The sequence below is a fragment of the Melopsittacus undulatus genome, chromosome 1, assembly GCF_012275295.1.
Source record: "Melopsittacus undulatus isolate bMelUnd1 chromosome 1, bMelUnd1.mat.Z, whole genome shotgun sequence".
NCBI lineage: Eukaryota > Metazoa > Chordata > Aves > Psittaciformes > Psittaculidae > Melopsittacus > Melopsittacus undulatus.
The window spans coordinates 32,550,133-32,694,311 of record NC_047527.1 but is presented as its reverse complement, the minus strand read 5'-3'; the positions used below and the strand labels follow the sequence as shown (position 1 = coordinate 32,694,311).

Sequence of the window (144,179 nt, the reverse complement as noted above, 5' to 3'; positions counted from 1 at the left end):
TATGAAGCATGCTGTTCCAGATAACTTCTCTCTGAAGCCAGAGCTTTGGGAAGAACTTGTACTGAAACTTGGCTGAACGTAAGGACAGATTCAGGGAAAATTTGTACAGTCTGATTATATGGCGTGGCAAAGAGAAGATTTACATTAAATTTAAGCTGCTTATATTTGGATCTGATACTCATGCAATCTTTAACTTCCTCAGTGACATTATGCAGTAATTATTTCTGTGATTCTACAGAGACGGAGAAGTTTGGATTCATTAATTTGAACTTCTCAAAACTGTGAGAAGCTTAGATTTCAAATCTGAATCGTATATTTCTGTCTTACATAATTAATACCATGATTAATTACCAGAGAACACAGTGCCAGTGTAGCAGGCTCTTGTATTATCATTTCCATAATCTCAGTGCAGGGGATGTACAAAGAGGTCACCTAGAGGCAATTATTTTGAGTGTCTTTCCCTGGTAGTCAGACTTTTGGTAACGTTATTTACTGAGATATCCCAAAGCAGCTCCCCTGCAGTGGTAGTCTTTTCATGAGCAAAATTTAAAGGAGCTCTGACTACTTCCTTATCTTTACTTTATCTAACTGTATTCAAGAGAAATAACATGAGATATTTAACCGAGGCAAAAGTTCTCTTTTGATTCTGCTATTGTACTAGAAGAAATAGTTTGAGAGGGGTTTTTTGGAGACCAGAATATTTCCCCCTTTTCCCAATCTCACCAAAACAATCTACCACCTTTGCTCTTGCAGTGGACAAGGAACAGAGTTATGTGTCAGCCTTTTCCTTTCCTCTCTGTCCTGATATATATTTGCATCCTGGGGTAAATATTTTCTGCACCAACATTGTTTTATTTCCAAATTCCAGAGTAAGCACTATTGCTTGTTACAGTAAGGCTTCTTAGGTATTTTCTGAGTTATTCTGCCATTGATTGAAAATATCTAGTTCATTTTTTCTTTTTAAGAACAGAGATTCTGGATTCTTACAGATAAATTTCTGAATCCTGAGCTATTTCATTAAGTCATTAGTTCAAGTGTACAGAGATCTTTCATCTCCAAGCTGTGTGGTTCGGTTGATACGCTGGAGGCAAGGAATGCCATCCAGAGGGACCTTGACACACTTGTGAGGTGAGCTGATACCAACCTCATGAAGTTTAACAATGACAAGTGCAGGGTCCTACAGCTGGGTGGGAGCAATCCCAGGCACAGCTACAGGTTGGGCAGAGAAGAGATTCAGAGCAGCCCTGCGGAGAAGGACTTGGGGGTGCTGGTCAATGAGAAAATGAACATGAGCCAGCTTCAGTGTGCACTCACAGCCCAGAAAGCCAACTGCATCCTGGGCTGCATCAAAAGAAGCGTGACCAGCAGGTCGAAGGAGGTGATCCTGCCCTTCTACTCTGCTCTTGTGAGACCTCACTTGGAGTATTGAGTGCAGTTCTGGTGCCCTCAACATAAAAAGGACCTGGAACTGTTAGAACAAGTCCAGAGGAGGGCCACGAGGACAATCAGGGGACTGGAGCACCTCCCATATGAAGACAGGCTGAGAAAGTTGGGGCTGTTCAGCCTGGAGAAGAGAAGGCTGCATGGAGACCTCATAGCAGCCTTCCAGTATCTGAAGGGGGCCTACAGGGATGCTGGTGAGGGACTATTCATTAGGGACTGTAGTGATAGGACAAGGGGTAATGGGTTCAAACTTAAACAGGGGAAATTTAGATTGGATATAAGGAAGAAATTCTTTACTGTTAAGGTGGTGAGGTACTGGAATGGGTTGCCCAGGGAGGTTGTGAATGCTTCATCCCCGGCAGTGTTCAAGGCCTGGTTGGATGAAGCCTTGGGTGATATGGTTTAGTGTGAGGTGTCCCTGCCCATGGCAGGGGGTTGGAACTAGATGATCTTAAGGTCCTTTCCAACCGTAACTATCCTATGATTCTATGTTATATTTTGGGTCACAAATAAGATGTATAGGAATGCTTTCTCTCTTCAAAGATGGTTTTGGGTATGTTAATGCTTGGAGTGGCAGAAAAATCAGATTCATTACTGAAGTCAACTTGTGCTTACACTGAACTTCAAAGAACAATGGGATTATTTTCTGGCTGTTGTGTTCAGTAGGGAGCATCAGCACAGCAAAAATTATGAGGGTTAACAGCTTGTGCTACTCTCTGTGCATTAAGTCATTCAGTTTTGAGAAGAAAATCAAATCTAGCTGTTCTGCAGACAAATAACCTTTCACAACTTTCACTTTTGCAATCTGCAGTTGTATGTAGGGTAGAATATGAATGAAAAATAGGAGTTAATTTAGTTGCATACTTATATTTCGTGCAAAGGCAGAATGGTGTCCATGCACTATAGATCTGTTAAATAGCCAAGGGAAGTTGCATCATGTCAGTGTTGAGCCAAAGTTTAGATATTTAGCTGTAAAATTCTCAAGATTTTATCTCAAATTCTGTTTAAATAGCTTATTCCAAAATGTTCCTTCTGAGTATTTACAACACAAGAGCCGCCATGTAGTTTTGCTGCCTGACAACAGAACTGACTGAAATACAAATGAACCTGTCACCATTCAAGCTGAGCAAAGTATAAAAAGGAAACAAGTGACACAAATGATGAAAACTAGCTTAGCTTTTCAAGAGGTTCCATTATCATAAATCTAAGATGTTGTTAATGCAGGCAGTTTATAGCATTTTGCATTCTCCCTCTTTCTGGACATATTTTATGTTTCTTATTTTTAAAACCTTATTTCAAGGTTCACCATTTTGCATTTATGTAGCACCCTGCACAGCTGGGTCCTGGGCCAGGTCTGAGGCTATTGCAAGTTGCAGTGACGTGTCTAACAATAATAATTACTCATACAACACATGGTGAGAACTGTGTTCTCATGTGCCTTTTCTAAAATAAAAACACCAAACCCTTTTATCCTCAATCAATTTATGATAGCACTTGTGAAAACCTTTCACAGAGAATATAGCAATGAGGTAATTTCAGTGATGAATCCATTCAAAGACAAGTGGGTTTTAAGTTAGGAAACAAAAAAAGATATGAAACCATTATAAAAAATAGGTATAAAACCAGGCTGCAAAAGGCATTACTAAATAGTAACCAAAGGCGCATTGAAGAAAGCTCTCTTGCTGATAAGGATTACCAGATGAATCATCAAATCAATTGGGTTAGAAAAGACCTTTAAGATCTTTTAAGATCATCAAGTCCAACCATTCCCCCGTCATTAAACCATGCTACTAAGGGCTTCATCAGCATGGTTTTTGAACACTTCCAGGGACAGTGATTCCATCACTTCGCTAGGCAGTTTGTTTCAATGCATTTGATAACCCTTTCAGTGAAGAAATTTTTCCTAATGTCCAATCTAAACCTCCCCGGGTGCAGCTTGAGGCCGTTACCGCTTGTCCTATTGCTTTTTACTTGGAAGAAGAAACTGGCACCCACCTCACTACAATCTCCTTTCATGTAGTTGTAGAGAGCAATAAGGTTCCCCCCCGAGCCTGCTCCAGACTAACTAACCCCAGTTCCCTCACCTGTTCCTCAGAAGATGTGCTCTAGGCCCCTTCACCAGCTTTGTCACTAAAGAACAGCTAAAGCTTTTACTCTTAGGGGAGACTGGGACTCTTCAAAGTGCGGTTGCAGCCCCTCTCCTAATGGAGCTCTACTCTTTTTCTTTCCTAAACCCCAGCTTTACTCTCACCTAGATTACTATGAGTATGTTACTCTGACTTCAGGGTATGCAAGGATTTAAAAGACATTTTGAAGGAAGTATTTAAACAAGATAAAATTAAATTCTAAGGGGGTGAAATTCAGTGTGAGACATGGGCAAACTTAGCTAGATATCTGCCTTTGATAACCTTTGCCTGCACTGATGCCTTCGATATAGAACCACAGGAGAAGTCATTTCAGTTGGAGGAAAGAGCTGAAGGACCACCTACAGGAGACAACTGTGGATTGTGTTGGAAGGGTCCCTGTCAGATTGGGAAGAGGTCATTATTGTAGCTTTGGCTCCAGTCCTGGTTTACATGTTTGTTGATCACCTTGTCACAGAGAGTACTTGTTTCCTAATGGAATTTGCTGACAACATGGTTTTAGGACGGAGAGGATTCCTACAAGAAAAAAGGGATGACTGTGATAACTAAATAATAGAAATGGGATTAGATTTGACACTAGAATATGCAAGCTTGTGTGTTTAGGGAAGAATAACATCAGTTTCTTGCAATATGACAGGAGTTCATGTGCCAAAGGTTGCAGAGAAAAAAAAAGTCACAGGCATCTGTAGCAGTAATGGAGAAAAAAGTCACTTAGTGTAATGAAATACATCATATGTTTCACTTCCAGCAGAGACTTCCATAGGGATTATCTCCACAGGGATAAATTCCACTATATACACCCCTCTGCAATGTGCTGGTGAGACCTCTCCTGCAGACTGGGTTTTGTCGTGGTCATGCATAAGCAAGAAATATGAACTCACATCCTAATACTTGCAGAAAACAGTATTACCATGACATCAATGATGTTTTAGAACATACTAAAAATATGTTACTTTGCCAAGCAAAATGAATTGCTTTCTAGGAATGCCTCAAGGGTACAAAGGCCAGGGAGCAAAGAGCTACTGAAACTAAAGAGCAATCCTGTCATTGTGAGAAGTGCATATACAGAACAAAAAGAAGTTCCTAACAGAGAAACAAGGATTTGGATATTCTAGACAGAGTAGGGCCAAAATTCTTACCCCTTCCTTCTCAATAGTAGTGTTTGACAGAGATGGACAAAGAGTTGGAATGATTAAAACGTGAAGTAAACTGCACAGAATAAAGATTTATACATGAAATATCAAACAGGATTTCATTATGATTCTATTGCAATAGCTGCCTTGCCAGTTCATGACTGGTCTTGCCACTGAAATACCAACTGGATGGGATATTTTAGAGATGTCTAAGAAGGGTGTTGTTCCTGACACTATAATCCACTGGAATATCATGGTAAGAATGTGGACAAGAATGATGCCTGTGCCAAAACCTCAGACACAGTGCAGAATTACATTAATGAGTGATGCAAATGAACACATGTTCATTGAATTGATGGAACTATACCCACTTAAACCAGTGGGAAACTTCTGTGAACTGTTAGCAGGGTAATGCCCAGGACATGAAGCATACTGGATGTGATTCTGCCCAGTAAAGGGCAATAGCAGAGATGTACAGCACACCTAGCCTCACATTAGTGTTATCTGTACCATCTCACTGGAAACTAAGATATGGGTTATTAGCCATCTTCGAGGTTTCAACAGGATGCAGGTTTTAAATCTAGCTAAATTTTGTCCTCTTCACTATGAAAACAAGCAGAAAAGATCTCTTTGTCATGTCCAAGGCCAGACCCCTCCAGACATCCTGCGTTTCTTAAAATAACTCTTGTTGTACCCTCAGTAAGGAAGTTTATCTTTTCTAGATCCTGTTACACATGGCACTGGTGTAACCCAAAGCACAAAGGTGTATTATCCTTTATTTCTGTGTATACACACGAGTGTGAGTGTGTGTGTATACTCACCTTTATAGATTTTGTTTGTTTTACAAAGTACTTACTCGTAGATAGTTATAGAAATGATATATCAGTAGTTGAATTCAGCCAAATAAGTGGGCTTGAGAAAATGATGGAAGGGTAGGAAGGTCATACACTTACATGTCTTTTGGCTCAATGAATTCACTGAATTCCCCATTTCTGGCCAACAAGTATACTAATCTACTTACTAAAGACATGGCCTTCAGCTCCAGCCAGAAGCTATAAAGGAACAGTGGATACAAATACCTGTTTTGATATTGCTCAGTTTTCCTGGGGTCAGATGTAGGTTTATTGATGTGACTGAGCTGTCACATGAATGCTATATGGTTGTATATTGGAAGGAAAAGGATAGTTATTATGGTGCAGAAATTGCTCTGTCTTGGAGTGTTTTGAGGTTTGGCTGTCATGAGTTATGAATTGGGGTTCTTCTTACAAGTAGTCTCCTAACATATTTTGCTTACATTTTTACTCTGTTAGAAATAAGTTTAAGCAACCTTACCTTCATGAAGAATGCCACCTGGGAGAAGCAACAGAAGTAATTTTAATTTTAGTTATTATTATGAACTTACATGAACTAACAGGTAAATAGATAATTTAACAGTTCAGGAACAATAATTATTATTCTGATTAATTTAGATATTAAAATGAACTTGTACATGATAAATGGCATTATTGCTCACTAGACCAAAGGCTTTGAGGAATATTCATTTACGTAGTCCACTGGCACAAATTTACTGAATGATTCTTGAAGTCTTTTAAGAACTTTGTGTTAGTGTTTCAGCTTCTAAATCTCATAATTAGGGAATGATGTCTTATGGAAATACTGCAAGACAGTGTTTACAAGGTACTGTGTGCTTATTTTTTTTTTTACAGAGAAGTTGATCTAGAAGTGAAAAGCAAAATAAATTCAATTATAAGCTCTTAAAAATTACAAGGTTTCTTTTAATGCTTGCTCTTATTTTATTGTAAAAAAAGTTTGGAAACTTGAATAGAGTGAAAGAGGAGATTACATTTTGAATGTAATTTTTTCCAGGACTGAAGGGTAAAAAAGTGTCAGGGGAAATATAATATTTACTAAAATTATAAGGTCTAAAGTATTTATTTGCCTCAGTTGTTAAACGTGATTACTGGAGGGGCGACTGTATAAATACAGTTTACTCCATCTACCACTGTGTAATAGCATTCAATCTGCTTCACAGTTCCTAGCTAAGAAGTCACTAATAACAACATGCAGCTGCCTCCAATATCACTATTTTCTAACATCAAATTTAGCCCTCAGAGTTTTTCCAAGCAAACAGAAGGTATATCTGTTCTGAGGGAATCAAGAGCCTAATGCTAACACAGTTGAAAATGCTTTACATTTGAATGGCTCTCTTTGCCATTTGTAGTGACTTGGGGGGAATAACATTTTTCACAGCGTTGTGATGCTGTGTGCCGGTCCCTCGCTATAAGCTGCCACTCGCAGCTGTGCTGCCTGAGGACAGAAGAATTCTCCTCGGTTTATACCTTATACATCACTTGCTTATTTAGCCTAAAGTGCCCTTCCTTCCCATCTGGGAAGCTACATATGTCTAAGGTCAGATAAGGGAATTCTGTTCCTTATTAACAAAAGTTGTTTTAAAATAAACCCACCATGCGTGAAAAAGAGAGAGTTAAGCAAGACTATAGCATCTCAAAATGGTTATTCATCCTTTTTTTTCTCACCCTAAAGGGAAAAAAGTGTTTTGGAAAGAGGGTTTTTCCTTCCTGGGATTTTATTGCTCACATCGTGAAGCCCAAATTAGGATTGCACTTTGCTGTATAGGTGAAAAGCTGTATCTTCAAATGACGTAGGTTATGGAGCAACTCAGCACTCTCCAGATTTAATTCTGACAGGCAGGAGCAGGTGGATGCCATGTAGCATAACCTTGGAAAGATGACCCCAGATGACTATTAATTTACATTTGATAGTTGTAAGATAAAGTAAGGGTTAATTAAGGAACTTCTAGATGGGGCACAGGATGTTCAGGTGAAAGGTAGAGCAAGGAACGTGCTGCCCCAGAAATAGGCCAGCTGGTTTATGTTATTATTTTATTTTTCCCCAAGAAAGACCATCAAGTGATTGTGAAGCTCTACAGTAAAATGTGCTCTGTGATAACCTGAGTGCAATAATTTTCAAATGCCTGTGTGGCTGAGGCACTGGTTTCCCATAACAGGCTGTGAGAGTACTGGTGGCTAGGGTGGTGTCATGTCAGCAGAGCACAAAGGAGGCACATTTTGCAGTATTTTGTGTTATGAAACTTTGAAAATAATGCTTCTTGCTGCAGCCAAGCTTGAAAACATGGGCAGGACCCAAAAAGCCTTTAATAATGCTTTGCTTCCATTCCTTTTCTGACATTTGTTTTTAAATCTGCTAGGGATCATCTGTGTTTCCTAGTACCAGAGTAGAGAAGAATGAACATTCTTACTCTTAGTAAGAATCCTGCTGTTGCAGCTTGTCTCTTGAACATCATATCTGTGCATTTATTTTGCTGTTAGCGGCAACAACAAGTCAAAGGAGCTATTACATCATCAACCAAAGATCCTGTATTGGGAAGAGTTTGCTTTGACCCCAACTATTTTTTTTGGCTGATGAATTATTAAGTTGGTAAGAATATAAATAAGCTCTGATGCAGAACAGGCACTTCTGTTTGCAGTATTTTGTAGCGGTATGGTTTTATTTCATTCTATTAAGAATCCAAAATAACTGCACCTTCCCAGGAAGTGGTAAAGACTGTTCTCATTAGCCAGTGAGTTGGACGGCTCTTTTATTGAGAATAAGCCTCAGATCTGCTAGGCTGTGGTTTCCTTCTTTCTGATAAATATCTCGTTCCCATCCTCATTTGTTCTTAGGCATTGCAGCCCTCCATATTGCACCATCTGGGCTGCACACACTGATTCATGTTGTTGGAAGTAAGAGAGACTCTTGCTGTTATGGGCAGAACTACATTATATATAGCCCTTTTGGTTATCTCTGAGTATGTCTCTCAGGTGACATCTTTGCTTCTCTGTTCCATTTCTCTGGTGGAAGTTCACAGTCTGTCCAGTAAGACCAGCTCACTGGTTGAACCATCCATTGTGATTTCCTAGCTGTGGTATTGTAAGAGGCTTTGCACTTGAAAATCCTCTTTCCCTGGGGGTGGCTCAACCCCACCTGAATCACAAAGGGAAGCTTATAATCATACTTTTTCTCATTTAATCCTCCATCTTTCCACTTAAGCCTCATTAAGAAAGCCAGACCTGTTACCTCCACCTATGGGCCAGAAGCAGCACTCTGTTCTGCTGCATTTCTTCCTTCCCCTTTCTCCTCCTGGGAGACCACTCATTGCCACTGTATTTACTCACAATCTGGTCACTGTTCATCTGCCTCGGTCACTCACACATCTCTTCAAAGTGCTTTGCAATGATTAATGAAACAGAGAGAATGCGCAGGTGAATAGCATGTCCTATGGTATGCTCATGTAAGATGCTCAGGCATCATCCCTCACCTCCCCAGCATGACACCAAAAGGCTGATGGAGAGCAGGACAGGAGAGCACGGGGCCTCTGTGCCCACTGTCCTCTATGAGGATAAGGGGAATTTTCCTGATATGGGTTTCTTGGAACAGAACTCTTATCCTTGTCTGGGTACCACATCTTACCCTTTGGCATGAAATCCATGCAAGCCTCAAGAGTGAAATGTAAGCCTTTCCTAGACCTCTTGGAGGGAGGCATTGCACCTGGACAGCAATTTCCATCTTTCCTAGCAATCATGAGCATTTGCATAGTGTATTTTTAGCCAATATTGAAAAGTCTCAGAACTTTTGATACCATATGGAGTCAGTGATTTAAATCAGATTTTTTAGTTTTTTATTTTTTTCTTATTTATTTCTTAGTTTGTTTTTGTTTGCATGTTTTTGTTTTGTCTTAAATGTCTTTAATCTTTAGATCCTTAATCCTTTATTAATAGGATTATGAAACCTGAGAAACAGCTGAACCAGAGAAATAAATCCAATGGTAAAGCAGAATCTGACTTAAGACTATGAGAATGTAAATCTGTGAAGCAATTTGCCTGCAGATGATTTAAACCACTATTGTCTGGGTATATGTCTGACTTGCAGTGGATGAACAGCAGTAAATCCAACAGAAAAGACAGAGGCAATATTAATATTTTCCTAGGAATATGTTTATAGATGAATCCTAGCTGGATGAAAAAATAAATGTATTTGCAGGAACTAGAAAAGATATTACCACTCTATCTTTTAACTTTAAAAAGAGTATTTTTAACTAAAGGATGTTAAATTTGACGATGTATATTGGAAGTAATTTAAGTTTGCAATTAAATTAACAATGCTTTTCACTGTTGCAGAGTTAGTCTCATAATTCCTAAAGTTGCAATAATTGTTAAGATTCTCTTAAAATACACACAAGAAGATAATTTGGGTAAGAAGATCTTTGAAATACAATAATTTAGGAAGAAATATTTCTTAGTCTTCGTAAGCCAGGCAAAGCATAGCAAGCTCCTCTTTTTTGATCTCAAGTCAAGAAAGAATTTAAATATATATGAAAAAGATTAAGCTGAGTATAAAATGAACACGTGAATATCAACATAAATCTATTTGTATAAATAAAAATTATAAATGTATAGATATAGATTTTTCCCACTGGAAGAAATCCGATCATAAAAAAAAATATTTCACTGAGGATAAAAACTGTAGTACTCTGGAAATGCAGGGAAACAAAAGGCTTTAACTTAATAGAGGCTAAAATAACATCATAAATTATTGTCTTGATCCTGGGAAAAAATAAAGATTTTTGCTTGAAAAATATCTCCAGAGTGTGTGGGAAAGCAAGGGCTTAAATTCAGTGACAAGTGAATTAGGAAAGGCTTGGCATGCTATTTGTTTGAGGAATATCAATAAGTACAACCTAGAAGTGGGCAAACAGTGCAATAGCAGCAAGTGACTCAAGGGAGATGGGATGTTTATCTTTGGTGAGAAAAGAAAAAGGAAAAAGAGATTTTGACACATAACAAAGGATAGCTTTTAAAAGCCTGCCTGGAAACCAAACTCTCATTTTCTATGTAACTTCATAAGATGTGTGAAAGGCTTGCTACCTTGCAAGCTTGAAAGTCCTGCTTCCTCTTGTGCTGCTGAGCCCAGGGAATTTGGTGGGCCCCTGCACATCCCTTAATATCAGATCACAGATGAAGGTAATTAAAGCAACACAGATTTACATGGTGGGAGAAAGTAATGAAGGCAGCAATATGTGCTACTGCATCAGGCATGATTCCTGCAGAGCAGCTTCTGAGAAGCCAGGGAGAGCTGGTGCCAGTGGTTATTGATTCAGGGATAGAATATCTCAAGGACAAGGCCTGTCATGTGGGAACTGCAATGGAATAGCAAAATACCCTGCCCAGCCCTGACAAACTGGTCTTAGCTTAGAGAGGTCAGCATGCTTAAACAAGTGGTTTTGCTACTTGATTTTACTGTTTGTGGTGCTATTCCCTGTAGTCCTTCAATTGTGTGCAATATTAATTTTCCTTTATTTATACCGCGGATGTCATCTGTTATCCCAGCACTGACATCTCCACCTGTCCCCACCTTCCACATGGACACATCCATAGACTCACCTGGCTCACAAGGAGAGACACAAGATTTGTGTGAGAAACTACAGAGGTGATCACTGCATAGGAGACCTGGATTAGTTGGATCTCCTTCTCCTTGAGGTAAATTTAATCTGACCAGTTGAAGGCAGAATCAGTGGAAAATGGCCTTCACAATATTTCCTTATTGTGCATTTCCTTTTTTTTTTTAAATCCAGTTATTGCTATGACTGTTACCACCCAAGCCAAACTGCAAGGAGTGGTGCTTTGTGAATGAAACAAAAGCATCACAGGAGCTAACAGATTGTCAGGGCCCCTTTCCGAGGATGCACTGAGGAGCTGGGATAGAAGATGCCCATAACCCCATGGCTACATGGGCTCTGTGATGACCTGCAGGTTGACTTTGCCTCTCTTGGTAGATAACCTGTTCAGGTACCTGTCATCAAGATATGTCCTTTTTCAGGAGTTAAAAATGAACCTGATATAACCACCTGAAGTACCTGGACCTTTGTTAGAGAGATGGCCTTGCATGGAAGGCAGGCAATTGATTTTACACATACTTATAAGACCAGCAGCAGATCATCTGTAGCATTGCTACTTAGCTACAGGTAGAGAATGCTTCATGCAGAAGACCTGAGCAATATGATTTATAGACTTGAGTGAGGCATGGAAAGAAGCCCCATTTCTGATTGTCTGTCCTAGTCTCTTGGAACAGAGCTGCTGGTAATGACTCTGCAGCTGGAGGAGATGGTGGGAGAGAGCAGAGTTCTGCAAATTCATCCCCCTTGGTTTTACAGAGGGGAAAAAGTGTCATTAAGATGAGCTTTCAAATTGCAAGCTCACAGTTTTCCATACTGTCAGTATTATAACACTACAAATCCCCAAAGCAGGTGGAGGTTTGGGTGAGGAGCTCCAAAAGCTAGGCTGAGTATCACTGGGTGTCCTGAGAATGCCAAGGCTAATGCATGCAGAAAAGGAGTGCTGGATGAGAGTGTCAAGGTTTTCTGGTTATCTCTCCACAGGCCCTTTGTTTGCATATAGATATTCAAGAGAGTTATTTTTATACAAAGAACCATATTTCTTGGTGTGTTGTGAGGGCAAGTGTATGTTTTGTGTTATTAACAAGGAGCTGCAGCTCTGGGCAGGACCAGGCTACACTAGGACCTATACACTGAATGTGAGGGGAGTTTCAACCCTGTCTGGATGATGAGAAAATGTGTGGCTTCAGGTGGAAGAGGATGAGGAAGCTTGGAGTCAGCAGTGGATAGCTTCATACACTGTGTGGTCTGAGCATATCATTGATTTTCCTTATATCATATTCTTATTCTCCCTATCCTGTTAATGAAAAATGGAGGGCTTGGATGACATTTAAGTCAGCAGCTTAACCATCCACTCACATAAAACCAGCCTGTATTACCACAGGAAGTGTCAGTTCATTTAACTTATCATCAAAATGTAAATAAAGGTAATACAGCAAGCATAACAACATGAAAGAAGTAGGAAATAGGGCAAAATAGATCATATTAATCTTAGCCCATCTGATCCTTCTGTGCCACAACTTAGATGAACAGCAATGGTTCATTGTGTGAGGAGCTGTGGCCTGGAGAGACAGCCAAACAGACATGCTCTTGTCCTGGCAGTTCCCTTGTTTGGACAAGGAATTGGGGGAATATATATGATTCTGGGTAAAATCACAGTTGTCTAGAAATGTTAGTGCTATTGGAATTGTCTTCTTCTTCCAGCAAAATCAATGCAGTTAATTCGTCTAAAGATTTGCATGGTAGTAATGAGTGATTTGACAACATTATGTATGAATTAATGTGGTTTTGCTTCTCTTTAATGGATGTCTTAGGTGTCCATCCTACTCTGCTCTGTGTCTGGAGACATACCCTACAGCAAGCAGCCTCAGCCTGTGGTCTATGGCTGGTCTTCCTCCAAGAGATCAGCCAAAGGCAACTGTCAGAAATTACTCTTTTGTGGGTAGGATTAAAACTGTGAGACTGGAAACCATAACCACACCACTGGGCACATACTAGTATCTTACAAGTCGAAACAGCTTACCCACTGCTGTTGCAAGTCCAAATAACCACTCAGATAGGTAAAAGGAACACGCGTTAAGCACAGATGCCAGCTGTGTTTTGATGCAGACAAGGCTCTGCTTCTCAGATTTTGCCCTCTTGCACTATCTGTATATTGGCCTCATTTGCCTGAAGCTACAAATATCTTGAAACGGAGCCTAGACCTGCAGACTTTGTTGAATGTGCTTCCTTCTCTCTTTTCTCTGTGATTTGCTTGGTTCATTTTCCTGACTTGGCTAGTTGTGTGAAGGCAATTTCTTTATAAATATATACTTCATAAAGCACATATGCAAATATATGTGTGTGTGTAAACAGATATATATGTAAATAAATATGTATGCTGGGGAGATCTTACAACAGCCTTCCAGTATATAAAGGGTGCCTACAGGAAAGATGGGGAGAGACTGTTTATCAGGAAAGGTAGTGATAGGACAAAGGATAATGATATTAAACTTAAAGAGGGTAGATTTAGGTTAGCTATTAGGGAGAAATTATTTACTGTGAGGGTGATGAGGCACTGGAAGAGGTTGCCCATAGAAGCTGTGTCTGCTGCATCCCTGGCAGTGTTGAAGGCCAGGTCTGTTGGGGCTTTGAGCATCCTGGTCTGGTAGAAGGTGTCCCTGCCCATGGCATAAACATGGATGATGTTTCAGTTCCTTTCCAACTCAAACAATTTCATGATTCTGTGATTTTATGTAACAAAAATTACTATAAGCTTGGGAGTCTTTACCCTTCCTTTTTTCCCTCCTCCTTGTCCAGTGCTGTTTGTGGGCTCTCTGCTACTGTTGCTTGTGTTTTCTTGGCTATCATTAACTTGGTTGTTCATGCTGCCTCCAAATCCATGGCAGGATGTAAACCTGTCCAACTTTAAGTGCTTTAAATTAATCTCAGAATACTCTATACATGGATTTGAAAGTATTTTCTTGGACACATACACATATACACAAATATGACATATATCCACAAATATATACCCTTTGGAGTCAACAATTTTGATTTTCTCACAGGGTAAAGTGAAACACTGCTACTGGCCTGGAAGAGGAGACATCATCTTCCTACACCTCATTACTCAGTTAAAAAACAACCCAAAATCCCACTAGAAACAAGCCTCAGGTTTTGACTTTGTTGTCACTCTGTACTTTTTCTGAAACTACTGTCAGAAACATATTTTTATTTTACTTGATAAGACTAGTGCTATAATAAGTCCTGATTTATAATAGAACATAATTTCCCTTATCTGAAATTTAAATGCAATTAAAAACATTAAAAATGTTGGTACCTGGTCTAGGTTAGAAGTTACAGTAATGGGTGTTAGCTAATGTCTGCTAAAGCATAACCAGCCTTCTCAGTGTGACTGCATGCACCCCAGAGCAAAGGTTGTGCTCTTGGAAATAACAGTCTTTGAAATGAAAACTATGCAAGAAGCACAGGCCTGAGGAAGGTGGGGAAAGGCAATGAGCTTGGAAATTGGCTTTAGAAGCTCTGTGCACTGGGAAGCTCTCAAAATGGTCCAGCTGAGGGCTTTCAAACATAAAAGCTGCAAAGTTTACTTTTGGAAAGAAGATCTCTTAGGAAATATGTATGGATCTTGTCCTCACTGCTCTCTCCCCTTTGCTGTTTTTGGCAAAAATTAATAAAAAAAAGAAACCCCACAATTCAGTTTCAAAGTGTCAGGCATGAAGTTTTCAGCCGTACTCCCTAGAGTGTGCTAAGAAATAGCTTTTAATGTCATGAAATTAGTAAATAGATCTCCACTTCTCGCAATCAAGCTTTCATGCTTGCCTCTCAGATTTAGAAGCTGTCCCTCCATGTGTCTGGGATTTGCAGGCTAAAGCCTGATGGCTGCTGTTCCAGAGGACAAACAGGGTCTCTTTTGCAAAAAAATCCTACCAAGTGTGGTCCTGCCTGTCAGTCACCTGTGATTTCCTTTGTTGGCAACCCAAAGAGCTAAAAGCAGAGCAGCCTCAGCCCAGCAACTGTTCCCAAGCAAAGAACCCTGCAAAAGCTGCGTGGTGGGAGGAGGTTTATTGTGACTAATGCAAACTGATAATCCTTGCAAGGGGATGGCATTGCCCGGGGGCCGCTCGCCTGCTGTTGTTCCAGCCTGGGTCAGGAGGAGCTGTTAATATTCCCTCTTTGGAAAAGAAAATATATGCTGGCATTAATGAGTGTGGCAAAATTCTGTGACAGTATCCCTGTGTATTTCAAAGGGGTAGATGGGGTTGAAAGTTATCTTCACTTTTTTTCTCTTTTCATTTTGAATTTAAGGCTGCTAAATAACAAATATGCAGACATGAGAGATTTTGTATTAGGAGGTACCGGGGGCTTTCAGTGACACTGCTTGCTAGAAAGAGCTGAAATAGGAGAAACTTCTCTCCTGCTGCACATGTTGTTTTTTAAAGATGGTTGTTTATTTATCATTATCTTACTTATTTCCTTATCTTTTCCTGTGACTGGTGCTTGATGTCTCTTTTGACACATCTTTTTCCTCTCTTTATATTGTTTCTCAAAAGAACTTATAATGCCACAAATAAATCACTACCAAATTTATTACCTTCCTCTGTATTAACCACCTCTTCATCAGATGTTGCCCACAGTTCTGGGGCTCTTTCCTACTTTGCTTTAAATGCTGTCCTGAGATTCCCAGCTGGGAAGAGAAGACAAAGCTTTTACTTTGCTTTCTCCCCATCCCACTCCTTCTTTTCTGGTTGTCAAATGTCAGATGTAATTATACTGTCCAAAGGAGAGAGGTCCTTGCTCTGGCACCATGAGAAACCATGTAATTGGTGGTTGTGTGGGGTGGTGGGGAGCAGGATTGGCCAGGCTTGGGCAAAGGGATAATGGAGCCAGGATTTGCACACCCAGAGCCCTCGTCAGGCTCACAATTGTAACTGCAAATGGTGATGGTAAGGGGATGATAACAATAATGTTACTGTGGGTGATGCCATTCCTGCTGTGAGCAGCCAGGAAGCCAGTGGCATTCCTTGAAGGCTGGGGTGACCTCAGGTGCCCTTCTGCAGTGAGATGCTTTGATGGCAAGGCAAAGCTGACCCTTCATGAGCCTGCTAGCACAATTGAGAGAAAAGGAGGATGTGTGATGTTGAGGATGGAGGGGAGGAAGCTGCAGAGAGCATTTTAGGATCCTTTAAATAAGGCTTTGCAGGAATAATTATGAATAAGAATGGTTAATAAAAGCATGGTACACAGCGTGGGTTTTCAGCACAGCAGGGAAAGTATGGGGTACTGGAATACTTTTGCCTTGTTTCTATAAGAAACTGTTAATAAACATGCAGTTACTGAGGGAAAACTTTTATGGCACCACAATAGGAAGCCCACCTTCAATTAAAGTCTCAGCATGATGGATAGCAAGTCCTTGCACAAAAAGGGGAATCATGATTCAAGCACTTCTCCCATCATGCAGAAAAGCAGTTGAGTGAGGAAAGGTAAGTGGGTACATTGGGTTATTGCCAGGTCAGACCTCATGGTCAGGTGGAAAATGGAATGTCCTGGTTGCAGCTGGGATAGCTGGCGCTGACCAGAGCTCTGTGACAACTGGGAGCAGCCTGTGAAATGGAGTATTGGAAGAGTGGGAGAGAAGGGAGACCTTCTGGCCTTGTGCTGCCGTTCTGCAGGGGGACTTACATTGCCTCTGCTCTGCACTTGCTACTGCTATTTCTGTTCAAGCACACAAGCACCTGTGAATGAAGTGGTCTGGCAGTTCAGGCCATGCGGAAATGGCTGAAACGGCTTTTAAATCAAGGAATTTGAATTTAGTCATCTAAATGCAAATAACAAGCCAATATAAATTAAACCTGCAGCCAAAATGGTGCCTGTTGGGAAAATTGAATATAAAAAAAAAATTAACTCTAGAAAATCAATCCAGCATCTTTTCATATCCCAATTCCTTCAAAATATAGCCTCATTTTTTTCAAAAGCTTTTCTCATGAGCAGTAGTAAAATCAGGGGAAGAGGGAGGTACTTGGTGCTTTTGGAAATAGATCTGTACGGATATAACAGAAAATAAGTTCAGTGAATAGGGATGATTTATACCCTTCATTGTCTTCCTGGCTACATTTATTGTTTAGAAGCCTTTATTGTTTTGCTCTAAGTGTGCAACCCCAAGCCCCAGAGGCCTTAGGCACTGCAAGAGAAGCTGAGTTGATCTGGAAAGCTTGAAATGATAGAATAATGGAATAACATGTGGTTAGGGGATAACTAGTCTAGGAGATAAATGTACAGATGGAATAACCTAAGTTAGAATGATCTGTGTATGCAAAAAGATGACTTCTTCAGACATTTTAGAAAAATAGTTAATCAACTACAATTACTAGGCTGGGCTGGCTAATGCTTGACTGGTTTAAATTACTTTACTAATTTAGTGACCACATTATTTGAAACCAGGAATTTATAAATAACTGGAAAAAAGTTGTAGATTAAAGCGTTTGAGCAAGAAAAAGGTACTTAATTGGTTAGTTCAGTGTTTAAAGCATGGAATAGCGATACCTACTGTAAGTGTCTTTCAAATCTTTCTTTGGCAAATGACTGCAGAGAGAAGCAGTGCTTTTCAGAAACGTGTATTTGAAATTGTCAGTGGAAAAGTTGGTGTCTTAGGCAAAAAAAAAGAGGGAGAAAAAAAAAAAGAGAGAGACCCTACAATTTAGTGCTTCAGATATAGAGATCTGTCAACGCTGTCATGATACCACTATCATGGCAGACCCATCGTCTCTGTGATGATTCACTGGTTTCCTATATTTTATTTCAAGAGAAGTCTTACCCCTTATTTTTGAATCATGTATACCGATTTATTTTTTTTTTTTAAAGACATATAATTTGGCATTTTTTAATGAAATGCTTCCCAGTTGTTTATCAAAACATTACAAATGCTAAAAATAGAAGTAATTCAAGTTGATCAAATTATGGCATTATTGTTACTGTACTGTAAATGTCACCTTGACAGAATCAGAATAGCAAACTTTAAAATACTGAGGCACAGACATCTGTTAGTTTCTGAACTGTTACCATTATCTTGCCGCAGTGAATATGATTCTCATTTTCCTGTACCATTTTTAGATTGTTTTTGTGCCATATGGACATCTTTTGATATTCAGGAAAAACTTAGAATAGAGTCACTTTGATGCACAAAACCTGAATTTGAATGATTTTTTTGTTCTCCCTTTATTTCTAATTTGTAAGGAGTATGGTCCATGCACGAAGACAGAGGATAGAAACTGGGCAGTGCCTTTGTTTGTTCTACCTAAGGCCCTGGCTTCTCTTGTACCCTTGTGAAATTATGTAAGATCTCTCTCCAAATTCAGTTTGTTTGCAAACTGTCAATACTGCTTTCTTCAGACATGATAGAGTCTGTATTTCGGTGCCAGGTCATGGTTCCTCCTGTAAACTGCCTACTGCTCTTTCAAAAAAGACAGAAAAGAAATTCCACAAAATAATCAAGAATCTGTTATCCTGGCAATAGTGTGAGCAGAACTTCCTCCAAGCTGTGGAGTGCTCCTCCTGTTATTGAAGTCTCCCTTGCACATCCCTCATTTAAGTAATGTCATTTCTCCCAGTGCCATGAAGTGATTCGTACACAATGATCCTTCTTTCCTGAGTGATGGAAAATGTTAGACAATATGCTCTAAGCCAGATCCTGGGCTGGTATTAGTCAGTACATATACATCAGATGGGCTCTTCCTTCTAGTCCTCAGAAATTAGCTCTTCCTATACAAATAACTATGGACAAATGGTTGGCTCATTCTCACCTCTGCTGTGAGAAAATCAGACAAGGTTGTGCATGGGGTGAAGGAGGGAAGGATCTAGACCCGTGAGGTGTCCTCTGTGCACCCTCTCATGCTGGTATCAGCCCAAGCTCACAAGGGTCATCAAACTTTGGGGACCTGAGTCATGGGTATCCTCACTGGTCCCTGAGCCTTTTTGAGAAGATCAAGACAACAGCTTTGGTGTTCATGTGTGCTGGGCACTGCTCCTGCTGGGGTTAGAGGGCAGGAGTAGCAATCATGCACACAGTGATGCCCCAAACCAGCTCCAGCCCCTCACTACCAGGTCTCAGCTTTTCTCCCGCTCTGTGCTCTTGAGCATGTTGCAGAAGTTGGGCTTATGTTTGGACTGCCATGATCAGTGATGCATGGGCCATATCATCTAATAACTGCTAAATTACAGCGTTTACTTTGAAAAATAATGGTAGTGTTCAGGAGTGATTGAAAGGACAAATGTTCTGTTCTTCTGAAGATTCAGCACATCTTGGTGGTTAAATCTGGTTTGCTTTTCTCAAATTTATAGTGTTAAATTCTCAGGAAGACATTTTCTCCTATATTTTAAGACTAAATAGAGAACACTGGCATATTTTTTCACACAGAAATGTGCTTGTTAGAATGCTAATGTAATTCACTCAGTTCATCAATGATTTCCAGTTCTCTGATTCATATGATGGAATGAAATTCCACTGGAGTAAGTGAACTGCAAAGTGTAGCCTTCTTCCTACAACATGTGTCTCCAAGCATTAGAAATGTACTGATACTGAAAGAAAAATAAGTGTAAATGCCCTTTGTGAATGGGGAAGAAGCCAAGCTCATTTTTGCTCAACTAACAAGCTCGGGAAGTCAAGAGACAACTGAACTGAACAACTGATAGATCAATTAGATGAAGTCTTAAGTTACAAGGGTGACAAACCTATCAATCATTTTTTAAAAGATACATGGTATTTCTTGCAACAGAAGCATCCTGTAGTAATTGGGGGTTGGGTTTTCCTGCTTTTACAGCTCAAGAAAAGGACTAGACTTCAATTCCAACCAACACAGCATACATGAATCGTACTTTCTCATAATGTAGCTTTAGAACTAATTTGCATCTCACATGTCACTTCATATTTTTCATAGGCTATAAAGTACAGTTTCAAAAGAACAGCTGTCATACACCAGACAGAAAAAATACCTTCGCCTCTAAGTCCTCCCTTCCATCCTTCCTTTCTTCTATACAGTTATTTTAGTTTTTGCTTGGTTTTCCCTATGGATTATAAGCAGGTTGCTGGTGAACAGTCCAGGTAAGTCCCAAGCTGGGCTAGCAGGCAGCTCCTGAGCCCATCAATGGCCTGTAACAAGAGTTATGCCTCCTGGGTTCTTCGGTGCTGCCTTGGAAAACAAGACTCCCAGACTCTGCAGAGAAACTCCAGAAAACAAAGGATTGAGAAGGTGTTGAGGGAGAGACTGGAAGTGTGATGTCTGCTCTCAGCTCTGCCACCAACCCAAAAGCTCTGTCCCTCCTGTGTGCTTACTTCTCCCTAGTGCTGCTTCTGACAATTCAAGCAACACAACCCTAGCTTTGAGTAGAGCAATTGCTACTTTACAGTAAATTTTACCCCTTCTTAAATATCATATCCCAGAGGCATTAGCACCACTGCTGATGGGCTCAGCCTTGACCAGCGGCCCTTTTGCAGCCAGATGGCACTGACTATCAGGCACAGGGAAAGCTTCTAGCAGCTTCTCACAGAAGCCACCCGTGTTGTCCCCCTGCAACTAAAACCTTGCCACTCAAACCCAATGTACACGTTGTTATGGATCTGGGAAATAGACAGATGGACCAAATTAAGCACCATGATATTATCAGTTTACTGGCAAGTAACTTTTGATTCTCTCTTTGTTAAAAAACCACTGACTTTTAAATTTGGAATGCAAAGACTATGTACGTAGCCAGTGAAGGCAGCGAAGGCAGCTGACTCATGGGACATCACCAGGACCTTGATCTGTTCTTAAATTTACAAGCAAATGGAGAGAATAGTAGTGATAATGGTTGCAAAGGATACAATATTATCTGGAATATTCTAAAAAAAATTGATTATAAAGAGCTGCATCAAGATCTCACAGTAACAAGACAAAAAAAGCAGATGAAATTCAATGCTATAAGGGTCAAATATGCACATGGGTAAAAGGAAGCTCAACTATATCCCTTCATCAAACTTGCATAAGCTACTAGAGATTTTTGGGGAGCTGTGATTTTGCCAAGTGTCAGCTCAGGGCTCAGTGGTGATGCGAAAGATACACTGATTACCAGTAGTCTTGGAAGCACTATTGAGAGACGGGCTCAATTTCATTACTACTCTGTTCTGTAACACTGGGAATACAAATAAAGCGTAGGACATTTGTGTATTCTGAAGCTCAGGAGCTCTGAAATAAGAGGAGCAAAGTAATGCAGTCTTGCCTTTGTCCTGCAAAATGGTGTTAAATATCTGATTTTGGCAACATATTGGCTCTGAAATCTCCAGATTAAATAACAATGTATTTCAATGTTTTGGGAAATTGTAATACAGGAAAAAAAGTCTCCTTTTTGGAATAAAGAGACAGGGGATTTTAGTATTGGAAGTAAATCATAATCTTTCTCAAGACTGCAGTCCTCTTTCTTAGAAAAAAAAAAGGAAATTTAAACACTTGAGCCTAGCTATGAAATCACTTTAGTTTTTGCTGGTCTTGCTGGCATCCATGGGTGTTCTGTTTCAGCCTTAAAAACAATAAGACAGTGGGACTAAGAAATAAATACAGCATTTTAACATTTTAATTACTGGTAGGAACTTGTGAGATATGAATGCAATGCATTAAGAAGTGAAAGCTAAATTTAGGATGCACTCCTCACAGTTGTCTATGTCAAAGTTGTGCTGGTCTGACAGCAAAATATGAACATGGATATTGTTGCCACATTTTTTAAACAAACATATTAAATGTTCTTTTTAGTGGATTAAATTGGTTTCCTTTCAGATGCATAGCCTGTGAGATAAAAGTCGCATTTACATTATAGAATTGCCATCCCTAGACATTAAAAATGCGTGAATCAGAACATTAAAATAATAGCATTTCAAAATACACTAAAATCCTGGATTTTTTTTTCTTCCTGGATTTTGAGCTTGAAAATTCCAAGTTTTGGGTTTTCTGTCTTTTCTTTGTAACCACATTTTTTTTTCCTTTAATGCAATCAAGCTGCTTTGCAGGGAGGTTGGAACTGGATGACCTTTAAATTCCCTGCCAACTCTAACCATTCCATGATTCTATGGTTCAGGAATTGAAGGCTCAGTGTCTAGTGTCTAATCCTAGCAAATATGAATGAAATAGCTGTGAATCTGAAATATCTCACCACTTGCAACAGCTGGATGGTTGATGTATAGGTAGTGTAAAAAGAAGGCTGGAGTCCAAAGCCTTACTCTCAGGGCTGTGCCTGTAAGGTTGACATGACATTTGATGACTGGATTTCTCCAGCCATCTTCAGGCAAGCCTCTGGAGACCAAGCTCCCAAAGCTCCCAAAGACACAGTGCTGATTGCTCCGTTGGTGGCCGTGATCCCAGCATCTTACCAAATCATTCTCCTACAAGTTTCTCCTAAAAGTTCATATTTAATTCCAGGAAACTCTGCTTACAATAGTTAATAAGGATTAGGATTTATATCCTAAATGCTAGGGTTTTTCTAACCTCTTGAGGTCAGGACAAAATCATGGTTTACATTTTTCTGTGGAATGATACTTCCAGGGAGATTGACTGCATTTAAGCACAAACTTATGGGAGATGCATGCAGAGAGTCTTTAACCCCATCCTGAGAAAGGTGTTTTGTATTCTTAGAATGAATTACATGACGGAGAGTCTTCTTTCTTCTCTGAGTCTACCATTGACACCTCACTTGGCCACGACTGCTCAGACTGCGGTGCCGCAAACAGCTGAATGGACCTGGAGACAAGGGAAACTGCTTCCCTCACTGAATTTTCCTACTTTTCCCCAAAACCAAACTAAAACTGCTCCCACTTATCTTTATTTTATTTTATTTTTTTGATTCAAAGATGAACATATAATGCTTACAACTGGGACATTGTGCCTTTTGGAATTAGCTTCAGAAAAAGCTCCTATTTAAGTTGAATTGTTCCTATTAGTTTCCAAAAAGCCAGTAATATAAAGACTTTCATAGAAAGCTGGCAGTGTGCACCTTGAAATCAATCTGACATTGATTTACTTTGCCAAAGAACATTCACTCTCTATTCTTTCTTTACTTAGTGGGCATTATCTTTGGGTTATTTCAAGAGAGTTATGAAAATCCCATTATGTGATCCTGCCAGACATCACTCATCAGCCAAGGATCATGTCTCAGACTATTTAAGTGACCTGCAAGCCTGACCACAGTGCTGTAAAAGCACCCAGATTGTTAACTTGGTTTGGTAATGCAGCTTTCAAAGTGACTCTGGAAAGGGCTGTAGTAAAATGGGTTGTTTGATGGTTGTGCTCATACTCACATGTCTGGCGTGCATCTGCATAATTCTCTACGATGCCTAGCTAGTAGATGTGATTTTTGTAGAAGTTTCTATTCTAGACATAAATAGAGGTAAATTTCTGGGTTTTTTTCAGTTATGAAGGAGGCTAAAAATACATAATTTTGATGAACTGCTTTATTTTGAGGATGCACTGTATGTTACTAAGTAAATCACACTACCAAAGACAGGCCTAGAAAAAAGTTCAGTGAAAGTCTGATGGAGAAGTTTGCTGGTGCCAGTTAGCAATCCTGACATTCACCTAATTTCTCTGGTGCTATTTTGAACATGATAGCACCAGTGTGGAAGTACCAGGATTTTGATTCCTCTTGGTTCAGTGATCAACTGCTTGTGCCCCCAGATGTTCTTTTGAACAAGGACTACATGTTTTCACCTAGGTCAGTTGTAAAGGCTAACAAAGTGTGACACTTTAGGACAAGCATGCCTGTGATTTGGGTGTATAAAAAGTCTTCACACAGGGCATTCAGCACTGCCCTGTTATGGATTGATTTATTCAGGTTTCTGCCTTTTTTTTGTCTATCCCTTATACCTATCATTTAAATACACCCACTTCCAGAAAGGAATGCATCAACAGATTGAAATCTCGCAGCATCCTACGGAGCAGACTTCGTCAGAAAGTACCAAGCATCATATTGAGTCGAAACTGCTGCCAAAATATCACTAATTTACATACATAAAAATTTCAGCTAACGTGTTTACCCTCCATTTTGGGAGCAGCGTCATAAGATCTATATTGATGACAACTGTCAGACTTCAGCTAGGAGTGGTTGAGACATCATATCTTCAGCATCTGTTCCTCTTTCTCCCTATACAGTATTTCAGTTTTAAATAAGACATGAAGATCTGAAATGTTTTGTTAGAGTAGCTCACTTTTTGCATTATATACAATAAGTCAGGGAATACAGAAAGAAAAAAAACACGTTAAGAAGTTCAGCCTTTTAGGGGAAGGTAAATTTCTCAAAGCACAAGCCCAGAATAAATCTAGATCAACATTTTGTTAGAATTCTTTATTAGGGGCTCTGTTACAGGGTAGAGAGTAGATAATACATGTGATCTTTTGACAAGAACCTCCTGTTTACTGTATCATGCAACCTGCTGTAAGTCACTATCCTAAGACAGGCCTTTGTCACCCATTTTTAGCACAGGTCTGCTCATGAGAATGCGTCTAAAAACCATCTTTCCTCTTGGACTGCTCATGGATTTTCTGAAACTTAACTTGAGTGTTCACTCCAGTGAGTTTGAAGTAATCTCACCTGAAATGTGTGAACATTCATGCATTCAGGCATTATAAACATTTCTTTTTAATCACATAGGACTTTCTGAGCAGGCTACCTAGTAATGTAGGAGAATTTGTGTCCCTGGAGAAGTTTGGGACCAGGTACAGCAGACGCCCTGAAAGCAGCATAAGCACTGATGGTGCAGTGTAGTTATAGCTGTGAGAAGGGTTCATGAACCTCTTGAATTTACCCCTTGAGATCCTTTGCTAACTAGCTTTCTGGGAGGCATGCTGATGGCATCACTTTGATGAGCTAAGAGGTAGTAGCATTCACCTGAACCTTATCTGGGTTCCTGGAAGAAATCTCCTTATTTGTTTGGGAACTGGGGGTAAAGAAACTTCTGGCTGGAAGTCCAGTTATGCGCCAGAATGAATTGCAGGAAAGTTCAAACTATGAAACTCATAATTCTTTGCGGCAATACCATCTGCCAGGGACAAACCATATAATCAGGAAAAGTTCACCTCGGACCTGGTAATTTCTGTAACTAGAATTAAAATTTGCTATTTTATTCACATAACAGTACTTTTATTTACTGCAGGCCACATATGACTTCTTAAATAATTAATGTATAGAGAAATTGTATTTTTTGAGCTGACACTAAAGAACTTCCTAACTTATGTTCATATTGATTAGTTGACTCTCATTTAGGAGGGTGAACAAATAGATATTATCTTCAATGTAAATATGTGTTTGATGAAATGCTCACTGTCAAAATTATATGGGTTTTTACATTCCTCTGGTCTTAGGATGTAGATTACTGCTGATTCAGTCGACGGTACCTTCAAGACTTACCAAAGCTGTTACAGGGTGATTCTTTGCAATTTTTACTTTCATGGCATAACTTGCTAAACATTATTTCTAAAATGGGCTGATCTCCATTCTTTTTTCTGCTAGCAGTGTGAGCTGTGTTATGTGCTTCTTTCCTGCTGAATACATATGTGACACAGCTCATGCATATCTCACTTTAAATTATGCTGATATGTTGAAACACACAACTCAGAGACATCAGAAAATAGCCTGTTCTTCAAGCACTTCTGTAGTCATTGGCAGGACTACTCAAACCTATTCAGCTATATTTACAAGTCCAGAATGTAGACTATATAATTTGGTTTTAGAATTACAAACTTGACCTTTTTTGTATGATAAACTTAGTCAAAGTAATTACAGTATCTTTTTGGGCTTGGAAGTTCTATTAATTTGTAAGTAAGCCTTTTCAGATCTCTTAGGATTCTCTTTTCACAGTTAGATGGAGACTTGTTATGAAAAGAAGAGACCATGTCCAATCACATCAACCAGATCAGCTGATGATCCAATTTCTCATTTCAGTAATGGGGATGCAACTTCTCTGAAGTCCTTAATAGCCTGGAGATAAAAATTAGCTTAACAGAGCTGTCTGTGGTTTATTTGTTTTCCTGAACAGTACCATACTATGCCAGACCATCAGGATGCCTTGAAGGTAACAAGGAGTATCAGTAATGATAATTGTAAGAGTGATTTAAATCCACTAATTATTCCCAGTACTAGATTACTAGTTTGGTGATTGTATGCGAACCAGAATGTAATCAAGGCAGTGCCAATTACTTTTTTCCTTTCCGCTATATCTGTGTTGATGCTAATGTAACTCTGAGCAACAATGACTCTGAGCAACCAGAAACTACTGTCAGAACACAGGGGGAAGCTGCAGACAGGGCACCTGCCATGTCTGCTCCCATCTGGGAGCTCCTACAGGCTGCTTTGGATATCTGACTACAGATAAATCTTTTGGCAACAATCGCCTACCAACTCCATTATTTCTGAGATGGGAAATTGTGCTTTCCATATCCTTCAAATGGGACCCCTGGGTGCAGAGATTTAAGGACACCAAAGAGCTCAGATGCTAATTGCAAACTGTAATCTTTCCGGTAGAAGAGTTTCTTGGGTTTGGAAACAATGGTGCCCATTTGCTTAGCTCACCAGCTTTATGCTCTCTGCTCTCACTGTCTCACAGCTCCATCTGTTTCCCCAATTTCCTGCTTGCGTGCTCTTTTGGGCAGATCGTTAGACCTGCCCCAAACATCCCCACTGGGAAGAGCTCCTTCAGATGTGTTTTCTCTAGCTTGGCCTTGCTTTGCAATAGTGCTGATTTTGGAACTGTTTCCTGACAGCTTCCCATCCTTCTTGCTCTTGAGGGGTTTCTAAAAGCAGTGATGACTGACAAGAATCTGCTAACAAAAACATGAACCCTTTGTTTGTCAGCTGGAAAGGAGTAAAGTAAAATTATATGGGAAAGAAAAAATTGCATCTCCAAATAGACACTAAATTACAACAACAAAGAAGTAGATACTATTTATGTATAAGCTCTACAAGTGAAGTATATGCAGTACAAAATAAAAGGATTAAGTTAGTCCCATCTAGTCCCATCCCAGAGAGCTTGCCTTTACTATTGCTCCGCATATCTGGCTGCTTAGGAAGACCTCTAATAATGTCAAATTCAAGTGCTAGCTATGAGCATGTAGCCTGTCATATTTCACAGGGAACTGAGCTCTTTCATATCAAGTTATGCATTTTCTATGCAATCATTTGCACATGGATTCATCTTCTGCAAATGAAATGTAAGTGATTACACTCCAAAAACATCAAAGGAAGTTGAAGTACAAACCAATGTGGATTTCTATCTTTCAGTATTCCTCCTTCTCTTTTAAAAATTTGATTTAGGACACAAGAGAAAAAAAAATAGTGGTTTTTAGCTGGTTAGTAACAACTGGTGATACTTTACTTTAGTTGTCCTATCATTATTAATGCAGCAGATAGTCGCCATAATGACATTCATCAAAATAAAGTCATGAAGTGTTCCCATCTTATATTCTTTAACTGGAATTCCATTGTAATTTAGCACAACTGACATGTTCATTTGAACTGAAGTACTGTTAATACCGGAGTTAAGCGAAATAATTTTCTTTATGCCAGAGCTCTGGAACATTATTTGTACCAGTTGCTTTAAAGATGAATGGTCCTGGTCCTGAACTAAATATCCACAAATGCTGAAGAACTTCAAAGGAACATAATGCTCAAGTAATCCAACAAGTATTAACAGTCTCTCCTCCCTAAAAAGAGAATAATTACATAACTAATTAATTTGCCATAATAAATAATCCACTGGCATTTACAATAAGCATTCCTATTGGAGTTTGAAATAAATATTAAATTGCATGTAAGACTATAAATAGTAAGAATTTTGATGCCGGGCAGTTTCAGATACTATGGAAAATAGATGAGTACTGGCTATGTGAAATAAATTTGTAGGTCTCGGCAACATACACGTGAAGAGCTCAGCTATTTCTGAAAGTACCCATGCTCAGCACCCAGCTGAGCAGCACCCTCCTGTCATGCTGGTGGGGGCATCTGTCAGTATATCCTATGTCTGACGAAAGTGAAGTGTATGAATCTTGATTTTAATAGTTTTAGCTTGTCTCAGCTGGAGGGAGTCTCAGTGTGAAGTCTCCATTTAAAGGCTGCAGCACAGTGCCTGTGGGTGAGAGAGTCTCCTCCCCATTGCTATGGATGCTATGGACAACCCCTTGTAGGAATGAGAGAGAGATGAGTCTTGATGTAGTGTGAGATCTTCTAGGCAGTGGCGTTGTGCAATTTTGGTTACTGTCACACATGCTCATCTTAGCTGGCTGGTGAGGTTGCTGGACAAAGCTGCCCCTTGTGCCCATTACCTTCACTGAAGGTTATGAAACCCTTTGGTTCTGTAACTCAACTGGTCTTTCTCTGTTAATGTGCTCTGGGTGCTGGAAGAAGCAGCCTGGCTGGAGGTCTTCAGCAGGATATCTACCTTGGCCAAATATCAACTTGTCATCCTTTCCTCACAACAAAATGATAATTTTTGTGAGCCTTGTTGTATACTATTTTTTTACAGTTTGTAACTGTTCATATACATTTGTGCTACATATATACAGATGTAAAGTCAAGTGAGAGAAAGAAGTATTGCACTTATTTTTTTCACAGACTTTTGATGAACATTCCCTGTGATCCCTATTCTTGGAAGACCAGCCAAAGACCAAGACCGGGACATGTAACTGAACTGTGGTCCGCAGAGGCTTAAAGATGGAGCCCTATATTCCTGTGTCTCAGAAAGGTTTGATTGACTAGAATCTTTAATTGACCTAGAATGCTGTCAATTCAGAGCTAAGAAAGGGAAAGACAAGAGTCAGAGGATGCAGTTAATTCAGTGTGATGTAACTGGAGGATGTACAGGGGCACAGGGAGCTAAGCAAGATGTGTAATGAGCAGCCCATGTGAAGGACATGTTTCTGCTGGGAAATTAAACTTGTGCAGAGGGTGACATTACAGTAAGTCAGATCCCCAGGATATGTAACACAGGTCACAAAGGAGAATGCTGTGTCATAAAGGAGAACGCTGTATCACAAAGGCAAAGGCACAGAGAATGTACTGTCTTGAATATACTGATGCTTAATGGTCAGTGGTGATAATACTAAGTAAAAAAGGATACTATAGGAGCAAGGGAGCTGAAGATGGATGAAAAGCCTTAGAGGTATAGAACATCATATGAATATCAATTTAAAAGAGAGTTCAGCACAACAAACCAAAGAGTAAGAGAGAAATATGCACAGAGAATTATTCCTCTTAGTCTTTCACCTAATACAAAAGCAAGCAGACATATCTGATGCCTAAGGTACTGATGGTTTTAAACAAAATAAGCAGTCAAAGAGAGTCTGAATTTGTACAATAGCAGATCCATCAATGCATTTAAACTTGATAGGCATACCTGTTGGTATATTCTGGTTTGATGCTTGTGTTTGTTCTCCTAGTCTTTTTGATTATTTGTTGTGCTTGAGCATTTTGTCCATTGGTAGTGGTTGTGCAGGTGAAGGGCATGTGGCCATTGCAAGATAGTGATTTGAGAACTGAGATCTATTGACTTTATATTCAGCTTGTGAATCGGTGAAATCTGACATATAAAATAATGAGAATATTCACAGGGTTACTAGGAGAAAGGAGGGATCAGCAGGGATCAGCACTCTCCTGCCACTGAATAAACATAAATGATTACAAGAATTGCAAAGAAAGTTTTGCTTTCTTGCCTCAGGGTTTTGCTTGATACCTCTGGTGCAGATCCCTGCAACATTTCCCACTTGCTTTTGTAGCTATTTCATTTCAGGTTTAAATGATGAACATGCCCATTTTGTTGTATTGCTCTTTCCTTGCACAAGTGTGGTGCAGGGGGCTAAGCTCTGAATGGAGATGGTGCATGGAGTCCTGCTGGGTAGGACCGTTTCCATAGGTACTTTGTTAAAATGTAGGATGATGCAGCATCCCAGGCAGTAACAGCAGCTGGAGTAGTGCTAGATAAGGATACTGCTTTGAAGTTTCATGTTTGACTACACTGACATTAGCACAGATCTTGTTACTATGCGAAGGTGTAAAAATCTGCAAAAGTGCCTACTCAAGAACTGAAATCTCATCACTATCACATACTTTCAAAAGATACAAACATGCCAAAGCTCACATTTCTCTCTTTTAAGTAAAATATATGTCCCTTTGCAAACACTATCCCAAATTTGTTAGTAGAAAGGCTTCAGTTTCTACAAGGATAAGCATCCCAACGTTTACCATGGAATTTGCCCAGAGTTGTGAATTCTGCAAAACCCTTATTGAATTTTATTAAACAGATTTTTTAAGGATTTATTTTCCAAAGGTAGTGAAATACCAAACTTGAGAGACTTCAATTAATTTCCTTGTTTAATCTTGATTGAGACCTAATCTTCAAGCAAACAAGCTGAAAATGTCCTGTACATGTTCCTTCCTCCCCAAGACAGCATTCCTGCATTTAGACGAATGTTTATTCACTTGCTGCAGTAACACTAGGATTAAGCAGATGCTAACTGAATTTTTAATGCAATTGAATTAATGTAATAAATCATCATTTATCTTTTTATTAGATTCCAAGTAATTATTTACGCCCTCATCATACTCTGATTTTGTTTACATGGTATAAAAGCCTAAATTTCCTATTTTCTTTCTGGTGAAAACTGTAAATTTATCAGTGGGAGAAGGTAAGTCACCTAATGTTTAGGTCTATTTGAACTTTTCGAGTGGATGGGAGTTCATTTCAAAGTCATATGACCTGACAAGAACAGTGTCTGTGAAGTCAAGGAGAAACAACATCTAGCATCTCTGTGTCCTTACACAAGCTGTACATTCCAGTAAATATCAGAGATTTATTGGTGAGCCAGAAGGAGATGAAGGAAAGGCTAAGGTTAAGACTACCATTTGTAACATTCAAGTTACTAATGAATAGGATGAACATTCAGCCCTTTGAAGTCTCCCAAGCTGAATGATGTGCGTGTTTACTATTGATCCCTTCTGCTGCTTCTCCTTGGCGCTGTGCCAGCGCAGCACATTTTTCACCCATGTCCTGAGTGAAATTTGTTTCTTGGTGAACAGAAAGAAAATCAGTGTAGTGAAAATCAAAGTGGAAAAAAGTGAAAATTGGGGCAGGGAACATCTAGCATATTCAGTAATAAGATGTCACAAGTTCCATCGCTGATTCACCTTTATTGTAAAGACTGAAAGGCCAAATTGTGTGACTCTCTGAAGAGTATGGAAAAACTCAGGAAACTCAGATGAGACAGGAAGACTTTAACATGTCAGGAGGAAATAGGTAGCTTGTGTTTTTGGTCTGGCTTTTCTACTTGCATCATTCATGCAAAGTCACTAGTCAACATTCTTTCAAAATCATTTTGCCTCACAGAAATTAGCTTGTAAGAGCTCCAGTACAGCTACAGAGGAATTCTGTTTACTGCAATTGCATTTTCTACATCGGCTAATCACCATTACCAAAGATTTAGAATATTAAATTTGTATCTTTGAGTAATGCAACAGAGGTAGGTAAAAGTGAGTTCTCTGGTGTGGATGTGCCATGAGCAGCACCTCTGGCTTCCAGGAACAAAGCCTTTTCTCCAGGAAAGGCACAGGGTCTTCTTTAAGAGACACAAATTGCTAAGGATTGAAAGGTTGTTCTGCAGCAATGTGTGCCAGACTGCTTTATTAGATCTGATCTTATACTTGACTTCAATTACATCTGCCATGGTACTAAGGACAGAAATATTGAAGTAGCATTGAAAAAAAACCACCAAACCATCAAAAGAGGTCTGGAGGCCATCCAGAGGGACCTCGACTCACTTGTGAGGTGGGCTGATGCCAACCTCATGAAGTTTAACCATGCCAAGTGCAAGGTCCTTCACTTGGGTCGGAGCAATCCCAGGCACAGCTACAGACTGGGCAGAGAAGAGATTCAGAGCAGCCCTGAGAAGAAGGACTTGGGGGTGCTGGTCAATGAGAAAATGAACATGAGCCAGCTTCAGTGTGCACTTGCAACCCAGAAAGCCAACTGTATCCTGGGCTGCATCAAAAGAAGCGTGACCAGCAGGTTGAAGGAGGTGATCCTGCCACTCTACTCTGCTCTTGTGAGACCTCACTTGGAGTATTGTGTGCAGTTCTGGTGTCCTCAACATAAAAAGGACATGGAACTGTTGGAACAAGTCCAGAGGAGGCCATGAGAATGATCAGGGGCCTGGAGCACCTCCCATATGAAGACAGGCTGAGAAAGTTGTGGCTGTTCAGCCTGGAGAAGAGAAGGCTGCGTGGAGACCTCCTAGCAGCCTTCCAATATCTGAAGGGGGCCTACAGGGATGCTGGTGAGGGACTGTTCATTAGGGACTGTAGTGATAGGACAAGGGGTAATGGGTTAAAACTTAAACAGGGGAGGTTTAGATTGGATATAAGGAAGAAATTCTTTCCTGTGAGGGTGGTGAGGCACTGGAATGGGTTGCCCAGGGAGGTTGTGAATGCTCCATCCCTGGCAGTGTTTGACGTCAGGCTGGACAGAGCCTTGGGTGACATGGTTTAGTGGGAGGTGTCCATGCAGGGGTGTTGGAACTAGATGATCTTAAGGTCCTTTCCTACCCTAACTGTTCTATGATTCTAAAACAAACCAAAACCATAAAGGAATTGTTAAGGGTGAAGGAGAGCAGGGCTTATCCCATTCCCAGTTAAAGCAGGTCTCTAAATAACAGTGGTAGCTCAGGTTTACAAAATTCATTCATTCTGGAAACAACAGTTACATCAAGCAGCTTCAAGGATTCCTGTTATGAAAAGTGATAATGCATTTTATTTGTTCTGCCCTGGGCAATTGGAGAAAAGAAACTTGGGAGGATGCAATCATAGAGCCACTATGGACAACAGAACCTCCCTTTCCTCATTTTCTTTAGCTTGTCACAGCTTTTCCTAGTGTTTCCACAGCACGTACTCCAGATGCATCTCAGGTCTGCACTGCTGTTATATGTAATTCTACTCTCGTTAAATGTGTCACTAAAAATTAATATATTGTAAATACTCCTGTAAGTATCCCCCTTGGAATATCTGATGTACTCTGAAACAAGCTTGTGTTTAGACCCTTTATACAATGAGAAGGTCTAGAAGAACAGGAAACACTAACACAGTCTGCAAGCTCATGTCATACCAGCTATTTCGTGCCAAATGTTGTTCTCAAGCACCTGGCAAGCACAATTCATTCATTTTCCAAATGTCAGTGGCCAGACAGCTTCTCAGGACATTCCCTCCCAACTCAGGGACACTTGATAGGCGCATTTGGGCAGCTTTTGGCCACCAGCCTTGTTTCCCAAATCACGTGCGCAAACTGTAAGGATGGAAGCACCTCTTGTTTCTGTTTTTATTTTACAAGTGGTGACTTTTTCTGTTATCCTTCCTGTTTATTTTACTTCACCATCAGTATTTCACAGTATTTCAGTGGGGCTTTGGTAGATGCATATTTGGAATACTGAAAATACTCCACAGGTGCCTAGATGCTACAGCTGGTTTCTCCTGTAATATGTAAAATGTTGATGGCATGCTGTAAGCACCTAGCTTGTGGGGGGCCAGCACAGCTGTGGGAGTTGGGTGCACTACAGTTCTGCTGTAATGAGGCGAGTGTTGGCCTCTTCTCCCAAGTAACGAATGACAGGACAAGAGGAAAAGGCCTCAAGTTGCACCAGGGAAGGTTTAGATTGGATATTAGGAAAGATTTTTTCATCAAAATGGTTTTCAAGCACTGCAAGGGTAAAGTGGTTGAGTCCCCATCCCTGGAGGTATTTGAAAGATGTGTAGATGTGGCACTTAGGGATATGATTTACTGGTGCATTTGGCAGTGCTAGGCCAACAGTTGGACTGAATGATCTTAAAGGTCTTTTCCAAACTAAATGATCCTAGGATTCTATGATTATTCATCACTGCCCTCCTCAGGGTACTGTGCTCCAGACCTAGCGTTGGTGAGGTGCCTGTAGATGCCAGGAGCCCACCAGTGGCTGAGCCTAGAATGCTGCTCCACCACCTCCAGCTTTCCAGGTCACATAGCAAATCCTCTTCCCCAAAGCTCATACCTACAGTCAGCTGGCAGCTTAATGTTGTCCAAACAGTGAACTGAAAGAAGCCTTTTCACCACACAGAGGGTGTCCACAGTAGGGTATGTGTACAGCCTGTCTATGAAGCCTTTGAGATGCAGGCTTGGCTTCAGTAGACATAATACAACTGTATGCAAGTGATCTTTGAGGTTGTGACTCACATATATAACCTAAAGGTGCTTATTATTTCCATACAAAATAAATTCAAATAATGTTTGTTCCTGTGCCTGAAAATACATTTTCTTTGGATTTCAGTATATTTTTTTATGTGAAGAATGTGAGATGGATGAACACAGGGTTTTGAAATGTCAGCCACTTAGCTAGTAGTAGTCATAAGGTAATTGGAAATGTCCTTTCTTTATTTTCGCTTTGCAAGATGGCATCTCACAGATCTGAACACTTAGCAGTCCATATCTCTGGCAGATGAAGCCATCCTTTTATTTTTTGAGTCAATCATTACAGACTTGCAATTTAAAAGACTTAAAATTACTCTGATTCTTAAAATAGTAAAATTTTTGTACAAGTGGCCAGAAGCATCAATGACAGGTTTTACAGCTGTTTACATGCTCTATGAATCCAGCATTTTTATCTATCTAGCAGTGATGGGCTATAGAAGTGCTCAGTCTCCCCAGTAAAGGATGAAACTTGCATGTCCATGCTGCGTCTCCGAAATGTCTTTGCTGCCTTCAGGGTGCTTCATTGAGGGAAATGCCCACAGTTACTGGCAGGAAATAGTAGAAGTACAGTTTCTTGCTGTCTGAGAAGGACAGACCCTGGACAACAGCACATGTGTTTTTGCATGTGTGTGTTTAAAACAAATACAAACCCCAACACTCCTTCAACCCCTTCCATGCAAGAAATGGGGCTTGGATGGCTTAATCCTAAATCCCCTAAAGTGTGCAGATGCCCACAGAGCCTTTTGGAGACCTGGCATAAACTAATTAGCAAGTAAGTCAGAGGTGAATGAGTTAAGTCTGGCTTATTGGAAGGAGCCCTTCACTAAAAGTTGTCCTTGATCCTGCATTTGCTCACCTTTAGGGAAAAGCTCATCTTGCCTCTCATTGTGCTCAGGCATGAGAGAGGCTGCAAAGTGTGTGGTCAGAGGGAATGCTGATGCTTTGGAGAACTGTATTTGTATGGAAAGAGGGCTGTGCCTTTTCCTGGTCATGTTTTGTAGCCATTTACTCTGTTCATGTTAACATTTGTAAGCAGTATGGAGTAGTACTACTCTGGATGTAATTAAACCCCCATGCAATAGATACCTTTGTCGAGGATGAAGGGATGGCCATACCTGACTAGCAGCACATACGGCCACTGGTGTCAATGGAGCATTATAGTTTACTCTCTGGCTGAGTCATCCTTCCCTGAAGAAGTTGCATGAAAATAACACATAACAAGGGTGGTCAAGGCTGCAGAGATGTAAGGGAGTGAAGAATCTGTTAGCAGTATTTCTATAGCAAGCAGATGACTGAATGCATTTCCAAATGTTATGTAATTTCTTGTGTGACTCACAACAACAGTCTAGAGAGCATATGCAACATTTGCTATAGCAGCGAGCCAGTGTAAATACCAACAACATTTCTGTAGTCTTAGGTGATGCTCACAGAGAAGTAAGCTTACAATTTTCCACAAATATTTTTTCCAATGGGGAGCTTGTGTGACTACATAGGAGTTTATTCTTTTTTCTTGTTTTATCATACCTGTATTAATAGGAGGAAAATCTCACTGTGTGAAGTATTCTTCTTTGAGCAATTCTACACAGTCAACAAAATGTATTGCTGCCGTGCGCATTATTGACTTCTTTCAGTGGAACTCAAGCCAGCCTGCTGTATCAGCAAGCTGTTGTTTTCTGCAGGTTTTGGATGCAGATGTTTTCCTGAACATTTAATAAAAGGAGGCTGCCTGATAACTTCAATTATTCCCACAACTTAAAAATTGTATTAAAGTCCAGTGAATATCTTCAATTGTGCTGTAGTTGACTCAATGCTTCCTTGGTATTGCTTCTTGGGTCTTCTTTGGGCTCCTACGACATCTTTGCTGTGCTTCTGTGTTGTGCTCTTGCCTGAGGCTTCCCAGCCCACTTCTGTAGTCCTTCCTGCAGTACACACCCTCTTCAAATCAACATTTGTGGGTTTTGGCCAATTACCCCTCCGCTCATGTGTGCCTTCAGCCAAAAACCTCACATTCTTCTTGACTTTGCACTGCTCACATTTTCTTCTTTCTACCATCTGTCTTGCCCTACCATCTTCCTACCTTGTTTTTGCAGTACATCCTCCTTTAAGTTTCTCTTCCCCCTGTGTAATTTATGTGTTTTTGTAAAGAAGGGCTCATTCCCCAGTCCCCCAGCTCATTCTCATCACACCTCTTCCTAATGCCCAGTTTCCATACTAATTAGCATGAAATCACAGAAAGCAGGCCTTAAGGACACTCAGCATCTTTCAATCCGTAATCTTGTCCAAAGTGAAAATATAAAATCCTATCATTTCTGTAGTAAAATTCAAAGATACCATTCCTGCAATTAGAGAATATTCGTTTATGCCTAACTTGGATCTCAATTTTCATGCAATTTAAGTCCATCTGTTTTTGTCCTAATCCCCATGGGCGTGGAAAGCAGCTTTCTAGAGCAGCTGTGTGTGGACTGAGGACGGTTACTTCTCAGTCTTCTATCCACTCCATATTCCCATCTAGAAAATTTTTCTTCTGTGTCCAACATAGTACATTTTCTTTGTATTTTTATCTCCACAAACAGTCCTTTTCCCTCTCTTTATCATATATAGGTCCCCCCCATATTCTCTTTCCCCTCACCCTCTTGCCTTTCCCCATACTTTTTACCATCTTCTGTTTCTGATTTCAACATGCCTATACTTCCTCATTCCTAGATACTAATTTCCAATCCTTCCAGCAATGCCTGTTCTGTTGTACATCATGGGTGCATGTGGAGGCTTGTTGCAATCTATGCCAGGAATGTGTTGCCCTGGTATGACAGGAATGTATGGAAGCCATCCACTGTGATGTAAATGCCTTTCAATTACCTTCTCTTTGCAGAATGTCATTTTTAGTCCCAGCTCCTGTGAAATGCTGTTGGTGCTCTTCTGCCTTCACTGTTTCCATGGTAGCCAATCCCATCGTTTTGTGACTATCAGTAGCCTAAGCAAAATCTAGAACCGTCAGAGTTAAAATGGAAGGCAGGTTACAGTATTTTTGAAGACTGGGTGGTATTACATGATAAAAGTACTTCATAGCTAAAAATGGGTAAGTAATTAAGCATCATTACCGTAAATTATGATATTTTTGGAGGTATTCTGTGGAACATGTCCTGAGTACAGTAAAATTATAATGTTAAATACAGTTAATGACACTGTTCCAGAAGCACAGAACATAATGGTTTAATGCAGAGTTATGGCAGCCTGATTTTAAGTAACTAACTCTCCACTGCCCCTTCCTTAAAAGCATTCCCAGTTCAAGCATTTCAGCTGTGTGCCCTTGGAAACAGACCTGGATTTCGATTCTGACTGAAATACCAGAATTAAAACCCATAGCTCCAAAGGCTGATCCAAACCCCAGATGTAAATGCTTTCAATGCTTGGCATATTTTTAAGCCAGATTTAACATTTTCATAGGCTTCAGTTTTCAGCGTAGTATCTGATTTTTCTCATGCTTGCCCCCTCCCTCTCCCTGCCAAAGTCTTTTAGCAGTATCTGTGAGGTGTTGAGGAGCTGGAAAATTTTTGAACTTAGGTTTTTAAGTGTAGACTAAGAACCTTATCAGACTAAGAACTTTGTAAATATAGGTGGTCATTCTCACAAACCTGGTCAAGATCTGTCTTTTTGGTCTCATAGAGTGTCTCTGCCAAGCTGCTATTGAGAACCATGATTTGGAAATCTAAGAAAGACTCCTCTCTCTCATTCATGTAGTGATCTCAAAGAAATTCAGGTACTGTAATGGATTAACATGCACATTATTATTGTGAAAGGTAACACCTGGAATTCTACTCAACTATATTTTGTATTTTTTTCCAATTTGGATAAATCAGCATAAAAAATGCAGAGTTCAAAACCTATGTCTCAAAGCCTATAATTCACCCATCATTTATTGCTCTTTCCTTAATTAACATTGAAGCCACTTATGAAAGTAAAACCAAGTACTTGTCTAAATGCATATGCCTCAATTTCCATTGAGCTGTCTGATTAATCAGTGTAAGACATGGAAGAGGACATATGAAAACTCAGGTAAGTGAGCAAAACCCATTTTCCAACAGAGAATGCATTTTATTCCAGCTAATGATCCATATGAAGACAGGCTGAGAAAGTTGGGGCTGTTCAGCCTGGAGAAGAGAAGGCTGCGTGGAGACCTCATAGCAGCCTTCCAGTATCTGAAGGGGCCTACAGGGATGCTGGTGAGGGACTATTCATTAGGGACTGTAGTGATAGGACAAGGGGTAACGGGTTGAAACTTAAACAGCAGAGGTTTAGACTGGATATAAGGAAGAAATTCTTTCCTGTTAGGGTGGTGAGGCACTGGAATGGGTTGCCCAGGGAGGTAGTGAATGCTCCATCCCTGGCAGTGTTCAAGACCAGGTTGGATGAAGCCTTGGGTGATATGGTTTAGTGTGAGGTGTCCCTGCCCATGGCAGGGGCATTGGAACCAGATGATCTTAAGGTCCTTTCCAATCTTAACTATTCTATGATTCTATGATTCTGTATGTCTGTATACAAAGTCCAGAAATCATCATACCACACTCTCCCTGTAAATCACAACCCTCAGCAGGACTCCTTGGTTTTGTGAGTTGAAAATCAGCTTTAGTCATGTGGCCAGTCTATTTCATAATCTTACTGTGCACATTTGTAGTGGAGTTCATAATCTGGTATCTTTCTCCATGATGACAACATTATGTTGGTTTCTATGAATCCTGATGAGCCATTAGAAATCTTTGTGTATAGTGTTTTCAGCCATTTTCTTCTCTCTTTCATTCCCACATACCATGTTTAAATTAACTGTCCTGACACTAGAGACAGTGAGCATAGGACCGAAATCACATAACAGTTGCATAAACCAGCATCAATAGTATGCAGAAAACTGGACCAAATGAAAATCATGACATGACACATGCAGTTCAGTGTAGGATAAACTGCAAGAGAAATGGGTTCTGTAGCCACAGAGAACTAAACTTGCTAATCAAAGAAGTGTGCCCAACAGAAAAAATATGAGTTACTGAAGTAAGAGGCTGAAGTATGGGGACAAAGAGCTATGCGTGGGGAAAAGGAGAGTAAGTTGAACAGCCTTTGGAGTTGGGGGTGAGTGGGCAGTAAAGGATAAAAGATAATTAAAAAAATAGTGGGAGCACATTAAAAATACAACTAAACCCATTTCAAGGGTGATACAGAAAATCCTGTTATTTTCCATTACTGAAAAAAATTCAAAACCTCCCTCATGGAGAAATGGCACCCAAGATACTGCCAGTTTGCACCTAAAATCTCCTAGATAACCCATCCCAAGCAGTAGTGAAAAAGATTAGCTGAAACAAACACATATACTGACATGATGAAATTTAGATTATCAGGTTAAAACCCTCCATCTGTTCCCTGCCTTTTATTTTTTTTTTCCTTTTCAGCAAACAAAAGGAAGAAACATGAAAGATTTTAACAAATTCTGTTACCAGCTTAATTTTTCCTATTGTGTTTTTCTTTTTGCTGAGGGATTTGTTCAGCTATTACAGTGATGGCCACAACATTAACTGTTTAGACAGATGAAATTTTTACTTTTTCCTCCTAGGCTAAAAACCATTGACATTACAGACAGTTTTGCTTAAAGATGTTGTGTATGTTAATTATATTTACCTCCTACAATGGTAGGAGGTGTAATGTCTCTTATTTGCAGTTTCTGCGTCTAGTGGGGAAAAAAGAGATGGTTTCTGTAGATGGCTCAGAAGTGCATGTTGGTATACACAGCTTCTTGCTCAGACTTAACCTAATTTCTATTTTTTTCCTGTTTGTGTGAATATTAAATGAGAGGATGAAAAGACTACTTCATTTGAAAGGCTTATTTAATTTCCCTTCTCTTCATTTGCTTTGTTTACTGAATTACATTTCCATAGAAGAATGGTACATACAACTGTCTCCCCTAAGTGGTTCAAATGAGCTATGAATAAAACCATTTAGATACCATTCACAACCATGTTTTATTAATAACAACTAAGAATGTTACTGTAGCGCAAATAGATAGTGAATTTTTGCAGGCTTTTATCACTGCACCCACATTTTTGTCAGACTCTTAGTATTGTGTAACTCTGTATTAACAGAGGTTTTGAAAGGTATGTGTCATTAAAAGCTATGTAAATAACCATTTCAAGACTTTCAATCAAATGCTCATAGGGTTGCTTACTCCTTCTACAGTCAGCACTCAGTTGTATTAATTATTTTTTAAATATGTCTGTATTTGAAAGGCAAGTTGTAGTCATATGTCATGAAATTCCTGCTTTCAAATCAAAACTCTCCTTTTGGAAAACAAATGCAAATGATTTCACACTCTTTGCATTCCTATTGTTTTTCAGATGGGAAGGCAAAGTAAGGACTATACACACTAAGTAAAGACCCGATCTACTAAAAAGCAATATTTCTTCAGCCTTTGGCACCTCAACATCATTCATTTGCTGTTTTTTTCTGAAAGCTGTCATATTCCTCAGCTTATTATAAAAACTTTATTTTCTTCTATTTCTGGGCAAATCCTTTGCTTGTTGCTGTTAAGATTTATATATGCCTATTATCACATTCATAGAACTGAGGAAGTATTTCATGTCAACTTTACTTTCATTATTGAACATACACAATGTGGATCATAAAATGCCAGATGAGAGCCATCTTGGTGAACTTAGCTGAAATTTTCTGGTATTATAGTTATTTCTGTTTATTTTTCTTGAGAATGTGTTTTTCTGTACTTGAAGAGCCAACAATTTTCTTTAGAGAGTGGGTTATTACACAGAAAATATGCACTCTTAAAGTTAAGCTTCATGCTGGTAGAATTATTTTAAAGAATAAGACAGCAACAATTATTCCTAAAAATATCTTTCCATTAAACAGGAACTACTAAAGAAAACCTGCTCTCCTTTTCAACTGAACATTAGGGTCTCAATACAGTTGGCTGTAATCTGAACTGAAATAAAATTCTCAGCTGACTTACTAGCTCAAGAAATGTGGCGGCTTTAAGTTGTAATGGCAAATTTTCTCTGTGTAGAATAGTGGCTCACAAATTTCATGTTTATTTTGAACCTATTAAGACCTTGAGAAGGAGGGAAGTCTAAAAGCTTTTGATTCACTTACAGCTGTTAATGGACCACTCATTCGCTGATTAAAACAAGACTGATTAAACTACCCCTGTAGTGGGAATATAATTTCAGATACTAAATTAGCATACTAATATCTGATACTAATTTTTTTTTTTACTTTTAATTGTTTTCCACAGTAATTTTGTTGAAACTAGTAACGCACAATGATTTCAAAGGGGCCAGGACTTCACCCATTTTCCTGCTTCATTCCTTGCTTATTGAATTTGTTAGAAAAACTGTTTCCAGAGAGTGAACAAAGTAATTAATAAACAGGAAAAACTAGTCTGAAACTCCATTAATAACCAACTTATTTTTATTAGAGCAAATACAGTTGTGAAAACTGTACATTGTACATTTTGGGTCAAGAATTATAAATAGAGAAACTCATAGATAAAGAGTTCATTCTTTGACAGCAAGAAACTTTAAATAGACAAAATGACATTATTAAGTACATTGGCAGGCTTCATTGTGCTGTCCAAAATGTAGTGTACAGTATAACAACCAATTATAAATAGCCTTTCATGTAAAATACAGCTGTGCACATTTTAGAAAAATACCAACAATTTGTTTGAGCTTTGTTTTAAAAAAGCTTATAAATCATACATATTTATAAATGGTACTAACATGCTTACTTAAATTTATAAACATTTTCATAAGCTTTGTTACCCATTATTTCCAGAGCATAAAGTATTTTAAATAAACATTTAATAGGAATTAAATATGTCAGTTACAAAATTACCTCTCCAGGTAAGGAGACGGGGTGATTTCACTGTTGGATGGAACATTTTGTCCATTATGTCAAGGCTTATACAGTAATTTTAAAAATTTTGTTCTTAATTAAAAATTACTTTCCTAAATTTAAAACACAATTAAAACTTTTTTTTTTCTTAAATAAATACACAAGTTTTATTTTCATTTGCTCTCTTTCTGCTTTCTTCTTTATCCACACTGGTCAAAACACAGGATTCTGAACATACTTCTGTAAAAAACACCACCGTGTTACTGTCCTGCTTGGAGCTGCTTCGCTGCACAGTATTCAGTTCATACCTACATTACTTTAATATGCTGCATCGAAAGATAGCTAATGTACTTTGTAAGAATGTTGCCCATTAAACCATGCAAACATGTAGGAAGTTTACAAACAGGTTCAAAAACTATACTGTATGAAAGATTTTCTAATAGAGATAAAATAAACCATAATACAAGCCCTTTGCTTTTTGCAGCTTTAAATTAAAATATTTACTTGCCAAATGATCACACCACATATTTTCAGTAAATAAGCATGCTTTTGATTAATACAGGGTACAATAATTACAGTATAATGGCACATAAAAAGAAACATGATCACATCATTTGAACAAAGGGCTGTGAAACTACTCAAGACAAACTTTCCAAATGAAAAATTTTGAGGCCTTTTTTAATGCTGAGGTAAAATTATACACGGACCTTAAAGACTTCAAAGGCATCAAATTGATACACAGTCACTTAACATTCCTAAATGCTCTACCTGAATGTATTCAACACAAATGCAGTATTTTAAAATTATGGTAATTTATTATGAGCATTAGCTAACTTAACTGTCATTGGCATGAATGTGTACTCAGACAAGACTTCAGTGTAACCGCTGGCAAAATACCTCAGTGTTGAAACATAATAACTCAAATCACCAGTTACCACAGCACCAGAATTAAAAAAAAAAAAAAAGGAAGAAAAAGAGGAAAAAAAAGAGAAAAAATAGTCAACATGCAAACTCCATATCTCATTCTTCTTGGCTTATTCTGATATTCCACCTCCTGTTTAGAGTGTGCTGATATCAATTTAAGATTCATGTTTTATTATGTAAAATTTAGCTTGCTATTGGCATAAGCAATTGAGCACTTTAAGGAAGGTATCAACATCTTTATATTTTGCGGTCATGGGATATTAGTTACTAAATCATAAAGCAAAACTGCTCTTCAGGTTTAGGAAAATGAATTTAAGAATTTTATCCTCAGATTAGGAAAAGCTTTAATTTTCTTCTTCTGCTACTAGGCAGAACTGGTAGCTTTCTCCAGGTTGTACTAGACACTATGTTATGGCTATACATCAAATTTCATAAACAACGAATGAACAGAATCACGCACAGGCAAAAGAAATTCGATCTCCCAGAACACTGCAGGAGCACTGTTAAAAGCAGCAGGTAATGGAATAAGACTGGTGACTGATGATGCTAACTATTTCTTCTAATGAGATAGGAGTGAACGCTGGAATCACTTCCACAGCAACAGAATCCTCTGACCACATTCCTCTGGCAGTCGTTTTCCCATCTCCCCACTAAAAACATCAGACGGTAAAATAGTAAGGCAGCTGTTAGCTTCCATCAACAAAAAGTGCAGCTCCGTACATTTCCAGTTTAGTCACACTCTGCTGAAACAGATGGAGAAGCCAACGCACTTCACTGGCGGGGCTGCTTCAGCAGATTATTTTGTTTGTTTTCCAACATGGCTGCTTGCTTCAGCTTTCAGAGGACCCCAAAGCCACGAGCCATCAGCAGAGAAGCTGAGCTGGGCCCCTGGCTGAATATTCCAAGTTTCATCTCTCTTGCGTCCCATCCCAATTCCAAGCCTCCTTCCCTGTGTCTGAGTAAGACAGGTGCCATTTAAAAGGCTGATGACACAACTGCAGAGAACTGTGGGCTAACACCACTAGTTGTCATGACTTCACTGAAGGGTCAAAACAGTTATATTATTAAATAACTATGTTGAATCACATTCAGGCACAGCTAAAATTAAAGTAGGGAACATTAAATGTATGCAAAAATTTAATCTTTATCATTTTAGGTGGGGTGGATATGGTGATTTTATATGAAAACAAGACCTTTCTTACCTTTCCTAATTCCAATCAAGTTAGAAAATGGACAAAAAGAATGGCTAAACCAATATTCAACAGCATTACCAAGGCGATCATGACAGAGTTGGGGCCCTGAAAATGAAATAAAGATATCAGAATTAATGAAAAGTTTCACATGGTGCATAGCAATGAACATGACCTGAATTCCTTATTTCCACTGGCTTTGTGCTTGCACTAAAGGATTATCTAAATATTAAAGATACAGACTCTGCCCTAAGTCACAGCCATTACCCTTGGTATTGAGATGAGCTAAGTACCATATCTGTGAAAATTAGCTGGATAAATACAGGTGTGAGTATAACATTATACTGTTCTTAATTACAATGAGATTAAGCCATCTGACAAATATCACTATGTAAACAAATGAAAACAAACCCATCCACACAGGAACAGTATCAGCTTAAAATAAAGAAAAACAAAGAACTCGAACTATTTTAGGAAAATCTCTCCATCCTTAATGTAGGCTTCTTCCCGAATTCCAACAGATTTCAAAACAGACATGGCAATTGAGAAGAATAGCCTTTTTTTGATAACCAAAGGGAAAAAGAAGTTACTTACCACATTGCGCCAATATACCTAGCAATGTTCCCATTACAGTCAAAAAACAATTTTACACTGCAAAATGAAGCTTGTTTTGATTTACTCTGACACCTTACAGACATATGTACTGAAGAAATGAGAAGTCAAAATACTTCCTAGCTAGAGCTAAAATTGGTTAGAAAACTGTGAAGCCAGAGAACAAACTTTTTAACTCTTTTCAGCAATTTTGGGTAAATTTTTTTTAAGCATGGATGCAACTTGAAATAATGTCCTGAACAGATGGAGAGTCTTAATTCTTCTGTTTTCCTCTTAACGTATTTGGTTTACTACAAAATATTTTCAAAAAGGTTTGTAGACACCTTGTACTTTAAGGCTGCACATTTACTGTAACAGAAAAACTCAGACATTACTTTCCTAAATCACAAAAAAGCTGACCAAAAAATCTCTGCAAAAAACAATCTTCTGAGCTACATAAGTCTCACTGGCTTGTGTAAGAAGGTACATATTTCATTAGAAATGACTTTTTTTTTTTTTCATTTTACACGAGGTACACCTTGTAGAAGTTCATTATACTTCACAATAACAGTAACATTACCTATAGAATTTCTGGAATGCTAAGGTTTAAGGACTTACTTATTTGTTGCAGCAGTGTAATTGGGAAGCTACTGAATAGTGTTTCTGTCATTAAATCACATCCTTTCATCCTGAACACAGCCATTAAACATTTTCTACCAGAAAACACCTTTACACAGTAGTTAAAATGGTAGGCCAGATGAGGACTGCTAAGCTCTTCAGTAAGTCACAAAATATGTGTGAAGGACATGAAGCTGTTGGAACAAGTCCAGAGGAGGTCCATGAAGATAATAAGGGGGCTGGAGCACCTCCATTACACAGACAGGCTGAGAAAATTTGGGCTGTTCAGCCTGGAGAAGGAAAGTCTGTGGAGACCTCAGAGCAGCCTTCCAGGATCTGACGGGAGCCTACAAGGATGCTGGAGAGGGACTCTTCATCAGGGATGGTAGCGACAGGACAAGGGGTAACGGGTTGAAACTAAAACAGGGGAAGTTTAGGTTAGATATAAGGAAGAGGTTTCTTTGCTGTGAGAGTGCTGAGGCACTGGAATGGGTTGCCCAAGGAAGCTGTGAATGTTCCATCCCTGGCGGTGTTCAAGGGCAGGTTGGGTGATATGATTTAGTGTGAGGTGTCCCCACCCATGGCCGGGGGGTTGGAACTAGATGATCTTAAGGTCCTTTCCAACCTTAACCATCCTATAATTCTAAGATTCTACATTATGTCAAGTACTCCTTAAATCCTTGGGGATTCTAAACCCAACCAGCACTTCTATTCATAATGGCACTAAAGTGCCCTTTGCACCCAATCTGAGGTATCTATTCACATGTTGGGGAATTAGGTGTTCAAGTTCCAATAATGATTGAGATTATCAGGATGCTAGTCAAATGTTGCCATAGGGGGATGGTATTGGCAGCAAGATTTGCATTTTGCTTAATGGCAGAATGTCTAAAATATTCACTAGGAAAATGAGGACTAGGTTTAAAGTCACCTTAGTCAAAGGGATTTTGAATAACAAGTTAGTTATTCAAATCAGTGGTAAGTTTTACCCACTGGATCACAGAACAGAAGTGGAACCATGTTTCTTCATTCTTACTGGAAGTGAGCCACTATGTGCCAAAGAATATGAGTGACAGAGAACATGCATAAAAGGAAAGTGGGACTCCAGATATGGCTACATTTCTGACTACAGCACTGTAAGCAGCCTTGCTGTAATAGTATATAATTCAAGGTTAACTTCTTTCTCTTTCTAGTGTGGTCACAATTGTGCTGGCTTGGGTATTTCTATGCTTTTCTACTGTGAAGGAAACCCAAGTTTCCATCCGGATTCCCACCAAATGCATTTAGCAATTGTGAGATTTATGCATGAAAGCCATATTGGAAGATTTTGGACAATAAAATGTGTTTTACTTGAAACAGGTACTTTGATAATCTCGCAGTTCTGCTGTCTTGGAATGTCAGTGTCAACACTTTTAGAGTGAACCTTCCAATGAATGATGACTTCTTTTGCAAAAAATTCCTAGAATCTCAAGCCAAACAACAGTACACATATGCTAATGTTACGTATCTCTCTACAGGAAGTGTGATTACACTATTAATTTCCACTATCACTTGGATTCAGTGTATGTCTCTTTGGTGCTGAGACACTGGCACAGGTTGCTCAGACACGTTTTGAATTCCCCATCCCTGACAGCGTTCAAGGCCAGGCTGGATGTGGCTTTGAGCAACCTGCTCTAGTGGAAGGTGTCCCTGCCCATGGCAGGGACATTGGAACTAGATGATCCTTATATGTCCCTTCCAACCCAAACTGTTCTATGATTCTACAACTCTGATAGGGGCACCAGGGTTATCAAAATCAGGTCAAAAGTTCCTTTATAGTTCAGGATCCCACCTAAAGAATTTACAGTTGCATTTTACAGTTGTACTGCACCAAGAATTGCAAGGAACTGTGAAGGACATCACTGCCTAACACTATTAAAATTCATAGGGATTTGGCTATCTAATTCTTTGTGTATTTGAAAATAATATCCCTGGAAATCAAGTTGATTTACTGCTATTGAAGGAAAATTTGGATCTCTAAGGTCTTCACAGGAACCTGAAATATACTCTGAAACAGCATCCTGATAGCTTCAAGACAGCTTCTGGCTGAATGGCAAGTCAGGACTGCAGCTCAAAAAGCAACTTGGTATCACTGGTGCCCTATCTTAGAGAATCAAGCTTCATGAAAGAGGAAAGGACTTCTCTATGATGCATGTGTCAGTCAGGATATATATAACAATCTCATTACAATAGCATTAGATAAATCAGGCTAGAAACCCTGGGTACTATGGTCTGAATCAAGAAATCTCATCTTCAAAGACAGAAGAAATTGACACCTTAAGAACTGAGCTGCTGATGATCAAAGGAAAATGTTTTATCTGTTTATGGTAATGAGTCTATGCTGTATACAAAGAAGCAAATCTCATTTCTTTTGGCCTGCTATCAGCATTTTGCTTTGCGTTCTGATAACCACAACTTTCAGCCCAAAGCAGAATTTCTAATATACTAAAAAATGATCAAACAGTATTTGTGGGGCATGCAGTTATGCAATGAACTACTACCTGTTTGTAGACACCTATGAAATGAGCATTTAATGCTCTAAGGCAAATACCACAAATAAGACTTTAGTGTCCTGCAAGAGTTTAAAATAGCAAAGGCCAAAATTAGTCTGAACAGTCCAAGAGTGACTAGAACAGGTGCACTAAAGTAGCTGTAGTAGAAAAACTCCAGACCTGCTTAAAAACTGCCCTTTCAGCTTCTAGTAAGTCACACACTACTGTAGTTAAAAATATCACTATACTATTACTTTTCATTTGGGAAGGGAAGAAAGTTATTTTCCTAAAATGTAGTGCCAGGAAGTATTAAGACTAGTCTTGTAATCCCATTGCATTAGGAATGTCCATTAAATATAGCAAAAAGTTCTTGCTCAGTTTTTTTTTTTAGGATCAGACAAATATTGATCTATTTTTCTAAAATCATTGTAGTTATATCCCTTACTTACTGGATGGTAAATGAACAAAGAGATGAGGGTAAAGCACACCGGGTAATACTCAGCAAAAAGTAATGATTTTAAATAGAGGTAAAAACCATGATAAATACTCTGTGTGGCTTAAAAATCTTTATGAACAAAATGATGAAAATTATAGTATAGTAGAACACTTGTGACTGGGCTTGGACCTGACCTAGGGCAACACATGGACACATATAAGGCAAAAAAAATGTGTATTCACTAAAGTATACTACAATGGTATTTTCTGCAATTCAATCCTACATTTTACCCAATCCAAAACAATCTAAAATTAGCATATATTCAAGGTGGGATTGCAGCACACAAGCTGATACTGGGGCTAGAGGCTGCTAATGAGCAATTTTAGACAGTGCTGGTTTATAGTCAAGTGTGTCTGTGCAACTTCACACTGTGGTAGGTAAAAGGAAATTTGAAGGAACTTAATTATCAGTAGAAAAAGGATGATTTTTCTCTCATTTATTAAAGTAAATTGCCTGCAAACCGACAGCTGATATGCAGCGGCTGATGAATGGTGACTTTGGCATCAGGCTGTACGCATGTTTTTACCTTGATAAAACTATGACTTCTATAAGCTGAAATAATTTTAAATTTTGATTTTTGAACATTAGAAAAATGTTCAAAGAGAAACACATTTATAGGTGTGCATAAAAAATTTGTGCTGATATTTTTAGAGTACAATGGCAGAAATGGGGTATCTAGAGAATCAATACTGTTCCTATAACTAACTTACTGCACAGATGATACTCAATGACATTCTTAAGGATGTAACATTCACAGAAAATATGAGACATGAACTGATTATAAAAAACAGCTGCTGCAGACTTTTCTGTAATTAAAGTTGTTTAAAGTTCTTAATCCAGATCAAAGTTTCTGTTTCATTCAGATGTGAGAAATAGATCTGATTTAGATACATGGAAGGAAGAATTAAAATCTTACATTTTGTAGCTATGTTCCTAATGCATTATCACTGGAAAACCTGGAAATTCACTTGTGTTAATGAAGACCTTAGGCCCACTGTAGGAGATGATCTGGTCTGAGACCATCTTAAGAACCTGAATGTGCATAAGTCCATGGGACCTGATGAAATCCATTCATGGATGGGTTGCCCAAGGAAGTTGTGAATGCTCCACCCCTGGCAGTGTACAAGGCCAGGCTGGACAGAGCCTTGGGTGACATGGTTTAGTGTGAGGTGTCCATGCCCATGGCAGGGGGGTTGGAACTTGATGATAGTCCTTTCCAACCCTAACTATTCTATGATTCTAAAAAGTGCAGCACAATTTTATACAGCACTTTCCGATAATCTAATGAAAGTGTTCAATAAATGTTATAGATTCATTTTGCATTCCAAAACCATGTTTTCTCATTCTCTTTTAATGAGAGCAAGAATTCTTTTCCCTTTATATTCCATAACAAATATAATTTTAGACTTTTTGGGGGATCTAAGACAGATATAGTTTCAAACCCAGCAAAATCATTTGTCAGGATGACTATAAAGCTATTAAAGATACTGACTAAAACAAAATAATTCCCAAGTGCAGCCCTAGAATCCCGAAGTCTCTCAACATTCAGCAATGTCTGCAATAAAGAGAAGAACGCTAATCTGGGTTCTCCTCAGTAACTGTGCACTCTTAAGTTAGCCACTGTGTAACTCCAGCACACTACTGAGCTCAGTCAGGAGCGCTGCAGAACAAGTACTGCTTTTCTGAAGCTGAAAGGTGATACTAAATATTAAAAGCCTCCAGACAATGCTAACGGTCATTCTGTACTAAGTCTCTCCCTCAGCCTACCCGGCCAGTAGGTTACTCCCTTCTGCTTCAATTTTACATTTTTCAGCATTCCAAAGAAATAAGCATGTACGAAATTTATTCTATAAAAGCAAATTTATCGATATGGAAGACATATGGAAGACATCTTTGAAAAAACCACATACATCTACATGTATCTTAAAAAGCCATTATATTAAAAATGGGTTCTTAAACTCTACTCTCCTTCCTTCCTGAAATGCTGGTAGTAAGAATAATGCAATTAGGGTGCTCCAAATGAAGAAGAGGCACAGTTCCCAGATGACCTGTAAGGCCAGTAAACAATAAATAACATAGACTATCTCATCAGTTTTCCACCTTTCCTGATAACAGGCTATAGGCTCATGGTCCTTAACCTAATTATTCAGGTCAATAAATTGCTGTTTAGGTGCCCCATTTTGTTTCTTAAGGTGAAGTTAATTTGAACTCTCAGTTCCAAACCATTATTTAGTTTGGATGGAATGTAGCAAAAATAGGGACTATTTCTAGCCACTTATTTTCACCTGAGCTGAATAAAATTCCAATTCAGGCTAAAATTCTGTGCATGCTCACTCAATATTTACAAACCTGACAGCTTTGTGTTACCCTACATAGGAGTCGTATCTGTGAGATTTGAAAGGTTAAAGGGCTGATATCAGCTGTAATACAGATTTGCAGATTACAAAACCACTGTGAACATCTACTTTGATCCGCACAAAACAGAACATAAGCTTCCTGCTGAATGAGAGGATATAATCTTGGCAAAATGCTCGTTACTGAACTACTCAGTGACTGTTCTAAAACCTCAGCATTGGAAAACTGATGTTACATTTAATTAATATCATGAAAAAGCAACTTAAAACAAGTCTTTAATCTAAATCTGTCAAGCTGTTGTATCTTTTTATACAATTACCTGATAGCTTGGGAAACTATTTTATAAGGTGTTTTACAGAAAATAATTTAATGTGTCAGATTTTTCTGCCTTGAATCTTTCATTGCAAGATGTTTTAATCATTCTTGCAGCTTCTTGTGGCTTTAGTTGTTTTTTTTTTTTTTTATTTTAAATCCCTGATTTACAGACACTGTATTTTATTCCAAAAGTGGCTGCACCAGTGCCAAAACCAGATAAAACAGACTCCCATGTACTCTTGCATAATCTTTCCTGTTGATAAATCTAAGGATTATATTAACATCTCTGAGCAACAGCAGCAGACTGGGAGCTCATGCTCAGCTGCCTCTCTTGCAACTTTTCCCAGTTCTAATCCTGCAAGGCCAGGCTCTATTAACTGTCTTTCAATATACAGTCTTACATTTTGCTGTGCTGTGCACAGATAATTATACTTGCATCTTTCTTAGAAGGTGATTTGGATCGGATTATATTGGTGTTCCACTGCCTTAATTATTTATCAGTTTCCTGATCTCTGTGTCTTCTGTAAACTTCCTGGGTAATACTTTTAAGTCCTCTTCCATGTCATTAATAAGAATGCTAATAAAATAGAGCAGCAGAATTAATGCAAGAATGACTCCACCAGAATAATAACACATTTCTGATGCTTTTCTAATTACTTCTTGAGAATCATCAGCCAGTTTTTGAAAATTATTTTAATGTGACATTTAGCCTTTGCATTTCTCTGGCTTCCTTGTCAGAATAAGTTACTGTCTAAAAACAAATCAAGTGACCTTCTTGATTGAGGATATGATTCCTTTGTCACACCTGAAGATGTCAAGCTTGCTTGACATGATCCTTTACAATGCACGTTGGTTGGAAATTCTCATACATCTTTATTTCTAAATTCTTTATTAATGAAGTCTGGTGTCAATTATTCAGCTGTTTTGCCTGAGACCAGTGTTTAGCTACCTGGATCTCATTAAATGGGTCATTCTGTTTATCCCATCAATAATGACACACAGTTTTTTTCTACTTAAGTACCAAAAAAAGATTCAAAGAAACAATGCTTATAAAAAAGGAAACATTATTACAAATATCTAGACCTCCTCATTCTCTAAAGGTTAATTTTAGGATCTGCAACTACCATTTCTCTGAGTTTCTCTTGTCCCAGATGTAATTTTATCATCATCAGAGATTCTGAATTTGATAACCTGGCTTTTCCTTCTAACATGGAATAGAAATGCTATTAGTCATCTCTCCTTTTCTGTATAACTATTGATAGCTCTGTTATTTCTAAATAATAATGAGATTCAGATTCACACTGACTTGAATAAATAGTTTTAAATCTCCTCCATTTCCTGATGAAAAAGAAAGGAATACTTTTTACTTCACTGTAAACCACAAGCATTGTTACAAGTATTCATATTAAAACAGTTCATATTTTGATGGGAATTGCCTGTTTTTAGAGACTACAATCAACACAGGAAAGAAAATGAAAATAGGAGATTGTATGGGCTGGGTCAGCGTCATGTCTCCAATAGCAGTCAAAAGCAGACCTCTGGAGAAGAGCATGAGTGCAGCTTCCAGTACTCCCCAGTTATCCACTGAAGTACGACAAACATTGTTTTGAGAGATGGGGCCTACACATAAGTATGTGTGTGTAAATATATATTTACAAATACATATCTTCATGCACAAAACCTGCACATACACATACATACATACACACACTAATACATTTTTGTATTTATGGATGCAATAGAGATTTATGTTTCAAAAGTCTGCCAGAATCTGGCTGTAAACTATCCCTTCCCAGTTTTTGAAAAAAGATAATATAAAGGACTGGAGCAGTTGTTCCTCACTCTATCCTGATCCAGTGTGTTCTACCTAGCAAACTGTATCCAGATGAAGATTTGACAGAAGTGAGCTTTGCCTGTCTTCACTTTGCAAAGCTCAGCACTAGGAGGCAAAAGTGCAGTGAAGTGAAAGGTTTTGTGCAGTACTTACCGAGCTGTTTTCTACTTTTTTCACTGCTGAATGTGACTCATTATTAGCTGGGTTCTTTGGCGTGGCAAATTCTGGTTTCTTAATTTTTGTGTCAGGTTTGTTTTCTTTGGCTTCTGGCTTACCCCCAGACCTAGCAGGACTTGGCTTCTGTGAGGGTGGTATCCGTGCAAGTGCTGATGGTGATGGGTTGACATATTCATCTTCTTCCCTGAGCTCCTGTGGAAGCGCTGTTGGATTCATTTTTACATAATAGCCATGGTAGTAGTCATGTAGCTCCCCATTCTCTGTGCTGATGGGATTGTGATGGGCTGAAAACTTTGGCTGGTGTTTCACAGCTACTTCTTCCTTCACTGGTGCTTTTGAATATAAAGGCTTGTTAACTGCGGGTGTTATATTCTCAGTGGCTAAAAGCTTTTTTTCTTGATTGAGTCTTGCCCCAGCAGCGGAGCTTTGCTTTTTCAGTTGTTTCGAAGGTGAAGGCTCAGAAGGAAGAGGACTATGCCTTGGACTTGCTTCTGGGGTTCGAGGGGGTGTAGTACCTTTTCGATAGAAGTGAGGTGACTCTTTTGGGGAAGGTGGTTTTTCTTGAACTTTTTCTTCAGATTTTTCTTTCACTTCCATTCCTTCTTGAAATTTTTGTTTGATATAATCTGGGCCTGAAAAATAGTGTAATAGGAACATTATGATTAAACAAAAATAAGACTTCAGAGTAAAACTATTGCAGTGGGATGTCAGACTGGACTGTCTTACTAAAATGCTGGTGGGGCAGGTGGTACCAAAAATTTACAGACACCCATTAGTGATTTTCTCTAAACAGCTCAGTAACTGCAGTTACTGTACTTTCTGGTAATTATTGGGAGTGACTTTGTCTTCAGCTTTGCAAAGAGCCGTAAGTCATCCCTGAGTGAAGTCTGAGGAACTGAAGATTGACTTATCTTATATATCTTTCTTTTTCTGAAAGACATGTTTTGAGGGACATTTTGCTTAATTCCCCTAACCTAACTTCTACCATCATGATCACAGTATCTGTTTGACATGGGAGTAATTACCCATCAGAATGAAATTATTCTTCTTCCCGTATGACCTACAGGAAATAGGGCCTGAATCACTTTTTTCCCCCCCTTTGTGCGCAAGTTAGCTTGTATATAGATATGTATGTGCCTTGAACTCTCAAACACTGTCTTTGTTTTATCTTTGTCTTTTGTTTGATCACTTACCATATGAAGACTCAGATTAACCATTATTTTTTGTAAGACAATTCCTGCTTAGAAGCTATGAAGGCAAATTCTCTCACATTTACTAGGGAAATACTACAGAGCAGACAGCAGGAAAAACCCCAGGCCTCAGCTAAGCACCCATGAGCACATTTACCATTAGGACACACTTACTAAAGTGCATTTCTGTGCAGCTGTTTACATAAAGACAAGCTGGCTTAGATGCTCTGCTCCAGGTTTTTTGTTGTCTGATTTAACAGTTCTATGCTTTAGAGGTGAGCAAACACTGCTGAAACAAAACTGCTGTAAATCTCCCTGCATTGTGGCAGTCTTGCCTGTTTTTCTCCCTAGAGGCCACATCCCAGGTTCCAGGATCAGGTTCCATGAGACTCTGGGATGCTCTGTGAATAAAGAACTGCAACGATCTTTCTGTAAGTTCAATAATGGCTTTTGCCAAATACATTGCAATTATTTCTCTACTTCTATCTCTGCCAACACCACTACTTTCCTCTGATTTTTTGGATCTTCTGTAAGTGAGGGTTATCTCTGGTTTATGCCACAGAGATATTCTGTGCTCAGAGAAGAAAGCCTGCACACTTTTTTCTGCTTTTGAGTTTAAAGGAGTCTCTAGCTGTGCTACGCAGATACAGTGTTTTTACAGATGCCAGAAGCATATGCATCACTACACAGTGCTAAGATGAGAGGAAGGAATAGCAGCATGAAGTTTTTGGAAGTTACTGAGTCATCTGGTAAGTAAGCACTGATGGGAAGAAGAATTACTCGGCATGCAATGTCTTTTGAGCAGGAAAATCACAACATTTTTGGCATTTGAAAACCAGTGGTTGAAATAGGGAGCTGTTGAGAAAGAAGGCTAAACAGACAAGCTGGGATTTGCTCTCAAATAACATTTGAGGAGGAAGCTTTGAAGAATTAAGCTTGCACAGAGAGAGGACTAGAGGCTTGGTTCTTATGGCTTTTTATAATATTCCTGGTGAAAGGGAAAGGCAGCACAGCACAAATTGAAAGTTGTCTTATATAAAGTTACAGTTACAACCACCATTCAGAAAATTCTCCATCATGTAGGGAGTTTCCTTCTGTCTTGCTGGGGTGCATAAGGTAATGTTGAGGGTTTTAACATGCATGAACTTTGGTTTTCTTCTCTTTTCACAGGGGATATGATTAGTGGGTATAAAGAGAAAAGGACAGCTAAAAGAGCTCTGCCTAACTTTAAGCCCAAGCTGTGGAGCTTCAAATTGCAATGCTTGTTTATTACGGATATATCCACATTCATATTAGCTTGCTCCTTATGACTGCTGTGCTGAAAGTATCCCGGTTGGAATACCATCTCTTCAGCCTTATAATACCTCTCAAATGGTACCCATTCTGTTCCTCACCTATCTAAAAAATTCACATATTGTGACAGCTCTACACTGCCCAATGTATGCGAACATTACTAATATCTGACAGCATTTGATTAATTGAAGGCACTTTCATAAGGAATGTATCTGGGACTCAGAAGTGTCACTCCTCTCCACTGTTTCCTATGAAGGACGAAAAGCTTCCCAAGCCTGGCCTGAGGGAATCTTTCCCCTCCCAAGACCTCCAAACTGTGTTGGAATTTCTAGAACGAGAAGGGAGCTAGGTCTTGGCTGCCCATGACTCCACAAGAGACTGGTAGAGTGAAGAAAAAAACACCTAACCAAAACCAGCATTTTTAACTGGAGCTTCCCAAAGAAGTTGAGTGTCAATAGGCTACCAGTGCCATACTTTTACTGGGTATTTGGCAATATTTGATGCTAAGTGACACTGAGGCTTACCAGAGAAAACTGCAGCCATCTGCATCCAAGTAAAGTCTGAGGGTGTCTTAACAGACATTGAGCAATTGCCTTAACACAGCAGCCTTCTCTTCCATCCCCCAGTACATCACATATGGCTATTACAGATACATCTCTTGCCTGCAATTTTGCCAAGCAGGTTTTTCCAATACTCAAATTCTTGGCTCTGCTGAAGTTAGCTTTGGAGATTGTCCAAGGACTCATTTTACGTCTGTTCACTGCATTCAGTACAATCAGATTATGCACCTGTCTGAACTACGGACTTCAAGCAGCAGGAACACAGTTTGGCTCCCTTCTGAAGACTAAGAATCCTTGTCAGAGCTTACCTTGTCACCTTCATTAAAATTATTATCTACTAGCACTACAGACATAGGCAAGGGAGTCCTCTTTTTTCAGCGTAAGAACGTTCTATAGCATGAGTTTAAAGGAACCAGGGCCAAGTGAATTTGGAAAGGGAGTCACTAACATCTGATCCTACAAGATTTCACAGCTGCCTGACCTTAATGAGGAAGAGAGTAGGATTTGCAGGTGGGAAAAAGGTAGGGTGGGATTATCTGGTGTAGGAAATAAACATGGAGTTCTGTTCTTCAAGCAACCAGCAGATATATTTCTGGGCATGATATGTCTGCGTACTTAAGAAAAATGTGGTCTGGAAGGCAGGACAAAGAAAAGTTTTCTAAGTAAAGATAAGTTTTCTGTGTGCTTTCTCATGGTGATATGCTGATCCTTCTACCACTGGTTCAAAACTGATGCACCTTGGCTGGCTGAAGGTCAGTTTTGGCTCACACAGCTGTTGTGATGCCAGCAACTGGATGACAACATTGAAGTGTGAGTTAGCCAGTAGTGGGAGGAACAACCTCTGAAAGCCAAAGGACTGTGTAGATAGGTGCACATAGAGTCTCATACTGTCTGCTGGCCTGCTGGAAGAGTATTTCATTGATGGCTGTGGGGTGAGGGACACTTTGGTTTGCCTGCAGACACATGTACAGTTGTTCTAAATCTTGAATTTCTTATGCAGATTCTGTGTAACATGTCCCTCTTCCTGGAAGGGCTCCAGGGAGTGATGTGAGAGTATGGCCAGCCCTGAAAATGAGAAGGATGCCCTCGTTCTGCCACAGCACTTATAAAGAGGTGACAGCCACATGCTCTCTCCCATGGCCCAGTGAGGTATATTGTGTTGGCAGCATAAGGCTGTTTCAGGACTGCATCTCAAGCACTGTCTGAAAATGTCATCCTTCAGGAACCTATAAATGCAGTCAGTGCTCCCCAAGAAGGCTAAGAAAAGACTTTATGCCTTATCAGTTCAGGATGAAATCTGAAACTTGACAGGGTTTGTGGAACACACCTAGGATAGTGAGGAAAAAGATATAGGTATATGTTTATATATTTGTAAGTTTCAGGTCATACCCCTGCCTATTCAATCCAGCCAGTGCCAGATGCCATTGCCCATGGCAGGGGTGTTGGAACTAGACAATCTTAAGGTCCTTTCCAATCCAAACCATTCTATGAATACTTCTTAGAGGGAATGTTGTGAGAAACTCCACTAGGAGTCCACTAGAAACACCACTCTGGGAGCAGCAAAGGGTTTGGGGGAGGTTTCTCTGAGCTAAACTTGAGATAGTATGCAATTCAGCTGAGAGCTTCTCATCATACTGTGACAGAGGATGCTAACTCCATGTAAACTGGCTGGCTGCTGCACAAGAGATAAGGATCCTCCAATTTGTGAAAGCCTAGCCACAGTCTTTAAATCAGTTAAAAGTGATTTGGATAGAAGATGCTGTAAGTAAATAATCTGTAAAAAAATGCCATTTTGAAAATTACCTGGCATTACCAATGAGACTATGACTAATTAGGTCATCATAACTTGAAAAACTCTATTTAAAACCTAGAGGTTGATGTGTTCTTTACCATAAAGATCAATTTTGTTCTTCAGACATGTTCTCTCTATTTGTTTTTAAGATAAAAATGAAAAACTTCACAAAAACCTTCTTCTTAATATATGGAAATAGCATTTAGGCTGTGACTCTTTGCAGTATTAAAATAAAAAAGACATCTTCTCCTGATGAAAAACATCTCAACTTCATCAATAACTTTATGAACATCCTATAATTTCTTCATGATACTTCTTCCACTCATTTGTCCCCACAGCCCCACCATTCTTCCAATTCAAGAAAAACAAGCATTTCCTATTACAATTTTACTGCAATGTCATTAATGTAGGCTCTGGAAGATAGCATTTACAGAATATAATATTTAAAGTACTGTTGATGCTGAAATGATGTAATTAAATTTCATGGTATGTTAGAAATATACTAGGTAAGCATGCACTTATTTTCGCTGTTTAAACCAGAGTGTACATTATACGATGTAACCTAACTAGTGCTACATTGAGAGTTAACAAATACTAAACACACAGTGCTATAAACAGCAACCCAGGTAACAAATCACAATATATTTCCATGATTACAAGAAAATTTATGTTGCACTAACCGATAAATTCCATCCCTGAAGCGGATACTTCACTCCCTAATTTTGTTTATGCATATGAATTGTTAGCAGAAAGACTCACTTTTTACTGCAAGGTTTACCATCTGTGTGGTACTGACATGACACTATTACTTAATCAGGGCACTATAGTCTATATGCAAACCTTCCATGATTAGAGGACCCTTTTTACTAAACTATTGAACACCTCTATTAAAAAGAGGGAATTCCTGCTCTGAGAAGCTCCCAATCTATAAGTACAATATAAAAGAGAGCAAAAAGGTTATACCAATAGCCTGTTTTATACATGGGGGAGCTAAACCAAAGGGAAATAATGATCCAAAGCACATGCTTCATCCGACTAATCTCTCTGAATTCAGTGGTCAGTTATCAGTAAAGCACTGTCATGCTGAAAGCTTTGTTAAATTTTGGTAAAGTGATAGTTTAAAGTTGCACAGGAAGCCTCTATTAAAACTAGGAATGGAGTGCAAGTCTTCTTAGTAACCAAAAGCCAACACAGCACTTTGGCCATAAGTTCATCACATCTTCCTGAAGGAGCTGAGAAATGTCTCCTGAATTGGAATTCAAAGAGTATCAGAAGAAAATAGCAAATTATGAGTAAGCTTCATACTGTACATTAAATTTTAAATACAGTACAAATCCAGAGCACAATACTGTTAAAGCAAAATCTGAAGTCTTTTGCGTTTAAATGCACTATAATAAAAAAGGAAAATAGACAGTTTGGTGCTGGAACTACAGGTTGCTAAATACTGGTTGAGAAATAAGCCAGTGAAAACCATCTGGTTTGTTATCCAGAATGCATTTATTTCAGGATTTTTCAGGATAGGACATCTCTTTTATAATTCTCATCATTCACGATGGCAAGTGTAGGTGAAGGAAATAAAAATAATTGCTTATCTGTCTGCTAAAAGAAGTGATTTGATGAGTCATTACAAAAGTGCGAATAACTATGTTCAATAAACTTTAAAAAGATAAGGTTTATTATTATTGCTTCATTGTGGAGATGGAGGGGAACTATAATTAATGTAATTAGCACTTCCTCTGTTTTAATTTTATTTTTCTGAAGGTTGTTCTGGTAACGCAGGAAAGAATAAAGCTTTTAACTGCTCGGCTGCTGGCTTGAATTCAGACCAAATGGAGGGCTGTGCACCGTCATATGCAAAATACGTTGATGAACTCATTGGAGCAGAGATATGGTTATGGTTTTAGTAATGTCTGACAGCTCTGTTTGCCATCTTGGGACTGAACAGGGCTGGAAATGAAGGGGTGAGGATTATAGCCACAGAGAAATGAATGGACAGAAGGCAAGGTGCTTAAACAGGCATAGGGTACTGAGAGATCACTTCTGCCTGACTTAACTATCAATAGACAAGACTGCATTACTGCAGGTGGAAGGCACCTACAACAGTCATCTAGTCCAACTGCCTGACCACTTCAGGGCTGACCAAAATGTAAAGCTTGTTATAAAGGGCTTGTCCAAATGCCTCTTAAACACTGGCAGGCTTGGGGCACTGAATATCTTTTAAGGAAGCTTGTTCCAGGGTTTGAACACCCTCTCGGTAAATAAATGCTTCCTAGCGGTAGTTTAAGAGGCTATCACCCTAGCTGTTTGCTGTACCCTTCTGATGGATACAGTGCCCCAGCAACAGAGCCTGAACAGTGCAGGTGCTTCACGGTTGGGTCAATGTACAGCAACATATGCAAGATTTCTCTCCCTCAGACAATAAGAGGACACCTGACTTGACTGCCAAGTCGGAGGCGGGATTTCCCTAGAAAGAAATGTCCTACTCCTACCGATTCATGTATACGTTATTTAATAATTCCTTAATTCAAAATGACAGATGTAGGCCCTGTTGCCCTGTTTTGGCTGCATCAAAAGTTGGTTATGCCAGCTGGAATAATAACTCTCACTAACTGTACTCAAGAATGCTTCAGAGAATAAATCACGCATTTGTTGAAGTTTAAAAATAAAGCATGTCACAAAAGAGAAAGAAGAATTGAAGTGGAAGTGATTGTTGATGCTATTTGGTGAGATGAAAAAAATCCCAAATCTAGATGCTGCTTTAAGTTTTAACCTCTGATGGCAACTGCCTTTTGGTGAGGTTTGATAAACATTTTAATCCTAGTAAGCAGCTTCCCTAGCAAGGGGCAAATACAGAATCTTGCCTGGATTAATTTTTAAATTCCATTTGGCTGCCTTACAGTACTTCTTTTTTTATTTTTCCTGGTCTTAATAACACTAAAATGGAAGTACCTCTGCTGCCTAGGAACACAAACTGCAATGTAAAGAACAGGGAGAATGGTGCACGTTTTGCATAATCCAAAAATACTACAGAATATAATGTTTACTATTTGGAATGCCTCTTAATCTTTCATAATTCACTCTTATTCACAGATCCTCATTTCCTCCTGCTCCTCCCTTTTCCTCATAAAAATGCTGAAATTTTCTCCAGCTTACACTTCTAGGGCTTCTTAATCTGCTTCCTTAAGCAGTATTCCTGATAGCTTTTCTTTTCCTGCTGCACTGGAGACAGCACTGAAACTAGCATGTGCCAACAGTTGCTCACTTACTAGATCCATGAACGTCATGGAGAATGATGTCAACACGTATTTATTTTATGGAACTGTTGTGATCTGATCTGGCAGCCTGCTGTTCTTCAAATCATGTACTACTGACATGACCTAAAAATACAACATAAAGATAGCACATAATGTGATATTACACTATTGCCACAACCTGACAAAGCCACATCATCATTTAGCAATGTAGAAGTTATAATACACAAATCTTCCACCTACTTTAAATGGTAGCATCGCTAAATACAAGCAGGTTTTAATGCAGCCTTGAACACAAACTTAACCTTCTTCCTAAGCACCCACAGTAGGTAATTACTGGCAGAAATTGCTTATTGTCTCATGCAGAACCCCAAACATACAAATTCTTGTGTATCAAGGTTGCCCTCACGACTATTTTTTTTTAATCTCTCTTCAGGAAGCAGCTTTGCTCAGTATCATTAATAACTTCCAAGTAGCTTTGCTAGAATAGCTATCTACCATCTTTAAAATACCTGCCAGTACTTTATTTTCCTGGTTTTGACATCAATGAAAATGACGGGGCTTTCTCAAAACCCACATCAAATGCTTCCTGTCATGGACTAGACAGAGGTCAAGAGAGCTGTGTTACTTATTTACGAGCTGCACACACAGAGATACACATAAACTTCAGCCAAACCCAAGGCTAGTTCTTATGCCTCTGTGTTTACTTTGGTCTAATGTTTACACAGCACTAGAGAGTTAATTGGTGTGGCTTGTGAACTGACTACTTTACTGCTACTGTCTCTGCATTTCACACAGGTATTTGTTGAAAAGTATATGGCACTACGTTACCTTTCAGTGCTTCCTGAAAATATCAAAACATCTATTAAAGCACATGGACTTGAGCTGCCACCAACAGCTCTGGTAACAGAAAAGGAAAGGGACTTCCACTAAACCATTTGAATCATATACAACATCAGAAACTTTTGAGTCTAGCAGCAGGATGACAAAACAGAGATGTTAATGCAATTCCTGTATGAAATTGTATCTGTACAAAATGCAGACTGCTTCTGAGTTCCTCCAAATCTAGTCTTCCTACCATTAACATACCAAAACATAGTACAGAACCAGTATATTTTTATATTTTTCATTTTTGTGTTCTCCAATGAATAATTTAAAATAGTTAAGGATAAAAGAATCCCTAAAAGTAAGATTTTCTTCTTCAAAAGGTTTCTAAATGCATCATTATAGAGTAGGCATACATACACTGAAACACCTGAAGGCAGAAAAGACTAATGAATCTCAAAAACTGCTGACAGCCCGCACCAAGCAAGAATGAGTATTTATCCTAACTATAAATCTATTTGCTGCTCCATTTCTTTGACTGCTTTAGTAGGCGACTGAAGTAGCTGTGACATTTGCAAAACAGGGCACAAAATTTATTGTCGTAGCTGCATTGAATATTACAGTGCGTAGGTCCTTATACTTTTGGGTTCAGTATCATCAGAAAAATATAACATATTTACCCTACATGGCACGATGAGTGCTGCACAGCTCTGACACCTCACTGGGACATCATCTTATGGACACAGAAATTGTTCACGACTAGCAATCTTAATTATGGCTTGCTTTACTTACCCTAATTCTCTGTTCATTAATACTGACAGTACTTCAAAAAATATTTGAAAGATTATATGGTGTTGCATATGGTTCTGTATATAGGACAAGCTTCATTTTTCCAGGTTAGATAATATATACACATTGTAGTCAAGGCGAATGCTTCCAGCTAAGTAATACACATACTATAATCTACTTGAATGCTTCTGAGCCTGCAGGCTGCTTAATATGAGATAACTGAAAAGGTAAGTTTTTAGCTTTTCCACAGAAAATCTAGAGCCTACTTTACTTCAGCCAAGCTGGACAGGGGCATGAGGGAGACTAAAGCCTGGTGTCAGTGTTTGTTTTACTTCTATTAAGAATGGTACACTATAAAAATTAGCAAATGTTAACTGCAGCAGTAGTGTTCTTTAAGCTCCTTTATATCTATCATAAATGGTGGGCAGAAATGAAAGCCTGTTCTCATCAAAACTGCATATCTCTGAAAAGATGAATTTTATATTATATATAAGGGAACTGTTAGTATGGCATAACAGTTGCCTTTACCCAACAGAATCCAGACTTCTTTATACTTCTCCCAGCATGTCCACAACTTTCTGATGCCCAAAGTTATACACAATATTTCAGATTCAGTGTCAGTGGGATCATGCAGAGAAGGGACCATTACCTTCCTCCATGATGTACTTCCTCTGTATATACAGCCTGGAAGAGCATTAGCTGCTTCTCCTGCTGTATCACATTTAAAGTGCATGGCTATCATCCTACTCCATGGAAGTTCAGCAGATAACCTCAACAAGAGCAGGTTCACATCTCATCTCCAACTGCCTGAGTCTGTCAGTCCTTAAGGGCTCCTCATAGCACTTTTGCAGAGCAAGTCACTGTCTGCCATTTAAATACTAGGTCTGACAATTCTGCAAACTAGTTTGCATTTGGTGAGTGACCACTGCTGTTAAGTGTCAGCACCTACTTTCAGCTATATGTGGAATGTTACTGAAAACTTTGTTTTTCATAGAATCATTTAGGTTGGAAAAAAACTGTAAGATCATCGAGTCCAACTGTAAACCAAACACTGCCAAGTCAACCACTAACATGCCACTTCACTCTTACCTGCTGATTTAAACAGTATGCTGCTCACCGTATTATACAACTACACAACATATCACCCGTGATATTTGGCTAGTCATTAGTGAAGACTCAGATGCGATTATTTCAAATTTCCTTGTAGCTTTATCATGCTTCTCTCTCCCTGCCATTTTCCACTACCATTTATTATTATTTTTTCTCATCAACTACCTCCAGTATTCTTATTGCAATCAGACAGGAAAACTATCTTAACACATTTGAGTCTCCTTCTGAAAACGTTATAGAGTAGTAACTGTCAAGTCTTGCCTTTTAGCTAGACAGGATACACTATATTTGATGAATATCAGAATCAAAACCGAAACTAATTTGGCAGCCGTGCTTTACATTAAAACCAAAATACATATGGCTCTTAATACATATTGCTCTCAGTATAATCTATTGTAAAGCAGTTTTAAATTTGCTTTTCTGTTCTACTGTCAAGTTTTATCAGATATATTGCGTCTTGGGCCACATTCAAACACGACAAAAGCAGTAGGTTTTTCTTCCTTGCATTTAATTGGCTTTGCAGAATTTGGTATCATACGTTGAGAACAATTTAAACTAAAATTTCTTACACAAACAGACCCCCAATCTCCTGGTCTATCTGTCCAAGTACATAAGTTTACATAGATATAAGAAATTACTGAAATCATAGTAGTTGCCAAAACCCTTCTAACTTTTGGCTCTTTAAAAATCCTTATTTGATAAATAAACAGTGCCTGCACTGTTTTTCTCTGAACACCCTTCCACTCTTCACTAAAGAAAAAAGCAGATCCAAGGATATGCACCCAGGGCTCAGTTTCCAGAATGTCAGCACTTCTTATGCCTGTGGAATATGTGCCAGCAAGGCCCAATACAGGCAAGACATGAAATATATGCATGTAACCAAACAACTGAAATTACATTTGAATCATTCAGATGGGTAAAGGAACATGGAAATAACTAGACAATTTTAGACTCCACTGATTCTAGTAACAGATTTAGATAAGCATTACTGCCTTTACTTAAGCTCTAGGTATTTCAAACAGATTCATCATTATATGATAATGTTAGACTTCATTTTTTTTAGAAGTTTCCTTTATCCCCTTGTTTATAGAAAATCCACTTGAAATTATGAACATGAAAGATGCAAAAGCAGGAGTAAATAAAGAGACCACAAAACTACTGTGTTTAAAATACATGGTTTTATGAATTTTCTTGGAGATTAGAGGGTTAATCTACTATTTTTCAATGTTCAGAAACAGCATTCATTAAACTTCACTGCACTTCTAGCAAAATTAATTTCTTATATCTAGCAATGGAATCAATTAAGAAGCTTTAGAGTCTGAAGTAGGCTAACAGAACTGATTGCTGTGCTGTAGGTGACAGAACTATAGAAATACAACAATCAATTTAATTCTGGTAAAACTAGGGCATATGATCTTAGTCTTCCATCCTATTCAGGCTTCTTTCCCAACATATTATGTATCTTTTGAATTTTAACAGAAACCCTAATCATCATGCCACTTACCATTCTGACCTCACACAGTGGCACTTCTCTCCCTTCACCTCTGGGCTCTAAGTTTTCATTTCTAAATCTAAGTTTGCAATATCCATTTACTGCTCCTGCAAATTTCTTCCATACTCTTCACAGTTTGGCAATTGCCCCTGACAAAAGACATTTTGCTCTTCATCATACTTTCTGAGAAGGCTCTTCCCAGGTTTGTGTCCCCTATTGTGATCAGAAAACATTCAAGAACACTTCCCCTGCAGGCCGTAAGAATAGGTTTCAGAAAATGGTTTTTAATCAAACTTTTTTTTTTATTCCCTATCATTTTTTGGATACTTTACAGTTTTCAGTAACTACTTTGAATCAAGTCTGTAAGTATGTATAACATGCCAAAAACAGATTAATCTCAAGCTTCTATGACAATTACCACTTTGGATTTCTGTATCACTTACTACGCAAGTGGTTTACAAGTAATTATAGACTAAGACTCCTCCAGAGTCTCTTGGAAGGAGCATTTCCTACTCCACTTTACAGACAGAGCATTGGAGAGTATCAGATACACAGTGTGCTGAACACCCACTTCAGTAAACTGTAGAAAGGAGGCTGCTCTGCTGGTAATCTGGCCTTGTAGCTAAGTTAGTGAGGTTTGCTAAGTTAGTGAGGTTAGCTAAGTTAGTGAGGTTTGTATACCTGGAGAAGCAAAAAGAGGCAGAGGAGCCTGTAGAAGTACATGAAGTGGGGAAGTGAGTGTATGCAATAAAGCAGATAGCACCCTTATTACGGGTGGAAAGCCAAAACAGGCTCTGCAGTGCATATATGTGACTGTTGTACAAAAATTGGACATTTTTTGACAGAACTGAATTAACTAATACAATAAAATTAATTTAAACACAGTTGAACATGAGGGGAGATGAGGGATGGCCATGAGGGGAGATTGTGAGGGGAGAAGAGGAGAGGCTGTGAGGGGTTAAGTATGGCTATGAGGGGTGAGGAGCAGTCATGAGGGGAGATCATGAGGGAAGATCATGAGGGGAGAGCAGGGACAGCCATGGGATGTGCAGGGTGGCAGCTATATAGTGCAGGACACAATGGGGGGCAGATGAGGGGTGTCTGTGAGTGGAGATCATGAGGGGCACCCATAAGGGGAGATCAGTTTGCCTTTAGTGACATAATGTAGTGGTGGCAGTCCAGGGGTAACAGTTGGACTTGATGATCTTAAACACCTTTTTCAACCTAGTTGATTCTGTGATTCTATTCTATGATTCCATGTTTTCTCAGTCATATCTCAGTATCAGTACTCTATTCTCATCCACTTCTGACACAGCTGTCCATTCCCCACTTCTGGAACAATTCTCGAGTCTGTTAATGTCTGTGATTCACCCTTTTATTTCCCTCTCATTTTTCTTTCACTTTTTGCCTATACTTTCAAAGAAGGTAATATCAGATTACTCTGTTCTTGGTCCCTCTATCTTCTCTTTTTACAATCTTCATCTTGTTTAATCTCACTGTACAAAAAGTCAACTACCAATTCCTTGCTGGCTGTGTTTCAGTTCCAGGTTTGACTCCTGTTTGGATTATGATCTGAGTGAATAACTGTTACAAGACTAATAGGCAGAAATCTTCATCTCCTTCAAATTCCCAGCATGACCTTTTACATCAGACTAAATAATAATACATTGATGTATGCTACTCAAGTCTGTAATCTGAATAACATCTTTCTTTTCCAGTTCTCTCTCTACTTCTAAGCAAAGACTACAGTTTTGCAGGCTTTCTGGCCTTGACAAATGTAGCTGTGAAGACTTTATTCTCTAATTGTCTACCCTCTTCTCTGGAATACCTATCTTGTTCTCCATTTCCTATAAAAGCAATTGCAAAAGAGCCCACAGCAAGTGTTAACTGCTTATGGTCAAGTAGTACAAGGCACTGTAACCACTGCTAATGTAACCCATACCACGTGTTAAAAAAATACTACGAGAAACCTAACTTTTTTCAACATAATTTAAGCCTTCATTAGCATAATAAAATCCTTTCAAAATAAATCACTACACTCTAATGAAAATTAGCACAATAAGGAAAGTTCTCACAGTACACTTTGTTAGCTGAATTTCAACAGGGAACAAATATTTATGACACAGTTATAAATAGAATTTATAATGGAAATGTTGACACTGTGATAATACTCCCATGTGATAGACCCTACTTCATCTTGTCCTTGGCTGGACACTCTGACAGACCAATATGGGAATTTACTGGAGCAGACCAACAGTGGAAAAGTTCTATGCCCTGGAAAGAACTGTTCTTTTTGGGAGCAAATGAATAATTTCGAACAGGAGAAAGGAGGCAATTAAAGCTCTAAGGTAGCACTGACCTCTTTAGAATCATAGAACAGATAGGGTGGGAAAGGACCTAAAGATCATCTAGTTCCATGGGCAGGAACACCTCCCACTAAACAACATCACCCTGGGCTCTGTCCAACCTGGCCTTGAACACTGCCAGGGATGGAGCATTCACAACCTCCCTGGGCAACCCATTCCAGTGCCTCACCACCCTAACAGTAAAGAATTTCTTCCTTATAGTCAATCTTCTCCTATTTAAGTTTGAACCTGTTATCCCTTGTCCTATCATTACAGTCCCTAAGGAATAGTCCCTCCCCAGCATCCCTATAGCCCCCCTTCAGATACTGGAAGGCTGCTATGAGGTCTCCACACAGCCTTCTCTTCTCCAGGCTGAACAGCCCCAACTTTCTCAGCCTGTTTCATATGGGAGGTGCTCCAGCCCCCTGATCATCCTCGTGGTCCTCTTCTGAACCTGTTCCATGTCCTTTTTATGTTGAGGACACCAGAATTGTACACAACACTCCACTTTCTCTGAAGGTCATACCTGTAATTAACGATCCCATGATGGCAGCTCAGACAGGTATACCTAGGTGAGAATACAAGAAGCTACTTCAAGATAGCAACACAGCTGAGGCAGCACTGAAAGCTAGTCCAGGATAGCTGCATTACTATCTAGACAGTTTTGTAGTCATATCCTATAGCCTTTACTGAGCAACCACAAGTTGTATCTAGATGCAAATTAACTAGATCGGTACTTAATGCAAGCTTGTGAAAATTACAGTGATTATAACAGCTTTATTCCTCTACAGGAAACTGGTTCTCTGTTATTAGTTTTAAAAGTCAATTTGCTCAAACTCCATTATGCACAATTTTTTCCAAGTAAATCATGTGATTATGTGACTCAAAGTATCTTGGAGAGACTAAGAAAGCACCCTGAAGAATTAAGGCTCCTTTGTCTCTCATTCCTTTGTCTTCTCCCAAGAAAACTCTCTTGTCCCAGATGCATGCAGGAACACTTGAGGAGTGGCTTGAGCCAGCATGTGTGTATGGCTGTGGGGCACGAAAGGTGCAGAATGCCAGCAAGCTGGACAGGCCTCCCCCTGGGCAAGAGGAAAGATGTGGAAGGGTAGGGACATCTGTAGTTAGGGTTTGATGAGACAAGCAATAATTTTGGCAGTCAAGTCGTGAAGACCAGTGTGTCAGGAGTTATAAAAGGAAAGGGGAGAACAAGAATAAAGCTTGAGATTGATATATTTTCTTCTAATACACCCTCTCTCTTTGATTAGTAGATACAACAGAAGTGCCTTAGGATACTTCCATAGGCTCTGGCTTCTCCAGAGTTGTGTGGAAAGAGGAAGGAAGTAATAAACTGTAGAGAAAAGATGCCATAGCAAGAATCCTGACAACAGTTGTGTGAGGATGATTAAGCCATATGTCAAATAATTTCAGAAAATGAATAGGCTCTTGTATGACTAAGAATAACTAGTGAGCTTCCGTATGCTTTAAGGCACAAACTGATGGCATGGCTGGTAACTAATCAGGCAAAATGCTCATTGCAATTTTAAAATAAAAATATCTGGCCTGGTCCATATGCATTTAGCCAGTACATTCCACTTAATTAGCATCAGGCAGAAATCTCTCTTTCCTGTCCATATGGAGTTTGCATTTTGTGACTGGAGGAGGTGGAGATGGCAGAGAGGAGGAAGATGGGAAGAATGTGTTTTCTTCTGAGGCTATGGACAACCACCCCAGGTCAACAGAATGTAAACCACAGCTGCTCTTCAAGACATTAGAGGACATTAGAAATTGCCTTATGAGAAGCTTAAAATGCTTATTTCTGAAGTATTTACAGCATGTTAATACTGATGCTAAAACAGTAACCAAGCATAGCAAAAAATACTGCTAAAACCTGACAAATTCTTAATTCTTTTAACTAGAAAATCTTTGTTCTCTCTTCATATATTTCACCTAAAGAAATTCTTCTCATCTCTTCAGAGAGTGTTAACTGATAAACTGCTTTTTGATTTCTCTCATGCCTTGTTTAGGAGGTCAAAAGCTGGATGAATTGTTCTGATGAGCCATGTATGTTCATCTGGCAGCTGGTTGGCCTGACAAATAATCTGCCATAAGACAATTCAGATCTGAATTTACAGACCTTAATTGCTCCATGGTAAGCTGCCCAGACTGCTTCTACCCTGCAGCAAAGTAGTTTTACCCCACTTTCATTTAATCACATGTTATTCATTCACACTGAATGAAAGAGCAGTATCCATTTGCTGCAGGATATATATGAACACAGACAGTTATGGCTTAGCTGTCCAGTCTGTGCAAGTTCATACTTTAGCTCATCTCCTGATAGTGTGTTTACAACACTATATCCTAGAGATGGCCCATGGAATTTAGAATGAATGGGCAAGCCAAAGGATCCATTAACCTTGTGCAAGACTAGAACAATATTCCCCCTTTTTACTGGGTGCCAAAAGCTTTTATTTTCTGTTACATCTTTGATATAACGCTCCCATTAGTCATTTACCCTTCTCTAGTTTTTAACCGGAGACACAAAACACATTTTTTTGTTTTTCTCTAAGCAAAGACAATCTCAAACTGTCCCTGGATGGCTCCCTTGAATAAGGATATGACTCACGTTTCACTTGTTTCCTGTCCTGGAGTGCTCTTTTTTGACATATCTACAAATTTGCTTAAGGAAGCAAACAGGTCAAAGTTGGGATTTCTCAATGTCCTGGGTTCAGCAGTAGCAGTAATTTTTTCTTCTTCTTGGTAGCTGGTGCAGTGCTGTGTTTTGACTTCTGGGCCCAGAGGGATGGATAAAATTAATTTTATTTGGTGATAAAAAGGCCAGTGAAGTATGGCCTCTATAAAGACTGCAAGGTTTGTTAAATCTACAAAATGTATGGTCTTGTTAGTAGGGCTCTGCAAAGTTATACCATCTTCATATCTGCTTATCACTAGTGAAATCTTTGCTATAGCAAAAGCAGCAGCCTGAGACTAGCATGAACAAGCTTAGGGAAAACCAGCTCCCTGCAACCTTGCAAGTCCTTACATCATGGCACTGACCTTTTCAATCACCCTTTCTTTCCTTATATGCATATGTAATGTAATCAATTACTGGGAAAGCTGGATTTCAAGATTTCCATGGTACCCCAGCATTCATGATTCAGGCTGACATTATTATTCTTACTCGATGGATGCTACTTTGCTTCCTACCACTTTGTTCTCCTTTCAATCTCTTTTTAAAGTACATTACAAAGCTAGAACCTCTTGCCAGCTTCTACTGAATGTCTTACTGAACATAAAATTGAAATGTGAGAGAAAGTAATTGGGAAATAAAAACTGTCATGGTACAATGAGTAATGAATATTCACTGTATTTATAAACTGTGTGTAATACTAAGCTATATGGCCCAGAAGTTTCCTTTATAAGAATCTGAAATTTAAGAGCTTTATCAAAAGATTGTCGTATACTTAAATGGAGTTAGGCCACAGGTAATGCAGAGATCACAAAGACAGAAAGAAAAATTAAAATGCTTAACTGGTGTTTACAGAGAAGTATTTGTATTTCACCTCTTTTTTTTGGCCTCTCTTTCAAGAGACTTGTTGATACACTACACACTTTTATATACTTTTGTTGATATACTACATAATTTTATACTACATAATTTAATACTACATACATACATATATTCCCTGCTGTGAGCATGCTTGCTTACTGTACTAAGCAATTCAAGTAATGAGAAAAAAAATCACATTTTCCCTAATAACTTCTTTTCAAGACAATTTAACACAATGGAAAGCTTTCTCTTAACTATAGCTATGGGACTGAAAGGCAATATTTATTATTACCTTATTAATACTTAATAATTTATTCATAATATTAATCATTAATAATACTTATTAATATTTATTATTATTAGTTTAGTACCACTAACAGAAAATTATAAAGGTACTGTAAAAATAAAATGCTCAAGCAACAGAAGAAACCTAAGAAGTTGCTATCTGGAAGCAATAATGGTTACCTTGTTTTCATTCAAACATATGAAAAATGCCATCTGAGAAACGGGTATTTACTACTGTTTGTGTGAGTGAAGGTACATGCCTAAAAAAATACATATTTTATTACCATAAATGACAAAAGCAAATTATAACATTGTCCCATAACTCGTAACATGACACCTGAGAAAACTTAAGTAAGGAAGTACGTGTACAGGTATGTCTCAGGGTTTAATTGGTACCACTCAGAATGTATCTGAAAAGGGCATTGTGAACACTGGTGATGCAAAGTATCTTTGACATGATAGTATTTCAAAGGATCACGATGATGTATGAATCTGGTGTTTTGCTGAAGCTTATTTGGGATAACTGAAATTCAGTTACTATCTTGATATCTTATTTAAGCAATGGAAATAACAATTTTTCTTTCAAATGTGTATAAATATGCTATATTTTGACATCATGAAAATACTGAGGTAATTTAAAATTTAGACTCCAAAAGAGATATTTATCTTTTGATAGACATAGCAGACATTTCCACACAAAGAACAGAGTAAGTGAACTTTGAGAAATGTTCTGTTACATATATGCATATACAGCTGCATTTGGGCAAACACTTCCCTTCTGTAATTGGAATAGAAGTTTAAATGAGAGCAAAATAAGAATGCCACACCTCCTTCCAGATCTCAGCAAATTTGTCAGCAATGCTGTTTCACATCCTGTGGCAGGAAGCACAAAAAGCCACCTAACAAATTCTTGATATGGGGGATTTCTTGGTGCCAAAATTCATGCCATCAGGTATTTGTGTTTTCTCTCGAGTACTCTAGCCATTTCTTTATTTCAGAGGTTTGGCAGCTTTGAAATGCTTTCCCTCCAAATGCCTTAATTCCCTCTTACTTCTATTATCTATCAAGCTTTCCTCTGACAGGACCCCTGTTTTTCGCATGGTTAAGTTTATGACTTCTTAACTCATGACTGATAAGATGAACTACTGCTATAAATTTGTCTTTACAGCTACCTGAAAAGAGAATGGAAACATAAGGTGGCTAGTCTCTTTTCCCAAGTAACAAGTGATAGTACAGGAGAGAGGACAAGTAACAAGTGATAACGACCTTAAGCTGTGTCAAGGAAGGTTTAGACTGGGTATTAGAAAAATTTCTTCACTGAGAGGGTGATTAGGCATTGGAACAGGCTTCCCAGGGAAGTGGTGGAATCACCGTCCCTGAAAGTGTTAAAAAACCATGTAGATGAGGCTTTCAGTGACATGGTTTAGTAGGGGACTTGGCAGTCATGGTGTAAAGGTTGGACTTAATGACCTTAAAAGTCTTTTCCAACCTAGTTGATCCTATGAAAATTGGTGGTCATCAGTTGATGGAAGAATGAAATAAAAAAAGGTGATGGGTATCAGTAGTTAGTATAGGCCACTAATGTAAATCCACAGGAGAGGCTGTATTGAGGTAATTTCTGACAGTGAAAGGTACATATTGATACTATTTTAAAGCTAGTAAACTTTTACTACTGGAAATAGTTCTGCTGAGCTTTGCCCACAGTCTCAATAGCCATGTTCAAGACAGATGAATTTATAGCGGGATGTGTACAAAGAAAGAGTGCAAGACTGACATGGGGAATGGAGATTGTAACCTGCATGAGATGACCAGTCCTTGCCTTACATGCTAAACAGAGTGCTTGAGCCCTCGCAACCTCTAAACACATATTGCTCTCTACAACCAAATACCTAGAAATAAAACCAAATATTCTTTACGCTGACAATAACAATTTATTAAGAACTTACATACAGTGGTCATTTATGCTAAAAGTTGAAGGAAATTATGAATTGCTAGAAAATGTTGAGGAATGTTGTTTGATTTTGCTGGTCATGATATTAGCCTGCATCCACCATATAGGTACATTTAAGAATAAACAGGTCTGTGCCTCAAACAAGGATGTGCAGAAGGTGACAGTGAGTGAAAATGAATGTCAAACGTATAATCTATATTAGCATACAACTTCAGGCAAGTCCTTAAAAAGTAGTAATGAGATATGACTCAATAGGTTTGCAGGTTAAATGACAGACTTATAGACATTAAATTGGCTAATGGAACTCCATTTTATCTATGCAATCTTAAGTTAAGGAGCACTGCAGTACACAAAAATATTAACCTCATAAAAAGACACCAGAAAACCAAAGCAAAACCCACCTTGCTTCTTTCTATAGCAACTTTCCGAACCATGTGGCAGGTGAAAATGGGTTGCAACGATGGCACAAGTGACACAGGCTTAATTCTATGATACCTTGAGTATGGGACTAATGTTCCATGGAGCAGCACAGGCAGAACATGGAAAGATTCCCTCATATATTAAGTATGTGTAATGATACAGCATTCTCTAGAATTCAGGCCTTACCCAACCAAGACTGTCAAAAATTTGCCTGGACAGTAAAAAGCTAAGGATCTTTCCCCTAATAAACACATTACAGAAATAACTCAGTTTTCTGTTGATTTATGTTCTCTGAAGTCTGCCTTTGGCACTGACCTGACGAAGCTGTTAATTTGAGGCAAAGTTGCATGCTTGATACTGTTTTTTGACACTCAACTGTTTTTACACAAAGCAACAGTCATCAAATGATTAAAAACTGAAAACAACTCTCCTTTAGCAATGTACACTCTTCCACTCTTCATGACTTACACATGACTACTGTTTCTGTACAAATGAAACATTCAAACTGAAGCCAACTTTTTAACTTAACTCATAACCTTTTCTCTGCAATAAAAATAAACAAAACAAACAAAACAAAACACAAACCAGACAGAGAAAAACCCAATCTACAATTACCTGGTTGGTAGAAATTTGGTGAAAGTTCTCTGGCAACTGCTCTTGCAATATCACATTCCTGGCGAGCAGCCTGAGCAGCCTGATCCGCAGCGTCAGCTTTAGCTCTTGCATGTGCAGTTCTGTACGGAGTAGAAAACAGTTTAGATGCAGATAAGTTGCATCAATAACATGCAAGCAAAAGGACTATTGTCCTCAGCTACCACACAATATATGGGTAAGAGTGCATCTTATGCTCGCTTGCTGTAAGTAACTGCAAATCAGTTAAAGTATTTTGGAATCTACACATAATTCCTCTCAGTACTTTAGTCCTGCTCATCCTTGTATCAGATTTAACTGCAGGTACAAAATTTACAGCCCAAGCTTATAATACAGATTTCTAAATAGAAGTAAATAGTATGTGACCAAAACCTGGGATTATGATTTTAATACATGTTACCAGAATGTGCATAGAAGTGTACAGAAGGTTGGACTGGGCCACTACACTGACTTCTAAACAGGGATCTCTGAAATCAGGATACACAATGGTCAAGAGGACTTTCGGATGCATTTCCACAGCATTTTCAGCATGTCAAAGTTAACGCTCATTGCTGGATGCCATCCAAAATTTTTTGAAGGGCAAATCTGAGGTATGTTGGCCTAAAAAAAGAGAAATCTTCCCACAATCAGACCATGTTGAAAAGCAATGGGATGGAAAATGTATCTGATGCTTCAATAGGCATTTGTATAAATAGGGAATTAATAGTTTTAAATGCTTGTAGCTCACTGAATTTCAAATCCAAAACCATATGAAAAGGCAACTTTTCTGAAGTCAAGACAACAGTTTGAATACTTTTGTAATCTGCCCTTTGCTTCCACTTTTATCCTTCTACTAGCTCTTAAAAAGTCTTAAGAACAGCTTGTGCAAGTGCCTCTGATTCCAGACTGTGCAAGTTGATAGTTGTGTGACTGCGGGATTGCATCACTGTTTGTCCCATCTTCCCTCCCCACTTCCTTTTTTAAACAGTCATCTGTTTAAAAATTCCTGATGGCAGGGATCTCTCTGTGCTTCCACGGCATTAGCACATAGCCTAAAGCTATGAACTGGTTCGTTAGAATGGAGGGGAAGCCAAGCATGGCAAACTGGCAGAGATTTTTCCAGCTTCCAGAGATACTAACTTTTCTAAACCAGAAATATTGAATTTCATGATATTAGGAATTTTGTCATAACATTCTAGTAGAAAACTGACATTTAAGTAAGAAGAAAAATGGGTACGAGGACAACAGTAGCAGCAACTTCGATCCCATGTGCCTGATGATACTAACCAACAGCAATCAAATAAATGAAAACTTTCAACAACTTCGCTGTAAAAATTCAGTGTTATTTTCAAGGAATACAGAAGAGTTCTATGTGGTTCAGATGAAGCAAGAGTTAAATGTTAGCATTAACCAGAATGAGCACCAGAAGATTAACAGTACAGCAGACTCTGCATTTCTAAAAGGATGTTTAATCCCGAAGGGTACTAGTATAAACACAGACATAAAAAACCCCCACATAGACAGTTTCATCTGTGGTGCCTGGAGAAGATTTATTTAAGTTACATCCTCCCTTAAATGTGTGTGGGGATAAATGTTGAATGTTATTTCAAAGCTTAGCTTGTCATAATTTACTGGATAAGTATCTGCTCATGCTGCCTTCTCACAGGTCCCTGAAAAAAAAACCAAACCAGCAAATAAGCAGTAACACCTTCAACTTGTACTTGGGGTGGAGAAAAGAAGCTGTTAATGAAAACAAAAACACTGTATTACCCCATATGTGTTCTGTGCAGTCCATGAATGGTTATACAGTATGTGCTTGCTTAGTAACAGTAATCAAACCCACTCTTTCTCTGTAATCATTATTTTCAATTAGATGAGCTATTCTTAGCTCCTGAATAATTATGTCTATGTAGCATAAACTTAATGAAGCAATCCTAGCACTGGGACAGTGTTTTGTGAGATAATAACGTAGTCTGCACATAGACTAGACACTGATCATCCTTTTGTGATGATAGAACAACCAGACTATCCCCATATAAAAACAGTCTAATACTATTGCCCCCACTACAATAGACATTTTAAAAGCTAATATATTAAACAACCAGCATCAGGAAAACATACTGCCAGGATAGTACAGTTCCTTATTGATGCCTGTGAACTTCTGCATTATTCTATCCAAGAAGCAAATCACACATCCTGTTCAAACACACAGCATCAATTAGTTAAGGAATTAAATGGTGACATAAGCAAATAATCTAGTGAAACTGTGCAAAGTACATCACAGTAGGAAGAAGCCAATGAAACAGAAGGTAAATGAGCACCGCTTTCCTTCACTACCTTAAATCACACCTATTTTGCCAGCTCAAATTTCCTGTTATTCTGCCCCTTTTGTAAGCAAAGTCAGGAGTTTCAGTAGACCAGAAAGGGAGGAACTGTTCAGACACAAATGTTGCCAAAGCATGTCTCAGTGACACACTTGAGCAGAGCTCAGTGCTGCACTGTCCCGAGAGATGACACAGCACAAGGAACTACATAGGCCCAGGAGGGTAAGGCACATCTGAGCAGGCCTTTGACCAGTGAAAGAGGGGTTTGCACATGGCTGCGCTGAGATTCTTCCCTGACGGCTTCCTCAGCAAGAATCACCAACAACATATGGCAAATGTGAAAAGAACATGAGCACCTTGCTTCACCTGTGAACACAGGCATTAACTGAATTATTTTCTATTATGTTTTTTGGATGCTTTACTAATAACTTCATCAGTATGTACTTTATTATCTCAATTTGAAACTGCATGTTGAGAAATCTCTTTTACTTCCTGCACACTCAAATAATTTTTCTGTTGCTATTTAATTTCCTGCATTTTGTTTTTTTTTTGTTTTTAATTCTGACTTCCACACTTGATTTGTCTGCATGTTTTCCAAATTACCTGCTGACAGTGCTGCTTGGCACTGCATTTTGTAATTGTTTAATTTTGCCTTGCACAGATATTAGAATGCTATTATCAGAGACTGGAGAAAAATATGCTAGTTTTGAATAGTTTATAAGGAAAGCTAATAAATTTGTAAGGGAGAGCTGTGAACAGGCAGGCCTTTGTAAAAATTCAATCTCAGAAACTGTAATACACAATACACGTCACTAACTTTTGAACTGCCATGTGTCTTTACCTGTGTATTTACTCAAAAATATCATCCTACCATTAATATTCCATGTAATGTCTCAAATAGGTGCTTGAAAGCTTTCAAACCAATATAAAATGATAGTATTTAAACCAAGACAAATTTATATTCAGAGGAACAATCTACTACCTAGCTAATGAGTCCACAATGGTGGCAAATGCAATCAAGACAGGGACAAAATAAAGCTGCATCTTGAGATATGGCAGAAATCAAACTGTACTTACATTAAAGAGGAACCCACAGCTATAAGCTCATGCAGAGTTTTGGTACCTGGTGATAGCATGTTGTGTTCCTATATATACCAATCTCTGTTGCCAATGAACAAGGGCTGAAGGACCAATGGCTGAGTGACTTTGCTGTTAGAAATTTTATTCAGACTCATAAGGGGAGGTCTGATTTTGAAAGAAGCCTGAACTTTCTAGACTGGAGGACAACCAATTGCAATATCGATAACCTTTCTTTTCTGTGTTTGATTGGGTAGGTAAACATATACATACCACAGAATCACTGAAGATCACCTAGTTCTAAGCCCCGTACCATGGGCAGGGACACCTTCCACTAGACCAGGCTGCTTAAAGCCCCATCCAGCCTGGCCTTGAACCCTGCCAGGAATGGAGAATTCACAGCTCCTCTGGGCAGCCTGTGTCAGTGCCTCACCACTCTCATAGTAAAGAATTGCTTCCTAATGTCTAATCTAAATCCCCCCTCTGTCAGTTTAAAGCCATTCTTCCTTTTCCTTTCACTACATCATCTAAGCTATACACATGAGATTCTGAGCAGTCAGGGGTTTCTTATAAGCAGTCTCCCCTTCCAGCAATACCACAATCAGATTTTTATTTACTTCAGTCTGAAAAGTGACTTGAAGGAGGAGTACTGAGGACTGAAGAGCTTAAACATCTATCTAGCATTCTGCAGCAACAATGCTTATATATAATGCCATGTGTCTGGTATGCATTATGCAATGTTTATCTAAATTTAAATGCCATTTAGAAGGCCCATCACTCTCCAGATTATTTTGTATTTCCATGGTATCCTTCAAAGGCACTTGTAATGCTACCTCATTCAGAGTCAAGTAAAAATGTAAGCAATGTATGCTTACTTTGTTTCATTTTTCAGCTTTTATTAAACACAGTGTTTCCAGCATAATGCTTTCCAGGAGCTTGCTTTCTATTTCTTCAAATGATAAAAATAATTCTGTTTTCTCTTTGCCAAATCTATGAAACATGATTATGCTTCTACTAAATTATCCTTAATAATCTTAACACTTACTTATTAACAGATCTCCATATAGTAAAAAAGCAGTAAAGGATAAACCTACATGAAGTTCTCAGAGATATATTTCATTAATGAAAGCTATCAGATTTGTCTGAGTAACATTACATATTGTGGATCACTACCTCTATCATTTTTTTTGAAACTGTAATTATATAAAAAAATATTTCCCATTTTCCTAATTCTAAACCACAGTAACTTTTTCTAGAAAACAAGGAATATTCTGTTGCTTTGTTCCAGGTATGAAGCTACCCAACATTTTTCCATTTCTTTCTGTCTATTGGAAGCTCAATGCTGCAAAACTGAGCTCTGATAAATTGCTACAAAAAACAACAGCACTTCCAGGAAAAGATGAGCTGGAGATGAAAACTTTAAGGAATGATTCTTACAGCAATTCAATTTTCTCCTTGTCCCCATTTTATTTCCATATTCTTCTGATACATATCAGTAATGAATGCTAGAGAATTATCTAGCATATGCATTTTTTAACAGTGCAAGTGAGAGGCTGCCATTTAACAAGTAGGCCAGTCATCCTCCTCAGCTTCTTTCAGTGATAATACTGGCTGAAAAACAATATTCTGCTATGCTAGGGTTAAAAATATATGTTCACAACTATGTAGAGCTAGCTAAGAATTGCTGGCTGTATCACTCTCAGCAACTCATTGCTGTAACATAGAAGTGAGGGTAGGTCACTGAACACCAGCGAGAAATGGGAATCTTGGAAACAGAGAGAAAAGACTGACTTAGAGATACTGCAGTACAAGAGCTTCATGCCAGTGAAAAAAGTGCTCGTAAGCTGCGTACTGAATTGGCTAAATGAGATATTATCTCCTCAGTCAAGAACCCTGAACTTAAAATGCTTCAAAGTACTTGATATCCCCTTTGTGCTTTGACAGATTTTAGTTTCAACCAGCCACACCTCCTTCACTCAGGAACTGGACTGTCAGTAAAGTCTCATGCAGTGAAGCATAAGCAGATCTATTATGTACACACTGCTTGCACATTGATTTGTATCATCTTGCCTAGTGGAGTTTGCTTCTGAAAACTCCGCCTTTCCACCATAAAGCCATTTCTTTTTTTCCAGTCCAAACTCATATTAGAAGAACTGAAAAAAATTCTAATCCATAGGTAACAACGTCTTAAAAATGGAGGAAATTCCTTACAATTGGCAAATGTCCCACCTGATTTTAGGACCTGGATAAAAAATAACCTGGGGGTAATGACTGGCTAGCCAAATGCCATTTTGCAAACACTTCATACACATGTAAAGATTATGGGTCCTGTATCTTATCTAGATTGCTTTGATTTAACATCCTTGGATTGTTTTCAGGGTTTCTGATTTTGGAATTTATGGCAACTTAATTAAATAGCATAAATTACATGGAATTAAAAAGGCACATCAAAACAGATTAAAAGTTAAATATCTGACTATCTCAAAGCTTAATGTAGAAGACCTACAAAGAAAAGGGCTGATGTGTGCATTTTATCTTATGAATTAAATCTTGCTCCAGAGCTGTTTAATATTTTACTTTCATGATGTCTCAATACAAATTAAAATATACTATGGTCAGTTGGCAGATTACACAATTTCTGAATTCTAAAAATGCCAAGTGGACAAATGACTGTAACCTAAAGTTGCTGTAACCTAAAGCTTACTGTAATCTAAAGTTCAGTGAGAATAACTCCAAAACCCACTGCACAAAACAGAATACTGGGAAACTAAACATCTAGCAAGTATGGGAGACTGTTATGGAAAGTAGCATAGAAAGTTTATGAGAATAATCTGACTAGCCCCACACACTGCAGCAAAAAGAAAGGTTAATGTGGTCTTTATATATGAGAGATGAAAATCAAGTATAACTAGGAATTTGCTGTACTACATAATTCAGACTCCGTAAAACCACTGACGGAATAATGCCCAGCTCATCTATGTCGCAAGAAAGAAAAAGAAATGTCAGGACCACAGAATAACAGGTTTGAAGAAGAAAAATTTTTAACTTAAACTTCTTGAAGATCTTTAGTGAAGAAACAATGGGGAAGACAAATGGGGAAGACAGGTGTTTCAGATAAAAATTTACCTGGTCCAATGATAAAAACTGAATTTGGGCATAGTCAATCCTGAAATGTTTTGGGTATATTTCACAGAGAAAAAGAGAGATCTTTCTGAGTCTTTAAAATTATATGAGGCAGAGTACTAAAAGTCCCCTTTAATCCATTTTCTGAGAAAAGAATGGCACAGTCTTTTGTTTACAGGAAGTAGGATTAGATGCTTTAGGGACTGTTTATACTAGGTATTTCAGACATCTGACATGGGTGCTCTGATCATCTCACTGGAGGCACTCCCTCTTACTCCATTAAAAATAAAGAACTTGAAATATTTACAATTTACTCCTCTGAACTGTGTAGATGCTGGACTCCTGCAGTGGTCAGCATGAACATGCTCTGCTGTGCCTACCAATATATGAAAAGTCCTATGGCAAACACCAGTCTGTGTGTTTGTAGAAGAACTGGGTTTGAACTAGATGATCTTTAAGTTCTCTTACAAGCCAAACCATTCTATGATCAGCTCCCTTCTTATGACAAGATACACAATCTCTTTGCATTCTGCTTTAGACCTCTGTGGCTCACATCAATAAAACCAGCACTGCTTAGCAACTCAGACATACTGAAGGTACACATTTCTGTAATTTACACTAGTCCCATGTGTACTCAGCAGTTCAGAAAGATTTAAGGTGAATGAAGGACAGCATCCATGAAAAGTAAAGTATTTCTTAAAATTCACCTTTAACAATCTAGACGAATTAGTTCAATTTCCTTAGTCTATCTTTCAGGGCTTCACTCCTGCTCACCTGTTTGGAAAAAGACTCATATGCAGGTGTCTGAATTTAAAAAGCGGTTTTAAATTGCTGTTAAGCATGGCTAGGGAAGCTGCATTTACATGGAACTTCCCCTCACCTTAGGTGTTTCACTAGCTTGGCATTATTTATGTACACACCAGACAATCTGCCCCTGGGTAACAGAGCTGTCTCTTCATGTGATGTATTCAATTTTACCTATTATTCTAGCAGGAGCCTGAATGAAGTTTTGCTTTCATATTGATTGTACCTGACCCTACCACTGGCACAGAAATCTTGAAGATGGTCTTCAATTTCAGCAAGATGAACAGCAAAATTTCAAGCAGAAAACAAGTTTTCCTGTGGGGAAATTTGGGGAAAATAACACTTCTGTACTTACAGTATTTTTTCCCCATTTTTGCTAATGGTGATTCACTGCTGGTATCTGTTCATGTCACTAAGTGCTAAGTACATCTACAGAAAAGTATAAATCTTGATGCTCATTTGTCTATGCTACTTTACAGGACAGAGTATATCCTATTTTATTATTAAGTCTCCTTAGTGAGCAGTATTTTCTTCCAGTTCCCTGGCCCCATAATGTTAATTCCTGCAGACAGTTTTTCTGGAAAGGGGTAAAGGAATATCTGCAACAAATTTGATGTTTCTAATCACCAAAGCCAATTATATTGGTTGACTGAAGACAGCTTCAGAATCTAGCTGGAAGCATAAAACAAAATAGATGTACACTTGAGCTTCAGCTGCTCTTGATGACACAGTTAAGGGAAGAAAAAAAGAGATAAATATGTTTCTCTTCCCTTCATCAAAAAATATGAGCTTCAAGGAAAAGAACCCCACGTAATAAGCATTCTGCACTTAGAAGGTATAATTGCTGCTCAAGGAAATGGGAATACATGGACTGTTGTAATCATTCAATCAGACAATTTCTACAGTATGTTTTAGTGCATTGTACTTCCCCCATGCCTTAACCCTGTTCTTTACCTGGAACAAATGAAATAAAATAGCATGTATGATGACTGCTATCATCAACACCAGTACCTGGTAGCTACTCTAAACTGTGTGCAAGAAAGCAACAGCAAATCATCATCCCATGGATACAGCTAGATGAAAACCAGGAACAGCTTACAGGAAGAGACCAGAAAGTATGAAATCAATTGTTGATTTCTATAAAAAATATATACTAAATCATTTTTTGTTAGAATAATTCTAGTTACAAAACTTTTGAAAGCCCTATTAATATGCAAAACTATGTCAGATGTCATCCTTGACAATGTCTGTATTTCTTAATTTCTCCTGCGTACCGACTTGATGCAGTTTTTTAAGGATTTTTTTTTTTTATTTTAGGGCAGGAAATGTCCAGATATTTTATCAAAGAATATAAAAGCATTTGTAAAGCAAAATACATAATGCAAACCAGTATCTGATCTCTCCTTGCATCATAATATATATAACTTGCAACACACTGGTTACATGACAATTACAACACAGGAAATTACAGAGAAAAAAAAAAGTGAAAATTTACTTCAAAGTCTGTGGGTTTTGCTGGCTTCAAAAATGTTAACATAAACTGCCCGAATGTAAATACTTCTAAGAATATGCTTCATGCTTTTCCTAAATGATTTTGGCAGTTTCTCATTTATTAGGTTATAGTTCTGGTATCAGAACAGAAAAAGTTGATTATTGTGCTTATCAGAGGGAAATATACTAAGAAAAAATCACAACTTCAGGCTTACTGACTTGGTGCTTATTTATCTTTCAAAAGCTGCAGCACACACATTTATTTCTGCCATTTTCTCAAAATAATAATAACAATAGTATGGAATTGAAATCTTCATAACCAATAAGAATAGAAAGGATACAATGACCATGGGATAAAGTTTAAATCTAAAATAGTTTGGGGGAGGCTTGAAAAATATCTACAACATAACAGCAAACAATTTTTTATGAGATACAATAATGCAATTTAGGCATTTATAACTGAAAGAACGTTATGTGATTAAGCTCTTTAAATAACAAACATATTGACATGAATGCAAATAATCTGTGGCAATGTTTTTTTTTTCTTTAACAGTTCTTTTAATAACTCTGAGCATTAAAATCTAGTGGAGAAACAGAACTTTAGTATTTTCATACTTTTAAAGGCATGTGTTCAATCTTTGTGTCCTTAGCAGTCTGACAGCCAAAACTGAATTGGGCTTATCTTTCTTTGCGTGGTTCATTTCTGTTCCCCCATCAGGTGCCAGATGTCTACAAGAACAGTACTGAGAGAAAACTGTCTAGCAAACCGTTCTGGGGTTAGTTTTCCTGTTTTCAGTTGTTACAAATTCTCTGACATGTTTAAAGATAACTGTTAAAAAAAAATTCACAGAAATACTTGAATAACAGAAAACACTGATGTGTTATATCTGAACAGCCTAATCAGCAAAAGACCTAAGCTCTCCATTAAAGACAAGTGCACAAGTGTAGGGATGGTTGTATATGATTTGACTGTTCTCCAGGCTGGCAGATATGCTTGTATTATATATTAAACATCAAGAGTCTGAATAATAAGAACAAGCTAAGGAAAGACTTTGATGATCCTCTATCTGTAAACATGTAATTCCTCTTAACTGAAGGGCACTTCAGACTGAAAGTAACGTCAGATCCTTTCAGGCACAGAGCAGGTGACAGCTATTGCATAGGTTTTGCTACCTCCAGTGTGAAGGAAATGCAAAACCTGGGTTTATGACAACCACAGTTCACAGCTGCAAAATAATCTTCACTCATACACATACCCCTTCCCAAATAAAATATTTGTATATATGTACCCTTTGTAGGTACTGGAATGTTGACAATAACACAATTTGAATAAATAATCAGCATGTCCTATCAGCTACCACAAAAATTGAAAACCCAGGCACTGCTCTCTGCTGGTTCCCATAGGGCTGATTATCTTTCCTAGATGCCCAAAAGGCTTTTGCAGCATCCAGAGACTGCTGAGGGTTCACAGCAGCCTATTTAGTCCTGCTTAAAGCAGTCCTTGACTGCTTTATTCATCTGAAGATATGCAGATCTGCATGGTAAGGCTAAGGATTCATTGTTGTACTCTTACACATTTAGCAGTAATCATTTGTGACAGTAACAAGTTACTGCAGACTTACGAAGCCTACTGTTTTGAGACCCTCTCAACGTAGCCACTTGTGGTGTATTTGTTCTTTTTTTTCCTTACTACGGTCCTTGTCTGGATTCTTGGCATTCTCCCCCACTCTCTAGAAAGCAAATATTCTCTTTTCTGCACCATTAACAGCTGAATTTTAGTGCAAATACGACTACGTGCTATGAAGAAGGAAGTAAGTCACAAAATAATCAATCCTAATGTCTTATTTTCCTCTCTTCACAGAAACACAGATCTACCAGACCTGCCAGATTACCTAAAGGTTGATGGGTTTTACTGATTCTCATGACTCTGATACCAGAGCAGCTGGTAATACAAGAATCTTCTATTAGGCAATACTATGTACTCGCACATCCATTAAAAAGCTGTTCCTACTAAGGGGCAGTCTTCAGATCTGGTGCCCTGAGAGGAAGGCAATTCTTGAGCCTCAAACCTAGCTCTCCTTGTAAAGTATCTTAAATAAGTTATCTTCCTAAATTGCAGATCGCAATTTAAAACCATTACCCTCATCCTATCACGACATTCCCCAATGAAGGGTCCCTCACCATTCCTCCTGTAGGCCCCCTTTAAGTACTGAAAGGCTGCTATAAGGAGGCCAAACAACCCCAACAACTTACTTTGTCGGGTTGTGTACCAATATAAGATGGTCCTTCCTAAAGTCCCTATAAATCTACCTTCACCTGAATCTGTACCTTACTGTATGACTCCCATGGGGGAAAAACGAAGGTCAGCAGCAGGGAAGGCTTCAGTCTTGCCTCAGTTCTTCTGCTGAAGCCTACATTACTGGGGGCTTAAAGGAGTAATGGAGGACATTCTTGAAGAGCCACTGGAAGAGCAGGGGAAGCAAACATATGCCTCCTTGAAGTATTTGTAATTCAAGATGATCAGTGCAAGGTAATTATAAGATTATTTTACATAATTAGCAAAATAATAACAATAATAATCTCTCCCCAGTGAACTACAGTCAGAATTTCAGCTATATCTATTAATGAAGTGTATGTCTACTGAACATAGAATTTGACCTCCTATTATGCTTAGCTGCCAATATTTAATAAAACATGAGAGCCCATTCCATAAGTAGCCTTGCTGCCCTGGCACGAGCACAATCTGGCAGCAAGTGGATGTACATGGAATGTGATTTCTCATTGGAAAGGAGAAGTCACTTGGTAACAAATAGAGACTTACTCTGCAATCCATTAAATAAATAACATTTTCACTCTCTGTGAGACAGATGTGTGGTGAAAGGTCTGCTGAGATAAAGAAAACTTGTGCTATAAAATACAGCCCTGAAAAGAATTGCAAAACTAATGGGTTGGTTTGCAATGAATTCTGTGGAGCTCCTTTAATGTAAGTTGAAATGTGCTGGCAGCAGGGTTTTTTTCTAACTCTCATGCAAGTTAGTCCAACTATAAAGTCTTGCAATTTACTCTTTTTCTTGAATGGCTAACCTGTCTAGTTGCAAAGTAGTGCACTGAATATTCAAATTGTTGAGAAAATAGGGTGCAAATTGACTTCTTTTTGAAGGGTCAACATGGAAACTAGATTGCTATCTGACCATCAAGGTGGAATTCCACAGAATGGAAGAAATACAAAGAAAGCTTTTAGGAGCTCTTAGGTCCAGGATTTTTATGTCCTTTAATCGGAATTCTTACACGCAGAAATTCAACCTATCTGTAAGTTTACTAAAAGAGCCATTACTGGAGAGGAGAACGATACCCTCTTCTCATGTTTAATGGGTATGAATAGCAATTGAAACCACAGGGCTGTACAATTCCATAGTATCTGGGCAGAGAGCATACAAGTCACAACATGAACTATAGTTCTTTTTCATCACCTTGTGTCTAGGTAAAAAAACAAAAGCAAGTTCCTTATTATAAATACATCATATATTTTATAAAGAGTGACAGCACCACAGAAAAGTTCAAGACGCAACATCCTGTACTGGTAATTTCAGGTACATCATACATTATCTTCATAGAAATGCCGCAAACAATGACTCAGTCTTAGACTTTGAACATGATACGATAAAATGAAGTATTAACAGCCTACAAGTGAGATAGCACTGGGACAACTTTAGAATTTTTTTTTTTTGACAGGAAAGAAATAGCCTTTCTTATCTACCTTGAGAAAATACACGGCTTCCAGTGCCAAAAAAACAGGAACCTCAATTACAGATCTTCTGTGAAGAAAGGTTGATTTTCTTTGAAAAAGGCTTCAGAAAGAAAGAAATCTTTGGCAAAGGAAAGGAAATAAAAGCCATCTCTGACACGGAAGGCTGAAACTGAATGGGCTGGACAGGAAAAATTTATATTTAAGGACCCAACCATTTGAGGTCCTAACAATTAGTTTTGAGGGAAGAGGGAAAGACAGAGTCTGAAGGGTCATATTTTCTAGTGTGGGTTAAAAAGAGATCTCTACTTTCTTGTTAAATTTGTCGGGTTGTCTCAGAAGCAAGAATATTGTCAAAATAAGAGGAAGGCTGACTCCTGTGGCAGCATCTCAGGAATATTTGGCATGAGACTCCGTCTGTGATGCTGGGACAATTATTTTGGCAATTGTTAGCAGATGTGTCAGTCCCCCACTGCCCAGAGTAAGAGGTCCCAGTTCTTTTGGTGAGTATACGCCACCAAATTTACACACTGAAGAATCATGAGCTCTAAAAAAGTCCCATTTCCTCCAGAGCACCTGAAGCTACACAGCTACACATTCCAAGCCATAAATGGCTGGGATATCCAGTGTGTACATTTCTTCCCGCAAAGCTACTTGGCTAACAGTAGACCCTTTTGTTTCACCAAAATTGAGCTCTTTGTTGTCAAGAGAACAAGGTGTCACCTCACCCTGTATGAAAAGATGATTCCCTGCCAGCAAGATGTGGAAGTCAGCCAAACAGCTTTAGCAAAGCTGAGGTATAGTTTCCTCAGAGAAAGGTCAAGTCGTCTGGGGTCTTTGTCCTTAGGTGTGCTTTTGCTTGACAGAATCCTTCTGTACAACTAATACTACTTAGGAGCCTCAGCTGGAGTCACTGTAAAAATATTCAAGCTTTTTTTCTTGCCCCTCTCTATAAATTAGTCATGCCTGTCTTTGGCTGGTGACGATAAAACTACACTACAGTGTTTCCATTGAATTTAGCATCACTCATTAATGACGAAAATGACCCTGCATGAATAAGAAGCTGACATGACACCTAAGATGTTAACCATCTATGTGGGCCTCAGTCTTTGGAATCTCCAGACACATTAACAACATACTATAAGACCAAATTCTTCCACATACACACTCCTCAGTGGTAAAGACTCAGAGCATAACAGGAAGCCAACTTTCGACCAATATCTAAAAGATGGTGCCTGAAAAAAGTGAAAAAGCAATTGATTGGAAGATGAATTTCCTGCTTTCAGTCAATCCAGAGTATCACTCACAAGATGCTCCCATTAGATGCCAAATAGGCTGATGTTGGGTAGAATGCTGAGCAAGGGGGAATAGGCCCTTGTCCAGCGAGAAGGGCAGAGACCAGAAAGCCAAACCTCCTCCAGGTACATTGTATAAAATGTACTGGTACTACAGTTTGTATCTGGGCTAACTGCTATCTCATAACCAGTGATACACAAGGTTTAGTGGCTGAACATCATTATCTGTAACTGGAATCAATATGGAGACTCATACTGGAGTAACTATGGCTACTGATGTCCATGTTGGGAGCACCAGTGGCGTTGTCATTCCGAAAATTTTATCTCAGCAGGGTGTAAGAGTATCAGTATGTTGCTAACTCTTTATTATTCTTTGACATTCTGCTACGGCAGTTGGGCATTAGTCTGCTCCGTGGTGTACTTAATGGACACTAATTGCTTACAGTTGAAATGCTGGAGCTTACTTTAAGGTTTGATGAGGCCATGAGCTGCTGCAGAAGACAGAATTTCAGTCATGAATCTCGCATATTGCGCATTCCAGCAGATAAGGGTAGGCATATGAAATATCTAAACACAGATTTTCCTTAGCAAAAGAATAATTGATTTTTTAATGTTGTAGAGGGAAGAGTATGTTAGTTGCATGGTGGACTAAATTTAAAGCATGCAGATTCTTACCTCCTCAGTTCAGGAATCTGGGCAAGGGCATCTGAACCAGTGAATACCAGGTCAGGACAGACAGAATTCTGGAAGGTTTTGCAAACATCTGAGCTGATAACAAGCATTTTCAATACTCATCCCGTTCTCCCACTGATAGTGAGAGGGAAATAAGTAAGTCCCATCTATGCTATCCTTTTACATGGAGGCCTTAGACACCTTATACTATGATACCCTACATGGAAGCATGAAAAGGCTAAGCTAGGTGTAGGTTCAGAAAGTATGCTGCTATTAAAAACAAACAGAATAGCCCCATGTCTAATCTCCCTGAAGAGGGTACACACCTAAAGTGACACACACCTGAAGAAGAAATGCCATCTGTTGAGACTGGAGCATTACATACTGCAGTGCTGCAACTGAACATTGCTTCTGTGTGAATAAAATTTTTGCTGGTGTTACATCAGAGTTGAATTTAGCCCTGTTGGAGATGGGATAATTAAGCAAAGAGTCGTCCACCTCCAGCTAATTACTTTTCCTCCTACAGTATCTCTGCATTAAAGCGTATGAATTAAAAACTTTGAAAATGTGAAGTTTGGAATTCAGAAATTTAAATATGCTATCATTTAAAAAAAAAAAGAAAAAAGGGCTGTTATTTGTGTCAATATGGCATTATGTTTAATAATCAATAGAAACTTCTAACTTTTCTCTTAGTAGTAGCAATGTCACAACTAAAACTACTCAGATTTCTTTGCAGGTTATAACTTCTTTATCTTAATGTCCTTTCAAGGAAATTAACGTATTATCTCTAAATCCGTCTACAGTCCAATGCTCTTTGTGGTAACCACAGTTCTAGTATTATCTATCTACTTTATTCAGTGGTCTCTTACCCTAAACATGAAAACATTTCCAGAATAAGATTTAGTTTACATGCAAAATATAACAGTTAATTTGGAGTAAATCCGTAACCCAACTGCCTTCTGTACCAAGCACTTTCAAAACACACAAGGAAAAGCACTGTTATCCTGAAAGTAACAGGGAGAAATCTGAATAATCCAGAATATTTTATATCTAGAAAATTTTACACAGCTAAAAAGTGTTTTAGCTATGGAGAACAATCTCTACATTGGTGTCGTCTGTTAATTTACTTATTACAGATCAGGTGTATGTTTTGTTCTTTTTTTTAATGAAAACTCTTACTTTTCTTTCCCTTACAATGCTTTTTGGACAGAGCAAATCATGTTTCCCTCTCATAATTTGCTGGGATGAAAGACTGTGGGATACAGAAGCAGTGCCACTAACCTCAGATGAAAATATTTATGAAAGGTCTGATGGTTTTTCTGTTATCCTTCAGACAACATTCTTTTTAGAGTGCTCAAGAAGAACAAAGCACACGTAATCTAAACAAGTTCCCTGAAAATGGTATTCCCTCTTAATGGTGTCAAGCTTGTGTCAGAACAGAAATGTTAAAAGAGAAGAAGCCAAACAGGTATGTAAGGAAATAAAATATGCTCAGCAGCAATTAAGCTGTGAAAGCAGCATAAGAAAGAAGTTAAAGTATTTGAGAATGTATCTGTGGAGAAACAAGAGTCAAGGTGAAGAAAATAAGATTTACAAACAGGAAAAAATGTATCTTCAAACAAATTTTACCAATAAATCTAAACCCTAAACAGTACAGCTTAGAAAATTCCTTAGTATGTGTATCTTTGGTATGGACAATTTTTGTCTTTTTCCCTGTGAATTATGAAGGCAAGAAAAGAATTAAAGACAGTTTCTGAATTTAGGGTTGGAACTACATTCACCCAGACAAAACACAACACTTATGGTAGAAGACAGAACTGCAATTCTTCAGTATGTCCAGAGGACTTCAGAGGAAAGGTGTTTTTGTTGCTGTTTTATTTTTGTTATTGTTTTTTTTTAAACACTAGTTATCATTTCTAGTTTAAACTGTTTTTGACATTATACATTTCAATCTATAGCAACAGATACTCTCTGGCAGACAACAACAGCCTCTTTGCCTATCTTTCCTTATATGAGTGGCAATGAGAGAACACCATCTCCTTGCCAGCACATTCATACATAAGATGATAAAAACCTTAATAGTTTTTTTAACTTAAATGTTTTTGCACAATAATAAACAATATGTAACTTATCAGTGTAGCTGTATTTTCTAATCTTTTTCAACACCTCTAAGAAATAAGTTAGAATTATTTTTCAGATGTCATAGCCACAAAATCTATTTACCACTACATGCAGCAGAATTTAGAACTAGGCATTTGAATTAACAGATGGCAAAATAAACAGAATACTGGCTATAGAAACCAAGTAGAATTTAGCAAGATTAAAGAGGGCAACCTGTGCACACTTTCACACGTTCAAGTGAAAGGAAGAACAGTTATCTTATGCCCTTTTACGTGGCAAATGTGGTTTTGTTTTATGTTTGCCTCTACTGAACCATCTTTTATACTGCATAAATGTGTGCATGGTTTCAGAAACAACAGCAACTGAAGCATTAAAAGAAACCCCAATTATTATAAAGGGAAATAATACAGAAAGAAATACTAGATCCCATGTGCACAGTCCTACTGTGCAGAGGATTCTCTTCTCTGGCTGGCATTTTGCCTGAATACATTTTTTCCAGGTCATCAAATTCCTGATTACATTCATACAACAAAGGAACACATTAGATCCCTTTAAGGGACTGTGTAGGACAAAAAATCCAGATAAAGCTAGGCTACAGTTTCGTGTATGCTTAAAACTGTGGAGGAGCACAGCTGAAAGGAACCATCTTTTCTTCCCCCAGTCTCAGCCAGCCATTCCTGCACTCAGGAATGTCTCATGTGTGCAGCCAGTTCCTGGTACCAGTTCATTAGTACTGCAGGCTAAAAAAGTACTTGAAACTACAAGCTTCAGGAAAGAAGTAAGGAAATGAGAAGGCTGAGCAATGAAAGAGCTTGGTATAAAGACTACTCATTTTTTCTTTTGGTACTGGGGGCCATTAAGTCTTGGGTCATTCTGCTCCTACTCAGGGAAGAATTATTTTCTGGGTTTGTTACTCAGGGAAATGCAACAACAAACCATGAAGCAGCTGCTTCTCTTTCACAGTGTTTTTGCTTCAAATGCTGGAATTGTTTGTATCCCTCCCCCAACAAAAAAGGATCAGTACATTACAACAAAGTCTTTCTGTGGTCTATTTGTGTGATTGTGAAATATGTGCAAGGACTTCATGCCTCATGGTTGGATATATTCTTTTGCAGGTGCTCAGTTTGTACTATCATACAGATTTGGTGAAAGGGAAATTAAGCAATGAGATAGCTCATGAAACTGAGATGAGTAGATTCACAAGCTAAAATACCATACCTGATAAAGTTAGGCAAAGCAAACAGATACTACAAGAACACTGTAATGGTTGTTTTGGCTCCAGCAACTTTACAATGTGTTTTCTTAGTCCTCAGTACTTCTCATCCTCTGCAGCTGGAAGGAGATACAGCATTCCTCACTTTCATGGAATATTTTCTGACAGGCTATTAGTAAACTCTGTTTTGACCAAAAGGATTAATCCTTTGGTAGCATGCAGTAAATACTTCTAAATGATCTAAGTAATTCAGTAAGACTTACACCGTGAAATGACATCTTGAAATATCAATCCAATTCCTAGTTTGCCTCCATAGGTAACACACTTACATTTGTACTAGAATTCTCACCATATCTTTTAAGAAACTGCTCTACCGAGAGATGATCTTTGACATTATTCAGCAAAATATCCCTCACTGCAAATATAGGTCAGGAACATCTAATGGGAAGACTGCCTATGGCACAATATTTTGAGACATGAAAAATACAGTTTCATATACAGAATCAAAAAAACTACTAATCAAGAAACTAAGATTCTTATTTACATTTTCATAGATGATAATTAGGATGCTTTTACATGACATGATAGGCTCAAGTAGTCTTTAAGAACACTTCTGTATCGTGCAGGTCCTCTTGTGAACCATAAACCAAGTAACAAATAGAAAACTCTTTTGAGACAGACACTTCTCCTTTATTGATCATGACACACAATCTAAAACAGGCACAGTCATGCAGATGAAATATAGAGGGAAAAGTCCACAAACAAAAAACCCAACACAACCAACAAAACACCAAAACCCACATGAAATGTACAGGAACATAAGTAAAATCAGAAAAATAGACTTGCTCATATGCTGTCTAGCAATGCAGGACACAATATGGTTACATTTTTCAATGCTTCAAGTCTTACATGAAAGACTGACTAATGAACAATGCATAAGTGAATTTAGACTAATACTGACTTTTAAAGGCATCAGTTTAAGTTCACAGAGGTTATTTAAAAGTCCATGCTTATCATGCGAGACCACAGTGTCCCACCTATGGCTCCAAGTTTGTCAGGACATATGGCCCATTTCCTGAAAAATCTCTGGCATCAGGGCAAAATTTTGATGGCACAAACACTTATTATATCCTTTCTCTTGGCACAAATCAGTTCTGTATGTGCATATAAATCTATGTGCATGTAAATATATATATATATATATGTCCTTTGGTGACTTTCCAACAGTCCACCCAGCATACTTTTGTCACAGCACAGCAGCACAGGCATCTCTCTGCATTTGAACCATGTGTACTGATATACACTGCAAGAAAATAGAGCTGTCCTGTGAAATGTTACTAAATTCAACAAATTGCTAACAAGCTAACAAACAACAAATTGCTTAGCTGAGACCTTATTCTGGGATTTTACAAAGTTTTTCACATACTTACAAAAGCTTATAATCTTTCAAATAATGATAAAAAACCATAAATTAACTGTATATAACAAAAATAAGCTTCTTTTAAAAAATCCACTTAAAGTGCCTGGCAGCTACATGAAGATTGTTTTAATGACTGCACAGATTTATGTACTACAAAATTAGAACTATCTTGCTTACATTCACTGCATCTTGATGCTGACATTAAGTCCCAAGACAGTAACTGTGTAGCAAAACAATATCAACTGATATAAAAAAATTAATAAAGATCATGCTTTGCTTGCAGCTATTCAGTTGATGTGGAAAACCAGGTTACAGCTGATGAGATGGAAAGAATGATCACCATAGCAACAATTTACCACTTAACAATGAAGGGGAAAGGGTGCATCGTATTTTCCTACTTGCACATGTAAACAATATTGGTTCAAAATTCTCAAGTTCAGCTATATATTTTGTTCTTTCAGACAAATATACAATGAAAAAAATGTATTAGGACTACAGCATTACATTCAGCATCATATTCTAGTCCTAATCACAATGACAAGAAATTCAGCACCAGTAAAATAAAATAATAATGATTTTAATTAAAAATCCTCCTTAGTAGCATAAGCTATCATGGAAAAGCTTGTTTTGCTAAAGAATAAAATACCGCAGTGAAGTGGTAAGGAATCAAAAACATAAATGTATTGTTTTCAGCAGTGTAATTCATGTATTAAAAGAAAACCTAAGTGATAGCATTAACCTATTTTTAAAGAAACATTTTGGCTAAAACAAATAAAGATTACCTGTTTACCAACACAACATGATCTATTACTGCTCTGGCTAATTTAAAAATATGCCTAAAATGTACTTTCCTCATCTTCTTTGGAGTTATTTGTCATCTGTCATAGAAAGGGTGTGTATAATTAAAATACACTAACTAGTTCTCCTGTGTTTGCTCCCCTTCTCCTATCCACGTACAAAACAACACCTCAACATCTGTTACTTGCATCACCTTGAAGTTTACTTCAGTCACCCTCAGTATTGTCCATACTGTTCCAATGCCTTAGGATTGAAAAGAGGACAGCGAGGAACTAACTGCTCAGCAGTCACACATGTAAACTGAATGACACTGGAATCTTCATTAGCTGTTTTGGGTTCTCAGCCTTTGAGGCAGGCACTAAGCTCATCAACTCGTTATTTAGCCTGGGTACTTTCACCCCATCTCTGCAGCACATACACTTTATCTTCAAAGTGCCTTCGTAAAATAGCGAAATTTAAGCTGCTCACATTTTACACTACGTGGAGATCAGGAGCAAAGCATTAGAAAGCTCAGCAATGCTGTGTTCAGATACGAGGAGTAATAAACCTAATGCTCAAAAATAATGCTTAGATCCTCTCATAGTGAATGGGAGAGAGTCTGATGTACAGATTAGGTACTGGGCAGCATGTTTAAACACCAGGAAGCTTAAGCTTGCCTAAAGGAGATACTCAGAGACATATTCATAGTACATTATTTCATTTGGACTTAAATGACTCTGTGATAATGAGTTTCAGGTCATAAAAATTTTGAAGAATTTAATCTCTAAATTCATGCATTTAAATACAGATGAGTGGCTTATGGTCAGCATTCAGAAACCATTGCCAAAGGCAGAATTTGCAGTACTGCACAGCCTTCGTGTCACTATTGGCAATTAGGACATTGAATCAGGAAGTGTGAAACCTGAATTGTGGGTGCCTGCTCGCAGTCTGAATCTCTACTACCTATATACCAGGAGAGCAACTTAAGCTGTCAAACTGAAGAGTTATTTTGTGGAGATAAGATACCACCTTGAAGGTGGGTCACTCTGCTGCCAGGATTACAAAAAATAGCTGGTCCAAAAAGGAAGCAAGAAAGAGGGGAATGTAACTTGAGTTTTTATTAGCGTACATATTTTTTTTTTTAAAATAAACAAAACAAGTAAAAAAACCCCAAACCCAACACTGTAACAAAAATTTGTAGGATCCACACAAAGCAACACTGTGGGGCACTAGCAACTACATGAGATTATTTAGGCTTCTTTTTCCCCAGCAAATTTTTACTGTACCACATAATATATCTAGGACACGTGACTAAACTAAGAGCAGTGACAGAAACATTCCTAACACTGCGCTTAAAATATGGTGCTGGAATGAATGGCTTTAGGTAAATCGCCAGCATAAGAGAGGTTTCCAAGCAAGTGTGCAGAACAGTAGAGCTTTTCACAGAAGATTATTGTCATACTTATACCTAATTATGATCCAAAACCATCAGAAAAGTCTTTTAACATTACCTATGATACACAGGGAGTAAAACTTGAAATTCCCTTTGAAAAACTCTTGATACAAGAGAATGTAAATCTGTGCAGAGCTGGTTAATTACTCTGGAGACAGATCAGAAGAGTCATCACTGATGCATCCCAGTACAGCAAAGATGGTAAAGGAGCTCTTAAAGCAATTTCCCTATGAGAAGGTGCCAGACTAGTCCTGCTGATCAAAGTGCCCTTAAGAAGAAAGGAAAAAAAAAATCTAGCTAGCAGTACTATGACAGAAATATAAAGAGGATTTTAATGTACAAAGGGTTTAATCACTTTCAAAAGCTAAACAAAATACTACAAAAAAAACACTACAGAAAAGAGACAGCAGAAAGCACTCATGACTGTAAGTAGCATGGCTGCATGAAAGCGCCGCAGGGGGAAAGGGATCAACGGTGCTCACACTGTCACACAAAAACTGAATGCAAATAAGTCATTATCTGTCATGGCACTCGGATACCCAGAACACTATAGATATAGATATGGCTGCAGCGTAGCAATCGAGATCTTCCATAATAAACACAGCTACATTAGCTATGCTTGAAGTCTGTTTTTCTGTTCAGGCAAATCAGCAGAGGCGCAGAAGCACAGCACTGCACCTAGCTGGAGAACATGCTGGGGCCTCATCTGCATATTCAGACAAGATTCCTTCCTACTTAGCAACAACCTGCTGCCCATCACTCGCTACTTGGAAGACAGAGAATGGAAAGATGGAGAAAAATGTTTTTCCTGCTCTCCTGCTGCTGCTAGGTTGACCATCTCTGCCATTGAGCAAAGGTGTCTAAATGCCCTGCCATGGTAGGGCAGGGACCCCGTCACCAAGGCACCTAGCAGTAGTGGCCCCTCATTTCACTACACTGCTGGATATACATAAATAGTTGGTGAGCAATGGACGTGTTCATCCCATCTGATGTTCCCCATCTACATTGTTTCCATTCAGTAAATCCCTACCCACTCTCAGCTGTGTTTGAGAACCCTTGGGAGTGAGGAGTGGGCTGCTATCATCAAGACAGTCCATTCAGTTTACTCCGAAGCCCTCTTGTTCAAGGACACTGAGGAGCCAGCTGCAGACAGGCTGAATGGTCACCCTCACTTCCAAGTATATTATTAACAACTTCTAGCTTTTGCATCATCGAGACTTTGGCACATGATCTTACAGTGACAAAGGTAAAATCTTCAAAGTGAAATACAACCCTGAAAGAGAAATTCCTGTGGCAGATCTTCTTTCCCTTACCCCTTCTCACCCTGCATTTTCACGAAAGACAAGATGCAAAAGAGGAGAAAGATTTAGAGGAACAGGTGCACGTTGCAACACCAACCTTACCAGGGTCTACAAATAAGCTAACAGAAATAGTTACAGAAACACAGAATGACAATGCAGCAGATCTTTCAAAATTAACAAGTTTAGGACAGCATAAGCAAGCATCTCCCCAGTTCCTTTGGTTATTTAGAACCTCTACAACGGAGAGAACTTGCAAAGCATCTAGCCACCATGCGCTAAGGTTGGGACTATAACAGAAGGTGAAGAAGTGAGGCTACACAAAGGAAATGTCACCCTCAGATATGTTATCTTACAGAAAAAGCAGTGGATTAAAGATGGAGAAGAAATAATCAGTAGTTGCCTTTGTATGAAATGCCAGGATAGAGCAGCAAAAACACTACAATAATTTGCCATACACTTAAGCAGAGCCCAGCAGCAGCTAATGGAGTCAGAAGCACAATTACTATTTGCTCAGACACAAGGAAAAAATCAGAGCCGAGGAGCAGACTATTAATCTAATGCTTTTACTCCACAGAAACATCAGTATCTTTAACTGTGGCTTATTCACTGGGGGTGGAAATGGAGGTAATGTACTGTATTCATACACAATGAAGCAACTAAGGTGGTATTTGCAAGAAGGGCAGGAAGCAGCAAAGCTTCCCAGTTACACAGGATGTGCAGTTGCTGACATTGCACTGCTCCTGAAAGCTCTATCAATAAATATTTGCTTAGTATATTGTAACTTGAGTGGAGGAAAAGTATCCCTTCGTATTAGCACACTACAAAAAACCCTTACAAACCTCACGTGCTTTCCAAAGCAGAAGAGAGAATAGTGTTCTTAGGAGAAGAAGGTTCTTCATAAAGAATACCTCTCCCATATACTTTAAAACAACTACCCAAGTTTCTTAGCAATGTTCCCTCACAGCCTTTACAAGAAAATACCAGGAGGTTCAACCCACACCATAAACTACTCCAAGGAAGACATTTATATAACTTCGAGCTTTTCATCACAAAAGCAATGAGATTTCTTCTCATAATTTCAGCATCAGCAGAAACAGACAAAATATTTCAAATTAAGACAGTTTATATAAGAAAATGAAGACAAGTCACCATACATGTAGAGTAATTTAATATTCAGAAAAGTACAGACTTACATCAAGTAAACAGCCCTTGGTGTCGTTACTACACAGGATATACGCTCAGGACCTGTTCCTCAGGAAATCTGGAAAGGGACTTTTTCACAAGCGTGTATAGTGATAGGACAAGGGGTAATGACTTTAAACTGGAAGAGAGTGAATTAGATACTAGGAAAAAAAATCTATATTATGAAGGTGGCGAGGCACTGGCACAGGTTGCCCAGAGAAGCTGTGGCTGCCCCATCCCTGGAAGTGTTCAAGGTCAGGTTGGATGGGGCTTTGAACAACCCTGTCTAGAGGAACGCGTCCTTGCCTGTGACAGAGGGTTGGAACTAGATGACGTTTAACACCCCCTCCAACCCAAACCATTCTATGTTTCTATGAATATATGCAATAGGATATCCCTCTTCCAGGCCTCAGGCCTAGTTACAGAAAGCAGCAGTTAGGCACCTAGAAGAAATGCTTTGGTGGCCCAAATCAGAATTTGTGTTTACAATCTGAAAACTGCATCTACCAAAAGCTTAAAAGTTCCATCAGAGACAACAGTGCACCTGAGCAGGTGGCAAAATGTATAGAAAGAGACTTCATAGAATCATAGAATAGTTAGGGTTGGAAAGGACCTTAAGACCATCTAGTTCCAACCCCCCTGCCATGGGCAGGGACACCTTGCATTAAAACATGTCGCCCAAGGATCTGTCCAACCTGGCCTTGAACACTGCCAGGGATGGCACATTCACAACTTCCTTGTGCAAACCAAGCTGAGGCACATTACAGTGCCTCACCACCCTCATAGTAAAGAACTTCTTCCTTATATCTAACCTAAACTTTCCTGTTTAAGTCTGAAACCGTTACCCCTTTCCTTGTTCTACCACTACAGTCTCTAATTTGTTTCCCCCCATCAGATAAAGGAATGTGAACTACAGTTTCAAAAGTATAAATCAATTTTTTAGTAGATTTCAATACAAAAGCTTTCAAACTGTTCCATTTCAAGAAGATGAAGTCACATCTGTACATCACAAACATGCAACTGGAGTTTCAGGATGAACAGTAAACATTACAACCTGCTGAAGCAATGTCAGAATGTACAAACTTTTACACATGTGAGACTTCATTAGCCTACAATATGATACCAAAGATAAATCATAGTTAATGAACAGTAATGTTAAAATCACCTAAGAAAAGTCTGAATTTAGAAGTTATTATAAGCATGAACTGCATAAAAGTGCAGAATAAACTTTAATGAGATGCTGAAAATATAGCCTCATCATAGTAAAGTTAGTTTTTTTCTGCCCAAAAATCTCTCCCACAACTAACAACTGTCATTTGTTATTATTACGGGCATCATATTCTGCCACTATCTTTCAAATTCTAATCTTCCAAGCAGAAGAACTGAAAGTCCTCTAAAACACCAAAGTTAAGCTCTTTCTCTATCAGTCCTCAATGCATGCCAAACACACCTGCCATGAAACGCATTGAAAGTTGACACAGGGTAAAAATTTGTACCAAATACAGCCTCTACCCCAAGACAATGCTTTTCTTAAGCTTCAGTGCTATTGACTGAAGTTTAGTTTCTATGGTAATATACAATTAATAATATATAATGATATCCAGGTGCTACAATGTGTGTTTTGTGAAGCACTGAACTACTTCAAACTTGTTTTGTTTATGCTTTTTTAAGTCATCCAGCCTTCATTACACAGTCAGTAAATTTGTGCAGTGTGACAAGATAAAATGTTTATAAAGAGTATATATTTTTAAAAAAACCAGAAAATGTGAAATTTTAAGTCTGCATAATGAATACGGTTACAAAAAGTATTTTCAACATGTATTTTCAGAAATTAAAAAGACAAAATTCATTAATGAAATTCCTCCAAATAAAGAATGACTGAAGAATTTTAATGGCTTTACCATGCTTTCGTGCATAGGCATTGAACTTAAATTCAGGACTATACAGCTTCTGCATCCCTCTGGACACATCTGCTTTCCACGCAGATCATGCAGGTGTATGAGAACTGCATCCAGCTCAATACTGGGAGGCTGTAGACACATTCTAGAAAACTGAGTACTTTGGGCACAGCAGAAAAGCATCAAAAAGGCAGCCTGAAATTGTCCCTCACTGCATTGCAAAAGTGCTCTTATTTTGGAGGGGCATTAGCTATAAAACCATGTGCAAGAGATATTACACACACGGCAAACAGTCCATTATGCTGTGCATCTACTGCAAACCCTTCATACATGCTGTAATGGCAAGCATCCCAATCAGCTGCTTCTTCTTTCAGTAACATTATCAGAGATTGATTCAGAGGAGAGAAAGACATCTCTGTTACGCATATTGCATACAACAATGCTATTGAATTGTGAATTCACATTAGGACATTGAAGCCAGGGTATCAAATTGAAGAAGATGAATCTCTTAACCAAAATGGCAGTTTTTTTTCTTTAAGCACTATATTGGGTATGATGAAAAGGCAATTTGAAAATAACCAGCTTTGGAAAAAGCAAATAGTGCTTGCAGGGCCCATGTACCACTCCCAACCAGGAACTGTGTATTTTATTCTTTTGTGACACTAAGTGGTGCACCAGAAATTAACACTTGCAGCAAATACCCATCTGTATGTATACTGGGAAGCATTCTTTCCACACAGAGATGCAAGTCTCATCTTTGTCCTGACAGGAAAGTAATTGTTGAAGGAAAGAAACTTGACTCTTCATTGTAAGCTTAGGGAAGAGAGAACAGGAAGAAAAAGCTAAAAACAAACCCAAACAAAAAGCCTTATTGTGTTTCTTTTCAGATGTATCTGTTCTACCTTTCTACAACTCTGACTGATCCAAAGTTATCAGAAGACTCTTCCCTAAACTGCTATAGGAGTTTTAGTCTCTCTGCATCTCATTTTGCACAGAGCACAATGAACAACTTTTAAAAAAATGTGAGGTTCCCATACGACAATCTGAACTTTTTGAATGCTCTCTGAAGGATGCTAAGCACTCTCCATTCTCCAGCCAGCCTCCTGTACAGAAAAGGACAAGCCACAGGTGAACACTGATGATGCTGTTGTGAGAACAGGAAGACAGTAACAGTGGGATATGGAAGAATAAATAAGCAAGATACTGACTTGCCAGAGTACCGGGTGGCAGAAAGCACATACAATGTAATGGAAAAAGGCAGAAGTACACTGGATGTGATTTTATACTCAGATGGTCATAATATCTGCTTTGCATTTATAGTAAAATCAGAATAGCTTTATATTTATCAAGATTACTTTTAGTTGCATATGTCAAAAATAACTGGAGGTACACATCTGAGCTCAAGATAGACGTAAAAGGATTAATATGAAAAGACTAAAGTCAGTGCAACAAATTAAAAAGGGTCCCTCCGCCCCTTCCTTCCTCCCCCCCTGACTTGAGAAGGGAGCAGAGAATAACTCAGAAGGAACAAGAAATTAAAAGTGTGCTACAGAGAAGTGAAAGGTATTTTTCACTGTTATCTTAAATTCCCACTTGGTGAAAAAGGTATTTATCACTTTGTGTAACAGAAACTTTAGTCAATAATTCAATATGTTTGATCTTGCACCTTAATGACTTGAATTTGAAAGAAAAGGAACGATTCCCAAATCACTGATTTCTTTTCATAGAAAGAAATGCTAAGAAATTAAAGTCTGATATTTTTCACAAACCCCTTAAAAGAGGCCATGCATTCACAGACATTTAAATTCATTCCCAGTATAAAAAAAAAAAAAATAAAATTGACTGTTTGAGGACATTCTGTAGCAGTCCAGGTGCCATTAGATCTTAAAGATTATTTATTGGCCTAATAACTTTAGTCAAACTCTTGCACAACACAGGGACAAAGTCAGAGAACCAAACTGATTTTAACAGGCAAACTGATACTGAAACAATGTTAATGGCATTTTGCACTGGATTTTTTTAAAAGCACCTACCAACATGCAAGGTGTACCACTTTTCCCAGGAAGGTCACTGGGAGTGTAGCCACACATTTGAGCAGTATCAGTCCTTTAGAGCAAGGAAGGTGACATCAGTCAAGACTTGCTTTCATGAAGTTATGGATACTTTTCACAAGCATTTACTGCACAGTAGGACCACGAGGGCACCCATATGCATGAAGTTTTCTATTTTTTATTTATACTATCAAACAATAATATAGACTATTTGGTGGGAGAAGAAACAGAAGGGATGGTATGCCTCTTCACTAAACTTTGAAAGCTGACAGTTCCATATACAGCTTTTTAAAAACACAAATATAAAATTTGGGTGTTTCAGCTCACTGGTATGACTTCTGGCATAAAGTGATTGAAAAGGCGGAGGGCTAAGTTCTGAGCACAATCAGCAGCCGAACAGATGACAAGCATACATCTGGGTGCAGCGTAGAGAACCGATGATAGCACAGAAAAGATGGGGCACTGTATCAGCTGTTAGTGGACTATATTCCTGTCAAACGCTGATAAGCTCTACTCATGCATTGCCTTATTTAGTCAGACTTCTCTGCTGACACACCAATGCACAGTAACAAGTGTGGGTGATGTTTCCAGTACAAGCAGGCTTCAGCTCCTTCTTTTACTAATAGCATAACAAATATTAAATGGCTCAGTGTCACTTCCTAAGGCATACTGAAAGAGTCTCATTTGCTGATTTAAGAACACACTGCCAATCATGAAACTGCATTCTTAATAGTACTTAAGGTGGAAACACACTATAGACCAAAAAAACTGGTCAAAAAAATTGCAGACTTTCATACTGGAGATATTTACCCTGTACTTTGGAGACTGAGGAATTTCCTAAAACATACGAGACAAAAAGTTCAATGAGCCTGTAGTTTGCGAATTACTATTTTAAGGATGAACATAAGTTAGCAGTTAAGTTCTGTAGCAGTAAACCTGAAGATAAAACTTTTTCAGACAGTTCTGATCTACATATATGCCTGCATTCTACTAGTACTATACTAGTCAGAATAACTCTAATCCCAAGTACCTTTAGCTACACTTATTCTATGATAGGGCACATACAAGGAGAACATCTTTACTAATGCTAAAAAACCCAACATCTGTTACTTTCACAGGCACTTCTGTGGTCTCACACTCACACAGAACTAGAAGATTTGTCCTGTTTCTTTGAAAATACTTACCAATAGGCTGCTGTACTGAAGTCTTATTTCAGGAAACCATCAGTGGTTTCATTAATAATACTACTGTCCATTAACTTGTATACTCCAAATATATTTACATCTAAACTGCTATCATGAAGATAAATTAGCAGAGAACATGGTGTTAAAGTGTGCACCTCTAAAAGTTTTGTCATCATGTTTCACTTGCTAAGTTGTAAAATCAAGTAATCCGTGATGAGTCTCTTAGGTCATTAGCATGAATTAACAAGATTCTGCTGTATATTATTTCACAGTGCCTGCCAAAAGATCATCTCTTGAATACAGGAGATCCACTGAATGTCACATATTTAGCTTCCTGTGGAACTATGATAATATAGTAATAGAATAGCTAGGGTAGGAAAGGACCTTAATATCATCTAGTTCCACTCCCACCTTCCACTCCACCAGATTGCTTAAAGTCCCATACAACCCGTCCTTGAACACTGACAGGGATGGAGCATTCACAACATCCTTGGACGAACTGTTCCAGTGCCTCCCCACCCTCACAGTAAAGAATTTCTTTCTTATACTTAATCTGAACTCCTCCTGTTTAAGTTTGAACCCATTACCCCTTGTCCTATCACTACAGCCTCTGATGAAGAGTCCCTCTACAGCATCCTTGTGGGCCCCCTTCAGACACAGGCAGACAGCTATGAGGTCTCCACACAGTCTTTGCTTCTCCAGGCTGAACAGCCCCAATTTTCTCAGCCTGTCTTCTTAATATATTCTATTAAAACTTACTCTACATTGCAAAACGCCATTAATCTTGTTAGCTAAAGCACTCAGCTCATATTTTGCTTTTTCTATTAGAGGCAATATGGCATATGTACAGATGTACAGCAGTATTCATTGGATTTTATCCTTAAAGCAGGCCAGCTAGATAAGGCATTGTTTTCCTCTGCACATGAGAGACTCTGTGCACAAGCTTGGCTGAAGAATATCTACAACATACAAGGAAACACTGAACAAGTCTGCTCTAGAGCTAGAAGCAATATAGTTGTATTAGCACAGTCCTGACAGTCCCAGGCCTGAGATAGTTAGCTTGGCCATTAAGAGCCAGAATAAGTAAGGCTGTTTTTCCACAGTCTAGAAAAAGTGCAATAGGGTCACAGCCTCAGACAGAACCTGAGCTTGTACTTTCCTCACATACTCTCTCCCTCTTTCAAACAAACCTTCTGAAGTACTCTCACCCAGATCACATAACTCTAACATGGTGCCTCACCATAACTAATCTGCTGGAAGGTCACACAGAAGTTTGTGGCATGCTTGGAAATAACCATGCACGTAACCAAGTTCTGCTGTGCACCAGATCCACTGACATGACAGAGTAGGCAGCTCACGAGGCCAGTTCACCAAACCCAGGGCTGTCTTTTGGCTGCTCGAATACTCAGGGAAGAGCAGCACACAGCAGACTGCTGACTTTTTGCTATCAACTTCCAGAATTACTCTGGAAGTTAACAGCAGCCCACTCCTGACCATCACCTTTCCCATAGCGGCTGCATCTACCACAAGGCTCTCTGGCTGTTGCTACCAGAATTTCACAACACATTCCATGACTGCTCCTACAGATCCTGTGGGAAAATGCACAGCCAGGAGCCAGCTGTCTGAATGGCTTCGGCACCCTCTTCTCCTTGGAAGCCTCTGTCATACTGCTTCTGCAATAAGTCACCTATCATTTCTATCAAGCTGGCGAATGAAGTTGTTAAGCCACTGTCCATCATATTTGAAAAATCACGGTAATCAGGTGAAGTTCCCAGTGACTGGAAAAAGGGAAATATAACCCCCATTTTCAAGAAGGGGAAAATGGATGATCCAGGGAATTACAGACCAGTCAGTCTCACCTCTGTGCCTGGCAAAATCTTGGAGCAGATTCTCCTGGAAGGCATGCTAAGGGACATGAAAAACAACAAGGTGCTTGCTGACAGCCAGCATGGCTTCACTAGGGGGAAATCCTGCCTGACCAATCTGCTGGCCTTCTATGATAGGGCTACAAAACTGATGGACAGTGGTAGAGCAGTTGATGTCATCTACCTGGAGTTCTGCAAAGCGTTCGACACCATCCCACAGAACATCCTTGTCTCTAAATTGGAGAGATATCAGTTTGATAGGTGGACCTATCATTATAGGTGGATAATGAACTGGCTGGATGGACACATGCAGAGTTGTGGTCTGCTCAATGTCCGGCTGGAGACCAGTAACGAATGGTGTCCCTCAGGGATCAGTGTTGGGACTGGTCTTGTTCAACAATCTTTGTTGGTGACATGGACAGTGGGATTGAGTGTGCCCTCAGCAAGTTTGCCGATGACACGAAGCTGTGTGGTTCTGTTGATACACTGGAGGGAAGGAATGCCATCCAGAGGGACCTTGACATGCTTGTGAGTGGGCTGATGCCAACCTCATAAAGTTTAATCATGCCAAGTGCAAGGTCCTACACCTGGGTCAGAATAATCCTAGGCACAGCTACAGGTTGGGCAGAGAAGAGATTCAGAGCAGCCCTGCGGAGAAGGACTTGGGGGTGTTGATCAATAAGAAAATGAACATGAGCTGGCTTCAGTGTGCGCTCGCAGCCCAGAAAGCCAACCGTATCCTGGGCTGCATCAAAAGGAGCGTGACCAGCAGGTCAAAGGAGGTGATCCTGCCCCTCTACTCTGCTCTTGTGAGACCTCACCTGGAGTATTGTGTGCAGTTCTGGTGTCCTCAACATCAAAAGGACATGGAACTGTTGGAACAAGGCCAGAGGAGGGCCACGAGGATGATCAGGGGACTGGAGCACCTCCCATATGAAGACAGGCTGAGAAAGTTGGGGCTGTTCAGCCTGGAGAAGAGGCGGCTATGTGGACATCTCATAGCAGCTTTCCAGTGTCTGAAGGTGTCTTATAAGAATGCTGGGGTGGGACTCTTCATTACGGACTGTAGTGATAGGATAAGGGGTAATGGGTTTAAACTTAAACAGGGGAAGTTTAGATTGGATATAAGGAAGAAGTCCTTTACTGTAAGGGTGGTGACACACTGGAATGGTTTGCCCAGGGAAGCAATGAATGCTCCATCCCTGGCAGTGTTCTAAGCCAGGCTGAACAGAGCCTTGGGTGACACAGGTTAGTGTGAGGTGTCCCTGGCCATGGAACTAGATGATCTTAAGGTCCTTTCCAACCCTAACTATTCTATGATTCTATGATTCTAAGTTGTTCAGTCAAAATGAAATAGCAACTCCAGCTCTTGCACTATAGAAGACACGTAACTGCAGAGATAAACCCTGAGAATGGTCTGAAAAAGGCGTGGGCTTCTCCCACTCATTTGTAAAGAACGTCATGGGTGAAAGCACAAAAAAGCTTGCTGAGGGAAGTTTGAACCCTTTGTGTACATTTTTCTCCAGATATTATATATAAACAACACTCGTTTTAAGATGATGCTATCTAATATGATAACTACATTTTTCTGGCACTGAATAAAGGGAAAAAAAAAGCCTAGTATTGTACCTCTTTCTGTAGGCATTGTTTCTGAGAAACACTGAACAAGTCAATGGGATATATCAAGAGTATTTCAACAAAAGGTGCCCAATTACCTTTCAGGATATTCTCATGCCCCTTAGCCAGCTGATCATATATTTTCCCTTACATGCAAAGTGATTGCTCTGATGGCATCATTTCCTTTTTTCATGCATTCCTTTTTTTCTTTTTCATTACAGCTACACAATAGAAAAACAAACAGCAGGAAAGGATGTCACTGCAGACTAAGGTGACACTTGGTTGACCTTAGGATATAAGCAAACTTGTCACATTCACAAAGAACAAAATCTCACAGACCTATCACAGGGAACCTGACTAGAGGCAACAATTCCATTACAGTACAACATGAGATTTTTGCCATAAAGAAATAAAAAGAAAGCCAGCAGACTACAAAGTTACCTCATCACAAACATTTTTGATGACCATTTCAGTTCATTATCTACACATTGAAGTTAAGCCTTGTTTTTGATTCATTCACCAATGCAAAGAGAATTTGAGTTACAGCATCAACTTACTGCTACGCCTATTTAGACAGTCAAGTACTGCAGTACTGTACTGAGAGAAATTGCTTTAAATCTTTAAGATAAATTTAAAGAGAAATCTTGAAATGACAAAACTTTAAGTAATCTAAGGGAAGATTAACAATTTTCCTCTTGTTCACTCTCACAGAAACGTCTGTATAGATTAACTCTAGAAAGACCTTTAATTCAAATGATACAGAAAATGCAGGAAAAAAAGATGAACCACAGCTCTACAGCCGGCCATTGCCACCAGATCTTCTCTTGCATACGTAAAGAGCTTTCTAGAAGAATTACTTATCATATTTCAGATTACCAAGGCTCTCAGCAGTGGAGCTGATCTAAATTACTATTCACTAAAAAATACCCCCCCTTCCAAAACAAACAACAAACCCAAAGAAAGCATGAGACATACCGCCCCAGAGTGACCAAACAAAAGAATGACTGTATTGTCTAAAAGCAGCAGCATTTTCAAATTTTGAAGTGACAACAGTTATCAGAAACTTTCAGTAAATCCTACTTCCAACCTTTGGAATGCAAAATGACATTAAAAAAAAATAAAAAGAAATTCTGAAAGAGGATCTGATGTAAACCAAAATTTTTTTTCACTTGATGTGCTGTGAAATGCAGACTTCTAAAACGCTCCACAGTATGAGACCAGCAGCCAACAGAAATCAGATGGTTATATAATTTGGTGGTTAAGTAAAGATATTTTTAGTGCTTAGCTAATCCATCTAATGCATTTCTTTCCAAGAGAAGAACATGCATTACGCTGATAGCAATAACAGGGTCAAAACCATAGGGATATTGACAGGAAATTTACGTTTTCTAGAAAATAAAAAAGTATCTTAATTTATTCTTAATGGCATCCATTCTTATGCAAGGCTTATCAGTGGTTTGGAACAGGTGACACTTTATAAATAATTGAATGGAGGAGCTAAAAGAAGGAAAACTCTCACAAAAATGCTTCAAACAGCAATCTCATAAAGCAAAATGTTGATGACACCTCAAGATAATCAAGTAAATAGAAAACCAAGTGTGTAGGCAATTTCTGAATGGCACATGAAGTTCACGCTGCATGGGAATCGTGAAGCAACTGATATTTTTTTCTAAAAAACAGAAACAACCCCCCCCCCAAAAAAAAACAAAAACAAAACCACACCCCAACCCCAAAACCACAAAATACCCAACCAAACAAAAAAAGCCAAACCAAACCTCACAGTATTTTTTGAGGATGGACAATAAAGCAGCCATAAAGAGATACTATTATTTTCTGATACCTCTAAAATGCAAGATTTCTATTTTTTCCTCTTAGTTCCTTTTTATAGTGCTGTTGCTGCATTAATGTTAAATGCTTAATAAAGTAAGTAATAAATACTTGATATCATATCTAAAATATTTTACAGAAAACTACGACTACAAAAACTAAGAAAATGTAGGTTTACAGTGTTTGTTACTGGGGATATTACCAGAATCTTGCCATTCATTTCCCCTCATATTCTACTTCATATTAATCTTAGAAGAAACAAAACATATTTAAACCAAGAAGAATGGGAATAGGAACAAAGCACATAAAAAATACTTTTCTGAACAGTAAATATTCTTGAAAAAAAACAACTTGAGGTAAAATAGTGCTCACTATAATCTGAAACAAGCTACAGCTGTCCTACTGTTAACAGGTCTTACTTAATCTACTTTAAAGTTTCATTTATAAATAGATACAAATGTGAAAGTTCCCATCTCCCTTGGAACTTTTACTTGCAAAATGAGACAATTCAGTGCCAAATAAAAGAGCAAAAGATCGGAACATTTCAAAGATATGAATTAGTTTTGCTAAGGAAAAGACAATAAATGGTTTCAGTCAGAGAGATAATATCAAATGGTTTTAAGTTTAACAATGAGTGCATAAAAGCAGATAATCCAAGAGGAAACTGTCACTAATTCTGCAAAGTGAATTCCTATGCAAAACCAGAACTATTTTCTTGCATGGATTCGGCAGTGCTAGGTTATACATCCACTCAAATATGCATTTTCACATACTGGCAAATTCATTTTCTTTTTCAGAGAAAATTATCTTTTCAAGTATCAGATTATATACACTGAAAGAAGAGAAGAATTCTTCAAATTGTTAGGGATGTTCAACAAGCAAGCGAGGTTTCTGAAGACAGTTTAAGCTGACTTCTCAGACTGGCCTGTGAAGACTCAGTCAGGATGATCTTTGAAGTGTCAACCAAAAATGCCCATTTTAGTAATAATAGCTGAATAAATACATTGTGAAATAGCAAATAAATGAAAGGGCTTTTGTCGTGTGAAAGGTTTTGCCAGACCAATGCTTCTACTACCCTATTCAAACACCAGTGCACAATTCAACATTTCTGAGGACTTTTTTATACTGGTCCATAATTTAATAGTGTTCTGTATCAAGAGGATTCCAGTCTGGCTTTATCCTTGCTGGAAGCAGCAAAAATCTAGGTGTGCAACAAAGCAGCAGAGATTTCTGTTAGCTTACCTACCTGTACTTGTACTGTATTCTGAGCTTCTCAAAAGAGACATCAGCTTCCATACTGTCTCCTCACCACTATGGTCCATGGCCAAAGTTCATCATGTAATGGAATGACTATATTTGTCAGCAGTTAACTCACAACTACAATACAGACCTCAAAACCACTTTTACAGCTTTTTTATCACTGTAAGTGCAAGGAGCAGATGAATTCAAATCCAATACCCATCACATTTCAAAATCAGAATTTATAAGTGAACTGTTAAAAGCCACTGAGAGCATATTCTGATCAACTAAAATTTGAAGAAACCATCAAATCAAATTTAGCACAAATTCCTTGATAAACTTACTCAGAATCACAAAACAGTTTGGGTTGGAAAGGAAGGACCTTAAGACAATCTAGTTTCAGCCCCACTGGCATGGGCAGGGACACCTCACACTAAACCATGCCACCTAAGACTCCAACCAGCCTGGCCTTGAACACGGCCAGGGACAGAGCATTCACAACTTCCTTGGGCAACCCATTCCAGTGCCTCACCACTCTAACAGTAAAGAACTTCTTCCTTATATCTAACCTGAACTTCCCCTGTTTAAGTTTGAATGCATTACCCCTTGTCCTGTCACTACAGTCCATGATGAAGAATCTCTCTCCAGCATCCTTGTAGGTCATCTTCATACACTGGAAGACTGCTAAGAGGTCTCCATACAGCCTTCTCTTCTCCAGGCTGAACAGCCCCAACTTTCTCAGCCTGTCTTCATATGGGAGGTGCTCAAACCCCCTTATCTTCTTTGTGGCCCTTCTCTGGACTTGCTCTAACAGCTCCTTCTTATGCTGAGGACACCAACAACTGTTGACTCACACTCTTAACTTCTGGTTATAGAATCACAGAATTGTTTATGTTGGAAAAGAAACAGAACATAATGGGATAAATTATTATTTTTCCCAACCAAGAACATTCTCCACTGGATATCCACAGAACTCAGGGCTGGGAACCCATGATGTTCACAAGTGTTGGCTAGTTGGGGAAAGGTGTGAAGGAGCTAAGCAGCAGAACTTGTGATTATCAGTGTTACAGAAATAAAGTCAGAGGGCAACTGCAAAGAAGGGCTGCAAAAAACTCACTGTTCACTCTTAAATACCAATGAAGTTCAGTTTAAGCGAGTGATGTCTAAAGCAGAACAACCCTAACTTCATAAATAGAATCACAGAATGATGTCATAATTAGGGTTAGAAATAACCTTAAGATCATCTAGTTCCAACCCCCCTGCCATGTTTTATTATTAAAGACAATGTCCTTGAAGTAAAACCAGGACACCTCAGGAATGTGCTCTTGGGAGAACACGTCTATGTAGCAGAATTGGGAAAATATCTAAAAAGGACAGGAATAATCCAGAGGTTGTTTCACATGTTAAACATTTACATGGGCTTAAAGGCAGTCAAGCTCATAAGAGAAATTTACTCTTGGACACTAGCCACAAAAAGACTGTGCCTCTGCTTCCTCAGACAATGAGAGCAGAGGACTGTAGAACAAAGAACAAATAGAGCAGCAGTAAAAGAGGAAAATCGTAGTGAGGTAGGCAAATAAAATCTAGTCAGTGTTTGAAAATACGTACCAATGTCTATTAAATGTATAAAATAGACAAATGTATTAATTGCCAGAAAAATAAACAGAAGTCATAATATGTATCACTGATCAATTAGTATTCAAACAAACAGCAGTACTCATTGAACTACATGAGTTTTCAGAAAATTAATCTACTATTATTTGGGAAATATACATGTAGATCGATGCAGGGGGCAATAACTAAATCATTTAAATTACTATTTTTCCTGCTGCAGTTGTTCACTGAAAAACATCCTACCCTGTAGAATACCCATCAACAATGCTACAGTTAAATGACAGCAGGTTTTCTTATCTCTTTGAAGAAAGAAGCTGGGACGGTTCTGTATTAATTGGTTTAGTCTTTAAGCAAAGCATTAAATAAATTACCCAAGCTCTGACTAGTACTACTAGCCCTATGTACATAGCTGTACTAAGTAAAGTAGAAATATATCTTTTTGGTTTTGAGAATATTTTTATAGCAACTAATAATGTAAGCCTAATGGCTTTGCACTATGGTTCATATGAAACTAACTGGTACAAGCAACCCAGATTTTGTTTTTTTAATGGAGATTTATTTCCATCACAGACTCCTGAAAGTCAGTAGAGACAGATGCTGTTTGCGGCTTAGCTTTTGAACAATTGTAATACAGATCAAAACTGAGATGCTGTGTAAAAACTAAGGCAAGAATCTGCATAACAGCTCATCTTCTTTGTCTACAAAACAAAATATTAGTCTTTTGCTAGTGCATCTCACTATCATCCAAAAAAACCCCAAACATTAGTGTTTTCACATATATTTGCTGGGCTGCCACTGTAAAGAATTTCAGCTCCTAAATTAAGTACTATGGAAACCAGGCAAAAAACCCTTATCCATCTCATTAAGGAAACATTTCAAAAAGGTCTGTATATTAAAAAAAGGCTTTCTTAGATGGTTGTTTTAAAAAACAGTGGTGCAGTGTTGATTCATTTACATTTTGAAAACAGAATATTTTTAATCTTGTAGGAGCAATCTCCTGAATTTAAACATGTTAGAAAAGCAACTTTAGGGTAACAATTGTGTGTCTAGTACAAACACAAAGTAAGACTGGCTACACTCCAGAACTGCCTTTTTTTTTTTTTTTATTTCCTTAATATATCCCTATTCAGACTTTTGGCTGTAGGCAGGTGAATTAGGATATGGATAATTTGATCAGAAAGTAAAATACTTGAGACTTTCTAAAATTTCCAGCTGAGGGATAGTACAGAAGTAACTCTGCATATTTTCAGCCATGTAATCTTACTGCATTAAATACTAAGAAAGGAAATAAAATCTGTGTAGTGATGTTTGTGTGATTTGTATATTCCAAGCAGATGTATTTCTCATTCCCCAGCAAATAACAGAGAAGCAATCCAAGATTATATTCTGTTACCAACAAGTTGTTTGTCAAATCTGAGTGAAAATGTGCCTGACTGAAGTTAGTGCAGTAACTCTCACAGGATTCAAGGAACATACGCTTTCCTCTAAGGAATTCAGAATTAACATTAAAATTACTATCTGTAGTAGCTCAAGACTTAAAATTCAGCTTCTCACACCATTATATTTGTTATATTCAAATAGACTATGTAGTAAAATGATTAAAACTGATTTTGTTTTGAACCTAAGGCAGCTCTTTGTACTAAAGCAAACAGTCTTATAAATACCTTTGGTATTTGTTGGATCCTATTCCTAAACACAATGTTCATATTTCAGCTATAATAAGCACAGCATCTCAAAGACGTGAGGCACTAGTCTTGCAAGTGTCCAGTTCAGTTTCTTGAGTAAAGTGAGATTGGTAGTGTCAGCTAAATTCATAATGGAAAGCTGTGTGTGGTGCACATTCAGTGCCATTCAGAATGATTGGCAGCTGCCATCTAGCGTGAACACAAACTATACTACCACATCCATATAATTCCATCTCTTCCTAGAAATCACAGTTTGTTCAGGTTAAGCTGAGAGCACTGGTCACACAAGGCAATGAAAACAAGGAAGAAACTGGCTACTAAACCATTTAGTACTCTTTCCTGACAGTTAAGACACACTTCACATAAATCCATCACACGCAGCACAGCATAAGGAAGCGTACCATGAAGTAAGGTTATGAAAATATATGAGCACTGTTTTCTTATTTAAAAACTGTACAGTGAACACCAGTGCCCAGGGGTGGACAACTGAGCTGCACTGTTCAGAAGCAGGTGCAGTCGAGTGACGTGAAGCCAACGCTAACTGCCCAGCGCCAGGCCAGGGCTCAGGATTAGGAAGAAGTTCTTTACTGTGAGGGAGGGTGAGGCACTGGAACAGGCTGCCGGAGGAAGCTGCGACTGCCCCACCCCTGGCAGTGTTCAATGTCAGGTTGGATGGGCCTTTGAGCAACCTGGTCTAGTGAGAGGTATCCCTGTGCATGGCAGCAGGTTGGAACTAGATAATCTAAAGGTCCTTTCCAACCCAAACTGCTCTATGAATCTATGATCCCAGTGTCAAATATTACACAAGTCAGATACTGGCTCCAGGAGGCTGCTGTGACAGCAAGGGAGAACAGGGACACAAGGAATTCCAGACTACGGCAGCAGACTCACTCCCAAGCAAAATCAAAATTGTGATATGGGGCCTCTGCCACCAAGTCAATCCTCCTCCACCTGCCTTCAAAGGCCATGCCACCAACTCCAGGCTCAGAACAAAGCAGGCTGTTCATGACATGGGATCACAATCAGAGTTGTAACAGTTTCTATTAAAAAGTAAAGGCCTTAGCATCTGTAGACTTGGACAGAAACATGCCAAAAATAAAATTGAGCTGTCTAAAAAGGCTACTCTGAAAAAGAAATCGCTGCAGAAAAGACACTGGTCTTTTAATCCCCCTTCAGTACTCCCCTTACAAGGCCTTCCCAACTAGAGGCTTGCTAGGCACTGCTATCTGAGCACAGACGGCTAACTAACAAGGAGGAACAGCTCTGTGTTATTAGCTGCAAGATATTAGTTTTACTGTGATCTTGACCTCTGGTCCTTCCACAGTCTTCTGCCAGTTTCTGTTTGTTGGGCACTGCCACTTTCCCAGGCTTCAAGGTCTCTAAACAGAGTAATTTGTTTTTGCGGTGCCTAACACAAAGGCACCCTTATCTTCCACCAAACTTCAGGCGCTCATGTAATGAAAACCCATTACAATACTGCTTTTAAGGTGGTCAACAGTTCTCATGGCATATTATGACAGCACACTTTACTTAAAACTCACTCAGAGTTTTAATTAAAAGTATTTAGCTTCTGTAGAAAAGAGAATAAATAAGATGATACAACTCTTTAACCTGCTTGTTTTATGATATGAAAGACCAACGGAGTATAATGAAAATAGCTGCAAGGAAACATTTTTTCTTTTGATTTCTTTCTCCCTTTCCCTCCATATACTATCTTCTGATTCATATTTCTTACTGTACTTTTATCTTGTCCCTCTCTGTCTCTGCAAAGTTTTTTTCCTCAGAGAGTCAACACTTAAAGGAGAGTTTCATGTTGAGCATTACCAAGATAAAACCTGAAGGGAGGGGAAAGAAAAAAGAAAAGGCCTGGCTCTGAGAGCTCAATTCTGGAACCCTAATACTGACTTTTTTTGAAAGAATCTGGTACATGAAGGATTTTATGTAAACAAATACCTTGCCTTCTGCTTCCAGTGCTACATGTTTACTTTACAAGACTGATACACTTAAGAACGCTCACTGACACTGAGTATTAGAAGGTAAGTTCTCACTGACACTGAGTATTAGAAGGTAAGTTTATGTTCAGACCCTGACAACTAATTCCAAAAAACATTAAAGTTTATACCATTCTAAGTACTGATGAGGGCAAAGTTAATAGCTCCTCCAATGAGAACTTAAGTGATTTTCATACCAGGAAAGAAGTGCTCTAATATAATTCCAGTTCATATTGAACAGCAGAGGAATATCTCCTTCAAATAAAACACACGACAGCAATGAAAAGGAAGTTCAGAATGCCTGCACTGAGAATCAGCTGATATACTCAAACCAAGTTTCTATTTGACTTTTGGTGAGTGGACATTTGGGGCTTTTTTAACATCTTTCAAAGAGCTCTTCCAAAAGTACATCTAGAACTTGAACCACTTTACAGGTGCTTGAAAACACGTAGGAAAGAAGTTGTTAAAACTTTCTGGAAGGGAGCTTTTCCTTTTAGACACCAAAACCCCAAACTGGTCTACAGAGTAAACCTGACTGCTTTTGGCAAAAATGGGTTAAAGATGAATTTGAACTGATTACTGCCTATAATAATGATTTTTGAAAAGGGGGGAAAAAAGCACCTTATAATATTTTAAAAGGGCAAAATGTTGAATATATGTCTGAAATTCATCATTCTGGGATTTTTATATTTGTGCCTTAATATTTCGTATTACATGTAACTAGTAGAACTATAATAAATAATCAAGACTGTTAAGCTGCATTATCATTTTTATTCATTACAAATTTATAGTCTGTTTTGGATACAGATCTGCATCACAGAGGCTGGTGGCTATTTCCCTGATACAGCAGCTTTCTACACATCACCATTTTTGTGAACTGGTATCTTTTGAAAAATGCTGCTATTATATCCAAAACACCTCACTAAAAATGCCTCAAAACCCTAAAGAGTCAGGAAAGCAATGTAAATTCAGGTTCAGAGAAGCACCAGAAGCACTGAGGAGTACCTCAGATTTTTCTTTGTACACCTGCCATAAAGGAAGACTACACAGCTTATTAATAAGGACTTTAAGACATAAAAAGACACCCGGAATACAAGGCAAAACAGTGGTTGGTCTTGTTGATGACTGTGTGGACATCTGTCACAGGTCAAACTACCAGCCAAACCTGTCATGACTAGCAGGGAGCTATGAAGAGGGGTATGGTTTGGTTTCATTTGGCTGAGTAAAGATTTTGGAAATAAACAATACAGAAAGAACAGCATATAACCCAAAGCTGCATTGAAAAGGAAGGTATCTGGCTAAGAGACAGGGTTTCTACCACTTCAGAATGGAAATCTGGACATTTGATGTTTTTTTGGGAGAAAAGGTCTATGTAGAGAGTTCTTCCACTAACAGAATGGAAAACCAGAGTGAGCATGCATTGCTGGTGATATCTGCCAGGTCTGAAAACATAGAAGGTTTTACAGGCCAGTGTGCCCAGATGAGGTTATGCCAGATGGGCAGAACCACCTTTGTATTACATGTTAGAGAGATTACACAAAAGGCATTCCTCCTGGGCTTTTCTGTGTAGTAGTGCCCATTAGGAAACAGACAAGACCATTGTCCTCACGTTCATCTAAGACATTGCACGAGTGCTACTGTTGGAAAAATTAATATATTATTATGTTGTGGTTTAATCCCAGCCAGAAAAAAGTACCACGCAGCTGCTCACCTGCTCCCCTCCCCCCACAGTGGGATGGGAAGAAGAATTGGAAAAAGGTAAAACCTGTGGGTTAAGAACAGTTTAAAAATTGAAATAAAGTAAAATTTAACACTAATACTAGTAGGTGTAATGAAAAGGGAAATAACAAAGAGAAAAATAAATAAAACTCAAGAAAAAAAACCCAAGTGACAGACGATACAATTGCTCACCACCCACTGACTAAGATGCCCACCTCAGGCCCAAGCAGCCATCAGCCATCCCCTGGCCAAGTCTCCCTCAGTTCCCCAGTTCGTACTGAGCATGACATCATATGGTATGGAATATCCCTTTGGCCAGTTTGGGTTAGTTGTCCCAGCTGTGTCCCCTCCCAACCGCTTGGGTTCCTCCAGCTTTCTCACTGGCAAGGAATAAGAAGTTGAAAAGACCTTGATCAGGGTCAGCACTACTTAACAACCACTAAAAACATCGCTGTGTTATCAACATTATTCTCATACTACATCCAAAACACAGCACTGTACCACCTACTAGGAAGGAAATTATCCAAGCCAAACCCAGTACACATTAATATATTAGTTTGATAAAAAGGCATTCACAAACCAGTACTGGTCCTCAAGTTTCACTGGGACAGAAGCAAGTTCTTTCATCCTGAAACTATATCAACCCAGTCAGATTAGAATTTAGCAACCGTTGGATGTGGAAGTTTCTTCCTCAATGGCCTTTTAGAACCTATTCCAGATGATTTGCCTCTCAGTCTGTGCTACTGACTGCCAGTATGACAGTTCTTTAGTTCACGCAATGCCATGAACTTGCTCCCACTGCTGACACTAAAGGCCCTTCTGAACACTCAAGGGATGGAAATTGTTGCTTCATCCTTACTGGGCAACACTCAGAAGTGAAGTTAATATGATCTTTATACCTGATGTTGCCTGACTAGGTGTCAGGTCTCTGCCTCTGACTCACTATCAGTACTATAGTGCAAAGGTGACTAATGAGTGGAAACCTGAATCTGCAATCTTGCTATTCATACAGTCCATGGGACTGTTTCAGAGAAATTCTCAGCTGAAAAACCTAAACATGTGTTTAGGTGTGTGTGCACATGTGTGCTGCAACTGATGCCTTCTGTTGCTGCACTTTCAAAAACATCTTTTCAAGAAATAAACCTTACTTTCATGAACTATTCCAAAAGAAGCAATTTGAACTCTGTCCTTTACCTAAAATGAAAGGGAAGGAACAGCAAACATTTCAGAGACATATCACTTCTTAAAGGCGAAGCAGACATTGAGCATTGTAACCTCACTTACAAGGTCTCAGACTACACTTTTTAATAGCTTTATATGGACTCATGGTGGCAACTCTTCCCTTCCACACATCCCACAACTGCAATTTTTTCACACCTAGGGCTTACTATGCACTGACAGGACATGAACAGAATCCAATAATTCCCTAAAGTTAGCTGTTACTGATGTGCTTTGCTAATATGGTATGCTGTCATGAAATGCCTTACATATATTTATAGAAGGAATTGCATGTATGTTACCCTCTAGTTACTTATGTGACCAGTGCTCAGAAGGCTTTCCTAACTATGCTAAATTCTTCATGTTTGTGTCTTGACTACTTTTCACCAAGAGCCATCCATGTATGCAAGTTTTTCCACTTACACAGTTTTCAGTCTATTCTGTATTTTTTATGACTGTCAGAAAAAGGATAGTCACACTAGTGACCACGCTAGATCAGGAATCAGTTGTCCAGCTCCAAGTGCAATGAGATATCCCCCTTCTGAAACAGCATGAAGATTTTATTTCATGCACATTTCCTGGCTCTTTTGTGGTCCACAGCATACTTCAGGAAAAGCCTGCCTGAGGAAACAAACTAAAAACAGCAACAGAGAAACTGCTACAGAAAATTCTTCGAAGGCATAAAGAATTAAACAGCTTCTTAAAGAGCTCTCAGACTTAAGAACAAAACCTATTAAATTTGTCTATATTGCTTTAATTTGTAACAATTCAATTTCAGACAATTTTGGTTGGTTGTTGGTTAGGAGTTCAACATGAAAATGACATTTTTTTCCCACTATTAATACCCATTAACACTTCTGCCATCTCAAACACTTGACAGGATTGAGGAGGGGGTAGGGAAGGGCAGAGATGACCGCTACGGTTTAAAGTGGTGGTCATAAGATCCAGATGAGTTCAGACTGCAGGAGGCATGCTTCAAAAAGAGAGCTCTCATACAGAACTCTTTGAACAGATACTGTCATGGCAACCAAATCAACAACCTCTAAGCACAACAGCCTCAACCATTATTCTTACACTGTTCCTACCGCAGTCTCTCAGATAAACAGATGCCATCCTAAGATCCTCGATGTCAAATGTGAAACTTCAGCGAGCCTCAGATGTTACCCAAAAAATCAATACAGTAAGTGTAACTGGAGCATGTTTACAGGAAAACATTAATCCTTGCCTCACATCCCCCAAAACATTCATTTGTTTACTAGTTTTATTTTCCAAACAGGTTTAAAGGCATAATGCAGCAGCTCTAGAGTGAAAGAAGGAATGCATGAGAATGGAAATTTACTTTCACAGTATATTACAGAACACATACAAACATCTTTGCTCAAATGAATGGAAGCTCTAGGTTTCATTATGCGTAATGCCGCTAAAGTCAACAGTTACACATGTGAAACTGAAAAGTGAGCAAGTATGCATTCACTAAAGACATTTACAGCCTTGTACTTTTGAACCTTTGTCAACAATAAGGGCTCACTTACTGTAACACCTTGTTTCTGAAAATTCAGTGATGAACAAATATACTTTATGATAACATACCTTGAAGTTGCAATTTCCACTTTGGTTCTTGCCATGGCAGCTGCTCGCTGTGCACCCTCTATTGCTCTATCCACCTTTTCTCTAGTTTTTGTGTTTCGTATTGGTATAAGTTGCTTTCTTATTCCACGGACTAAAATGTTATTTTTGTATTTTCCCTCTTCTTTGGTGCCATCTGGAAACATGGTACATCCATATCCATGCCTCCTGTTATTTAGCCATTCTCCTTCATATTTCATACCATTTGAACGCTCACTAATACCAAAACCACTGCGCTTGTCATTCTTCCATTCACCCATATAGGTTTCTGTAGTGGTGGCATCAACATTGTCTTCCATGGGGGAATAATCACAGTCACCGTCTCCAAAACTAATTGTAGAGTTGGCATCACTAGAACTAATTCTGCTCATAGCAGCATCACTCCTAACAGAGCTCCGTTTGCTAGATATTGATGACCTAGATTCAGATTTTCTAAGTTTTATACTACCAAGAAGTGATCCTCTTCTGAATAAGCCTCCTTTTTTCTTAATGCCCATTGCCTCTGCATCACTGTGAAAATTGAGCACAAAACCTCCTCTTGTTCCAGCTGGACTGTCTGAAGTGGCATCATGCAGAACAGTGCCGTTGCTCTGCTCACTTCGAAGTGAAGCAAGAGATGTTCGGAGGGGTGAACGGATCACAGTTGCCATGCCATAGGGTACACTCTGACGTACACCATAGCCATGTCGCATCCCTCCTGTCCATTGTCCCTGGTATGTACCTTTTAAAGTAATAAGGAGAAATTAATTTAGGAAGCTGTAGAAGACCTAGTATGCTACATCCAGTGTACTACAGGCAATGCTATTTTGTCAGCTCTTGTTTTGGTAAGAAGAAACGCAGAAAAATCACAGCACATGACATAGCAGCTAAACTACTTCTGTGACTTGTTTTTCATAAAAGTTGTTTTTCTGCCTAGCAAATCCTTGTTTTCCCAGCTGACATAATTTATTTTGTCAACTAAGATACAGTAGCTATCATCGCAAGCATTTTTTAATAGATCTGTCCAGAGGAATAATACAAAAAAAAACAAAAAAAAAATCAAGATAACCTTCTAAAGCAGGACTCCCTATTTTTTAAGGTTGTAAAATGAGGAGGGGGTCAGCAGAAGCAGAATCATATTACATATGGTCAGCTGGAGAGGAAGACAAGGATGGAGGGGAGGGAGGGAGCAGGACACTCATGGCTCTTTCCTCCAGCTGCTCACAGAAAGAGCAAGGAATACTAGTAAAAGTTCTGTTATTCTGGGTTTAAGGTGACTACAGACCTCTCCATGTCATATTTGACAATACACTAAATTGCCTTGTCTTGAGAAGGGGCTCTGGATCCACTGCTATAAATCTGTATTGTAAAATTAAATAGTTTAAAGGTTTTGCATGTTCTTGAACAGAAGAGCAAAACCTTGGTACATCTTACTCTTTACAAACTCTTGATATCAACACTTTTTGGCATTCCTGGTATCATAAAAACGGCACTGTATTCTGCACCAAGCTGTGACAGAAAGATCAGAAACGGGAATCCTTTAGCACTTTTTTTCCCCCCCTTTCATTTGTTTTGCAGTATGTAAGAAACAGAGTATTGCACAGCATTCTATCATGAACACATTTCACTGCTGCAATCATAACTATTTTGTAAATGACCAATACAAGGAACAACATGGTATTTGATATGAGAACTCAAGATACTTATGCAAAGCTGCATTTCAGCCAAAATCCAGCATTATCAGATTACTACTGCAGACTCGTATTCATAGAATCAGAGTGGTTTGGGCTGGAAGAGGTCTTAAAGATTATCTCATTCCAAACCCCCTGCCATGGGCAGGGACACCTTCCACTAGATCAGGTTCCTCAAAGCCTCATCCAACCTGGCCTTGAACACTCTTGAAAGGCATTTTCATTTTGACAGGATACATACTCTAGTGTCCTGTCTTCGAAAGTAATTTGTACCAAAAATTCCAAAGAATGGTGCCAGGAACCCCACAAATACAAGATAATTTGCTTTCTAAGGTCATTTCACTCTAATTCCCATTAAACTGCTTTAAGCTTCTCAAAATGAAGTCTCTCACACACCTAGTGCTGCTGCCTTTTCTTTTTTTTTATTTAAAAAAATAAAAGCTATTTTGAGTCTGGATATTCTTACAGACACATGAATAAGCATCTTTAAAGTACTTTTCTTTGATTTTGATCTGCTTTAATTAGAGCACCTATTAAAAACTATTCTTCAGAGAACTAAATAACAAAAGCCAAATTCAATGCTTGACTTCATTTTTGTGAAAATATTTGTGAAATACCTGCAGTTTCAGATGTAGGTCAAAGCTTCATTTGCTTTGAGATTTGATCTCCTTTGTGTAAGCATACTATTTTGGTCATGTACATGCCAATTATCTATCAATTACTGCTTTACTATATTACCTCTTCTGCCAAGTTACATTTCAATATTAACATGCAATTAAATTTGCCAAGTCCGCTTTCTTTATTACATCAAACTAGATAGGCTCCACAACATAACTATTTAGTGTTGGTAGAAAATTCTACTAAGTGGAAGCAGGGTTTTTTTGTAACAGATGGCTGCTGACACAAACAAACAACTTAGTTTCTTTCTCATTCTCAGTCTCCTGGATACCTACTGCTGTGCTGGTTGTAAGGGTGCTGAATCTAGAAACATGATTATTTAAAAAACTCCTCAGCATATGGAAAAGAACAAATAGAAACACGAGCACAAAGCACTGGTATGATGTATTCCGTAAATACTGCAAAAGTACAGCCACATTGCATTATTTTTCTTTATTAAACAGACATTTCCCAGAAATGTATTAATATTGTATGAGTATAAATGACTACATTTTGTCCATAATTATATCTGAGATCCCCCTGGTATTGCAATGATATGTTGGAGCTAAGAATCTGACTACATATACCTACAGCTACATACAACAACCTAACATCCTGCAGCAGTTAATTTAATTTAGAAATAATGAATCCAATACTAATTTTGATTATACCCCAATATCACATCAGAGTAGCAACTTGTAATTATGGCTCTTTATGTTGCTATTTGAGCATCAGACTAAAAGTAGAATCCACTTCTTTCAGTATGGAATTATATGAGAGTACAAAAGAGCAGCCTTTTTTCTTACTAATATTTGTGTTTAATTAATAAAAATGGAAAACTCGAAACCAATTAATTCATTTAAAACTCATATTTTTCACTAATCTGTAGAAAAAAAGTGGAAGTGGTCGCTGTTGCCCATAAAGACATTAAACCACGGATAACTGATGTGCTGCTATTTACTCGCCTGATTTTCCCTTCTACTAGGGAAAAAAAATCAATGCCATCTTCTTTTAAAGAGAAAATAGTCAATGAGGAAATTGAAGGTTCATACTGAACTGGTCCTTAGAAAGTACCCAAGATATTTAGTTAGAATTTTGTGCAGTCTTGCAGGTAACAACAATCTCTTCTATCATTACAAATCCATTAAGGGAAAGGCATCTGATATTAGTGTGCTAGAAACTGGAGTCATTTTCCTGATTTTTCAACCTACATTTTAAATGAAAATTCTGGAGAGCAGTGTCCAGAATGCAGATGCAAGAGACACAGTAAATTTGACTGATGATATCAGACTCAACTGTAATACCTTCTTCAACAACAGAAATTTTAGGAAACTTTACATGAGCAAGTTAAGGTTTGTTAATATTACAATATAATTAAATACCACAGTAAGTGACACAATACATGATAAAAAAGCTTTTCTCTTACGTGAAGATACAATATATGTAATATTTACCTATCTATATAGATATTATATGTATATAAATACAAATATCAACATGTACACTGTATCCTGCTTTCCCTTATAATGCTTCACTTACATATCACCTTACATGCTGACTGTTCAGAGTTCTTGTAAGGGTCACCTGGGAAATTTGAATTAACACTCTAATCACTAAGCTAATCTAAAACTGTATTTGACCATAAAAAAAATAGCACTGTTCAGGATTAATTTTCCAAAAGCTAAATTTGGTATCCTTTTTAACTAAAGAAATGTTCAGGCACAATTTCTACTGACCATCCATCTGGTGTTCAATTGGTTCCCTTGAAAAGGTATTAATATTTTGAGTTTGGGAACTATTAGAAAGTATGTTTTCCCTCTTGTTTCTATTGGCAAATTATTGTAAGGTATAATTTCATAACCTGTCTCTTTGGAGTTGTGCCATCCTTCCCAAAAATCCCTCAGTATAAATTACAGCTGTAAACGTCATTGCCTACTTGTGGCTAAAATTTAAAATTATAACTGTGTGAAAAACTGAGAGTTTGAGGACCTATTGAACTACTCCACTTGCTCCTAGTCTTTTGTGGTTTAACAAATTTTTGTTAGACCAGTATTTTTACGTGCTTTTCAGACTCAAATATTAGATAAGCATCCATGCAGAAAGAAGAGTACTTAGATATCACAAATATAGTATCAATGACTGCTGCTTAGGATGCATTTGCCACTGACCTCCCTCTGTGGAACGGCAGTGCACAACCTTACGGCAAGATGCCCATTATTGCTACTGTTGGCAGGACCACAAACTGCACACTAATTTACACATATTGAAATTTCAAATTAGGCATTATTCCCTTCATAAAATATCCTCCAGTAGGCTTGCAGATTCACACAGGTTCAACAAAATCCAATTTAGAAGCAGCACAGAAGTCCACACTGCCTTAAGGAACAACCTGACAGGCCACCTGAAGGCCCATGCAATGAGTAGAGGATCATGGTTTATAATTCACAGCGTTTTCCTCAGAGATTTGACTGAGTGACAATTTTAAGCATTTAAACACAGCGTGACATATATTACTCATGTTGTGCAAAGTGCTGTGTGCATAAACACTGAGGAACACTATCAGTGATTGTACTCCTTTTCCCCCTTTCAACTACATCTCCTGATGCCACCACTACATTTTAAAACAACACAGACTGGAGAAAAAAACAACAAAGAAAATCAGCAAAGAGGTCTGGATTTTAGTAAATTTGAAAACAAATTGGCAATTGGCATTGTCTAAACAGTTATCTCTCTATGCTGGTATTCTCAGGTAATAATGACAGAGCTTTCCTGCAAATATTTCACAGCATGTTAAAAACATGTATGTAAATCTGACTTCCTTGTAAAAACACTTCATACATTCTACTGGTGTACAAATACAGCTATTGTTAATCCGAGTATGAAAACAAAAACACATCTGCAAATATCTATGACGTGCTGCTTTGCTTCATTCATAAGTACTTTCATTAAAATCAATGGGACTTCACACCCTCTGTTCACATGAACTGCAACACGTGAAAGACTGGGGCCATGGTAACAGGGTACAGTTCACAGGACTAAACGTCTCACAGTGTAAACTGCATGCTTCATGTGCTGATTCGGACAAAGGATTTCTTGTGTGTTCTAAGTCTATAATTCAAAAAAATTATCTCCAAATATCAGTATTATATTGATATTTTAAATATTCCACAAGAATCCTAAAAAAAAGATAAAAGGAACTTCAGATTGAGAAAATCACTCTTGGAAGATTTCCTGAAATGGCAATTTACTTTTCTGTAAAGAAAAAAAAAATAAATTCAGCTATTCTTCAGCTTGTAATTTACTAAACAAAACAAATATAATAAACCCTGAAAAGTCTACTGCGGTAAAAGTGAAATTAAAATTCAGATCTCTTTCATGCTTTGTTTTGTTTTTTGTTTTTCAGTCCCCAAACACACATCTCTGCTGTCTCTCAGCATCAGAACTTTATACACCAAGGAACAATTTTTAGACAGCTACAAAGAGGTGAAAACCAGGAGATTAAAAGATACAAAACATGTAAATGTTAAAATGTACAAACAGTACATTTAATTTTCCAAAGGAGATGAATCTTACCCAACTATCTACATTTTGCATTTTCAAAAGGAAAAGAGGACCCCAACTGTAAACGTGTCTTCCTCTGCTTAATACGGAGATACCTGTTCTCTGACATGATCCTGAAAGTTTGGCCGCAAATCTCTTAAAATTCCTTGAAGGAACCATCAACATCATCAATCAAGAGACCTGATACACAGGTTAGTCATTGAGTTACATCATGTGAACATTATTTCCAATTTTGGTAAATTCTGTTTACTGCACATTACTGAAGAATGCTGCTCAAAGCTGCAGTGATAAGCATTTTTGAAAATAAAACAAGAACAACAACCCCAAAAAAAGCCAACAAAAAAAACAATAACCCCCCTCCCCCAAACCAAAAACCAACAAAACCCAAAACTCTCTAAATCTAAAAGTGGAAGCAGTGTTTCCTGTTACAATGGCATAAACCAAGTTGAAGAACAACTCTGAAGAAGCTGCAGGTGGCACTTCCACTGATGCCAATGACATTACAGCAGCGAAGGATGAATTACAGAAATACCAGGCTTATTTGTCCTGCAGAACGTGATACAGGGGAGTTACAACTGTAACTGCCCGCTCAAATAAGCTCCAACACTAAGTGTCCTTATGGAACCCCGACTTCTTGGCTGCTCCCAACTGGAGCGGGAGGGCAGGCTGCCCAGTCCTCTCTGCACCGGGAGCTCAGCCCTCGCAACACTTGCTATGAAGGGTGTGAGCGGCAGGCCTGTGTGATTAATTTCATAATGCTTCTTGTACACGGAGCGCTGTGCTTAAAATTGTACTGTAATTAGATAAAACATGAGTTATTGCATGAGGGTGGACCCAGGTTTACAGCTGTGCACCCACTTACCTTCACCGTCCTGTTTACAGGTATTGAGTGTATAAAGCTACACCTGCCAGGAAAGTAACACGGCAAAAGGGCCCTCTTATTAAGTCCTTGCTGTCTCAACATGAAAACGGTTCAAAACGAGGGAGGGAAATAGGGAAATGGCTAGTTTGCTCCCCGGCTCTCCCAGAGATAAGCACTGCCGTCCCGGGTCTAGCTACCGCGGGCTGGAAGCCCGGCGGCCGCCTCAGCAGGGCGAAAGGAAAGCAGTCCTCAGGCGGTCCTAATGCGGATTGCCACCAGATGGCCAGGAGAAAGCGCCCAGCCGGGCAGCGCATTCCGCCCGAACCGGGGCAGCCCCTCACGAAGCGGGGCGGGCGCGGGGCACCTGTGGCGCTCCCCTGCTGCCGGCAGGGCCTCGCGGGCGGCGAGGTGAGGAGGGGCCGCTGCGGAACGTGCTCCCCACCGGGAGCGCTGCTCGGGCAGGGGAATGAGAAGAGACCCCGCGGCTGCTGACTGGGGACCTGCCTGAGGGCGGTGGCCCGGTGGGGGGAAGGGCCCTGCCCACGGCGCGCGCGCCCACGCAGGCGCGCCCCCTTCCCTTCCCGTTCCCTCCCACCGCCCCCCGGCGCCGCCACCGCGCGCGGGGCGCCCCCCGCCGGCGCCCACCTCCGTCCCCGTAGGTCTCGACGCCGTATCCGTCCTGCAGCCCGTTGCTCCAGGTGCCCTCGTAGCGGGCTGGCGTGCTGAGGCTCTGCCGCACGCCGTAGCGCCCCTTGAAGCCGTGGGACCACTCACCGCGGTACATCCACCTGCCCTTCGTCTCCACGCCCAGCCCGTGGCGCTTGCCCTGCGCCCAATAGCCCAGGTAGGTATTGCCGCTGGGCCAGGTGTAGCCGCCCGCCACCTCGAAGCCATGGGACCAGGAGCCGGCGTACTCGCCCTGCCCCTTGGGCCCGGTGCAGATGCCATGCCCGTGGGCTTTCCCGTCTTCCCAGCCGCCGCAGTAGGTGCCGCCATCGTCGAAGTCGAACCGGCCGCCCGTCATCCAGGGCAGCGGGGCGAGCGCGGCGCCGCCACCGCCTCCCGCCCGCCTTTCCCTTCGCTGCCTGCCCTGCCCTGTCCTGCCTTCCTTTCCTTCCCGCCCCGCCGCTCCCCGCGACTGTGAGCGCTCCGCCGGCCGCCCGCCCGCGCCCAGCCCAGCCGCAGCCCCGCGGCGGCAAGCGGTGCCCGCCCCCCGCTCCTCCCCTCCCGCCCCTCCGCTCCTCTCCGCTCCCCGCCCGGCACCGCCCCCGGCCGGCCGGGCCGCCTCAGCGGGGCAGGTGCGCGCTCCGGGCGCTGGCCGTGCCGCCGAGGGTGCCGTGCACTCGTCCCCTGAGGGCGACGGGCTGCGGGCGGCTGTCCCGGGGGCTGCTCTGCCTCTGCCCGCCCCACCCGGCCAAAGGTCCCGTGTCCCCGGGGGCTCTCGGGGCGGGGCAAGACCCGGGGGCTTGCAGGACTCGGGCTCTTGCAAGACCGGGGCTCCACTGCCCTGCTTGGGCTTAGGCGCCCCTCGCCCGTCCCTCGGATTCCCGAGCAGGTTCCTGCCGCACCTGCTGGATCGTGCAACAAGTAGGCGGAAAGAGAGTGCCTTCAAGTGGTGCTGCTGTTTGCTTTTATTCCTTATTTGCACTTTCTCTGAGCTTTAAGACTATTTTTACGCTGTACAGCACGGGCCAGCTATTCCAAACCACATACGGAGCCCAACGTCCTGAAGGGGCAAAGCAGCAGCAGTTCCATAGGGCACAAAGCACGTGAGTGGCATCGACAGGGCCTTCCAAGGACATTGCCGCTGGGAACTTGGTGAGGATCCTCCCATTATGCCTTCAGCCCCGTGGCCCTTGGGTGACTGAATGGCTCTAAATCCTGCCAAGCTCTTTGTTGCCAGATACTTGATAATCAAATAAAAATATAAAGGCAAATGACAAGAGAAACATGGAAGTGTAGAAACAGCAGAGAGAGTAGCAGAGAAGGGATTGGAAGATGTTGATCCATGGCTTTTTGTTCTGTCACAGCTACAGACCAGGGCTGGAAGAAAATCTGAAAGAAAATGTTCCTCTTCAATGGGGATTCTGTTAAAAGCATGAATCCTACTTACTAATCAGGGGGAGGGGTACTGTCTGAACAGAAATGATTTGGAAAAGTGGGGAAGTAGCAATGGCTATGTTAGTAGCAGTGAGTAAAACCAGAAACTTAATTGCAAGTTCAAGTTTTGAACACAAACCATTAGAAGCTGAAATGGTTAATCTTCAGATATTTGTGCCAAATTCAGCCCAGCCCAGTTAGAAGCAGTTTAGATTTGAATTAAAATACTGTATATGCTGAATGTACCCACTTAACTTAGATAAATGTTCAAGCTTTGTGCTTCACAAGATACTGCTCTGTGTGCATTTTTATGCCACACTCACATAGTTCAGTGGCAAAGTACCTTCAGGAGGGAGTTGAGCACCACAAATGATACATGCCCCTTTGGCTCCTCTCTCATCAGAGGAAGTGTGTGCTACAAAGCCTTGCTTCTGTTCCGAGAAGGGGCTTTGGGATCTCTAGATCTGCTTGAATATGCATAGGTAGAAAGTGCACCTATTTGGAGACATGCACATACAAAGAGAAAAAGGCAAGATCGAACACTTGTGCCCTTGTTCCTAAAAAGATGGGGAAGCTTTTGATGCCCCTTATGTGCCCTGGAAATTTTGTTGTATATTTTTGTGTGTAGAAAAGCACACAGTGTAGTGCAGACATTACGCATTTTTTTGTGTGACCCTGAGCAGGGCTATATAGCCTGCTGAAGTTAAGGACTGAGACATTCATTGCAGTGTGAGCCTTTGTGGAAAGCCATTATTGAGCACGGTGGTGAAGTCTGAACAGGTTGCTGGAGGTGAGATTACTGAAGAAGACATTGTCCAGTGTCTTGTTAGTGTTTCTTGATCTGATCATGTTTTATCCCTCACACATCTTGCATTTCATAGTCAGTACAGTAGTGGTGATGGCACGTGTGTTTTGAGGAGCAATATTTTCACTCTATCAAACTCTTCTTTCTGTTTTCTTAGCACAAGGTAAAGCTCTGTCATATTTAATTTCAGAGGAGTGAAATGGTTTATATGAGTGTAACCTGTTAGAAGTCGGCATATCTATACCTGATATTGTTATGCAATGAAACTAATGATTGAGGGGATAAATTTTTATAGATAGGAGGATAGAAGTACTTTGCAGAGAACTTAGCATCAGTCAGCCAGGTCTTGATGATGTAAGTGCCCCAAAGTGTCTCATTGCTGATGAGATTGTAGATTTTTAAATTTTTATTGTTTGTACTGATGGATGTTGCATTGACAAGCCTCACCTTCAGTTCATGCCGCTTTGTGTTTGCTTCTGGCCAGGGTGTAGGTGTAATGATTATATAAATACACTGTGTGTCATGTATTTCTTAAGTACCTTAGAGCTACAGATTTTTGTTTCCTTGGACGCTTCTGCCCAGTACTAAAAATTGTTCTAAAACTCCATAGATGCAGGAAATAAGCAGTTATAGATAGATGAATGCATTTACGTATTTTGTCCAAAATAAATATAATTGCTTCCACTGTTTTTTAAATCTAACTTACAGGAGTTCTTTTCTGAAATCTTTGGTATGTGTCACATTCAGGAAGTACAAGGTCCAGGTGCAGTTAATTTATCACTTACCATAAAGTGTGATTTTTATTGTATATTGGCCAAGTAAAGAAAGTTTACCTTGCTCTGTTTCTGTGTAAGTCATCACAGCACTAGTGTCTGATAACACTGTGTGTTCAAAACCTGTGCTGCAAGGTTATATTAAAAAGGGTCCTTGGTGCAAGAATGATAGATACATCAGATGGAGATACTAAACTCCAGAGATTTAATATTAACTAGATACAAAATTGCTGAGTTTAAACTATTAGTCTATAGATATCTGATGCATGAATAAAAATTAGGCACATTTATTCTTACCCTTAAAAGCCTGATTCAGCAGGGAATTACTTTAAGTATTTTAGTAATCCCATTTACTTCAGTGGGACTACACATGAGCTTTAAATTAAACATCTGCAAGATATCTGTACTCAAATAAAGCAAAGCTCCGAAGAATGTTCTCAAGTACTTTACAGAATGGAGGCAGGATGCTTAACTGATGAGCTCCATGAGCTGCACATGCTGTATTGGATGAGTTCATACGCAGGACTGCTGTATGGGAGGCAGAGAAGTAAAGGTAGTAAAAAAGCCACACTGTAGAAATTTCAAAGCAAGTCAGACTTTCCTGGCTTCATACAAATGGCCACAACTTTTGTGTCAATTTTTATATCTAGAGTTGAAATTAACATTTATAAACATAGCTAAACATAGTATGTTCTGTATCTGGACTTCTATTTTCAGTGTTGCTGTAAGCAACTGAATAAGATTTTCAATAAAAATGCTGTTTAATTTTTTTTTTGTTTATGATGATCATCTTTGTTTCTAAAGTGATTTAACCAGTAACAGAATTCTTCATGCAAGTAAGAGCTGATGTATTGGAATAATTTTCTTAAAACAATTTTTAAAAATGTGTGAAGATATTAGGTTATCTTGCAATGAATGTGTAAAACAATTTTTTATGATTGTAAGTACCGATGAAATTGTGGAAAACAAATGAAATATTGCTTCTGGGTCTTGTCAGCATTTAGTGTTGTTGTTGTAGGTTGTTTTTTTTTATATGTTTGCAGAAAAAAATGAGTGCATCACTTTACCTTAATGCAATAAGAAAACCCCAACCTCCAAATGTGTTAGATTTTATAATGCTTAATTTGGAGAAAAGTACAATGATGTCCCTAAATTACCACACAGATTATATAGGTGGAAAAGATATACAAAATCAGATTTAGCCCTAGCAAGTTTTTCCTAAATGGTGATGAGTTCTGCAACTGGTACAGTTCAAGTCTTGCTTCCTTAGGAAGATGGATTTGGTTTGTTGCTTTCCTCATTGCAGCGAAATCATAATTGTTTGAAGATGGCTCCTCAGGTTTTACAGGCAATATCTTCTGTTATTATTTCCTCCTAGACCTCGTGACTATCACTGTTGCTGTTGTCATTACTTTCTCCAGTTATGTTACTCATTTGTTAAAGTCTGATTTCAAAACCAAAACACATTATTTGGCTAATACTGTGCCATTTTAAAGTAGTATAATTCTGTGTGACTCCCAGATTACACTGTTCTTTTACACTGGTGCCAGGAACCAGCAGTGTGATGATTCCTTCCCTTCCTGAAAACAAGAATATGATGTGTAACAACTTGCCTTCATTGTGTGATTTGCTGTTGTCCTAATCCTTTCTCACAGAATATTTATTTAACTGGTTGCTTCCCACTTTCTACCAGTGAAGTTGAGTTTCACTTGCTGGTTTTCAATAGCACACTTCTTTTTTTTCTCCCCTGTTAAGATTACTTCCCCAGTGTTATGTTAATTTTGAATTTTAATCCCATATTGCAGTTCCCCCCTGGTTTCTAACAGTTTGCACATTTAAAATGCAATAACTGAACTTTTCCAAGATGAAAGTTATTAATGAAAGTTATTCATGAATATTAAGGGATTTGGTACAGATTTAGCATTTGATACATCTTTCAGGCTTAAGACTTAATAACTATTGCTTAGTAACTGTAAAGAATGTGTACTCTTTTGCCACAGTTTTAGCTAGATCACCTTTAACAAACAGCAGCAGCTTTGTTGAGGTTAAAATACATATCTCTTTCAGTGAAGGCTGAAAGGAAAATCATTAAACATTTTGGTTTATTTTAGTGGTGCATCTGAAAGCTGTCCCTCCCCACTGAGCACTGGCACAGACTTTCCCTTTACCACCACCCTCTTCTGCAGCTGAGTTGTTTCCTTTTCTGTTCCTTCCTAACTAGGTCTCATTCTGTCATTTGGCCTTTCTGATTTTGCCCCATGTGCTTGCACTGTTCCCTAATAATCTTCCTTTAGTAATCTGACCTACTTTCTACTTGCGTATATTTTCTTCTAGTGTTTCAGGATCATTGAAGAGCTCTCAATTTAGTCACGTTTGTCTCATGATACTCATCTCTATTTTATTTTTTTTCCATCACATGGGGTAATTTGTATTTATGCCCTTCATATAATTTCTTTAAGAAAACAGATTGTTCATTTTGGAGCTTATAACAAAATAAAACCTAGCAGAGAGTAAATCTAAGTTTGTGTGTTTAACAAATCAGTCTTGGCTGACACTGACTTGAGATATTGTCATGGCCCTAGCCCTCTGTCCTGTCAGCACAACTGTTTCTTCAGTGAGCTGTGATTTGGATCAGGGAACCAATCCAGCTTAAAAATAATCCAGCAAAAAGATTTATTTTTATTTTGCTCTTAAAGCAGAATCGTTTGCTCTGTTTGCGGAGCATCTATGCAAACAATTCCCCTAATTCAATTAAAAGCATCCAGAAAAGCTGGCAGCTTTACAGTTCACTCTTGTTTTTAATTTATTTCTCTTTTTCCTAGGAAATACACATAATATTTTCCTATTATCTTTCACCCAAGTTGCCTGCAGTCTTGCATTTTCAGTCAGCTTATCCTATATTGGTAAAAAATGAAAGATATTCCTGATGTAGTCACATACTGGGTAAAAAAACCTTTTCCGTGTAACGTGATACTGTAATTTGCTCTGTACTGTCTTCCCAGCAGGTCCCATACTTGTTGAAGTCCCCCATCTTCACCCTGTTCTGTGCTCTGAAGAAACAGCAGCAACACTCAAAGCCCTTGAGCCCTTCACCTTCCTGTCCTACAGATTTCCGAGGTGCCTGGAGAGGTCTAAAACCTGATTGAAGCTTTTTATGTTGTTTGGAAGGTTTGTATTAGCTGTCCTATCAGGTAATAACTGGGATTGTTTCATGTTTTTTAGTGGTCTGCAAAACATCTCTCTCTCTCTCTCTTACCTGAGTGTGTATTTTGTGGCTTTATTTTAGATTGTAGAAGTGTCATACCTTTGAGATCTTAGTTTCTCTGGCAATTTTCATGTAAATTAGCTAATGAGTAAAATAATTTTCATACATGTTGAATTAATACTGAAGGGAAAAAAACTACAGCAGCCTTACTGCTCACCATGCTGAATACCTCTATTGAGAGTCACATCTTCTCAGAGATCTTGGCCTTTTGCCATGCTTTAGGCCACCTATTCATTAAAAATCTTCCTTCATTAGCTAGCAATTTCATCACCAGTGATTACAGACCTTCACAGAGGTTTTGGTGAAGAGAATATTTTCATCACAGTCTTAGCTATGTGATTTCTATCTCCCACAGCAGGACTCTGGTGGGGAAGACCAGAGCTTTGCAGGTCATGCTGGGCCACTTCTGCAATGGAGTGCACCTCTGGAAGGGATGCATCCCAGCTTCCTTAGTTATTGCACTTCCCCAGTTGCTCCCTGGACCTTGCAACTTGTTACGATTTGCCTTGGTTTTATCTGGCAGATTTGATCAGACATAGGGATGAAGCCATGTGTCTGTCTGCATTCATACCTAATTCTGTCTTAAACTGGGGTCTGTCTTGTGAACTCTTTGTTTCTTTTTCTTAAAAAAACTGAAATGCTTTTTTTTATTCTTTAAAGATGGTAAGTTAGGGTTGAAGTATCAATTAGATATGTTATTTCTAAATTTAAGTGGCATGTTGACAGCCATAGCTATTAACAAGCATTTTGGTTATTCTGTGCTGGAGCAGAACAAAACAGCTGTTGGTGCTTCTTATGTCTTGGATAATTTATTAGATTTATGTAAAAATCTGTTCTCTGAGAGAATCCATTTGTAAAATGGATTGAAAATCATTGTCATTCTAAATATAATTTATGGGTACAACCTTGGTTGTTCTTTTGTTTGTGTTCATTTGGATTTTTTTCCATATGATGATGGAGAAGAGAAGGCAAATGCTGACAGAGATGCAGAAGCAGAGCTTTTTGCTCTTTGATGATTAATCTAATATGGATAATTTTATGTTCAGTGTAGTCTCTTTTAAAATTAATTTCTATTAACAAAGTCCTGAGTAAAGGATCTGAACTTCAGAGGATGCTATTATAGGGCTAAGCAGGCTGCACTGCAAAGGCCTTTAACAGAAAGCCACTCCCTCAATCTGCTTACACTTTGGTGAGGATAATACAGCTTACTCCTGCTGATTTTTGATAAAACAGTAAAAGACAAACAGATGCTTGTTATGCCTGAGTTGATAAATGCACCCTATTGAGTTTCTAGTGCTTGTTCAGGAATATTTGGCCTTGGGAGCCAGGAAGAATTGATCTGATCACAGCTAGCAAGCAAGTTTAACACCTAAATATATTTTGATGTTTAATTTTACTTGAAAAAAATATAGCAAAGGCTAGTGCATCATAATCAGCCTAAGTGATGAATTAAAACTCCCAGCTGGTATGAGATTTCGTTTATTCTTAGTTTGCTTCTGTGCTGTTGGCTTTTTTAAATGCTGGTAACATAATGTCATCATGTATTTGTATGATTGAGAAACCTGTTCACTGTGTGTATTATGCTATTAGCCCCTTTGCTAAGAAAGCTATTTTTCAAGATGCAAAATACACTTAATATTGCATTGCTGCAAAATAGATTCTTATTGGTCTGCTAAAATTTCAGTTTAGGGATTAGATTATACACTTTGAAAGACGTAACCACTAAAGCAGAATTTGGGATGGTGCTGTCTGTGTTCCGCAGGCACAGTACAGTTTTATGCTCTTCTTTTGGTGAATTAAAAACATGAATTTGTGTTTGCAACTCTGCATGTGAGTACATTATGTATATCTGTGCTTCTGGCAAGTACAAGATGGACATTAGACGTGTTAGTATTTGCATTCTATTTTTTTTCCTAAAGACAGACTGTATGGAAGGGGTTTGTGCCTTAGTTTTGTTTAAAAGTAACGTTGGGGATGGGGTTCGGGGGGGTTGTTGTTTTTGGTTGGTTGGTTGGTTGGTTTTTTTTAAGTAGAAAACACCTCATGCTAGGTATAGAGTCTAAAACCATTTTCCTAATGTTCTTTGCCAAAGCATCATCCTTTAGTAACTGCATTTGTCATAGTAAACAAAATCCTTTTATTTCTAAGTTTATGATCTGTTGCAATAGGTCCTTTATGAAAAAGTAGACATTGTTTGAGTTTTTGTAAGCCCAATTATAATGTGTATTCAGCATGTAACAGTGAAATTTAATCTAAGATTTATACAGAATATAAAAATATGCCTTTTTTAGGGATGTCTGCTCCAGTCACAGAATATGTATCTTCCTAATAATATAGTGTGCTTGAAAAACAATTATATGATGTTCTATTATGTCTCAATGCATAAGAAATGTAGTTGATTTGTAGAATAATCATTTGTATTCAGTTAGTCATGTATTTATAATTAAATCTTTCACTTGTAGTATGCCTAAGCCCAGCTGTGCTGTGAAGTCCATGGCAGAGATGCCATTAGTTCATGCTTTAGGTTCTAAATTTTAAAATTTGGCAATATCATTAACCTGCATGACATTTGAGTATGTTAGTTACAAAGGTCATTTCAGCTGATTTGAGAACCAAACTTAATTTTTAAATTCACTTGTTTCATATGACACATTGCAAAACTTTTGTTAATTCACCTATGGTAACTCTGTGGTATTTTTGCTTGTATGAGGTTTTGCCATGGATACCAAGAAGTGTAATAGAACTGGAGGACTATAGTTCTTTGCCACAACATGCTACATTAGGAGGCTGCAGGGGTTTTTTTCTCATGTATAAAGGCATATGGGCTTCGTATAAGTTTGAGGCTACAGTGTTTGTCTAACAATTGAAACTTCTAATGAGATGCTTGCTCATCCTATCTAGAAAATTGAGCCGAATGAAATATCTTAAAAAAGTCAGCCATTTTTGAAAATTCATAATATCTGAATTTGCCTACTCAAAATTTCAGAGAATGAATTAATGGGACAATATGCAACTTTTATTCTCCAGTTTTATTGTTGAAAATTTATTTGCATAAGCTTAAAAGAAGAAAAAAATTGTGATGTTTTGTGATGTTTTTATGCCTTTCTATGTCAGTGGCATGTTTCTTGTTTTCTTTTTTTGTTTAAACATATTCATGTTGGCAAAATGGTAATATTTGAAGTGTGAAAAGTATGCATGTCATCTTAATCCAAAGTTTTGTTGGCCTTTTTTCCTCCTTTCTATTACACAGTGTAGTACAGATCTTGTGCTAGCTTGAGTTTAATCAATCACAGGAAGTACCTGTCTCATTCTGCTGGCTTCTGAGTGAGTTTTGGTTTGTATACCTAAGCTACTTGCCTGATTTTGGAAGAGGTAATTCTATGTACATGCTTGCTTCAGAAATGCAGTATTTTCTTCTCCCTGTTTTCATAGTGTTTGAGAGTCACAGCTGCTCTCCACATTTAAAGGTATTGTGCAGAGCTGGAGATACTGCATTGCCACCTATCTGACTTAAGATCTAGTTCATTTATGGAAACCAAAAGGCTTGTGCGTCCATACTAATTTGAATTATTTCATATAGAAATAAATTTTTTTAATGTAACCTGTCTAATCTATCTTGACTACAAAATATTTAACATTATTATTGAAATAAGCATATGTGTGTATACATGATGAAGTTGTTAAAATGGAAGTCATCAATATGCAAGTAAGCTTGCAACCAGTAAATTTAGTTTTATTTCATCCTGTCATGCTTGGAGTGAGTGTTGAATGACAAACGGGCAAGCGTTGCTCAGCCAGAGGGGAGAAGCACGTCATACAGCCCCCAGAATAGCATCGGCAGTAAATATGGTCATGCTGTTCTTCCCCAAGATAGACCCAGATCACATTTGTAGCACCCACCAGGTCTGCTGGTTACCGGACATTCAGGGCCTGTGATGAAACATTTACAAATGCAGCTGCAGTTTAGAGGGACCTTCTGCCCACAGTGAAGAAGCTAACATCAAGAAAACAGGAGGAAATGGGATCACAAGCCAGGGAGTTCAAACAAAACACAATTTAGGGGTATACTAGTTTAGTCACAATATTCAAAAACTGCTCCAAGATATGAACCGTCTTCTTGTTAAACTCCCTTTTCATGTTAACTCGATTATGTTTTCCACAGACTTAGAATCACTAAAGGGTGAAGCTTTCGTAGGGAAGGTGGACTGAAAAATAGCTCTTTGTTCAACAGCCTTAGGTCACACACAGTTTCAGAGCTGGAATTAGAATGTTACTAAGAAGTGAAGTTAGAGACTGAAATTAAAGTTTTTTTCCAGTTCCAGTTATTTCTCACTCTGCAATATATTGAAATACAGTAAGATAGCCCTGGAGGTCTGTGGTAATAGCCTACCTAGCATATTAGAGGGAAAGAATTAATTATTCAAGGTCAAGAAAAAGCCCTGCTAATTTCTTCTTCTTGAAAAGATAGATTAACCCCTCTGGGTCAAAAGAGTGTTCTCACTTCCTTGCCTCCTTGTACCTAAGCTCTGCTCATATGGACTCTTCTATTAATATAGTTTCTATGTTTTTTTTAACGTTTGTATGTTGCCTGAGAACTGTAACACACAAGTCAAAGTCTGCGTTTGTGTTTTGGCCTCTGGACTTGATAGGACACTAAGGGAATTCATCTAAGGCATTGTGTCTTCTTCCAGCCCCTTCCCCCCCCCCCCCCGCCGATTTATGTGTCTCTGTAAAATCTGAAAAGCTTGCTTCAGCTTCTGCAGCTTCTCTCCTCTGGCTTTGCCTCTGCACCCAGTGCATTAGCTAGGGTGTTAGTGGAAAGGGTTTGTTATTTCAGACACATACCATTGCCTGCTGCCCTCACTTCTCCCCTGCACTTGCACAGGGCACGGAGACAAGTTCATACTTTCACTTGTATCAGTTACACACACAAGATTTAAATTCATCCCTTTCTCTGTACAGCCCTTACTTTTTCCTTTTCTTCTTTTTTTCCTCCGATAACTCAGTAAATGCTGCATAGCAAGTGTTACTGCCTTCAGCTGGTGCTAATGTACTGTATTTTCTTAAGAAAATCTCATTGAGCTAAATGTGACAAGGGAAGTGTGTTTTCAGAGCAGTAGCTCTGGTATTTGTTCTCTATTAGTGAGTGACGTTACAGTTGAGAAAAAAATCATGCCAACATGTTTCAGTTAGTGCCAAAAGAACATAGACAGCAATTCAGTGCCCAGATCTATTGCTGTCCAAAACTGTATCTAGTCCTATTTATAATTTCACAAATGAGGGTCTTGCTTACAAAAGGAGGTAGGTGAATGTTGTGTTCATTTGCTGTTTGATAATGAATTTATCCAGCTGTTTTACATTCTGCTGTTCTTTTATTTCAAGCATTGAAAAGTTGAGGTATTAAGTGGTATAGATAGTTTGTAACAATCCAGCCAAAGTCTGGTTTCTTAAGTCATCCTTACTTGTGCTAAGTTCACTGGAAATACCTGGGTGCCACAAGGTATTTTTGTCTACAAAGCAAGAGAGTTTACAGTTTCTTGATGTTTAGCACACCTAAATCATAAATATTGATTACTAAATTCTTCAACAGTTAAACTATGTTTAAGAAAGAAGACTCATTTAGTCAGAAGACTGAGAAGACTCAGACTTAAAGAATAATTTAAAGTGGCAGCTCTTTGGATCAGGATGTGAATTAGGGGTTTACTAATTGGTATCGATTAACGGGCTAATTCTTTTGGGGCTTTTTCATCAACACATGCCAAGAGGCTGAAAAGCTCAAAGAACAATTATCAATCAAATACACAATAGCAGTTTTGTTAGTTTGAAGAAAAACAGGAGAAGTAGTTTAAATCTTTCTGAAGACCTAACAAAACAGTATCGTTATGTCTGGCTGCAGAGGATGGAAGTTGTATAACAGGAACTCTTGAGTCTTCCTTTGTCAAAGCACAGAAATGAGAGCTGGTACTGCAAGTCATGCACACTGAGGGCCCTCCACTGGGAAACATCAGGAACAAAAATTCTGGTTGGCTAATAGAGATGTACTGAGAAGTGAAACTTAATGAAAAATTCTCCAGCTTTCAAAATTCAGTAAATACTGTAAATAGATGTATTGTAATTGACCATTACAGTTTTCTCTTTGTTTCTACTGTACTGTGATTTGATCACACTGCAATACTGGTGTGTAATTTACGGAATTTAGATTGGGAGAAAAAAATGCTAATAAGAGAAGATATTCTATTCACACTTATGGCCTCAGCCCCTCCATGAGCAATAACAAGCTGGGTGAACAAGACAGCCTGATGATTTTCGTGTGGTGGCTGGGAGCCCGCAGATGGCAGAGGGCAGAAGAGCCTTCATCCCTGTTGCTGTGCTGGCACAGGGTGCTCTGGGACAGAGGATGACCTAAGCCTTCGAAAGCACTTTTTTTATACTTCCATTTAACATGGCTGTCTGTGTCATGAAGTGAGATTTCAAAGAGGCTAATTGAAATACTTTGCATGTTGCTGTTTGTTATTTAGTCCAGCTTGCACAAAGGTAATGAGCAAACAGCAAGAATTAAGGCTGCAGTAATAAGAATTTCCAAGAAGAAATATATTTCAATGTTACTTCAATGATTAATATTGTTAAAAGTAATGGGTCTTCCTCTGTGGCAGCTATTTTTTTGCTTTCCAATGAAAATGTTTGTAAGTACACAATAATGCTTTAAAGTATTGTAACACTATTTTTATGAGCAGTTGTCTGAAAAATATCAAATGTTTAGTTTAAATTAATTTACAAATTAACTTGTTAAAGTTTTCTAACAATTTCAATATAAAGTGTAACTAGGACTTGTAAAAATTTTTGAAAAGTTGTTAAACTTTGGGTTTGTTTGGGGGATGGAACGAATCTGATGTTAGGATTTTTTTTAGGAAAAATATTGTAAAATTATTTTCCACTCAAATAAAATACTGCATGAGACTTCAAAGGACATTTCACAAAATTGTATTCAACCCCTTAGATTTCCTTAAGACTTTCTGTGCCTGGTTTTTATCCTGGTAACTAGATCTTTATATTTTGCAGTGTGATTGTAGTAGAATTTGAAAAGGCCTGAGACCTAATGTATCACCCATTGAAGTCATACAAATCACCCCACTAACTCCGGTGGACTTCATTTCAACATCTAAATAATCTATTGTACTAGCTTAAAGTTGCATGATCTGGTTTTGTCCATAGGCAATAGGTGGAAGATACTTTTACGTTCATTGTTTGTGCTGTGGTAATTTTAATTGTGAGTTTTAATGGGCAGCCAAATCCCAGTATGCAAGACAGTGCTGTGCAAACATGTGATGTGATAAAAATCTAACTTTGAAACAGAATTTTTACTCCTGTGAGTTACACAACTAAGTTAATGTGAGGAAAGGATAAGCATGTGAATTGTTCCTAAAAGCTCAGTAATGATCAGTTTCCTGAGCCAGTGTATTACATATACACACAGAGACAACAAACATGGGCAAGGAATTAAAAATGTGGTTTATATCTTTTGAATTTGGCTAATATGTTAGATTTTATAATTTGAAGATGCTGTTTGCATAAAAGCTTGAGGAGTGATAGACTGGATAAAGCTATAATAATAATACCCAGATTTAAAGATTTATAGCTAAGAAATTGCCCTTTTTGCACCTTATGTAAATATTATTTATTTCTGTACTTGATTAAAAGGACTGATATTTCAGGAAAATTTATTCCAATCACCAAAACTGTTGAAATTTTTATACCATTGGAACACTTAATATTCTTGTTACAGCTCAAGAACTGGAAATGTATGAAATTTTCAATGAGGCTTGCTATAAAACTACTAAGAATAGTTTTATATAAAAAATATCTATTAAGCAGTGTTTCTGAAGTACTGACATATCAAACTCCTTTTGCATGAAACAGGTTGGACTATGGCATTTAGGGAAAACTTTGCCAGAGTTTTGTGGTGAAATCCCTGAAGAAAGCCAAGTATGATATGCTCAAGTAACTTTGAAGGTGACTAAATAAGTTCTATTAATACACAGACATTGTTGGATGTAACATGGTAACTCAGTAATTATATTGCTTGAGAATAGGCATCACCTGTCTAGAATTACTTAAGTTGGTATCCCTCCATGATTTTATACACAGTTTAATTAGGGCACAGGTAGTCTCAACTGTGACTGTAGAGATGTAACTTTGCTCTCGCCATTTCTAAGGAGCTGCTTATGTAATTCATCTGTCATATTAAAGGCAGTTCTTGTGTCAGTATTAAATCTCACCTGCATGTCTGAATTCAATGCTGTGTTCTTTTGACTCATGTCATCACCAGTAATGCAGCATCTGCAATAGGAATTTAGCCAATAACAGCTGATGACAGAAGGTTCAGAATAAAACCTGTCTTACTTTCCCAACAAGTATTAACTCCTGCACTGTCAATTAGGCCAGTTCTGCACTTGGAACTGAATCAGTGCATCTGTTCATGATGCATACACAGAATTCAGCTAATTTTCAACTACAATGGCTACAGCTGCTTAGAAAATATGAAAATGTGGGTTTTTTTTTTGTTTGATCCACCTCTCTCCCTCTTTCCTGCTTCCCCATAATATAATCAAATTTGGGATTTTTTTTTCTTGTCTATTTTTCATAAATAATTGATGTGTTAAGAAAGATACTGGGTTGTTTTGTTTTGTTTTTTTTTTTCCTTGCATCCATCACTTTATTGACACATCTGGCCTAGATGTTTCCTGATAATATCATGGAGTGCATGGTGATGTAAGCAAGAAAACCGATTACCAGAATGCTGATTTCCAGATCTTTGAACTAATTTCTACATCTCCTTATTAAGTTGATTTTAGTACTGCTTATCTATTAGTATTACCTGTAAAAGTTATTTTCTTTCCCTAATGTAAAAAAAAACCCAACAGACTTGTAGAAGGGTGTATATATATGAGAAACATGACAAGAATATTGATAGGGTCAGAAAAGTGATGTAGCACTCAGTGCTAGCAGTCTGCTTGTGATGGCGACATGCCAAGATGCTGGCCAGATTTGCAGTTGGTGGCTTTGTGCCTTGTGCTGCTTTTGTAATCATGACATTTACACATTAAAAAGTAAGTTTACGGAGGCTAACTTTCATTCAGTCATGTAGAGCTTTGTGTAAATGCAAGTGGAACAAGATTTTCCAAGATGCTGTGAGCTTTTTCATAACCTTGCCCTTTTGTTTGGTTTTATTCGTGTATGAGAAGGCAGAAGGGCTTGGAAGCAGACACTGGTGGATGGATAGGAACTCATCCTGAAGAAAAAGGCATCAGCTCCTTTCCTCCCTCAGCATATCCTGAAGAAGGTATTTTGCATCGTATTTTTGTAAAAGGGAGGCCTCGTGTGGTCAGTCGTGAGAACAGCTGTTAGGCAAGCCAGAACTGTAAACATGGGCATCGTAGTGATACTTCATAGCAATATTGATGGCTGGATTGAAGCACCCGAGTATGGTTGCAATTGTTCTGTTACGGAACAGCTATCAGCTGGGACTTGTGAGCAGTCTCTCATCATGCCTAAACTTCTGAGGAGATGCCCATGGCAGGGGGGTTGGAACTTGATGATCTTCAGGTCCTGTCCAATCCTAACTATTCTATGATTCTATTATTTTGGTTTGTGACGCTGGCTGGAATTCGTCTCTGGAGGAGGCACAGGGCTGCTTGTGTGCCCACTCATGTGCATAGTGCAGGGCTGGAAGCTGTCTCTTTGTTTCTTCTCATTTGATTTACATGATTTGTCCATTACCTTGTCTCTTTCTTAGTGACTTAAATCCACTCCCTTGCTTAATTAGTCCAAATTTCCCCTAAAATCAAATGTACGTGTTATTGGATGTAGCTCTTGATATATGAGATTCAGGTCTTAAGGCTATTAATGGCAGGATCTATCTGGTATTATAGAAATTACCTGTGGGAGTGGGTTGCCAGGTTCACCTGAAATAGCTCTTTATTGTGGACTAAGCAGTCAGGATGAAGGGAACAATATTCTGGACTCTGTAAGCTAACACATGGTTTTAGTTTCCTCATCTCCCCAGTACAGCAATAGTGTGTGACAGAGGTACTATCAGTG

At 38.7% G+C, this 144,179-nt stretch overlaps 1 protein-coding gene across 2 annotated transcripts; it reads right to left on the bottom strand.

The window, feature by feature from the left end:
- Nucleotides 1-41,904: 41,904 nt before the first annotated feature.
- JPH1 (junctophilin 1) lies at nucleotides 41,905-128,222 on the bottom strand. Of its 2 annotated transcripts, XM_031050620.2 has the most exons (6): nucleotides 127,784-128,222; nucleotides 120,353-121,109; nucleotides 74,842-74,960; nucleotides 53,350-54,005; nucleotides 44,472-44,567; nucleotides 41,905-43,919 (listed from the first exon to the last, which is right to left on the bottom strand). In XM_031050620.2, the coding sequence occupies exons 1-5, from the start codon at nucleotides 128,160-128,162 to the stop codon at nucleotides 44,487-44,489; spliced, it is 1,992 nt and encodes a 663-aa protein (XP_030906480.1). In that variant the 5' UTR covers nucleotides 128,163-128,222; the 3' UTR covers nucleotides 41,905-43,919; nucleotides 44,472-44,486. The 2 variants fall into 2 exon arrangements, with proteins under 2 accessions (XP_030906480.1, XP_030906479.1); XM_031050619.2 differs by having other exon boundaries at nucleotides 41,905-44,567.
- Nucleotides 128,223-144,179: the final 15,957 nt, after the last annotated feature.

Bases quoted from the DNA above. Each gene is read 5' to 3' on its own strand.
- JPH1 (XM_031050619.2), bottom strand. From the start codon at position 128,162: ATGACGGGCGGCCGGTTCGACTTCGACGATGGCGGCACCTACTGCGGC. The intron at 74,961-120,352 runs GTATGTTATCAT...TACTCCGTACAG, and splicing joins GTGGAAATTGCAACTTCAAG to AACTGCACATGCAAGAGCTA. The intron at 54,006-74,841 runs GTAATTGTAGAT...ACTATTTTTCAG, and splicing joins ACCAAATTTCTACCAACCAG to GCCCAGATTATATCAAACAA.